Source organism: Hesperophylax consimilis, chromosome 13 (assembly GCF_061612785.1).
Source record: "Hesperophylax consimilis isolate HC1 chromosome 13, BYU_Hcon_1.0, whole genome shotgun sequence".
NCBI classification, from domain to species: domain Eukaryota; kingdom Metazoa; phylum Arthropoda; class Insecta; order Trichoptera; family Limnephilidae; genus Hesperophylax; species Hesperophylax consimilis.
Genome location: NC_142848.1, coordinates 5,141,426 through 5,285,604, shown reverse-complemented (window position 1 = coordinate 5,285,604; position 144,179 = coordinate 5,141,426). Strand labels below are relative to the sequence as shown.

The following is a 144,179-nucleotide window of genomic DNA, read 5'->3' as shown; positions in this document are numbered from 1 at the left end:
AATATTATGGGGGTCGCTATGGGTGCAAGGAGAAAATATGAATTGAATTTGAATGGTAGAAGAAGTTGGGTATACCCAAGACTTGATCACAAACGATTAAGCAAAAACAAATTCTTAATTCAGGCCATGTCAAAAGTCAGAATAACGGCCGTTGTTCCCAACATTTCGAACGATCAATCTCAGGGTCCGATCAGCCAAGTGATTTATTCAGTAACATTCGATTCGCCTGTTACCAAACATCTTTACTGTTGATTACCTTAAGTGGCCATGCCCACTTTCATAGACAAAGTTAAAACTTTCAATGCTAAATTAACATTGGCGAATTAATTATTGTATTTATTATTAATGCATATATTTTTTAAGTACTGTAATACGTAAACTGATATTTAATATTTAAGCGTATGAAATATGTTAAAAATAAAGTATTAGCTTGACTTTAATGCGACCGTGCTTTGGCCTCGCAAATATGTTTCACTCTGTTGACACTTTTTATAAGCAGTCATTTACTGAGGCAAGCTTAATCCAGTAGTTTGGCTTCCTTAAATTGGTTGATCACTCAGTTGTCACTTTTCCGTTGGAAAGAGCATAGTTGTGCGTTTGAGCAGTGTTTATCCAAAATTTCGGCTCAGCAGTTGATCAGTAGGATTGGGAAGAACGGCCGTAACAGAATAATAATATTTGGCTAATTTAGTGGTTTTTTTTCAAAAATCACCTCAATGGTGCTAATCACCTCAAGTGTATGTAAGAGACAATATATGAATTTGAATGAAGCAGGAACTGTGCAAATACTAAGTTGTTTGGCGGTCCGTCCTCTCTGCCTACCCCTCCAGAATGGCGTAATGTGTCATCATATTATGAACTCTTGTAATTTTTATTTAATTGTCTTTGTGATCCGTTACGATATCTTGTCCTATCAGAGATGTGCTTTATTTCAAATAAATCCATTTCAAATGGAAATGCAAAATGCAAAATGGGTATTTTCCATTTTGCATTTTAAATGCTTTTCTAAAAACCATTTTGCATTTTGCATTTTAAATGCATTTCTCAATGCATTTTCCATTTTAAATGCTTTTTTGCAACATTCTTCCTACATCTCCATTCATCTTTTTTTCATAAGCCCCAAATTTCAGTCGGTCCTCAACCTCGCTATGAGAGATAATTTACATTTGTCAAGTTGCTCCCTGGTAGGAGCCCTGGCAATTGAGTGATACCATTACAAAAAATACTGATTCAAATACTGAACATGGCCATGACGCTGTAATATTAAATGTTAGATAGCAGTTTCTAAATTTTTACGTTGGCAACATTAGTCCCGCGCAAATTTTTTGTGGTTTCATAATCTGTAGTCGTGGTGCTTTTGGATTTACCACCATGTAATATGTTTGTTCTACATTGATGTCCATTATTAAATGACAAAATTATTTAAAAATTCTATAATTATTTTAATTGTTTGACCTGAGAAACCATTTTGCATTTTCCATGCATTTTGAAAATAGGTATTTTGCATTTGAAATGCTTTTCTAAAAACCATTTTGCATTTTGCATTTTCAAATGGAAAAGTTTTGACCCATTTCCATTTTGCATTTCAAATGGTTTTGGGTACCCATTTTGCACATCTCTGTGTCCTATAAACATTATAGATTCATGTTCTTAAATTTATTATGACATATTTTATACATTCCAAATTGCATATACCCTCAAAACAGACAGGGTGATTAATATGGAGGTTATTCTTTACTATAGGGCAGGGGTTGGAAGACTTTCAAGTGAGAAGAGCGAAGTTGTCGAGGAAAAAGGATAACAAATGTATTTTCAAATTGGGGTGACTAGAGAATTCTGTGAGAAAACCAAGATTACAACATAAACTAAACGGTTCCTTGGGCAAATTATTTTTAAATTATCTTTTTACGTGAATGAGTTCTGTATAAAACAAAGAGCTAGAATATCTGAAAAAATCTACCTCTAAAAGAGCTAAGTTGGCAACACTGAAGCTGTTCGAGTCAAAGTTCGTTCGGCGTCTCCATCTCATAATGATCATGATATGAGATGATCACATGATGTCCGAAGAGCAGCAAACTCCTATGCAAAGAGCCAACCGCCACTCTAAGGGAAGATTGGGAGACATGGTAGAGGAAAACGCTGAACCACATTACTTTGAAACTTACATGACTGGAACTAGTGCAGTTCCATTCAATTGTTCCGGGCTTAATATAATATCTTGTAAATGAAACAACAACAAAAATGTACAAACTCACTTATTATTTATTTTTTTTATTATTTACAAAATTAACTTTAAGAACACAAAAAATGCATAAGAATGATAATAATAATAGGTACAACATTTCAAAATGAATTATTTATACACATATCATGAAATCTTACTTCAACATCAAACACAATATGTAACATTAATACACAGTGCCAAACATCTGCATTCATGTCATTGAATAGAATGGTACTAGAAATACAGAGAGATGTTAGATAACTTGAGGCTTCGGTAGACAAGAATGCCTAAAACCAAGTTTATACTACAATTTCTTGGCAGCAATGTATTTCCGTAAGTTTGCGCAAGATTGTTGTGTTTTGTCTATTCTTGTCGATGTATCACCCTGAGTTCACTCGGCTACCGATATTACGACAATATTGTCGGGTCAAATTTATTTCCTGCTCGTTCTGTTATACGTGTGAATCTCTGTTCGCCACTTACCTGCTACCAAAACTGTTACAATTCGAAATCGGTTAATAATAATAAATAATTTAGTAAATTTCTTTTCCAGTTTATATAAGTTTAGTAGAGATATTGCAGGAGATCGTTTTTGTTGTGTTATGGCAATCTTGACAGGACACAACAATGTTGACGGCCAACACCTTACCTTGAAAGACTATTGACAGTCAAAACAATTGTTCGGCAATAGACAATATTGGACAAATTATCTTGCTCCTTTTCCACCACCTTTAGATAGAATACATATTTTCATAAGATTGAAGAGATGTTTGATTGGCAGAGGAGTTGAACATTTATTCCAATTTGCTCTTCCATCATCTCTATTGAAGCAATGCAGGATTGAAAAATTTCTTATTTCGATCATGAACATATTGTATTCTTTATTTCATTCTTGTAACATGGTTTCAAAATGTATTTAGTATATATGAGTGCAGTTCTGCAGAATTGTTCCTGGTTGCAGTCTCCTAGGTGAGAATTATCTTGATAAAATTATTTTATTAAGAAAGGTTGATTATTACTTTGCACACACAACGCATTTTATTGTAACATTTCTGCGACAGGTTCAAAGGTATACCACTAATGGAACCTCTGGAAGCTCTGTTGGAACCTATACCTCTTTTGTTATAAGCAAAGCATGTATCAGAAAGAACGGTTACTATTATTTTGCCGTCATAAGCAATTTGCAAGAGTAACATTCTGTGTTTATTATAATAGGTGAAAGATATCTTGCATCAGAATGTGACTTTACAAATTCCTAACTGCCTTTTTGCTTATAAGGATAGTATTAAGCTCTAAGTGGCTGAACCATATCTGAATGATATTTATGATGAGTGGACTGTTAAAATAACAATATTTTCTTATGGTTTTAAGACAGCTGGCAGCACCTGAGATGTCATGTATATTCTATGGCACCTTCTAGTACCTAGGGTGAGTGACAAGAAGTATATCCTAATACCACGACACCGTACTGTACTTGGTGATGTTGCCCAACTCGTGCTAGATATAGTGGTTCCAGAGAGGTCTTACGTATGTCATCGACGATAAATCTTCCTTTTAATACAGTCTTGAATGAAAACGAAAAAGACAGAAGATACTAGAACGACGACAATAAGTATGACCTCTCTATGGGACTACTATAATGTATGTGTCTACAACATCATAATATAAAGGTTAAACATAACATACATTATAATCTAAGGTGTTCATAGATGGCATTAATTTAATTATTTTACTAAAATAGACTATTCGCAAGTTATGCTTTAAATAAGACAAATTATTTGTTTGTACCCTTACATACCTACACAATATGGATGGAATCACCGATAAAATATTGTACTGGTATGCAGAGATGTGCTTTATTTCATATAAATCCATTTCAAATGGAAATGCAAAAAGCAAAATGGGTATTTTCCATTTTGCATTTTAAATGCTTTTCTCAATGAATTTTCCATTTTAAATGCTTTTTTGCAACATTCTTCCTACTATCTCCACTCACCTTTTTTTCATAAGCCCCAAATATCAGTCGTTCCTCAACCTCGCTATGAGAGATAGTTTACATTTGTCAAGTTGCTCCCTGGTAGGAGCCCTGGCAATTGAGTGATACCATTACAAAAAATACTGATTCAAATAGGTACTGAACATGGGGCCATGACGCTGTAATATTAAATGTTAGATAGCAGTTTCTATGTTTTTACGTTGGCAACATTAGTCCCGCGCAAATTTTTTGTGGTTTCATAATCTGTAGTCGTGGTGTTTTTGTATTTACCATCATGTAATAGGTTTGTTTTACATTGATGTCCATTATTAAATGACAAAATTGTTTAAAACTTGTATAATTATTTTAATTGTTTGACCTGAGAAACCATTTTGCATTTTCAATGCATTTTGAAAATAGGTATTTTGCATTTGAAATGCTTTTCTAAAAACCATTTTGCATTTTCAAATGGAAAAGTTTTGACCCATTTCCATTTTGCATTTCAAATGGTTATGGGTACCCATTTTGCACATCTCTGCTGGTATGCCTTCCTTGAAAGAATTAAGTTTTATACGTATTAAACCATTTATTCATATTCATATTGTGTACGTACGGGCACAAACAAATTCATCTTAATATTTTAAAGCATGACTTTCAAATAGTGTATTTTCATAAAATAATTAAATTAACACCATCTGTAAACGTGTAGATTGTAGTGTACTTTAACCTTAACATGGCAATCTGCATGATGGTAATATGAATATGTATTATAATACATTTGTGCTAGCTGGCAGCACTCATGATTGCATGCATAAACTGTGTCACCATCCAGTGCTCATGTCACCTAGGAGAAGGTGACATGAGGTGCATCAGAGTGGCCCTAGTGCCACGGCACTTGGCCAGGGTTGGTGATGATGCCCAGCTTGTAGTAGCGCGCCGTGGCGGAGGGGGCGGGCGGGGGTGGATTTGAGCCGGTGGGCAGTGAGGCGGGTTCACCCTGAAGGACGCCGGCGCACACCCATTGCTGTTGGTACTGCACTGGAAATTAGAATAATAATAACAAACTATTGTCAGCCAAATTAGGTTTAACCGAAAAGAATTCTTCCGTCTTTTGAGACACCAAATAGCATCAAAGGAAAACTTTTTGACTATTATTCTGCATAAACTATGTACATAATTATCATTGCATTTATTGTGAATAAATTGTTTCAAAATGCATAAAATTATAATTCAAAATAGTGTATTGTTAAAATGGTGTTTTGACGGGCATGTTTTCACACAAACGAAGTTTGTCTAGCTCAAGGTTGAAGGCCTCTGTGGCGGAGGGGTAAGGCTCTCGACTGGCAATCAGGAAGTCGCGGGTTCAAATGCCAGCGTGTGCAAGTAAATTTTATTTGATTAATATGTGTTATTTCACAATTAAAACCTTTCCCGAAGTATCCAATTGAAAAACAACCATTGTTCCACACACTACAAGCATGTAAAATGAAAAACCGACGTTTGTTTATGTCACCATCTTTGTAAAACAATTATATAATATATTCATTGTGTTCTCTCCCCAACGGCCATGACCTAAGGTTTCTTCGGAACCTAATTTTTACTTTGATGAAAAATTTAGTGCCATATCGTTTATTCTATGGCGCGCATAGAGACAGAAGATGCCAAAGTGGACATTCTTTAAATTGACCCAGCGAATCGAATGGACTTGGGAATGAAAGCTTCTATTAGAGACAACAGATGTCTCTACTCGTCACTCACCACCGCCGCTGTTTCGCGTTACATTTTAAATAAATTAAGAATAAGGCCAGTTGTTTTGATGCACATAATTGATTATTATTGTTGTCTTATAATTTTGGGGGGTCAAACATCAATTGACCTAAGGGAAGAACCGCCACTGTATGTAATGCTAAAGTTCTTGACTACGGGTTCAAAAGACACTGTATTACCCAGTACCAATAGCCGGCCAATCACCAATCAATCTACACATAAACAAAGTTATGAAGGGTAAATGTACAGAAATATGGGACACGGTTAATACGCACTTTTGAAAAAAAAAGCTTTTGTACCACTTAGTTAATAACAAGAAGTAAGTATTTCATATTCTGGTAAATGGAAAATAATGAATTTTAACAATTATTTCATTCAAATTAAAATCGATTTTTTCACTTGGCAGCTATTGTTATGTGAAAGTTTTAAGGTTCTCATATTTTGAAGAAAACATCTAAAATATTCCTTTTTTTAGACTAAATACATATATTAATATCCTATTGGCATTTGTTTTTTTCAGAGGGGTAGGCAAAAAACTACCACTCTTTCCCATAATTTATATCTACTCGAGGTTCATTTTCGCGTGCGCTTTTATTTTACTAATCGACATTCAGGCAAAAAACGACCGCACCGTCCCTCAATATATACAGGGTGTCCGGAAACTCGTAGTACAAGCGGGAAACTGGTGAATCTACATCACATTTGGAGTCGATTTTGTAGTATATTTTTTTTTTGATTTGAGCTTTCGTTATCGAGTAAATCAAGTTAGAAGTTGATTTTTTTTTTTTTTTAATCAAATTTTTATAAATTATTACTGAAGATCAAAGTACCCAACTAATTAAAACTATTTGAAAGTAAAACAAATGAAGAAACTCGGATTTGAAGCATTATTTTGAAATCACCCTTCATTTAATCCGGTGTAATCATAAAATATTTCTGCTCTGCAGGGTTAAAAAATCTGTTGTTCAACCCTAAACACCAGAAAAAACTTTAACCCTTAAATAGCCGAAAAATATTTTTTTTTGGTTTTTTTTTTTTGTGAAAATGCTCAAATCAAAAAACTTTATGTTTATTTGGGTTCCACATGTGGTGTAGATTCTCCAGTTTCCCGCTTGTACTACGAGTTTCCGGACACCGTGTATATCGAATCTAAGGTTCATTTTCGTTTGAATTTCGAGCTGCCCATTTCGTATGGAAAAAATTCAGACCATTTTGTGATGTTTTTAACAGTGACATCTTGCGGTGAGTTATCAAAGTAACCTTTTTTTTCCGAACAAATATTTGAATATCGTAGGTAACTCTGCAACGCTTCCATCAATACGGCCGTAGTTCTATATCGATCTGTTCAAATTGTCGCTGGTGTGGCGTATCTGATTTTGGCCTTTAAGTTTCAAAATTAACAATTCCTAAGCGGGTGAGGGGTGGTTGAAAAGAGACCACTTAGAAAAATATTTATTAATTTTTTGCTATTAACGAAATTTTTTTTTAATAATTTTTTCCGAAAATCACGTCGGTCGGTTTCGGCAAACGTTTATGAAATATTTCTCAAATTGCGGAGCGTAGAATTTTTGTCTTTTTCGATACATTTATCGTTATGAATGGTGATTTATTTGCAAAAATAGTAGCGGCGTTCATTCAAAAGATAGACGCTTGATTGATGTCATTTTCAGAAAAATAATTTAAAAAAAGACGATTTTAAAAAAAAGGTTCATATTTTTAATTAGTTTAAAAAGTTTAGTGCTAATCTGAACCACTATAGAGGGCTTTTTGTACATCTCGCGGCCCGGCCAATCACTAGCTGACCGTAGGGATGTGAAAACCGTAAAATCAAAGTGATGATAAAATCTGTGTAGGTACTTACTTAGGCACTTCAAATTTTAATATCGATAATGCTTTTGAACGAAATAATTTTTTTTTTCTTAAGGCGATGCACTACGTCGTGAAATATTTTAAATTGAGCCGCTATCAATAACAACAATAAAGTAGATGGCGATAAGGTTTAAATTCCCACTTAACACCATCCGCCTGTTTTGATTTATGCAAGAAAAAAACATGGCCAAAAAGTGCCTTTTATTTTATTTTGTGGATGTTCAGGCATAAATATTTAATTTTTTTTCGATCATTTTATAAATAACTTAATTTTCCACATTATACAATAAAATCAGAACCGAAAATGGGTTCGTAAGTAGGAAATTTTGAACTTTAAAGCAATTTTCATAGGCCTTATACATTATTTCTTTTTGAGCTTATAAAAAGACTTGTCTAAAAAATACTCGATTATTTCAAAGGCCAAGATGTATTCTACTCGCAGTATTTAATTAAAGCATCTGAAACATTTCTAGGCGACCAAATTTTCAAACCAAAAACACATGATTTTGCATTACTACGTATGGCATCGCCTTAATAATAATTTTTTTATGGCCGTTTTAGTGAAAAACTACATCAATGGCGTCACGCAAATTTATAAATTATACCAGGAGGGCAGAAGTTTGAAGCGGTATTAGTAGATAACTTTTTGTATTTCGCGTGTTTATAATAATCATAAAATTTGTGAGGCGGGCATGGGTACAGTGCCCCGGGAGCCATTCGTATATAGTATGATCCCTTTATTTTTTAACGAGTAGGTACCTAATTGCGTTTTGTATATATTTTTTCGGTAATTTTTGCTATGAAATTAAATTAAGTTTGAAATGACAATTTTTTTCCTACATTATGATAATTTTTATAAAGCCATTTCTGCGAAAAATTACCTCGAAGATTCTGTAATCTACCAGGAGCACAGAAGTTTGGGAAAGTAATTTGACTATTAAAAACGCATTATTTAATTGATTTTTTTAATTAAAAGTTTTTACATTTTGAGGGTTTATAAAGCAATTTTTTTTCCAAAATAAAACTGAAAGCTTTGGATCAGCAGAAAGTGTACTGAATAAAACGGTAAATTCCCTGGGACTTTTCAAGAGTGTCTGTGACAAAAACCGTACATACGATATGGGTATTAAACTACGCATTTCGACCTACACAACCCGAATGGCTCGGTGAAAAATGATCAGTAAGCTCGTTGGCACCTTTTTTTCTCCAAATATTCATTTCTTTTTTAAAATTTTGCAGTCCCACACTACTTGCTTCATTCACATTCAAACATCAAATCGCTTACCTCTTTTACCAATTAGTTGCCTGCAACGGGCAAAACAGCTTATTAACAAGTATGCACTTCATGCTTTATCCATATTCAAACACCAAATCATAAATATGAAATTTGGCACACACATCTTGCTTTATCCACATTCATACATTGCATAAAATATTTTCTTTACCTATTAGTTGGCTGCACACACATCTTGCTTCATCCACATTCATACATGAAATAAAATATTTTTTTACCTATTAGTTGCCTGCAACGGGCATACATTCAAACATACATATATTTTAATACATTTGTGGGAACACACTCATTGCTTCATCCACATTCAAACATCACATCATAAATATAGAAGTAGGCACACACCTCTTGCTTCATCCACATTCAAATATTTCAACACACACCACATTTTTACCCATTAGTTTCGGGCAAAAGCAAAGTGTTGACACACACTCTTTGTTTCATCCACATGCAAACATACATATTTTAATATATTTTTACACTTTAGTTTAATTAAGTAACTTTTACCCATTAGTTGCCTGCAACGGGCAAAAAGCTAGTATGTATCTATTAAAATGCATTAATTTCCATGTTCGGTTAGTGAAATAGTTGTTTCTCATTGTTACATCATTGATACAAAGTGTTTTTAAAAATAAAACGTCCCTAATCGTGTCCCACTTTTCTGTTCTCATATTTAAATAAATACTAACTTTTCCACAGCCTGACGGTGGCGTCGTCCCCAGAAGAGGCGAGCAGAGTGCCGGTGACGTTCCAGCAGACTCTCCAGGCCGGCGCGCCGTGTTGGTCAAGTGCCGCAGCCACCTCGGCACTGTACCGCCCACCACCCTCTCTGGAATACATACATCTATTTTTTTACAATCTACCAAAACTATCAACCTTCAATTATCTACACTGAACTTTTGAAATGGTCTTGCAACTAAAAAAAACTAAATTGATATATACATATTAGATTCACCAATGCGAAGGCATATATTATTACACCAAAAATAAAAACACGCACTTGTGCTTTTGGATACGCCACAGTCAATTACGGGAGTCACTGGAAGAGGATCATTCGTAATTGAAATACCTTTTCGGCAATGAATATCAACTTCAGTCTTTCATCTTTATTTAACTGAGCGTAGCGAAATCCTGATTAAACTTGACTGTTTTGCAATTTGTTTGTATGTTCTGTTTCTGTTTCAAGAGGCTTACTGTTTTAATGGTTTTGTAAAGATTAATTTGTGCAAACAAAACATAAACAAATGTAAAATTGTCATGCTTATTTTTTTATTTAAATATAAAATTTTATATTTAATATCGGTGTATATTTATTCTAAAACTACTATAATAATATTCTATCACCTACGTACTAATATATGGACATTAGTTTCCTTGACATTTAAAGGGAGTTCATTGAACATATTAAAATCTTTATAATAAATATTGTTTTGTGTTGCCGGTAAATTTGTCTTAGGAAGCCTAAAATCGTTGCAGCTTCTCGTAGGATAGCCACGGACTGTACTATTAATACTAATTTTCATTGAGATAGTTACGTTTCTCTGTAAAAATTAAATAATTCCCTCTGCAATAAAAAAAATTGTTACATAAAATATTTGATTTTTAACTAAGTAGATAGGTATTTAAGTACCTACTGATAAATCTAATTATTTCAGAGTAAATTTGAGTTCTGATTATTAAATAAGAGAAAATTAGAAACATGCTTTTTTGGACGCAAGGTCTACTGTTCACAGAACTACTAGTTTCATACAAAATCAGAAGGGCAAAAAGTGCATCGCATTAAAAGAATCCTCTTGTGTATTCGCGTTCACAAATATTTATTCATAGCAAATAATCTCTGAATAATAAATTAATTCAAACATCTCATTTCTAAATACCTTACATTACGACATAATATACTGTAGACATTAATAACATCAACAAATAATGCGTTGGTCAGTTTACCGTGCCTTGCCTATTGTCTTACCGTGCCTTGCCTGTTGCGTAACCATGTAAATGGCATTCTTAGGTTCAGATTCTTAAGTTGTATTAACTTTATAATCAAATTGTACAACTTACGGCATAGGTTTCAATGTCAATATCCGTACATCCGACGTAGCGACAGCTAACAGGTGGTACGACCTTCCGAGATTGGGAGCGAAGGCTAGGTCGTTGACGGGCTCCGTGAGAGCGGGCCAGGAGCCCTGGGGTTCCACGCGCGCCCAACGCCGGGTGGTATCGCTGTACTCCAGCAGCACTATGCGGCCCCCCTCCGCACTGCCGGCCGCCACCATAGGCGGGTGGGCTCTGGATAGGGAAGGATTCCACGTGAGACAGCTCAGAGACACTTTGGTGGGGATTTCGTGCTGCAACGTCCATTGGGCTAAGTTCATCACATCAGGAGCTTCGTATATTCTGAAATGTAAAAGATAAACTAAATTAACTAAAAGAAGGTCATAATAATTATCAAATCATAATACCGACTTAACTTCTTGAGTGCCGCCATATCCATATGGATTATATGAAGGAGGAAAAACAGAATTTTGTATATATAATATTAATAAATCACAATGTTTTTTATACATTCATATTATTAAATTCTTTTATTTTTTTATTTATTTATCGTTTCTTTACATTGTATAATTTTTTTAGGTTAGAATTTTTAAGCTCACTAGGACAAGCCTGTTGAGGTTACAAAATAATAAAAAAAATATCACAAAGATTATATATTAATATAACAATACTGTAACATTGACGTTTCTACGAATTGGATACCTACATGGTACCTATCAGCCTATTCATTACAGTATAATGTTGTAACCATGTTGGGTGACCATGATATACCTTGATATTTAATCGCAAGAAAAATGATAATTAACTATTATTTTTAAAAACAGAGAAGAAAGAAAGAGAGAAAAAATAATTTAAATTATAAAAAGAAAAGGATGAAAAAATAAACGTATTCAAAATATTATGCCACAATTTAGGACAAAGATGAAAGAATATGTTGGAAATCCTCGGATGGCAGAAATAATTTAACATTCTTTTTAAATGTACACAAGGAATTTGACGATTTAATGCTATCTGGAAGGCTATTAAATAGAAGTGGAGCCTGGTACAAATTATGTCTTTGCCCAAATGAGGATTTAGATTAAATTGCCATAAAGTTCAGACCAGATCAAATTCTTGTAGTACGAATTTGTTGCATTCTTTTCGATTTAATTTAATATATTGATTTCTTTTTGTAAAATTTCTCACAAGAATGTAAGTATTTTATTACCTTTCTAAACCATCACAGAATTAATAGCTGCTTTAATTATTTTTAATGTATGAGCAAAAAAAAGCAGTAAGGTCGTATGTGGGAAAACTAATTTTAAAATATTTTTTAGATTTCTATAATTTATTAACGTAAAATAAAGAATATAATTTCACATCAAGTCTATTAAAATATATGAGAGAAAACCAAGGTGCATAACTCATGCCGCTAGGAGGCGCTAGTGTAGCAGGTTGCCATCAGAATGTATGGGAAACGTCAGAAGTTGGAGGTATTATTAATATTCAGGGCCGGCATGGCCCGAGTTAAAGTTTGACGCACCCTGTCAAAACCAGTAGATGCCTAGGTAGGTGATCACAATAATCAATAATATTCGGATGATTTGTATTCTTGTGTAGCGCCGTTTTTGTAAAAAAATAATCTCAAGGGAGAAGTGTTACGACTGTTATGTGTTAGATATTATCGGCGCTGTGACAATTCAGCCCCTGAGCGGACTGCTCCAATTGCGCCCGCATGGAGCCGGCCCTGTTCATATTGTAGGGTATTTAGTATGCCTAATATAATTTGAATTTGAAACAGACCTTATGATGCCATCAAGAGAGCACGTAGCTATGAAAAGTCCGAGGGTCTTGGGACCAAACTTAATATCCGTGACCGAGGTTCGTGAGTCCCCCAGGCTCGCTCTGCGTGACCATAGCCGCTTTCTGTTCTCTCCCGTTCCATTTATTTCTTCTGAAATCAAACATTACACCTCCACGTTTATCATAATGACAAACTAAAATATTTTTCATACAATAAATAGTTAGGTAATGAATTATAGCACTATTATGACTATGTATTCATTCTTTCTAAGTATAACAGTTTGATAAGCATCAGATAGTCGGTTTAGTTAAGTCTTAAATGTTCAAATTGAAATTGATGTCGCTAGAAATAATGCAAAATGATAAGACGTTTAGTAGCTAAACAAGAATAATTTAATATTTTGTACAACAATTCAGGTATTAGGAATCCAACACTTTCTTGTAGTTGAAATTATAACAAAGGTTGTGATAATGAAAAAAAAGTCTAAACTGATAAATAAACATACCACTTTCTTCCCAAATAGCAGCAGTTCTATCGAAGGAGCATGTTGCTAAGACCTGTCCAAATTCAGGATGAGCCCAAGTCACTTTCCAAACTGAACCGCTATGAGCCTTCCAACTGGCAGTGAGCTGCCAATTACCTTTTGCATCTTGATCCCAAACCTAAATAAACAAAAAATTAGTATGAATACTATCTGCTATCAAAAGTAGCTTTGAAAGTTTGAATACTATCACCTTCACAAACTGGTCACTGGAGCATGTTGCCATGCGTTCTCCATAAAAGTCGTAAGCCACATCGTGGATTAAGTCCTTGTGATCCGCATTAATAGAACACGACTCGAACATTTCCGAATTTATTGAAGTATTTTGTAACTATAAAATATGACAAGACGAACAAAAATCACATTGGACAAGTTTCGCCGCTAAAAGTGACAGTTGCATCATGATTCTTAAATATAATATCAGGCTAGTGTTAAGTGTGTATTTTACTAGCCATGGCATTTTCAAGTAGACATAATGATCCATGGGATGAGCGTAGCTATTGCTCTTGCAGTTTATTCCCTTCTTCGAGATGGCACATGACAGAATTTTAGGATTTTTTTAATTTGTACATATTTTTAAAAAAGCACCATATTCCTTCTCTACAAATAAAAGAAGTGTCAATTTAAAAAAAAACATGTGGATTGTGGGTAGTGATGTAGACCCGGGAACAGGAATATTCCCGGGAATAATCCCCGACCTGAAATAAATACCCGAAAACGGGGAATTTATTTTATTTTTAATAAAATGGTTTCTACACTTCTCTTGGATGCTTTATTGAGTGTTAGCAGTTATCTAAGACGACATCCCCTGATTTGTCACAGGTTGCCATAAGAATATTGACTGCTCCCATTACTTCAGCAGCCACTGAGAGATCTTTTAGCACGTTTAGTCGCATTCATACAACACGGAGGAATTGTCTAACAACTCAAAGAGCAGGGAAAATAACATTTGTGGCACACAATTGGAAACTTCTTTCCTCTGAAGATGAGCAGATTGCTTCGCATCATAACGTTTCAAACCTATCTGGTACTCGCAAACGCAAACATCCAATTGACTGTGCTGAGGAAGAAGAAAACGTAGATAATCCTGAGTCGGCAACAACTTCGTCCGGGTCGGATGAAGAAGAAGAATATGAAGGTGAAAGTGGAAGCAAAGTTGATAGTGTCAGTGTCCAATCGGTATCATCAGATGAACAGTAACGATCTGTGAAGTTGTGTCATTTTTATAGTTTTACGATTGATTTTTTATATGTACTGTTTACTAGCATAAAGTGTATGCAGGCTACTAATACTGTACAGTATACAATTATATAGAGATACTACTCACTTTAAAATAATTTTGATCGGTGTTTTTTTGTTATTTTTCTCTTGGATCCTATTCCTATATATATGGGAATAGTTTTTATGGATCTATCCTGCTCTATATGTACCATATGTGTGTATATTTTATTTAATAAATATTATTTTTTTTGAGGTATTATGTTGTTAAAATCAAAATTCCCCGTCCAGGGGAATGTTCCCGGGAATATTCCCCAGAAATAAATTCCCGGGAATTTATACATCACTAATTGTGGGTGAAATCCCCATCAATTTATTCAATTAATCCTGATATGAGTGAGTCACCTTTTCTTTCAGAAGATCAGAAACCACATTTTCATATAGTACCCAGTTTTTTTATTGTGCTTAGCCAAACGATCTGTATATAGATCTGTACATACCTCTTTACTTCGCAATACTTGTAATAAGTTGGATACCCACTGTGATTATCAACCAACCAACGTGAGTTGTTTATTTATGCAATCAACCTTGTCTAGCTGAAGTCCCCGGGCTTTTGAAGATTTTTTCGAAATTTTCAACTAAAAGTCAATAGTGTAAAATTTTCTCAAGTATCGAAATTCTAAAAAGTGGTGGAAAATGGGGATGATTTTTCTAAATCCCATGCAAACAGTGACCTTCCTCTTGTTTTGAAGGCCAAGTGTGCAAAAATTCATCAACCTCGCAATAGAGCTGTAAATAAATTTATATGAAAGAAGCTACACCGCCCACCTAAGACACTCTTCTATACATAATAGATTAGGTCAAGCAAGTTTGTCTTCATTGGGTCAGATTTTTATTTTTTATAAACATGAAGAATATGAATTACCTATAATATAATCCTCATCCTATTGAAAAAATATTGGATGCAATAGTATCCAGTATGCATATTTTGTTTTAATCAATGAATGTATGAATCAGGAATTTGGCAGTGCTGTTGTTTAATATCAAAGCTTGAGATTTTCAAATGGTGAGTCACAACCACTCAACTAGAAAGGATCTTGGGATTATGCATGAAAGTAAGCTGACATTTCATGCTCATATCGAAGGGCTTTGTTGGCAGTCTGCTTTAAAGTTAGGCTGGAGAGTACTTCAACTATCTGGAAACCTACATGAGGGATTGTGGCTACTATGTCTGGCTCTATCTGACAAACTTTGTTCTGGGCATGCTGGGACTTCACTACTTGCAGCTCAGAAGAGAGGAGTATGCCGCCACGCACTTGTTCAGACCACTTGCCAGCCTATATCGAGAACTGTGCTATTTTGGAGTGGGTGAGTCTCTATGTTCCTGATGACTACCTTAGACAGCATTATCATAGATTATTTTATCCTGCTGCCTGTAGGTCCCTGCCAAAGCAGCCCCTCTGCTGAAAAAGTTGTGCATCACTATCATAAATTTACACCGTGCAGGGATGTAGGTACTCGTAACTAAGTACCTTCATAAACATATTTATTGGTTTTTAAAACAAAATTGACGATGAGTTGTAATACAAAAGAAGACATAAAAAGGGGACAAAATTGTGAAGATCAAATTTTGCAGATTTTATGACAGTGCCCAATGCCCGATGGATAGCAATGGTTCACATAGCCGACAATCTTACATAGGTAGTGCCATAAAAATATTGTCTCTAAACGGGATAGGAAATTCTCGTCCCTTTATTACTAATTTGAGAATAATTTTTGTTTTTTCAGACCCAACAACCCATTCATGAACTCAGAAATTGTGTTGCTCGGTATATTTACCTCGTTATAACAGTCAACAATTATAAGAAGATAAGCCTGAACTAAAATATCACTTTGGAATCGCTCATTATAACCAAGTTTGACTATTATTATGTAGCTATGTATAAGAAATTTTATAAAAAATATTATTACTATTAACAAATCCATTGTGGATTAGCAGGGAATCGAACCCAAACCCTGAATATTGGAATTAATTTTTTGACTATAATCATTTGGCATCGCAGAGTTCACTAGGAAACGATAAAATAACCCATTTTTGGTAGAGGAATATTTCAGGGGATTATATTATTGAAATGACAAAACAGAAAAATTATATTTAAATCCATTGTTTATTTGCAATCATATTTGTTACACCAGTAATCTCACCATAAAACTAAATTCTTTTGTAATCTGTAGTAGCATTCTTTTAGTCCAAATACACGATGATAAACTTTTAGAATAGTCTTTCATTTGAAATGCTGGGTTCCATCTTATTTATCGTTTTCTTATATTTGAAACACTAACATTTAAAACAAACTAAAGATCAACACCATTACAATGTCTGTGTAGGTGTATAGTGCCAGTTTTTTCTCCATTGTTCCGTATTATTAGATTAATAAAACACAACATTTTAACGCGTTTAGGTGTTGGGTAAAAATGCCAGCACTAAGAACATAAATACTACCTATTACTCAGTTGAATTTAAGTTTGTTATAAATTTGTGTGTTTCATAAAAATTTTGCGAGCAGTAATATTTAGGATGGGTTTTTTCATAGAATTTGAACAATTGATCAAATTTCAACGTTCATTTTCGGATTCCGTGAAAGTTCTGTTATTATATTACTATAGGCCAGTTACTTGACAGAACTGAAATAATAACAGAACTTTCACGGAACTTGGAAATTAACTTTGAAATTTGATGAATTGTTCAAATTCTCTGAAACAACACGTCCTTAGAGAATATGTTTTGCCACTTATTGACTTCTTTTAAACTTGTTATTTTTGACATAGCACAAATACTCACCAGTTTATAATCAGATACAACGAATCCACAACACCACCTCTATTTCTGTTTGGGGGAACCAAGATGCGCGACAGTCCAGGAAAATAACTTTCTGAAAATAAACATGTATTACACTCCGAAGGAATCACCATCATCACCATTCTTAGTTTAAAAAAAAAAACAAACGAAAATGAAAAAGCAATTTTATGAGCTTTGTTATTCGTTTTATGCATGCATGCAAAAAAGGTAAAAATATGCTAACATTGCTAACTGCTATGAATTAATGTTAAATTGCATAAATAAAAATCGGAAGCAAACTTAGGCCATCATCCCATGGGTCAGTAAAGATTGCTAAAGTAAGATTACAGTCTGGCGTAGTTCATTGGGCGACTTTTCTGCGCTGGGTCTTACAGCACTCCGTTTATGTCAATTTCTTACCGACCCATGGGATGACGGGATAAATTTGAAGATTGGAGTGTTTCAACATTCCATCATATCAAATTGACGATCAGTGCCATTTTGACATTTGAATAGACCGTGTTAAATGCAGTTTAGCAGCCCGCTTCCACTTTGGGTCAAACTGTGATCATATATCATAGCACGAGTTTCAAATTAAAGTGGGAAGAATTAAAAGATGACAGGTTATCTGTAACACAAGAATGTTTCTTACTTGCCATCAATAGCTGGGAAATAATAGTTGCAAGAATGGGCTAATGGTAGTTTGCTGGTTGCTAGGTTATTCTTGGGAACAAATTCTCACTCTGTGAACCAAGCTATCTCTAGAGTAGGTTTGACTGGCTTCTGACAGATTGTGGGGCTCGACAATTGGATGACGGGCAACCGTCAAACGAAACTTAGCAAGAAATGCTTTCATTCCACCACCTACATTGTCATCACATTGCATTGTGCATCACAGAAGCGAAACATATAACCAAATCAATAATGATCCCTTCCTTTTTGATGATCCATCAGATATTAATAACTTATAATCATCCATTATAAATTATTGCTAGTATATAATATGTGTGTTACTCGGAGAATTAAATGAATGTTAAAATGATTAAAAAAATATATTACCTCCGTTTCAAAACACCAAATACTCACCTTACTTATACAGATTTGCACTTTTCCACTGTTGAAATACTCTATAACTTTCGAAAAAACTTAACTTTACCATTTAATTAGCAAAATTTAAAATAAAATTATTTAAATCTTCTTAGCTGAAATTTTGGATAGATGTTTCACTGTTTTTTCTTCCTCGATTAATTAGAATCTTGTCAAAGCACTACCTTTTGGAATTTTTGCACTTGAACATTCCCTACTCAAAATGAATGATGTGAAGCAAGAATAAAAACAAATTGCACTAAGAATAATTAACTTGAATTAGTTATGATATTCAACGAAGTAACTTTTTATTTACTTTGTTTTCTTCAACTGGGCAAGTGTCAAATCACAGCACAACACGGCCAATAATTATAGAAACCTACTGGAAAACATCAACACAGTTACACAATGTTTTCTCATAAACTCAAAGGATTTTCATTTATAACTCCACTTAACTTTTTCTTGATTAAATTCTTGACACATAACTTAGGAAGATTCGTTTGTTTGAAGGAGGAAGGGACAGTTTGGACTCGGGGGAACCACTCTGAACAAATAACAACAAGTGTTTGTTACAATAATTCTATTCAATTACACTCTTGGCACTAACACTACACATCACCTAAATTAAATACACTCGTAACATGTCAATAATAATTGTTACACGGGAATAAACAATGAGCACTGAACGGGCCACCGGCACATTAGAGTTAATACAATAACCAACAACCAACCGCACTACTTCAGTGCTACTTGCTCCCTTCAACCCACACCTGATCATCACCTACAACTTTAGTACACAATTGGATTACTCGAGGCTATTATGAAAGCACTTTTGAGGAAACTCAATACAAACTCACATATTGTAAACTTATGAACAATAAATGTACTGTGGCAATTTATAACTAATTGTTCTGTCAATAACATTAACGTCACTATCGAATGCAAAAATTATCATATATGTAGCCACCCTACATAGGAAAACATACATGAAGCCGACAGCTTCCCACCACTCACACAGACTCACTGATAAACTGTTAACATTTTATCAAATAGTTGATCGCTCACTTAAACTATACTTCTTAACACGTCACATTGCATATATAAATATTTAGAAGAATATTGACATGCTACCACTGAGTAACCAAATACAAATTCACAATCACAACGGACTTGCGGTTAATTCCCCAATACCTAGAAAATAAAAGCATATTAATATTTACTTAGATATCATATCTCTAAAAATGGTCAGGAAGCTGGAATTGAACAGCTTTGTTCCTTTCCTAAGGGGAATAATCTTGTAACGTAGAAGTAATAGTAGTTATAAAAGGCTTATTTATACCCATCAATACTTCAAAATAGTGCAATCCTAAAACTAGTAAAGGTAGATTAGGCTGTTCCACCACGGACAACCACTATAACCAGGTGATCCTCCTTGAGACTCTCCTCCGTTAAGTTGTGGCAAGTGCGCTTCAACAGTTCTGTGGAGAAGTCACACGGCGGGAAGGAGTACAGGACCCCAGTTGCCTCTGTCTCCTTATTCAACAGGGATATCACTCCGGCAGCTTCTTTCTGCTTCAAGTAAGATACCAAGTTCCTCAGCGGGCGAGTCTGAACACCTGCATCGTCACTGTTCACAGACGCCGTGGAGCCTGCCAGACCCAGGAAGATACTGTGCGAGCTGCAAGTCGCTATACGCTTCTGCACATCATCCAGCTTGGGCTGGTCCAATCTCAACCTCTGGGTGATTCTCAATTGGTGTTTACCATCTTCATCCTTCATTAGCCCGTCCACTATGTCTGGGTCTCCGTCTGTCAGGTGGAACTTGGCAGGGAAGAGGGAGTTCTTCAGGATGAGGGCCCCATTCCATGTAGTGGTAGACTTACGGGCTACCTCAGGCAAGGTGCGGGCGGATGCCAGGGCTCCGGCGCGGCGCAAGGAGCCATCGGAATCACTGTCGGCGCTGCGCCTCCTAGGGGAGCGAGACCCGCTGCGCCTGCCATACTCCTCTCTTACTCTCCACTCTTCTTCCCCGCGGAATTCTGAGTTGCGTCCTCCCCCTCGACCTCGACCCCCGCGGTAACCTCCCCCACCGCGCCCACCCCTGAATCCGGCCGCTCCATAACCATAGCTCTCATCCCAGGCTGCTCCCCCGCCACTTCCGCCGCCGCCACCACCCTCGTATCCTTCCTGATACTCCGGGGCATCGGGCCCGCTGGTCGGGTAGCCTGGCTTTGGCCTATAGCCTCCACCGTTACCAGCATCGGCAAAGTCGATACGCAGACGTTTATCAGTGCCTCCAAGAGGGAACCCACGCATTTCCTTCACCGCTGCCTGGGCCGCGTCAATGGAATCATAGAGAATAAAGCTTTGAGTGTCGCCTTTGGCATACTCAATCTTTTTAATGGCACCAAATCTGTCAAACTCTCTCTCCAACTGCGGCACAGACGTCCAGGGCCCGAGCCCACCGACCCAGATGCGGGTGGTGGGGGTTGCCTTGCCATAGCCGATCTTGCACTGGAACTTGCCAATGTACTGCCCTGAGAGCTCGACCTTGGCACGGTGAGCCATGTCCAAAGTCTGGTAGCGGACAAAGGCAAATGCATTCCCAGTTCCCGGGGGAGGCCTTTTGATGTCAATATCCTCCACAATGCCGTACCTACCGAAGATACGGCGAAGTTCTTCATCAGAAATATTTATTTCCAAGTTACCAGCAAATAAAGTGCGAGTAGCCAGTGGGTCATCTTCCGGCTGAACATGATGCAGGTAGTTGGGGAATTTGTCTTTCTTATTCTCCACCTTCTCAAATGGCGTGTGATGTGGACGCGGCATGTAGGGACGTGGCATGTAGTGCGGGTGAGGGTGGGGATGAGGGTGTGAAGGGTGGTGCATGGGAGGACGGTGGTGCATGGGGGGTCCGTGAGGGCCAGCCAAGGGGTACTCGTGGTGCAAGGGAGGGCGGAAATCTCGGTGATGGGGAGCAGTGGGTGGAATGCCGTAGGCCCTCTCGTGCTCAGGAAGCATGCGACGCCTCTCGGGGGCTGGGGACCAGGCATATGAATAGGGCCTCTCGTACTCTGGTGGAGTAATGCTTCGAGGTCTGCTCCTGTAAGATTCCGAACGAATTGGCTCGTACATGGGATCGACTATAGCTACTTTATCGTAAAGGATAATTCTGGGTTTTCCGTGTTTGGCGTCCCTCGCATCTTCGGAACTACGGAAGCAAACATACGCGACTCTCTCGTCAGGCTCGTGAGAGATCTTGATGCTCAGGTCCCCGTACTTCTTGTACTCCCGGTACAGGGTGTCCTTGATGACCTCATCAGAAGCCTTGGGATGTAGGGCGCTGACGCATAGCACCTTGTAGGAGTAAGACCTCTCGGGCACCTCGCGAATCTCCCGGGGGCGCAAATACTCCTCTCGGTGAGGAGACACGTACCTGCCGCGCGGACTGGGCGAGCGAACGCGGCGACGTATCCTCTCGGGAGTGATTCTCTCGTCGGAGCTGTCATCGTAGCGACCTATGCTGCTCCTGCTCCGCTTCACCCGATGCAGACTGTCCCTTGAGGAACTCCTCTTCATGTTGCGTATTTTGACTGTAATTCGGTCTCTGTCGCTTCGCGGTAATCCAATCATTAAGGTTGTAGCACTCGAAACGGTTGTCTGAAAAAACACAATGGCGTCACTTAACTAAAATAAACCTGCCACACCTTAAACCGAAAATACAACAAAAATAACTTTGCATTATGAAAAACAGAACAAATAACACACTCACAAGTTGAACTAAATACTGAAGAATTCGGTCGTACACTATTTGTAGCCGAAAAACATTCAGAAAAAAGTATCAAAACGTATACGTGTCCCAAGCGTCCACGGCGTATCCAAAGATAAAGTCGTAGAAGGTAGGAATACAACCGGAATCGGAAATGCTTTGTTCTCCGTTATCTAACTGCTCTGAAGTTAGTTGTGAACTTTTCACCGGGCGACATCTATGTAAAATGTAATGAGAATTGAAACTAAGCAAGAACTAAACACCTGGCTTCATAAATTCGCATTACTCTGCTTATGTCCAAATCCATAGATGAACACTGTTCTCTAACCAAACGAATGACAATCACAATTTCTTCAAACTGCTCAAATCTCGCTTTGTCATACGCCGGGCAGTTTACTTTCTGTTTCACGTTAGTTTTCTTGAATAATAAATAGCACAATGCTCGCCGCAATGGAAGACTTGCCCGATTACTCGGTGCAAGGCCTAAAAAAAGTTGGGTTCAGCCCTTACGCCGACAATGGTGGAAGTGTTGTGGCGATAGCAGGAGAAGATTATGTTGTTGTCGGTGCAGACACTCGTCTTAGTACAGGCTACTCCATTTACACAAGGGGACAGAAGAAACTCTTCAAGCTTTCGGAGACGACCGTCCTGGGGGCGACAGGATGCTGGTGCGATACATTGACTCTGACCAGGTTATTGCAAGCCCGCATGCAGATGTACCTGCATGATCATCGCAAACCCATGACCACCCCCGCCGTGGCCCAGATGCTTTCTACAATGCTGTACTATAAAAGGTTCTTCCCTTACTACATATCTAATGTGCTGGCAGGATTAGATAACGAAGGAAAGGGCTGCGTGTACAGCTACGATCCCATCGGCCATTGTGAGCGATCTAGCTTCAGGGCTGGTGGCTCTGCTGGAGCTCTGCTGCAGCCGTTGTTGGACAACCAAATTGGTTTCAAGAACCTTCCTAATGCAACGCCTGAACCAATCGAAAAGGAGAAGGCCATCAAGATTCTGAAAGACGTTTTCATTTCTGCTGCTGAGCGCGATATCTACACGGGAGACAGTATCTTCATCAACATCATTACGAAGGATGGAATTGTAGAAGAAACCTTCGAGTTGAGGAAAGATTGATTTGATAATGACTCTCAATATTATGTCCCTACACTTTTTTTTGTAATTCTTAAATAAATAAAAGTTTTTGTATTTGAGAATAGAATTTTTTGCACATAATATATTTTTTTATTATAATTTTCACTGTCCTAATTATTTGTGTTGTAGGTTATTCTCTAATACTTTTGTCAGATACTTTCATTTGTTGGATTGTTCTTGTATAATGAACGTTCTGATGATCGCTTTAATTGAATGAAAAAGTAATTGGAGTTCTCAAAAATATATTGCAATATTTACTTGATATAGATAAATTATTAGTCAACACCACAACCATTTGGAATCAAAAAGTTGTTTGTAAATGGCTTTAGTTATATTTGGTGGCCAGATCTGAATATTTAGGTCCTTCCCCTCACAATACACCCCAATTAGGAATGCCATAGTCGCACTGACTGGCCAGTTGGTCTTCTAACATGTTCAAGTAAAAACAAAGTAGTGCCACTAACAGGTTGCCTTGTGGCCTTGCCCATATTGAAATCAGGAACTATAATTGAAAAAATACCTATACAGGGTGTCCGAGGTAAAGTGCACAACTTTTTTAGAAATTCCAACGTTTTTAGGTTAAAAAGTTAAATTTTTTGTATGGGAAAATAAATATTCTTCTATAGAAAAATATTTTAGTATGGGAAAAAAAAGTTTGAATTTCGAAAAAGTTATTTATCTTTTTTACTTCTACCATCATGTAGAAACACCCTCCGAAGTTAGTGCACTTTACCCCCGGACACCTTGTATACGTTTTCATAATACATATTATGTACATTATTTTTAGTAAGTGCCTACCAGATAAAATTTGATTCCTGGTGTCAGGTGTATAGGCAACCTAATGATGACCAGAGTACAATTTTTAATCATATTTTTCTGAATGATTGTTGACCGCTATGAATTATAGGATCAAACCAAAGATATTAGAAGAAGGAGATGTGCTATGAGCAGTTCGTACTGAGTGGAATTGTTTTGCCGAGTGTCGCCGGTTTTGTTCACCAATACTACTGCACACCTTCGCTTGCGCTAAGGTATCCGCACTAATACATAGAACAGATTTCTGTGCGTACACGTCCCGATACCGTTCAAAGTACCCTAATTAGGTAGTACTCCGGCTACGGTCCGGCGGCCGACATAGCATATCTCGTTCTTCTAATATCTTTGGATCAAACCCAGTGCATTTAACTAGGAGAAAAACTTCTTGTAGCAGCCTTGTTTAGCAGTATTTAAGTTTTGTGAAAGAAAGCACTTCAAATATTAGAAGTTGTTGAAGAACTGAATGGCAAACACATCGATCTTGTGTGTACATTAATATTTACAATGTTCAATAATTTATTGTTATTGCTTGTGGAAATGAGAACGAAGAAAACTTCACAATAATAAATGCAGTATCACAAAATCTACAGGAAACTGTTAATCTGTTTGCTGATTTTTTTGGTGGTGTATATGTTAGTAAAAGTGTAGACAGTGAGTACTCTTCTTCTAATTTAGTTGAGAACCATGATATATCTGACTGTACAGTAACTATAGATGACGTTATATCAGAATGTCTGGATTGCATTTAGTTCGGGTTGAATCTTGCGATCATACATAAAGATAGTTGCCAATAAAAATGTGCGGTGAAAAAATGAAGACAATGTTAGTGGTTCTTATTCGAAGTATGATACAGTTAAAAATGACCGAGGGGAATAGGGTCCCATTAGCTCAGTTGGTAGAGCACTGTCACGGAAAGACAAGGGTCCTGGGTTCGAGTCCCAGATGTGACCGTTTCCTTTTCTGATTTTTCGGTTTCAGATTTTCGTTTAGAAATCACTAATATTGTCTTCAATATTTAAATATTACAATTTGAGGTTTTACTCAATAAAAGTCATTCCGAAAAAGAAACAATATTATTTTGTTTTTTCATCAATGACATAGTAAATATTTTTAGCAAAGTCAATGTTCTGTTATTTGCCGATGATCTGAAGATCTACAGAATAATTAAAGATGATAATGATCGTGCTATTTTGCAGTTGAACCTGAATAAACTATTTACTTCGTATTTAGAAAATGATTTGCAATTAAATATTAGTAAATGCCAGATTATTAGGTTTTGCAAATGTAAAAATCCTCTGAATTTTTCTTATTTAATTAATTTTATTTATTTATTTATTGGACAATTTGTATAGCGCTGCTTTTGCGAGATATCACCTCAGGGGCGCTTTACTGTTAATGCAGGTATTACAAAAAAATTAAATATTACAAAAATAAATTGAAGTTAAGTAAAATGAAGTACGGGAACAGGTGACACGAAGATAGAAGATGGAGACTCTGCAGCAAGATTCCTAGGTGGTGAAGAAACTGGACCAGCTGCTGCAGCGAGAGAGTCCACCGCGTCCACCAACAGTGCCAGCACGAGGTTCGCCATCCGTCCAGGTATGTGTCTGCTGCTAATAAAGTGCTGACACATTATCCTCACATGTATAACGAGAATCCTAGGTGGTGAAGAAACTGGACCAGCATCCAATAAACTAAAATAGTTGCCAATAAAAATGTGCGGTGAGACAATGTTGGTAGTTCTTATTCGAAGTATGAGACAGTTAAATATGACCGAAGGAGATAGAGTCCCATTAGCTCAGTTGGTAGAGCGGTGTCCCGCCAAGGCAAGGGTCCTGGGTTTGAGTCCTAGATGTGACCGTATCTTTTTTGATTTTCTGTTTCAGATTTTCGTTTAGGAATCGCTAATATTGTCTTCAATAATTAAACTAACTGCTCTATTTATTCACCAATTCCAAGAATTCATCACCTTGCAAACAAGCACTGTGAACTTATTGATATATTTGGTGTTAATAATTTTTTTAAGTTTCACAAGGCAACTAATTTCAGTCCTATTTGCTAGTTATTAACTTTTCTTATTTATTAGCTTTTAAAAAAAAGTCTTCTCTTTATATCTTCCAACGTTAAAATAACACACTCCTTAGTTTATTTGTTTTTTTACACGCATATTAATGACTGCACCTATGGTCATATTTGATGCTTGATATGTATATTATACTTTTACCATTTCAAGTACTATGTATTATTTAAATTCGATATTAATTACAGCGTTGGTTTTTTGCCATTACCTACAAGTTTTTTTTTCTATAGATACAACACACATTATTTTTTTTAAACTTCTGTTTTATAATACAAATCAGTATATTATTATTTTTTATATACCTTACAAATAACTTATTTTCCTGTTTTCAGTCTTACTGGTTTGCAACCAACATGAATACTTGTATGCATATACAAATGTACAATGTACATACATACTTTATATTTGAAACTTTGCTTTATTTACAATATCAGGTTTTATTATTTGGATTTGATGTTAATCTTAGTATTAGCATTTGATTTTGTGCATAGTTATGCTATTATCCATGCATTATGTTACACTTACATACATAAATTGTCAATTTCCTCTGTAAAAGCCTGATAGGGCGTTAATGAATAATAAACAAATTAAAATATGATCATACTAGAGCTGGATTCAGTTATAAAAATTATAATATGTACACATAGAGCTGTAATTAGATGCGCTACTGCATATTGATACCTCGTCAAAACTTGCTCCACTATTAGAATGCGATAAGCGGTGCGTGTAGACCAGAAACGGTAGTTTTAGTTAGAGCATTGGGAGAGTTGAAGGTCAAAAAGCAGAATCTATTTTTTTGCTTCATGCCTTATCTAAATTAAAGGAAAGGCGTATTTATCGTACCCAGTAAAAGTACCGTGTATTTTCTTGCGGTACTTTGTACTTGTGACAAATCTCCAAAATACTCACAAGAATTTTATTCTGGGACCACAATAAACCAATCACACTGGGACTAAGTATTTATTACCTTCTGTCCTTAGATAGGTATAAAATACTATTTAGTAATTTGTAACCGGTATTCTTAACAGGTATTTTTAATAGGTATTTTTAATAGGTATTTTCAGTAGGTATTTTTAGCAGGTGTTTTGAATAGGTACTTTTAGTAGATATTTGTAATAGGTTCTTTTAACGGGTATTTTTAATAGGTATTTTTATTTTATTTATAACAGGTATTTTTAGTAGGTATTTTAGCAGGTATTTTTACAGGTACTTTTCGTACCCGCAGTCACTGTACCTAGTAACGAATAAAATTAACGGCAAAAGCACCACATTCCACCCTCCCATTGATTTAAAAAATTACTGTGGGGAATCATACATCGGAAAATTCCCCCCATGGATTCAAATAATCGTAGGGGGAATCAAATTTTGGTGTGGGCAATTGTCTGAGTACAGTTACAAAAAAATACCTGTTCAAAACCTGATTATTTATTACTTTCTGTCCTCAGATACTATAATCCTCAGGTCGGTATAAAATACTTTTGTATATTTTGTAACCGGTATTTTTTTGTACCTGTACTCACTGTCCCAAGTAACGAAAAGTATTCACAGGACCCACCTCTAACCATGCTTTAACCTAAGAATAATATATAAATGCATGTATATACTTTCATAATACACTAAAATAAGTTCATTTTCGTAAATTAAATATAAATATTATTTCTTGTAAAACTATGTTGTGGATTGTGATAGGTACCATCTATTTATCTTGTGTAATGGTGCTTATTGTCTTAGAAAAGTGTCATATTTCCTCAAATCACCTTCAATGTCTCATGCTCCAAGCTCCAATACATCGGGTATGCCTATCCTGCAGATATTATTTGTAAGGAAGGAGAGGAAATTCTGGGAAGGAAAAGGATATGAGGGGTGGTTAAAAATCTGGGGGTCAGTGTGTCCAGGAGTGACGGGCATATTATGAATCCATTCCTTCCACTGCGAGTTGATTTATGGCACTGTGGAGTAAGGCGATGTTGCGAGAGAGTCCTGCTGGAGAGGTCAAAATGTCTACCCAAACCAGCCTCTCGATGGCACGCCACGCTGCTGGTGGGCGGACGCATCCCGAACACACCTCACCTAACGAACCCGGGCACGCCTGATGAATCACCAAACGTAGCGAACCACTTGGGGCGACTTGTGGTAGAGGTGTTGGTTATCCAATAATTATTTACCGGGGTGGTAGTATCCATACCCGCCTCCCAAATTGGGTTAGCTTCCACTTTAGTTAATTTTTTAAGGAACAAAAACCATTTTTCAGTCGGTTTAGTATCAAGACGCGTAGTACCTAAATTAAATTTTAGCAATATATGTGTGTGGACTGCTTTAGCAAGTTTCAACTCCTTTTATTGGTGGAGAATTGGCATGGAGTGCCGAGAATTTTTGAAAAATCATTGAATAATTTGACAGGTATTGTTGTATTTGTTTTTACGAAAATTATTTCAGTTTTCGAGACAAGTAATTGATGTTTTCCTATATCGAGTGAAAAATAAGTAAATTATTTACATTCGCTACTGCAGCTCTTTAGTGACACGTCGGTAAGTGTGAAACTGTCATCTGCTGTCATCCCCGTCATCTGTCAAAATAAGCGGTACTCTTATAGTTGTATAATATTATTTAGCGGCAAATATATTATAAATACTCCCTTATAGAATGGATTATTTATGAATACTCCTTATACCACCGTTCGCCGTTATCTGCAGTCTCTGGTCTATAGTAACCGCACATTTAATTACAGTTATCGAGTCTTTTTTATCATTATCTCGTTTGTACAGTTTAATCTTTTTTCAATTTTAGTCGTTGATTATTGTCGGCTGGAAGAGAACGAGTTTACGATACGATGGAGCACCTCAGCATTGATGATCCGACTTCTTATTCAAGACCAGGTTTCGCAAATATTTATTACTAATTTTATTATGATGATATATTGTCCATTCAAATACACTTTGTGCAGTTGACTCGAATATATTTGTTTCTCTCTTATTAATATCATCCCTTACCTTTATAATATTATTTTAATTTTTCCATCCATTTCAAGATTTGCACATCATCAAGCACATCAGCTTTACCCTCGATGTTGATTTCAACCGAAAAGTTTTGGGCGGAAGAGCCAACCTCTCTGTGGAGAGATTGAAACCCTCCAATGAATTGGTGAGCATATTTATATTGCTATTATTTACCGTAAAAACATTCAACGAAGGAATTACCTTTGTGGCTTCCGCGGTCGAAGGGTAAGTAACTCTCAACTAGCAAGCTGAAGTTCGCGGGTTCAAACTCGGGTTAGGCTAGTAAATTCTATTTGATTAATTTGTGTAAGTTCACAATTTACTCATTTAAAATAATATACAGTATATTTGTGGCACGTTCCAGTGTGGAAGATACTCTCAGTATCACCCTGGTGTAAGACCACCATTCAGAATTGAAACTGTGCTTTAATAGGTGGCTTAAAATGTATTTTGTGACCAGATCTGAATAGTCAGGTAATCTCCCACCTTCCTCTTCCCCTCTGCACTACCTTCAGCCTCACAACAAACCCCAATTGGTGAGGCCATAGTCTCACTGGCTCCAGGTGGTTGGGAGCAGTTGGGACTCTTGTGTGGTATTCACATTCAGAAAAAAAACCTTCCATCAATGTTATTTTAAGGCCATTTTGCAAAGCACCATTTAGGGTGCTTTGAAAAGTAATTTCTCTACCAACAAACTTTTGAATTGTAACAGGACGAAACCGCACAAGCTCAAATACTTTCTCACTCTCACCTAATACAACATCCTTATCTACAAACGGAGGTCATGGTAGATGACCTATTGGACATGCAGTTCACAGTTTACCAATCAGTGGCTAGCCCTTTCGCTATCTGCTGAAGGATGTATCGCCAGCAGCCTATAAAAGCAAATGCACAGCCTTGAACCGAGCAGATGTCACGAGTCGTAGGCTCAAGACCTGATACTGGTAGCGAGATGTGTTGTCCCTTCTAGTGAGGTCTTAAAGAAGTTCTAGTCTCAATACCTGATAACTGATACCGAGATGTATCGTCCCTTTCAGTGAAGCTGAAGTGTACCTAGAGGAATTCATTCGTACATAGTCGGAGATAGCACTCAGTATCGCCTTTTCCGCAAAGTTTGTTATATTCGTTATAACTGTTTACTTTTATTTACGATACGATTTACATAAGTTTTACATTGGCGCACCTGGGGCTGTGATAAAAAACTATAATAAAACTGTTATAAAATGAATTATTTCTCTCCGGAATAAATGGAAAACATACATGATTTTAATATAATCTAACCTAATCTACTTAGGTTAGTTTATTAGAAACTTTACGTGATTTTTACAGTACATTGTAGTTTTTTTTGTAACAAACATATCCACAATGGCAAAGCACTTGTTCACAGATAAATTAAATACATTTGCAAGACTAATATTAACAATAATATTAGGATATATTATTTCCTTGCCAAGCGAATAAAATAAATTTCAGTACGCCAGAAACATTTTTTAAGGTACAAAATCCCGCAAAAAGAAAGTAACATTGCCGATAAGCAAAGCTGGCGTTCAATGGATAAAATTTTACATTGCCGACAGGCAATGCTGGTTTACGAGCGGTTAAGTTAGAAGGCAGTGAATATTCATGAAAAAATTAACTGGAGTTCCTTATTACCAAATCTATTGGCATTCTAAAAGATTAACCATTCGTCTTTCCTTAAATTTCATGTGCCGAACTTTGTTTCATCGCCATTATGAAATTTTCATTTCGATCAAATAGGATGGCTATGTACAATGTCAGGCAATTATTTTTAATTAGTTAGTTATTTAGTAAGTACTGGTGTTTTTGCTTTGTTACATTAAAATATTTTTATTAACGATTACAGATACTGGATATCAGTTGCTTGGTGATTCTCAATGTATCTCTGGTGACTGGAGGGCCCCTGAACTTTTCTGTGGGTGACCATATCGATGAGATTGGCTCCAAACTGACCATCCAACTTCCCGAAGACGTAGACCCTTGGTAATCACTCAAATTAATTAGTCAACCATCAATTAATCAAATTCAACATGTTAGATGTGTTAGGTACTGTCAGTACCGCCCTCGCTCTTCGGAATTAGTTGAAATGGCTTAACCTTGTTTAGTGATTAGTTCTGAAAAGCCAGGTACTTCCCAATCTTCCTCTTGCCCATCTTTTCCTCCACTACCTTCAGCCTCACAACATACCCAAATTGGGGATGCCATAGTTCCGCTACCATTCATTTCCGTGACATACGTTCTGCTCACACACCTTTCTTAGTTCATCACATATGCCTCATTTTACCACACATAATTATTTGATTCACTTCATCGTGCCATATCTTCATCGGGCATCCCTAAATTTTACTACCATCCACTTCCAATTCATAATTCAATATTCTTATCAGATAAAAGGATGGTGCAAAAAATTATGCACAATTACATTTAAAGAAAGATGAAAAATAAAAGGTGTTAAATGATTATATAAAAAATGCAAAGAAATTAAATTAAAATTGGGGAGCATTTTCACAAAGAGAAATAATATGTACATATCTACAAAAACTTTTTTCTTCCTGAGACAGTAAGTGAATAAAACTTGGCTTAATATTAATATTTTATGATAATCTTTAAATGCAAATTCAATCAACTATTAGACATATTGAATAATGGGACTAACTGGGACTAACTACCATATGTATTCCTCTTTGCCCAGAATATTAATGGAGGGAAACAATTATACCAAGTCAGTGGACATCTTCAATTTATCTTTAAACAAATATAAAATGTTGTTAATGAAGCAATTTAGTTATGTACAATAAATAATGTATATTTCTTAATATTCATATGTAAAAGCCCCGTAAAAGGGCGGTAATTAATACAAAAAAGACATCTTATTTTACAATGCAAAAATTACACCAAAAATTATATTTCTTATAAAAAAAAAATCACATACATAATATTTTGTATTTTAAGAACATTGAAATTGAAATGCTTATCTCAAAGTGCAGAAAATCAGATAGTGTAATGATATTGTAGGCTTTGATAAAGTAATGTTTGGTTTGATTACCTAATTCTCTATATTTATTAAATCCTTCATAAAATATTATTATCGGCCATAAATTGAATGGTAAATATGATAAACTATTGTGGTGATTTAATGGATAATAATTTAATACATTCATAACATGTCAACATCTCATCATGGCTTGAAAGAATGTAATCAATTGTCACACAAAACCGATATCAGACAAACATAATATTTATTTTAATCTTGATTGAAAATAAACAACCTTATCTCATAATGAAATCTGGAAAGATTGTTTTCTGTTTCTAAGCTCGATCTTGTGTAAATATGATAACAATATTTAATTATTTACCGTTCAAACGTAAAAATTATTTTTCTGAATGTCAATTTGATGGTCATCAAATGAGTCGTCGACTTGCAAAACATGCTCTGAAAATTTCTGCAGGTTTTGTCATTCACAAAAATTGGTTAACTCCTGAGGCCTCTGTATTCTGTCAGAAGGTTGGAGTATTTCCGCTTTGTAATTAAATCCAAATAAATGGAATATTTCTGAACGTACTTTCTGACAGAGTATGTCCGAGGCATGAGGCGTTAAGCCTTTTTTGTGAATATATCAGAACCAGCAGAAATTTCCAGAGCGGGTTTTGCAAGTCGACAATTCAAATAACGTAATGAAATTTGAACCACCCCAGACATACACATCCATGAAGATCAAAATTATCTATAATCCACTATGATTACGCATGGCAGTGCTTGGGTTTATAATGTGACAATTCAAAACAAATTTAAACTAATAATGTTAATATGTTTCTAGCTATGAGATATCAATTCAATACGAGACTTCCCCCGAGGCTAGTGCTTTGCAATGGTTGAACCCTGAGCAGACGGTTGGAAAGAAGCATCCGTACCTATTTTCCCAATGTCAGGTAAATTTACCTTTTGTTCAGTTATTTTTATTAATCTGATTGCATCCTCTCATTGATGGAGTCTCTTAGACAATCTTTCTTACAGCATCCCCATAGGTTACATAGACTTCTCTTACGTAGATTACTAGCTCTGGGCCAAGAGGTTGTGGGTTAAGAATGCAGAGTTGATGCTGTTTTATAAATCGCAAAAACCAATTTTCTGCTTCGTACATGATAAGATAAGGTGGAGCATTGAAGCATAAAACTTTCATCTGATGCAAGAGTGAAGGCATAGCACAGAATATTCTGACTGTTCCAAGTTTTCGCTTTTGCTTTGACAACGCCACCTCGCTTCCAGCCCCCCATGTCCTGGGTTACATTGGCCACTTAAGCCTGGTAAGCCACAGAATAGTTCCCTCTTTGAACACCTAGGTGCTAGCAGTAGCAAATGTCAAATATGACGTACTCCAATCTCACCGAAATATACGTAAATTGCATAATTTTATCAGTAATGTTATATTAATTCGAGCGATGGGGGATGTTGATGTTATTAATTGATAATCAATCAAAAATAGTCTTGTAAGGTATTATGCGAGGAATTTTTCAGAACAGTGTTTTTCTTCTGACCTATATACGGATATGTTCCAAGCCGCGCTAAGCTCCACATTCCAACCAAGCCGAGCTTTAAATCAACCGATATACCATGACTATGACTATGCCTACGACTATAAACATATAGCAGGGGTTCGAAGCTAAACTTATGACTCTTGTACGGGACGGCACTGTAGTCGCCGGCCGCACAGACGATATAGCGGGAGTGGCCGGCTGGCCGCTTCGACGCCTTGGAAGAGAAGGTCCGGAAAAAGTAGGGAAAATGTTGAAAAATGGGGAAAAATATGGGGAAAAGGAAAAATGGGGAAAAAATTGGTAAAAAATGGGGAAAAATGAGGAAAGGGAAAAATGGGGAAAATGTGGGAAAAAATGGGGAAAAAATATAGGGAAAGGGAGAAATGGGGAAAATGTGGGAGAAAGGTGTAAGGCAGGGGGGAGGAAGGTAGGGGGGAACCTGCGACCTGACTAGGGACGCTTCGACTATTGTGAATGTTTTCTTCTTGATGAACACCAGGGAGCCGGAAGAAAGAAGAAGGCCAGGTTGAGGTGAAGGTCCAGGGCAGAAGAGGCTTGAAGTGAAGGCAGTCAGGGGCAGTCCAGGAGAGATGTTGATGGTCCGATCGTTGCTGGCTCTCTGCCGAATTGCACAAGTTGTCCGCCTTTTAAAGGACCAACGGGCCTAGCTCTCCCTTTGTTAGCGACAAATTCCGAGAATTATTTTTGGGTTCCCGGAATTTGTCACAGGAATGAGCGCCGTTGTTGCGTAACTTGGAAGGGGACGAATTTGACTTGGCCCCTGACTGTTCTTCAAACCACTTTGCCCGGTCATTTTTATTTAAATACATTTTTGTGAGTTTGCACAAATTACATATTAAAAAGGGGAATTGACATCATACATTTTAAAAGGGGAATTGAGTTTTGCACAATATTCAATTTTGTGCAAACGGCGAGTTTTGTAAAGGGAACTGCGTTTGCACAATTTCAAACCTTGTGCAAATTTACATATTAGAGAGAAAACATTTATTTAAAGGGGAAGATTTGCACAATATTCAATTTTGTGCAAACGGCGAGTTTTGTAAAGGAAACCGCGTTTGCACAATTTCAAATCTTCATGCAAATCTTCCATGTTTTGTACAGATGATAGGTATTTAATTTATAAGACGGTGTCGGGGGGTCAAGCCTTTGTTTTTTGTCTATAATGATGACTGCTTGACCCCGTGGTTTTATTTATTAATCAGCAGATAAGATTTATAGTTCTACAAGTTTTACACAGATAAGATTAGGTACAGATTTTGTATAGAGAAATTTGTTGCATAAATTCGAATATGCGCAGAGGTGAGTTTGTAAATGAACTGCCTCTGCGTAAATTCAGATTTATGCAAATTAATTCAAGTCAGTGGAGGTACGTCCGGTACAATTCTCCCCCCGGTGCAGTCACGGCTGCGCCTAGCGGTCCGGACGTGTAGGTCGGCGGCGTCCTCGACGTCCGGTTCCCCTGGGCCGCTGGGAGTTGTGGCTCCCATGCGGCATCCGTGGTCCGGGTGCTGTAGAGGGCGGCGCTGGTGCTGGTGCCGGTGCGGGCGCTGGTGCTGGTGCGGGGAGGATGAGGGCGAGTTTTACAGCCGGGCGGGTGTACGTCCCTGTGGCTGTTTGGACCCGGGCTGTCCTCACTTGGCCATCGGCAGCTGGGATGGCTTCGACGATACGTCCGCGCGGCCAGCTGTTGCGTGGCAGCGCGGGGTCCAAGATGACCACCAAGTCACCAGCTCTGAGGGGGTCAGTCGGGTGGTGCCACTTCTGTCGGGCGCCCAGGGTGGGGAGGTACTCACGGAGCCACCGCCTCCAGAACATATCGGCGAGTTGTTGGCTGATACGCCACTGGCGACGGAGACATACCTCCTCCTCCTTGCTGTCGTAGAGTGACAGATGCGGGCGGTTCCCGGCAGACCCCATGAGAAAGTGATTTGGGGTGAGGGGCTCTTCGTCCCGCGGGTCGACAGAGACATGAGTCAGTGGCCGATTGTTGACCACAAACTCAGCCTCTGCCAATGCTGTGCGCAGGGTTTCCTCCCTTGGCGCCCTCTCTTTTAAGGTGGCGCTCAGGGCTCTTTTCACCGAGCGCACCAACCTTTCCCAGGCTCCCCCCATGTGGGGACTGAGGGGGGTGATGAATCGCCACTCGATGCCCTTGGTAGCCATGGCGTCCGTCATCCTGTCATCCTGCTGCAGGGCTGCCGTGGCATCCCGAATTTCCGCGTCCGCACCACGGAAGTTCGTCCCGTTGTCCGAGTACAACACCTTGGGCTGACCTCTTCGGGCGGTCATCCGTTGTAAGGCCATAATCGCCGAGTCGGCAGACAGCGAGACCGCTAGCTCCAGATGGATGGCGCGGGTGGAGAGGCAGGTAAATAGGGCTCCATAGCGCTTCTCCCGATGTCTGCCGACGGTGACCTCCATCGGCCCGAAGTAGTCCAGTCCGCAGTGTGTAAAGGGGCGGACGTGGTGCGCCAAGCGGGTCGGCGGGAGAACCCCCATCAGTGGAGGAGAGGGCTTGCTCCGTCGTAAGCGGCAGGTGGGGCAGTCGTGGCTGATCTTCCTGCTGATGGTACGGAGGCGCAGGATGAAGAAACTGCACCGGATCTCGGCCACAGTTTTCTCCGTGCTTGGATGGTCCGCCTTTTCGTGGTAGTGGCGGATCAGCAGTCGGGCGTATGGATCGGTGCCATCCAAGATCACGGGAGTCTTCGCCACGCTCGTGCTTCCGGTGAACTCCCTCAGCCGTGAGCCCATCCGCAAAACGTCATCAGGTCCGAGGAAGGGGGCCAAACTGACGAGACGACTGGCGGAAGGTAGCGCCTGGCTGAGACGAATGGTGTGCAGGTCAGTGGAGAAGGCGTCTTCTTGGGACCTTCTCACCCATCTGCGCTCAGCCTCCGTTAGCTCGTCTGCTCGTAAAGAGTTTTCGGGGGGACGGTTTGGGCCCGTCCGACAGCGCCTGATGAAGCGTAGCATCCACGCTGTAGCCCGGATCAGCCGGTGCCATGACGAGAACCTCTCGACCAGAGGTAGGGCCTCTCCGGCTGTGGCGATGTGCCCGACGTAGTGTCGGGGCCGGGTCTCGAGGGTCTGGTCGTCTGGCTTCGTGAGGGTGCGCTCCTTTGGCCAGTCGCTCTCCGGTGTGGTGAGGAAGGCGGGGCCGTTGAACCATCTTCCTTGGAGAGACAGGTCGGGCAGCTCCAAGTCCCGGGTGCCGATGTCGGCCGGGTTCTGCTTGGTGGGGACCCACCTCCAATTGGCTATGGAGGTGAGTTCATCTATCTCGCCCAACCTGTTGGACACGAACGCAGAGTATGTGCGTGGATCGGTGCGTAACCAGCACAGCACTGTGGTCGAGTCCGTCCAGAAGATGGTTGACGCTATCTTCGCTTGGCTCTCCAACCGGATGGTTCTGGCCAATCTAGCCGCCATGAGTGCGGACTGCAGCTCAAGGCGGGGTATGGATAGCGGCTTGAGAGGTGCCACCTTACATTTGCTGGCGATGAAGGTGGCTTTTAGGGTGCCCTGCACTTCCTCCACGAAGTAGGCGACGGCACAGCAAGCTTGCTCCGAGGCGTCGCAGAAGAGGTGCAGGGTCACGCTGCTTGACCTCTGTCGGAGCGACCGTCGTGGGATGGAGACGCTGCTTTCCTGGAGCAGGCTCATCCAGTCCCTCCAGCGTTCAGCGTGCTCCGAGGTGATGTGGTCGTCCCATCCAACGCTCGAACGCCACACGGCTTGCAGTAGGATCTTCGACCGTATGGTGAGGCAGGAGACGAAGCCCACCGGGTCGAAGATCTTCATGACGATGGAGAGGAGCTGCCGCTTTGTAGGCCGTGTGGCTTCCTCTAGACTGGCCGCTTCCAGGAAAGTGTAGATGAAGCGGTCGGTAGATGGGTCCCACACCAGTCCCAGGACCCTCTCGGTCTCGCTGCTCCCGCTGCTGATAGCTACCGTGGAGGTGGCGCGGTCTTCAGGGGGCACATCGGCGATGGCGTCCAGGCTGTTTGAGGCCCAGTTCGTAAGGTGGAACCCTCCCTTTGCAAGGAGGGCTCTTACGTCTCGGACTAGGGCAGCAGCTTCGTCAGGGTTGTCCACTGCGTCCAGGTAATCGTCCATGTAAAACCGTGAACGAATGGCTGCTGCGGCGGCCGGGTACTGGTGCTCGTACTGACCGGCCACCCTGTCCCGCACGTACTGGGCACTGCTGGGCGAGCAGGTAGCCCCAAACATCATGGACGCCAGCTGGTAGGTGTCCGGCTGTTGCCGGTCCGGCGACCTCCACAGGTAAAGTTGCGAAGACTGGTCCTCTTTCCTGATTTGGATCCTCAGGAACATCTCCTGGATGTCGGCGGCAATGGCTATACCGCCTTCCCGGAATCGGAGGATGTTCCCCAGGAGAGAGGACAGCAGGTCAGGGCCAGTGAGCAGTTGGTCGTTAAGTGACGTCCCTCGGCATCGGCTGGCGGCGTCGAACACAACCCTTATCTTCCCTGGCTTGTTCGGGTTGGTGACGGCGAAGTGGGGAAGATACCACTTCCGTGGGGCAGGGAGCGACGCCTCATTGGGGGAGAGGCGTCTGGCGTAGCCTTTGGTGACAAGCTGCGTCATTTTGTCATTGTACGCCGCTGCCAGGGTTGCGTCCGCTGCGAGCTTTTTCTCGAGGGACTGGAGCCGCTTCAGCGCACACTGCCGGTTGTCGGGTAGTGTGGCGTCAGGGTGTCTCCACAGGAGGCCAGTTTCCCACCGCCCAGAAGGTAGGGGGCGGGTGGTTTCTGCCATTAATGCCATGGCCTTTGTGTCCATGGCATTGACTCTCGCCGCAGACGTGACGCCGAGGGAGTCGACGGCAAAGTTGGATGTTACCAACTCCCTCAGGCGGGCATCTGCAGCGGTCTCCGACTGGAGGGCCAGTGTGGTAGCTGGCCCGTCATTGCTGAGGCTCGAGCCTCCGTGGGCGATCCACCCCAAAGCGGTCCGTGACACTATTCGAGTAGTGCTATTCTCACGGACCTCTCTTGACACGATAAGGTGGGCATTATCCTGCCCGATCAAGAGTTTTGGGGTGACGCGTCTTCCAGGAACGCGCTGCTCCGGCAGGCTCAGGTCAGCTACTGTGTGGGCGGTGATGTTGAAGGTGGGCTCCAATCCAGCGCCCCGGATCGTCAGCTTCACGCGTTGGGAGCGGGCGTCGGAGGTACACATCCCCTTTGCTCCGTGCAGCCGCAGACTGTGGACTGGGCCGCGTGCGCCGATCTGCGTTGCGGTGTCAGCGTCGATGAGGGTGACGGTGGATCCCTCATCCAGAAGAGCGAACGTTGACAATTCCCCGTCCGTGGGGCCCCGCAACACAACCGGCACTATTTTTAGCAGCACGCGGCTGTCCACTGCCTGGCGTCACAGGTTCACCTCCGCGACCGTCTCCCGGTGGAGCAGCCGATGATGCGGGTAGCGGCACTCACCCACACCACACCACACTGTCTCCTTGCAGTCCCTGGAGTGGTGCGCCTCCAGGCACTTGCGGCACAGATTGTTAGTGCGGACTGTCTCCCACCGGAGGGAGAGCGGTTTGGCAATAAACTCGCGGCACTCCCGAGTTCTGTGTGGCTCACCGCACTGAGCGCACGCACTTTTCACTTTGTTTTTGTTTATTGTTCTCACTACGGGTGGTGGTGGGCGGTTGGCCTTCCCCTCTGGCGGTGTGGCCACAGCGTTGGCCAGCACGTGCTCCCGGCGCCCTTTGCCGGATCTCAAGGGATCCACCATCCCGCTGACCGGGATCACGCCGGCGACGCCCCTCAAAAATGCTGCCAACTGGAGGATGGTGGACTGGGTTGTTTGCCCCAGCATCCGCAGCTCCAGCAGCCAGGCCATCCTTAATGTGCATGGCATCTTGGCAGTGATGTCGGCCAGCAGGGCGGGGTTGGTGAGGTAGCCTCCCGTCCTCAAGTCCCGCAGGGAAGCCACCAGGTTCTGAATTGTCCCGGAGAAGTCCGCAATCTCCTCCAAGGTGGCTTCGGCAGACAGGAAGGGCAGCTTCCTCACCTTATCCAGCATAAGGTTGGCTATTGAGCCTGATCCGCCGTACCGCTCCTCCAGGGTCGAAATAATTTCGGGCACTCGGTCCGGGTTCAGTAGGAGCGAGTACACGTTTTCCCTCGCCTTCCCCTTAAGCGCACGCTGCAACCTTATAAGGTTCTCGCTCAGCGTGAGCTTGCAGGTCGAGGTGGACTGCTCGTATTGCGCAATCCAGGCCGGCCATTCGAGGGGGTCGCCTGAGAATATGGGGAGGTCTTTGGCGGTGGACTGCCGGGCAATGAGGGCGGTCATCCGGAGGTCCTCCTCTACTGAGGGACGAGGGCTGTCCTGGGCGCGCGTGGAGCGGATGGCGTCAGCCAGCAGGGTGCCCAGCTGTGCCAGGAACGGGTCGGCGCCTTGTCGGACCCACTCGCTGGTGTGATGGGCAGTCTCATCGGCGGTCGGCTGCGGGGGGAACAGCGGCGAGAAGCTCTGAGATGAGGCACCCGGGTAACCGGCAGGAGGTGCGCCAGGGTGCTCGCCAGGGTAGGCACCAGGATGCGCTGCAGCGGGCGCAGCAGGGGACCCGCCCCCAGGGTAGGCGCCAGGATGCGCAGCAGCGGGCGCAGCAGGGGGCCCGCCAGGGTGCTCAGCAGGGTAGGCGGCGGGATGCGCACCGGGGGGCGCGCCAGGGTGCTCGCCAGGGCAGGCGCCAGGATGCGCAGCAGCGGGCGCAGCAGGGGGCGCAGCAGGGGGCCCGCCAGGGTGCTCGCCAGGGCAGGCGCCAGGATGCGCAGCAGCGGGCCCGCCAGGGTAGGCGGCAGGGTGCGCACCAGGGGCCGCACCAGGGTAGGCGGCAGGGTGCGCACCAGGGGCCGCACCAGGGTAGGCGGCAGGGTGCGCACCAGGGGCCGCACCAGGGTAGGCGGCAGGGTGCGCACCAGGGGCCGCACCAGGGTAGGCGGCAGGGTGCGCACCAGGGGCCGCACCAGGGTAGGCGGCAGGGTGCGCACCAGGGGCCGCACCAGGGTAGGCGGCAGGGTGCGCACCAGGGGCCGCACCAGGGTAGGCGGCAGGGTGCGCACCAGGGGCCGCACCAGGGTAGGCGGCAGGGTGCGCACCAGGGGCCGCACCAGGGTAGGCGGCAGGGTGCGCACCAGGGGCCGCACCAGGGTAGGCGGCAGGGTGCGCACCAGGGGCCGCACCAGGGTACGCGGCTGGGTGCGCACCAGGGGCCGCACCAGGGTAGGCGGCAGGGTGCGCACCAGGGGCCGCACCAGGGTAGGCGGCAGGATGCGCACCAGGGGCCGCACCAGGGTAGGTGGCAGGGTGCGCACCAGGGGCCGCACCAGGGTAGGCGGCAGGGTGCGCACCAGGGGCTGCACCAGGGTAGGCGGCAGGGTGCGCACCAGGGGCCGCACCAGGGTAGGCGGCCAGGTGGGTGCCAGGGGGGTCCGCCCCTGGCAGGTACTGCGTCGCGGTGGGGAGGGCTGCGAGCAGCTGAGCGAGCTGCCTGCTCATTGTCCGGTTCGCCTTCCGGAGCTGCCTGACCGTGTCTTCTGTTGTGGTTGAATCCTCCTCTGCATCGGAGGATGGTGCGCTGTCAGGGCCGGCAAAGTGAGTGTCGGCAGGGCTGGCAGCGCGTGGGGCGGCAGGTCCGGCAGGGTCAGGGCCGGCAGGGGGGGCAGGGTGAGGGCCGGCAGGGCCGGCGGGGTGAGGGCCGGCAGGGCCGGCGGGGTGAGGGCCGGCAGGGCCGGCGGGGTGAGGGCCTGTCACCAGCTCCACGTCGGGTTGTGAATCTGGGGTGGAGGCCTCGCGGCCGCTCCGCAGGGACGGCATCTCGGGACGTCACTGGAAGGCGCGAAGTAGTGAAGGCGTGAAGAGGCGATCGCGGCTCGAAGGACCATGTACGGGACGGCACTGTAGTCGCCGGCCGCACAGACGATATAGCGGGAGTGGCCGGCTGGCCGCTTCGACGCCTTGGAAGAGAAGGTCCGGAAAAAGTAGGGAAAATGTTGAAAAATGGGGAAAAATATGGGGAAAAGGAAAAATGGGGAAAAAATTGGTAAAAAATGGGGAAAAATGAGGAAAGGGAAAAATGGGGAAAATGTGGGAAAAAATGGGGGAAAAATATAGGGAAAGGGAGAAATGGGGAAAATGTGGGAGAAAGGTGTAAGGCAGGGGGGAGGAAGGTAGGGGGGAACCTGCGACCTGACTAGGGACGCTTCGACTATTGTGAATGTTTTCTTCTTGATGAACACCAGGGAGCCGGAAGAAAGAAGAAGGCCAGGTTGAGGTGAAGGTCCAGGGCAGAAGAGGCTTGAAGTGAAGGCAGTCAGGGGCAGTCCAGGAGAGATGTTGATGGTCCGATCGTTGCTGGCTCTCTGCCGAATTGCACAAGTTGTCCGCCTTTTAAAGGACCAACGGGCCTAGCTCTCCCTTTGTTAGCGACAAATTCCGAGAATTATTTTTGGGTTCCCGGAATTTGTCACAGGAATGAGCGCCGTTGTTGCGTAACTTGGAAGGGGACGAATTTGACTTGGCCCCTGACTGTTCTTCAAACCACTTTGCCCGGTCATTTTTATTTAAATACATTTTTGTGAGTTTGCACAAATTACATATTAAAAAGGGGAATTGACATCATACATTTTAAAAGGGGAATTGAGTTTTGCACAATATTCAATTTTGTGCAAACGGCGAGTTTTGTAAAGGAAACTGCGTTTGCACAATTTCAAACCTTGTGCAAATTTACATATTAGAGAGAAAACATTTATTTAAAGGGGAAGATTTGCACAATATTCAATTTTGTGCAAACGGCGAGTTTTGTAAAGGAAACCGCGTTTGCACAATTTCAAATCTTCATGCAAATCTTCCATGTTTTGTACAGATGATAGGTATTTAATTTATAAGACGGTGTCGGGGGGTCAAGCCTTTGTTTTTTGTCTATAATGATGACTGCTTGACCCCGTGGTTTTATTTATTAATCAGCAGATAAGATTTATAGTTCTACAAGTTTTACACAGATAAGATTAGGTACAGATTTTGTATAGAGAAATTTGTTGCATAAATTCGAATATGCGCAGAGGTGAGTTTGTAAATGAACTGCCTCTGCGTAAATTCAGATTTATGCAAATTAATTCAAGTCAGTGGAGGTACGTCCGGTACAATTCTCAAAAATGTAATTTCGGCAGCTTGAACCCTGGAACGCACACTCTCCTTCATTTGTGTATTTTACTGTGTTCACTAATTCTATTCCAGGCAATACACGCCAGATCAGTCTTCCCATGTCAGGACACCCCCGCGGTAAAGTTCACATACGCCGCAGAGGTGACGGCCCCCTCGGAGTTCACGGTGCTGATGAGTGCCCTTCGCAAGGGCTCTGCCCCCGGTCCCCACGGTGAGGGCAAGAGGCACTCCTTCTCACAGCCCATACCCATCCCCGCTTACCTGCTGGCTATTGCTGTTGGCGCGCTGGAGTCTAGGACCCTGGGACCGAGGTGAGAATAGCTGATAATGCATCAGGGCCTGGTCAATCTTTTCGTGCCAGGACAGGCTTTTGCATGAATTTGTAGTTTGTTTATTTTCCTGTAGTTGTAAAAAAACTTCTTTGAGACCAATGTTAAGTTCAATTGAACATAGCTGCGGTCTTCAAGCATAACATTACATGTTAAGTTCAATTGAACATAGCTGCGGTCTTCAAGCATAACATTACATGTTAAGTTCAATTGAACATAGCTGCGGTCTTCAAGCATAACATTACATAGTTTTACCTTTTCTAGTATGAATAGTTCAGCTGAATATTTTAATGTTTTTCCAAACAGTTTCCTTTAAAACGTAAACTATTAAATCTACCGTTCGATAATCTATACTCTTCTTAATTTAACAATCGAGATCTCTTAACCAAAATTTCTTGGTTTTTATTTCAGTATTTGAAACTTAACCTTTTGAACGCGTTAATTTGCTCCGTTTTATCTATACCCGTACGCGGTACATATTTTCAAATACCTATGCACGCAATTAAATGTCAAATTATAGCATTCTGGCATGATTTATTGGACTATATAGACAGAACAGATTATTCTCCACAATATGAAAACAAATCCTCGTGTGTCAACACTCTTAGATGTTTATAAAAACAAAAACATAAAATTTCATACAAAGACATACCTCATCTTTTGTATGTGGTCCCGCCATTCACCCGGCGTGTGTGTACTTAGGTCACTGGGCATAAATAAACCACTTGATAGACACAAGTGGGACACCATGATCACTTATCATTTTTAGTTATGAAAAGTTGTGAATGACATACTAGTACTAACGCCATCCATTGACAAAATGTAAACTAAAAGACTAAAAGGCGTGAAGAGGCGCACTTGATTATCGATCCTTTTTTATGAAATACAATTTTATTTTTGAGAAATTCTTGTAGATGTCAGCATCGTGATAGTTCTACGAATGTCCAAGTGAGCAAGAAACACATTTATGACGAAAGAGCGCTGGAATATCGGCCGTCAAAGTTTCCGTATCAACTGTTGATACAGCCGCATGTGAGTATAGACTTTTTGCCGTAACAACAGTTGATACGGCCGCGTGCAAAGAGTTAATTAACATTATTTTCCTGTAAAAAATTTTTTTACAGGAAAAGAATGTTAATTGTGTATTTTTTAAAATCTCTTTTTTCAGGTCAACCATTTGGTCCGAGAAAGAAATCATTGAAGAAAGTGCCTGGGAGTTTGCCGAGACAGACAAAATGCTGAAGGCCGCCGAAGACCTTTGCGGTCCATACGTCTGGGGAATATACGACCTTCTCGTGCTGCCTTCTTCATTCGCCTACGGAGGAATGGAGAATCCCTGTTTGACCTTTGTAACTCCAACATGCTTGGTATGAAAATCTCAATTTATTTATTCACAGTAAATAGTTGCCACTGGTATGAGGTTGTTACGATATACAAGGTGTCCGGGAATAAAGTGCGCTAACTTCGGGGGGTGATTCTACATGATTTGAGAAGTAAAATAGAAAATAATCTTTTACGAAATTTCAATGTTTTAAGGCAGTTTTTTTTATGTCAAAAAGTTGAAAATAAATATTCTTAATATTGGAATTTCGAAAAAAGTTACTTATCTTTTTTACTTCTACCATCATGTAGCCTCCTCAAGTTAGCAAACTTTACCCCCGGACGCCTGTATATTATTATATTGTATATATATACACAATATTGTACTTCACTATTGAAATCACATCGCAGTCAGCAAACATAACCAAGGGACCCTTGGGGGAGAGGGGAGGGGGCAGGGGGAAGGACAACATTTTTGGGGGAGAGTGGTATATCAATAAGGAACTGCAGTTAATAATAAATTGGCTTAAAAAGATATATGTATTTAGATCAACAAATGCTGATTCTGAATAAATAAGTTTTACAATATATTATACATAGAATTTTTAAATCATCATTTAAAAGCGAAAAAAACCTCATGTCATTTAAACACACCGTTTGGTTGATATGAATAATCTGCTGATTAATAACAACCACTCTATGTCAGTAAATTTTCGTGGTCTAAATTTTCTACATCAGGGTTGCCAATTCAAGGAGAATTCCCCAAATTGAGGGGAATTTCTAAGATATTACAACAATTTTGTGTTTTTTTTATTATTTTTTATTCTAGATAAAAGAAAATTACATTTTTCACTTATTTAACTAGAAATAACATATATATTACACATAAATATATTACACATTGATATTATTCACTTTCATTGTTTTGTTGATTGAGCATAAAACTGAACAATTTTTTTTAAATGTACCTATACTTTTTTCATTTTTAATTTCGTCTGGGAGGCAATTATATTATGTTGCTTCCCTCGTAACCAATGGATTGCTTGCCATAATGAGTATGTATGGTGTTTAAATGTATTTTATCGTGTTGCCGTGTAAAGTGTGTGTGTACTTGGGACGTTTTGATGAGTTCTGTATTTGTATGTATGAGTTTATTATTTATTTTGTAAATAAGAAGACATGTATTATATTCATATAATTTTCTTAATTTTAATAGTTTTGTTTCCATATATAATTTTTTTGTTGATGTTCTAGATTTGTTATGCAAGAAGAACTTTTTGTGGGTAAAATGCAGGGATTCTGGGCATTTCTTAATTATCGAACCATATTCAAGAATAATTGTGAGAGCGCACTATATTACGTTTTTGTTTGCAACAAATTTTAAAAAAAATCTATTTTTAAAGCCTGAACGAAAGAGAAAATCCATTAAAACAACATTAGTGACGAGATGATAACATTTTACATATTGTTCTTCAATATTAAAGCGGTTAATCTTGAGAATAAAAAACGTCTCCACTCCCATACAAAATACAGAGCCGGTTGAAAAAAACATAGGGTTTTTGACTGGCTATGTCACAGGTCACTTCCATAAATTTGATGGGTTTTTGGGAGACCATCGTAAATATAATGAATTAAAACACTGCAAAATATTTTAACTATTAAAAGTAATTACTGGTATTTAAGTTAGAAGGTCAGCTCTATTATATCTGTCTAGTTGTGTGCTTAGTTCTTCTAGACTACACAACGGATTTTGATATTGTTTTCACTATCACTTAGAGAATTTCTTCCGGAAGGTTTATTTATATACATGCATATTATATTTATAGAAAGTCGAAGAACGCCGGGTACACGTCAGCTAGTTATTAATAAATAATAAAAAATGGACTGCAGTTCCTCATTATTTGAAATTATTATTTTTTGAGCCTAGAAGTGGAACCAATATTATGGAACCTGAGGCGTCGCTTTAAAAAAACACATACATATTGGTATTTATCAAAAACTTAAAACTTACAATAATAATTTTTCCGTTTTTATACTTCTACATAATAATTATAGGCACCGATCACTTCGACGTCTATATACTTTTCCAAGCCTTCTCTGTCCAAAGGTGGCACTGAACCAGTGAATGTGCCATTAATTAAACAAATAGTAAATATATATTTTTTATGGTGTATTTCTATCAATTGTTCAATATTATTATTAATAAAATCATGTTTCATGTTCACAGGCTGGAGACCGTTCCCTTGCCGATGTCATTGTCCATGAGATAACCCACAGCTGGACGGGCAACCTGGTGACCAACCAGAACTTCGAGCACTTCTGGTTGAACGAAGGATTCACCGTGTTTGTGGAGAGGAAGATATCTTCGCGTCTTCACGGTGAAAGTCCCAACGACACCAAATACAGAGATTTCATCACTCTTTTAGGAATGGCTGAATTGAATGACACTGTAAACTATTTTACTTTATTTATTTTGAATTTCAAAATATGTTTTTTTGAATATCTTCAGCACTTCATTACTGGTTTACAAAAGTAGTTTGATAAAAGAAATATGTGGAATTTCTTAATTTCGCTGACTGTATTTTAACTGAGTGCACCAAAACTCGTGTAACCTTTTCGACAGCCTGCAACAAAATAAGCATCAAGGACAAGTTTACCAACACAACAACAGCAAAATTGTGACAATTGGACGTACACAGCCTGTGAAATTAAGAAATTTCTCTTTTTTTTTATCAAACCTCGTATTTGTTTTTAATGGTTACATGATAACTTATCAAAATGACAATTCAAAACACCTTTAAAAGGTGATATAAAGTCATTAAAAGTGAAGAAACAAAAACTAGGTTAAATAGTTACATATGTAACCTATTTAATATAAATAAGTTTACAAATATATATATAAGAGTATGAATTTAACAATAATTTACACATATATTTTTAATCCTAACTGTGCGTAATATTTTTTAATTATTTTTTTGTTGTAGGTTGTGAATCATTTGGGTGTTACAAACCCCCTTACAAAATTGGTTGTGAACTTAAAGGGACTGAATCCTGATGATGCATTTTCCTCGGTTCCCTATGAGAAGGGATCCACCTTCTTGCGTTACCTAGAAAACCTACTTGGAGGGCCAGGTTTGTAACATGTACATAGATAATTTAAAAACAATTTTATTTTTGCATACCATTTTTTGAACTAAAGTAAACATTTGAACAAATGTAATAATATGACTAACTAAATAATCTAAAAAAATCTTTTTTCTTTCAGATGCATTTGAACCATTCCTACGAGCATACCTGAATCGCTTCCAGAAGCAGTCTATTAAAACAGATGATTTCAAGGGGTTCTTGTTGGAGTATTTCAAAGACAATGATAATATCAAACAAGTGGACTGGCAGGGCTGGTTGCATACGCCTGGAATGCCTCTGCATATTCCTAAGTATATATATTTATATTTAAAATGAAAAATTTATATGAAACCGCGCAAGAGTCCCAACTGTTCCCAACCATCTGGAGCCAGTGAGACTAAGCCATCCCCAATTGGGGTATGTTGGAGGCTGAAGGTAGCAGATATAGGGAAAAGTAAGGTTGGGAAGTACCTGACTATTCAGATCTGGTCACCAAACACGGCCAAAGCCATTTCAAGCAACGTTTTCAATTCTGAATTGTGGTCTTACACAAGGGCGATACTGAGAGTATCTTCCACCCTGGAACGTGCCGCAAATATACATTTACTTTTTTTATCAGTAAATTGTAAAATTACACAAATTAATCAAATAAAATTTAGTAGCCCACGCCGGGTTTGAACCCGCGACCTACGGCTTGCTAGTCGAGAGCCTTACCCTTCAATCACAGAGGCCACAAGGGTAATTCCTTCGTTAAATGTTTTTATGCTAAATAATAGCAATATATATATGCTCACCAATCCATTGGAGGTTTTCAATCTCTCCACAGAAAGGTTGGATTTGAACCCACCACCTCCAGCTTGCTATTTTCATTTGCCGGCTCTTAAAAATAGTTTCTCATGTTGGAAAAGTTTTTTTTCTCTTGTTTTATCCAAGAATTTCACTAGCCAGTGCCAGCAGCAGTTGCTATCCAAAGGTTGAGAAGTATTCAGATGTGGTAACTAAACATTGCTAAAGTATTTTCAGGAAACCTGTCGATTCTCTTACCATTCTGGAATAAAGCCAAAACAATATAATTTACAAAAATTCACTGTAAATGTATGTTAAAAAAATGATTTTTTTAAATTTATTTATCATTATATTTTCCAAGCCATAAAAATTACAACAATCCCCTTACTGAATTGCGCTGTATTATGTTTTTTTTTTTTTTTTTTTTTACAGTATTACCGCACAAGAGTCCCAACTGCTCCCGTCTGGAGCCAGTGAGACTATGGCATCCCCAATTGGGGTATGTTGTGAGGCTGAGGGTATTGGGGAGGGGAGGGAGATGGGGAAGAGGAAGGTGAGGAAGTACCTGGCTATTCAGATCTGGTCACCAAACACGGCTAAAGCCATTTCAAGCAACGTTTCAATTCTGAATGGTGGTCTTACACCAGGGCGATACTGAGAGTATCTTCCACTCTGGAACGTGCCGCAAATATACTATATATTATATATTATTTTAATTAATTAATTGTGAAATAACACAAATTAATCAAATAAAATTTATTTGCGCACGCCGGGTTCGAACCCGCGACCTTCGGATCTGTAGTCAAAAGCGTATACCACTAGACCACGCCGGCCGTCAAATGTATTGACCAACCAAAGTAAGAATCGTGACTCCCTTATCAGTTATAGTCCTTTATGAGACATCCTCTTTTCTGATAAGGTCTACATGACCAAATGCCCTTAAATGTAATAATTTGTAAAATAAGTATATTTTTTTATTTATTTCTTTATTGGTTTTTTTTACAGTTATAATTTATACATATTACAAAGTTTTTTTTTTTTATATCGGAAACAGTATCGTAAAACACCTTTTTTTTAGCAAACGCTCGTGTTAAAAAGGTGGAGAAACGTAATTAATTACTATATAATAAAATTTACAAACAATTATTGTGAAAAATTAATAGAAAAAAGGAGGAGAGAAAAGAAGAAATCAGAAAAAAGGATATCTAATATTATTTTAGAGAATTATGATATTATTTTAAAAGTGTAATAATTGAAGATATTCTGCTGAATTATATTTTTAATGGTGTTTTTGAATTTAACGTAATTTTTTTAATGTTATCTTACATCTGGAGGTAATTGGTTAAACTATTTCACTCCACTATATTTATAAAATTGTTGGGCTGTGGTGGTGTTGCATCACGCGGTGGTTATAGAACCATGCACATTTGGTCTGTTGCTGTTCGAAAAAAGTGTTTGGCTTTCATTGTTGAAAGAATCTTGAATTTGTAAAAGTGATGTTTTTTTATGAATGATTAGAAGAGAAGGGACTTTAAGTTCTTTAAATAATCTGACGGTGGGGTAATCATATGGCTTATTTAAAATTATTTTTATTAATATTCTCTGGATGATTTATAAAGGCAAGAGAGAGGTTTTGAATGCACCACCCCAGCCAACAATTCCATATTGCAATACAGATTGAATCAGTGAAAAATATATGGTTAGTATGTAATAGTTTAAGATTTCAGTCAGCAGAGGTTTACATAGATGTGAATTGATATTATAGTTATATACACATGTTTAAATTCTAAGGGATAGCATTTATATTGTGAGTGAAAGGTATTACGAATGTTATGTATGTAACTTATATTTTTTTATATTACAATAAAATTTATTTTTTTTATTTTCCTATATTTGACAATTTGAATCCACAACCGCTGGGTTCAATACCTATTGGTCTACCATAGAGATCTTTTCACAAAATTAATTTGTATGTTATCCACGGGAGCTTTCTTGGCCATATTTTGGCCAATTTGCAAACACCCGCGAGCGTAAATATGGGATAAACGGTTTAATATAGGTGCATTCAATGGATCTCTAATAATATAAGCAGTTTATATGTCTTCAAATAAAAATTTCGAGTTATGATTTTTTGAAAGAGGGTGGGAAATTCCTAAACTGAACACTTTTTCAGAGCGCTCAAGGCTGAAATTGATTGTATATATGTAGTGAAACGCTCCAGTGGTTAGTTTTTTTTTGTGAGTATGTAGTTGTTACTTCCCCCCATTTTGAGTATTAACCGATTTTTGTTTTAAGGTATGATTCTTCAATGTCTGAAGCCTGCTCAAACCTCGTTAAGAGCTGGCAACTGGCCAAGGGAAACTATACTGCCTTCAAGAAGTCCGACATGGAAGAATTGGACTCTCTACAGCGGCGTCAGTTTGTCGGCCAACTGCTCGAAGGGGAAGTGACTCTGGAAATGGTCAAAGCCCTCCAAGAGAACTACGAGCTGGACTCCATCAGGAATTCTGAAGTCAGATTCAGGTGGCTGCGTTTGTGTATCAAAGCCAGATGGGCAGATAAAGTCAAAGACGCTTTGGCTTTCATCAACTCCCTCGGCAGGATGAAGTTTGTCCGTCCCATTTACAGAGATCTTTATGCATGGGAGTCCGTACGCAATCAGACTATTGAAAACTTCCAAGAGAACAAAAAGTACATGATGCATATCGTTGTGTACACCCTGAAGAAAGACTTAAAACTTGAATGATATAATTATGTTGAATTTTTCAGCGATATATATTTTATAAATTTTTATTCGTGACTAAATAAATTTTATTGAAAATGTATGTTGATCTTATTTGTCATATAGTTAAGATTACACTGACATTTTTTTATTATCTTTAACCTCTTGAGTGCCGCCATATTCATATGGATCAATCAAAAAATGAATTTCTCTTGAGTTATTCTGAGAAACTACTTATGCTAGAATATATACTGTTTTTAAAATTATATTATGAACACATTATCTGGTGAGACGCAATAATTTATAAAACATATAATTTAAAAAAATATAAGGTTTTACGAAAATAGCTGGTGGATAGCGAAAATTTGGCAACACACTCCTCGGGTTAAATAGATCCCTAGAAATGGACGAGATAGCATTACTGTCTCTGTTGCGAGTCGATTTAACATGAGTTTGCATGTCATTTGAGTGAATTTAACAGGTTTTGTTAAAATTGCTTTTCTTAAATAAAAAGATAATTTTGTCTTTCTTTAAAAAAAAAAAAAAAAAAAAAATTATTTATTTATTCAAATCCTATAAAATGGCTTTTACAATACAGTGATAATCGAATTACAAGTGTACAGTGGTAAACAGGATAATAATAGCAATAAATTAAAGAACAATTGAATGTGTACACAAAAACACTATTGCAAGTGATGCAGTTATTAATATAAGTGCAGTAAGACAATGCAAAATTCAAAAGAAATATGTATACATATAGCAGTGAAACAATACTTGAATTAATTTATACTAGGCTTTTATATACCTGTCATAAGTCGAAGTATGGGGTGTCTATGATAATAGTGGGTTTATTGTTACCCACAAAATTAATTATACTTGGAATAGCTGAGTAGGCATTGCAACTTGGCATTAACAATTCAGGGCTGTCAGCGATTCAATTATACTTATTAATAATAATTTTTAATAAAATAACACACATGTTAGCTAACACTATAGGATATCTGAAGTAAAGTATTTTACGTTACCTATGGTGTCAATGGGTGAAATAGTCTCGCTTTGATGTGGAGAAGGCTCAGATCCCTGGGAGAACTATGTTGTGGAACCAAATGTATGGCCAACATCTGGAAAACGGTTTTAAATGGGCTGGGCTATTGTGAAAGAAATATGGTGAAACATGAGAAATAGCACAATGGGCTCATGACTGAGTGCTTGCAAGAGCCAAGCAGATTGCATCCTTATCAGGGATATTAATATGTACAAAGATAAATTTCCTCCATAATGTTGCATAGGTGGTATTTTTAATTCTCCTACTCACACCTATGATCTGTAAAAGTACAAAATAATATTAATGAAACTAACTTTATTTGAACTTTTGTTTATTTTAAACCCATGGACCATGATCCTGTAGGTAATAGGGTAGAGACAATGAAAGGGATTGTAGCATCGCAGTAACTTTATTTTGTAGTCCGTTTTGTTGTGTCGGTGTGCATCATGAAGGGATGCGCGTAGGCAGGGCCGGCTCTGAGCCAAACGGCTCATAGGTAATCACCTAGGTAGGTGATCACTGTAATAATGTTATTTTTAAGTAGCGTTGGTTTTGTGAAAAATAATCTCGAGGGCAATATGTTAGAACTGTTAGGTGTTGAGTATTATCTTCCGGAGATATGGTGGACCTCGATAGCGGGTGCGGTGAGTGTGGCTGGCGACGGGACCGTTGTACTAGACTATGCTGCGGCGTGGCGCAGCAGCGTTTATACAGGAAAGCGCGCATCTTTTAAAACCGGGAATGTCCAAGAAGTTGTAGATGGCGTGCTTCCGTCGTAAGTCTAGAAGCTTCCGGGCTATGCTGCGCAGCCCGTACTGGAAGTCTCGAACGTTCTAGTAGCGTGTTGCTACAAACCCTAAGTTAAAGTTCTTATCAACCTGCAATGGAGTAAGCTGATCAATGAGTGAAATATCTAATCTCTATTCTCTCTTCTTAATATAATTGGTGGAGGTCAAGGCAGGGGCATCGCCAGCTTCCAAGCTTCCACCTTCACGGCTTATGACGGCCCTGTTCATAACCCTGAGCAACACCGGATCCATGTCAGCTTTTATGTAAATATTTCTAGTTTATTCCGACTACTTCCTTGTGCCTTCTCTGTAAGCTATATAAAAAAAATTAAGACCCCTTTTTAAAGCATATGAAAATATTCCTTTGCGTTCGGTAAGGCGTAATTATAATTAAATGCTTCTGTATTTTGTATATGTTGTAGATTCCCTACATAGGTATAAAAAAAAGAATTGCGAATACCACAAATTAGTTTCAATTCCTCAATAACCGCAGAGTCTATGGAACTATGTCATCCCCAACTGGAGTAAGTTACGAGAGCAAAGTGACTGGAAAATTAGTTAAAACACTAACAAAGACATTGAAAAGCACCCCAGGCGAATTTTTTTTCCACGGTATCCCCAATCGGGGTAGGTATGTGGTGTGGGTGAAGGGAGTGGAATATGAATGATTGCATTCACAAACACTGAAAAAGCTCCGGAGGCGAACTTCTTTCAATGGTGTCCCCAACAGGGTATGTATGTGGTGCGGATAAAGAGACATGAGACATGAATTATTGCATTCACAAACACATGAAAAAAGCCCCACAGGCCAAGTTTTTCTAGGTCGAAGGGCAAACCAATTGTACTGAACACCTACACCAGTGACATGGACTGTATATGCCGGTTTCCTCTCGGGGGTACCTTAGTTTAGGATTTTCAAAGAAACACAACTTGCGAATGTCGTCGGACAACTGACTGGTTGTGCCAGTTGTTTGCATATATATTGAGTTCAAATCCAACACGTGTTAATGTACAGCAATTATATTACTTATCTCTAAACAGGATGCATGAGAGCATTAAGGAACCAAGAAAAATAACCAAATTTTAATTACTACGGTTAAATCCCATTTGATACATGATAGGTGTCCGGTGATAAGCTTCAAAAGGGATTCGGCGTCGTTAAATGCTTAATAACAGTAAATATTCATTTCCTTAATTGTTTTAATAATTATGTAGGTACATCGACCTGCTGTCCGGTACACCAATAATAGCTTTCGTTTTCTATTTTCGGAGAGTCAGCATCCCAACAATATTTAGAAGAAAATCCTTTAGTATTTAGTATCTGAAAATATGAAGCCCTGTTGATTGATCATTATCTTTGCCCACCACACTTTTAATTTGAGTTATTGTTATCTTTACATAATATTATTATATAAATGTAAAATTGTATCTTTTTTTTAAATTAGTCATAAATTTAGCTGGCCTCAAGTGGTTGTTATATTTGCTTATCTTGCGATGGATTACTTTAACAATGATGACCCAACCTCATATTCAAGACCAGGTTTTGTAGATATTTACCATTATTTTCTAAATTGATAGTTTGTTTGCCATCCAAAGTAAAAAATCGTAAAATTTATGTAATCCTCACTATATTTAAAAAATATAGTTACTTATACTCTTATGTGGTATTTTATTTAGTCGTTGGTTCAATAAAAAATATTCATACATTCTATACAGGGTATTAAGGGACATACTTTAATCAGTGATTCCTGACATTAGTTGGATTAAAAAAATGTGAATGAAGTCTTGGTCTCCGGTGACTTTATGATGTATTTTTAAAAAATTAAATAAACAATTTAAATAATTCTTCCACATGTCGTCACTGGTCACTTTTTCGAACCATCGCTGAACCCCTGACATCGACCCTAGCAGTCAAATTCCTACCGATTTTTACATCTACAAACTACATTTTTTACTCCAAATAATGTCAGGAATCACTGGTTAAAGTAATTAAAGTTAGGTTTATATTTTGTAGATATTCTTTCACCATATAACATTCATTTGTTAAATTTTTTTTTAGACTTACACAAAATCAAGCACATCAAATTTTCTCTGGATGTTGATTTTAACCGGAAAATTTTGACCGGAAGTGTCAATCTTTCTGTGGAAAAAATTCAAGACACTGATGATTTAGTAAGAAATTATTTATATATTTTTTAATAGCCTTATAAAGACCATTTCCAATCAAGTACACCAAATAAATGTTTTCTTACGAGCATTCACATTATCCATTCTCTTTCATTAGGTGTACACCATAAACCATAAATAAACCACTCACGTGTACACAGTGTATATGACTGAAAATGACGACCGACATCTTCCCATCACATTAGATTTCACAACAATGTGTAGTAAAGAATTGGGATAACAACAACTGAAGACTGTTTTGATGAATTAAATATTTTTCTAAATTAAATGTTATAGATCCTGGATATCAGTCACTTGCTTATTCATAACGTGAAGCTGGATTCAGGAAAAGATCTCGACTATAAAATTGGGAAGCATATCAATGAGATTGGTTCCATGTTAACTGTCCACCTCCCTTCCTCAGTAGGCTCTAGGTATAATTATATTTTATCTTTATTCTCCAATATTATCTGTTCATTTTTACCATTATGATGAAATTATATTGTTACCACGAAGATGATAAAACTTAAACCAAAAAAGTACATCCAAACTGCAGTAATTAAATAACTTATCTAATCTACCATATGAGATCTGACACTGATAAATATTAAAAGCATGATTGCTAGATGACTAGAGCAGACAACAACTTGCGAATACACAATATGTACAGATTAAAAAATTATTAAAACTGGTCGGTGGCCGAGTTGACATCGCGCTTGGGTCCCACTCAGGCGTAGTGTGTTCAATTCCTCGGCCGGCTATAAATATGTTTTAGAAGTTATTCTAATATCATTAAAACTTTTTGGTTTCCAGCTATGAAGTTTACATAGAATATGAGACATCTCCTATGGCGAGTGGTCTGCAATGGCTGGACCCCCATCAAACGGGTGGACGAAAGCATCCTTACCTGTTTTCTCAGTGTCAGGTAATTTTTTTTATTTTATTTCTGAATTATTTATTTATTGCCACTACAGCACTTCGACTAAGGGTTTGCTACTCTCTTGAGAAACCGGGTCGCTGTTCTTAAATGAGGTATTTTAATTTGCAATTGAACAATATAATGTTTTTATAACTCATAAAATTGCATTCAACATTCAGGGAATTCACGCGAGGTCTATCTTCCCGTGTCAAGACACGTCCAGTGTAAAGTTCACGTACACAGCTGAGGTGACCGCCTCCTCGGAGTTCACGGTGCTGATGAGTGCCCTGCGTCTGGGCTCTGCCACCGAACCCAATGGCAAGGGCAAGAAGCATTCCTTTTCTCAGCCTGTGCCCATCCCCTCTTATATATTGGCCCTCTGCGTGGGAATGCTGGAGTCAAGAATTATTGGTCCCAGGTAAGAACCTCTAAAGTCGTATCAATGATCAGGCGCATATTGCTTTTTAATTTGAAGGTTGATCAAATTCTGACACAGGCTAAGATTCGGCGGTCAATGGAAGTCTTTACTTGTGGTAAGTGTCAAAAAATTCATAGCGCTTAATGCCGATTTTCGAAGACATCATTTTGGTAATCAAAGCCATTTTTAATTTTTGGAATTAGCCACATAAAATAACAGCCCCCCCTTAACCACAATGCAAAACCGTCCAGCGTTCAGTAAGATTTTATGCTGGGTAGATTGATCAGCCATTGCATAGTGACCATCAAAATTATAATAATACCAGTGAAAAATCAAAAGATTGTTAGTAAATAACACCTTGTGTTTAGTTATCAATATTAAATTTAAGAAATTTTAATAAAAGAAATACACATTTTATATAGAATGAAAATATTTTTTTGGTAAAAGAATACTAAACTGTAGGCAGGTATTTTTGCTATTTGTTTTTGGGGTGTTATGCCGTGTTGCGCTAACTCCTTCTTTATCTAACTCCTTTTTTTATATAAAATAACACATCTGCCCTGGTGATGGACACTGCAATGCTGTCAGAAACGTTGGCTAAAGAAGGAGTTAGCGCAACACGGCATAACACCCCAAAAACAAATAGCAAAAATACTTTTGGCCGTGAAAATCTTGAATCATATTTGTAGGCAGGTGCTTTATTGTTTATCTGAATTCTTGACATGTCAGTTCCAATTTTGAAAAATGACAGTTAAAATAATTCTCTGTCAAAATATAATATTATAGGTAGGTACTTTGGCACTTGTCTAAATTCTTGACACAATCAGTTCCAATTTTGATAATGACACTTAAATTCAAATCGTATCAGATTTCATTGAACCAGAGTTACATCACAACCGAAATTAGTATGTTTAATATTATGTTTTCTGTCTACACAGGTCAACTATTTGGTCAGAAAAAGAAATAATAGAAGAAAGCGCCTGGGAGTTTGCAAATGCAGACAAAATGCTGAAGGCTGCTGAAAAGATGTGCGGTCCTTATCAATGGGGGATTTACGACATTCTCGTTCTGCCTCCATCTTGCGCTTATGGCGGGATGGAGAATGCGTGCTTGACCTTTGTAACTCCAACATGTCTGGTAATTATGTTATTAACCTATACGCCGCTGTGTGCACATATGCATGCACAAATAAAACATGCCTCCAGCAATAGTGCTACGAAATATACATGTATATTTCGTTTGATTTTTGTCTTTTTGTTTGTAATATTTTCGTACTTGAATCTCTGTATGTAACTATGTGCTTATACTTTCTATGGCATTGCACTTACCTCCCCACATTATGTAATAAAGACCATTATTATGCTGCATACAAGGCCGGCCCTGACCAAGACGACACCTGGAACTACTAAAAATCAGGCGTTAGGTAATATTGGTGCCTTGGCTCCTTGGCTAGTCGGCGCCAGGAGCGGACTGCTTCAATTGCGCCAGCCCTGGTTGTATATTACGTAAAAACGTGACGAATTTAAAAGACAAGAGAACCAAAAAATAGTTCAAACATTCAACTTACTTACATCTGGCGTTCACCAGTTAAAGTGGTTAAAGTAACTCGAGTACGTCCCTAACACCCTATTGTAATAATATTGTAGTGTGCATCAGCGGCGCTGAGGTGACGCATGATTTTTTGTTATGCCCCACTGTCTATAATATTATAGCGGTATCCTGTGTTTTATTGTTTATTTACGTGTTTCAGTATAATTCAGGAGAATTAACGAAACTTTTAAAAAAAGCAATTTGAAAATCTGTGTCAGAAATAAGAGAGTGGAAGAGAGAACGGTTTTAAAAAATGAGATATGATAGTCTTATTTTATGTACATCAAGAATGTGCAAAAAGCAATGTAAAAAGGTTAAATGGACAGTGGGTTGACCGAAAACCTTGTTATATAAATACGAAAGAAGACTTTATTATTTTATTCTTTTAGGCCGGAGACCGTTCTCTTGAAGATGTAATAGTGCACGAGATTCTCCATAGTTGGACGGGAAATCTGGTGACCTGCAGCAATCTGGAGCATCTGTGGCTGAATGAGGGATTCACCATGTTCCTGGAGAGAAAGATATCTGCACTTCTCAGGGGTGAAAGTGCCCACGATTCTAAATACCGAGACTTCCTTTCAATTATGGGATTGGCTGAGTTAAAAGACTCGGTAAAAAGCTCTGAATTATTATTATTATGTAATGCAATGATTTTAAATATTTGAGGACGGAAGATTTGAATGAATATGTACAACATTTGTGTATGCTATCAAGAGTTATGCCAAACCGTCATTGAACTTGTTTTAATTTGTAGGTTCACTTGCATTGGGGTGTTGACAACCCTCTTACAAAAATGGTTGTAGACTTGAAAGGTCTGAATCCTGATGACTCATATTCCGTTGTTCCTTACGAGAAAGGATATACGTTTTTAGTGTATCTAGAAAGACTACTAGGGGGGCCAGGTTGGTTATATATGTTTCACAAAATTAAATCTTTAAAAGTACCTACTCTAATTTCTAATTAATCAATTACAATGATTCGTTTGAATTTCAGATGTTTTTGAACCCTTCATTCGGGCATACATAAATCATTTCCAAAGGCAATCTATCACAACGGAAGACTTCAAGGGATTCCTGCTGCAGTATTTCAAAGACAATGCTAATATTAAGGAAATAGACTGGTACGGCTGGTTTTACAGCAACGGAATGCCTCTTCATATTCCAGAGCAAGTATTCTTATATATTATATCTAACATTCACATAGGACTTATAATATTATTTGGAAATTGTAACTTCTTGCTCTTTTTGGTAATTCTTTCTTTCATTTTATCGGAAACATTATGCCAGTTGATAAATTTACTTTTTTAGATATGATTCAACAATGTCCGAGGCCTGTACAAACCTCGCAAACAACTGGACATCAGCCAATGGAGATTATTCCACATTTTCAATTTCTGACTTAAAAAACTTGGATCCGCAGCAGCAACGCCAATTCGTGGGAGAACTGCTCGAGGAAGACAATGTTTCACTAGAAATGGTGAAAGCTATGGAGGAAATTTACAAGATGGATTCTATCAGGAATTCAGAAGTCAAATACAGATGGCTGCGACTGTGCATCAAGGCAAGATGGATTGATAAAGTGAAGGATGCCTTGGACTTTGTGAATTCTCAAGGTAGAATGAAGTTCGTTCGTCCGGTATACAGGGATTTGTACGCTTGGGAGGCGGTACGCAATCAAGCTCTTGAAAATTTCCACGAGAATAGAAAGTACATGATGCACATCCTGGAGTACACGGTAAAGAAAGACTTAAATTTAGATACGTAAATAGAAGTTGGAAAAAAAAATCTTTGGGTACCTACCTACAATAGATTAAATTAATCATTAAAAAAAATCTTTGAAAGTATTGTACCTACCTGCATAATATTTCAAACTTTTATTGGACATTGTTTAACCAGGATTGTTCAAGGGTTACATGCTAGCTTCCAAATAATTTAAAGATGAATTTTGTTAACATTTTTTACTAATTAAATAAAACATACATAAACTAAACTATGAACGGTCTGTTTCATTTCAATACATAATCTTCAGGATATTCCATGATTTTGGGGAAATTCTTGACTTCTTCCTCGGGTATGTGGTCTAGCCTGATCGGCACGGGCCGACACAGAGGTATTTCGTTGGAGATGTTCTGCATGATTTCTTTGGGAACATTGTTATTTGGGAAAATCATAAGCCTCTCCATGGTGTAACGCCTTTGCAAGTTTCCTTTCATTGAGCGATAAACGGCCTTCTTTACAATCTGCAAAAGTCATTCATTGAAGGATTAGAAACAAACAATTTTTCTAAAATTCACATAAAAAATTAAGGCTCTATATTGTGTTTTATGCGATACAATTAACTCTTTGTGTGCCGATAAATCTTCGCCGTAGGACAGATGATTCTAATTTCTTAATATCTTTCTTGTTCTGTTTTGTAAATTGTACTGTCTTAACAGATACATCATTTATATATATATATATATAAAAATAGTATATAATCTGCCACAAATAGTTTCCCATACGTAACTACTTATATACAGATAAATTATTTATTTATTGTGCCTAGGCAACGGCGGCGCATAAGAAGTTAATGATTATTTCACAAGTCTGAAGCCAAAGCGTGTTGATGTCGGTTATATAAAAGGTATTCTAACATGCCAAATATTTATTTATTTAATTGTTATTAAACTACCGAAGGTTCTTAAAATACAGTTTATTTAAATAAATAATGTGACTGAATTAAAATGGGCATTAATAAGCAAATGCCGGCATTAAACGAATGTTTAGGGAAGAGTGTTCTGCGCGCCGCATCAGGCCGCCACGCAGAACGATATTCAATAACTCACAGTATTCCTTAATTGGAGATATTTTTGAGCAGGTCATATCTTAATACTATGAATGCTAAACACCATTTCTACAATACCAATTATTATAAAATACCAATTCATTAAAAAAATGCATTGTGCATCAACCATAGAGGGAAATGTACATTAAAAAAAAAACATTATTATGTTCATGGAAACATATCTACTTTGTGTAATACGTGCTTGTATTATCATTATCAGCCATTGTCTACATGTACCTGTATTCATTAGTAGTGTACGCAGTATAGTACAATGAATGAATGAGATGTAAAGTAAAATAAACAAAATATAGCATTATTCTGCTACATTTTGACACAAATAAATCTATAAGTACCTGATAACGATGCAAAAAATAGTGAAAACTGGGATCATTTCACTGGCACTCGAACGAACTAGAATCGATATAAATAGGACACGCTGTAAGCGCTCAGACAATATTCTTTTTCACCGATCATAAACTTGCTGTCCCTTTACTGCCAGTGACAATATGTAGGTGTAAACGAGACAAAGAGCTTGCCGGTGGAAGCGTATACCGATGCACAAATATATTCAAGCTAACCATGTGTTGATATAAACTATCGTTGAGTTATCTATAATACAACGCTGCAATTTAACATTGGGCTTGGAAGTTGGTAGCTGTGAAATCACATTTTAATTTATTGTGTAAAGTAAAACTAACCAAGGTGGGATCTTTGTCATGCAGTTCCCAAGCCAAGGTCCACGTGGCTCCTCTAGGATAAGTGGTGTGATGGAAGTAGGCTCGCTTTCGCCAGTCAGACCCTCGCAGAGCAATATCCTTAGTGTTAATGGCTACCACCACATCTCCGCAGTCGTTCATAGGGTGGTAGATCGGCTTGTGCAGGCCCATCAGGTACTTCTTAATGCGCTCGGCTGACAGGTAAGGGTCCTGCCATTTACAATCATACAAGTGCCATGTTCGAGCAAACGTAGACCATTGCTAAAAAATAAATAATATTGATTTAGAATGAGTAATTAGAAATTTTAATTGCTTATTAATACTATCGTGAAAATAATAATCGTTAGATGGTTAGAATTTGTCTCAATAGATGAAAAATAGGGTGCGGTGATAGTAAGTGATGTTTTACAAAGTAGATGAACCATTTTGCACAATAACAGGCATAATATAAATAGAAAATTCGAATAACTTACCTGAACTCTGCGAAAAGCAGAAGTCATCTTTAAATTAATTGTTTCGCAGCCTTAAAATTATAAACCCAAGCCTTTTTATTATTGAAAACGGAGAATTAAAACTAAAAGGTTAGGAAATTGTGCACGAAATTTTTGACAGCTAATATAACCTAACATTCTTATATCTATTTGTATTTATTTTCTATGGTTGAAGATGAAAGTCAGAGACGTTAGGCGATGGTTAGGCGTTAGGCTCTGCCACACGTACACTTCGGAGCGGCAGTGCCAAGCGCCGCTCCAGGCCGCCGCGCAGAAAAGCCTCACAGTGGACTGCGCTGTAAACCGTTACCTTACTTTCGGAGTATACATTTCTGCGAGGCGGCCTTGAGTGGCGCGTGGTACCGCCGCTCCGAAGTGAACGTGTGACAAAACCTATTGGATTTCCATTGATTTTTAAAACAGCTTTATGATAAATCCATAGATAAATTTATTTCGTGAGTAGTCTATTTTCAATTTGTTTTTTGATTTTCCGGTGTCATTCTGTCATTGTTGAAATAGTTAATAATTATCAAAAATGGAGTGTTTGATAGGAATTCAGTTCAGAGATTTTGTAATGATCGCTGCAGATCAAACGGATGCCCAGAGCATTATGGTCATCAAGGACGGTTAGTATCTGAAAAAAGCCGAATATTTTAACCTACATTAAACATGGTTTTCCAGTATTCCTGTTATTTGCCCCTTTTAACCGACGTAATTCATTCTATTTGTTTAATTTCTGGTTAATTGTAATTCATTGATTGCTTTGCTTTTTATTTCATCGAATTGTATTCGTTTTTCTAGATACAATTAGCTTTCATTTACTGTTTTCAGATCAGGATAAAATTCACAAGATCTCTGAAAACTTGGTAATGGCCATAGTTGGAGAGAAAGGAGATACCACCCAATTTGCTGAATACATTGCAAAGAATATTCAGCTTTACAAAATGCGCAATGGCTATGAGATGGGACCTTCTGCAGCTGCCCACTTCACAAGACGAAATCTGGCGGACGCACTGCGTAGCAGGGTATGTCAAACAGAAACCGTTCTGGCTTTATTATTTTAAACATTTGTATAAACCAGACGATTCTGTTTTTGCAATCATTTTGCTTTCACCTCATTGTGATCCACTGTTAAGCCACACAAGATACCTATTTTCTGGAATATGACATCTACGACAAGCTTACTTAGCTTTTATAAGTTGATTATCCTTTTGTTCTCTCAGCCATGTTTTTACTTTTGTTTTAAATATGTTAATTTCTGTTATTTTTTTTGTTTGTTTTGGTAGAGCATTGTATAATTTCGTAGCATAGAATTTAATATTTCTCTGTCCAAAAGATGTATTCAAACTAGGAGTAACCAATATATTTTGGGCTTATTGCTCTGTTCGAGTATTTATGTTGGGCAGTGGATTATTCAGATATGTTTTTTTTAATTTAAGTAAAATATTTTTTGAATAAAGTTTTTGTACTTTGTAGACTTGTAAGTTTTTAAATATTTCTTCTATCTGAGTTCTAACCGGAACTTTTAGAATTGTCTTTAGTACTCCTTTTTGGAGTATGTTGAGCTGCTCTGTGTGAGTGCTCAATGCAGACCCTCAACCAGTTATCCCGTACTCTATTAGTGATCGACACAAAGCATAGTACACTTTTTTTTTAATGTCGTTTATTTTGAGGATATTACAGATTTTTCTAAAGAAGTGTGTGTACCTGGTGAGTTTTTTTTGTAATTACGTCAATGTGTGAGTTCCATCGGAGATTATCATAAATCTCCTTGATGATTCCAAACTGAATCTAGCTGTGCATGAATTTGTATTCGGCTTTCTCCATGGTTCAATCCCAACTCTGCTCCGGATTTTCAAAATCATTATCTTCTCGAAGATAATGATTTTGGTTATTAGCTAAATTTAAGGTTTTCAAAATATTATCTTGAAACTTTTACATACCTACATAATATCTAACTCAGATCTTTCATCTTACTTTTTTCACTCGCCTCACAACGCTGCCCAACTGGGTGGCGACATAGCTCTCCGGCCTTTACCTTGTACAGACAGGAGCGTTCTTGTCAGGTGTGACATTAAAAATTCGGACCTAAGGGACGAACTGGACGATTTTTGGCTGCTGAACAACAGCAGCTCTTTATGCCTAGCAACTAAATTTTCCCACCCACATTAAACCCGCATTATATACTAATAATAATATAGGGATATTACCAAAAACCACTAAGGTCCAGTTGTTTTGCAGAAATTCACGCATGACAAAGTCATCAAATGGCCATTTGATGACTTTGTCGTTGTAAATATAAATTTTTAAAAAATAATGATTTTCTTATAGTCCTATTCTTGAAATATTTCCTGTAAACAGCTCTGTTCTCCCCATAATTCCACCAATTACTCCTTCCCCTTTGTTGATCTCCCACTCCAACTCCTAAATATTTATGCATTTCTGTCAGTACATATTTTGTATTTTACATTATTTTGAATATTCTCCCGATGAAGAAGGTTCTGTGTTTATAATGTAATCTTTTAGTGATTGTCATTGACTTCTTGATAGTTCTTTCTCCTTTCATACCTTTCTCGAGAATGACGGTGGCATTGCAGAATCTGTCCTCACCAATATTATAACCTTGTAGTGTTCAATAATATACTGTTTGTTTGCAGTCTCCCTACAACGTGAACATGCTGCTGGGCGGCTGGGACAAGGAGGAAGGACCGACACTGCATTTTATCGACTACCTCGCCTCCTCCGTCAAGGTGCCCTATGCCGCACACGGCTACGGGGGCTTCCTCACTCTCTCCATCATGGACCACAGCCACCGCCTAGGTTGGACCTACCAAATACTTCTTAATATTACTTTGTATATGACTCATTGTAAAATATATATATTTGCAAATCTTACAAAACTTTCAAAAGTTTTAATCTAATTCATAACACTATTGAGAGCAGAGGCGGCTCTAGGGGTACAGAAGTCTTAGGTCAATTGAAAAAAAAATGAATACGAAATGTTAATACATATTGTTGATGCGTAATGAATATTATTAAAATGCCAATGTATGTAATTAATTTGCCGGTTCCTACCTATTCTGAAGCCAGTAGTACAATATTGTTTAATTTAAGATGATTTATCTTTTTATTTACACATTTAACTAATTTATGTTTTTTTTTTCTTTTAAAATCTTTTAATACTAAAAGTTGTTTAATCACTAACTCCAAACTCAGTCCATTGTTTATCAGTAGACTTAAAAAGTAAACGACAAAAGCAAAAGTACCTATACTTTCATTTTATTGCACCCGAAAATTCACTGAAAATTATAAGTTTTGTTTTTAACCTCTTTATTTTTCTATCCTGTAACATAAACTAATTATTACTTTATTTGAATACGTTTTTCATGATTCAATGAATTATTTGACATTTCTTTCGATATGATATCCACAGAATTTGACATTTTAAATTATTCCATGCAAATTACATATTTATTGAAAGAAATCGCAAATAATTCATTGAATCGTGACAAACATATTCAAATAAAGTGACAAGTAGTTTATGTTACAAGAGAGAAAAATAAAGAGGTTAAAAAAGAAAAGTTTTAATTTTTATCAGTGCATTTTCGGGTGCAATAAAATGAAAGTACAGGTACTTTTGCTTTCATTGCTTACTTTTTAAATCTAGTATAAAGAATGGACTGAGGTTGGAATTAGTGATTTAAAAACTTTTAGGATTTTTTTTATCTTTCAAAAGAAAAAAAAAACATTAATTAGTTATATGTATAAATAATCTTAAATTAAACAATATTGTACTACCGGCTTCAGAATGTGTGAGTACGGGTAAATTAATTACATACATTGGCGTTTTTATAATATTCAATACATATTCGCAATTTTTATGAAAATTTCTTATTCTTTTTTTTCCATTGATCTTCTACTTTTGGACTCCTAGAGCCGCCTCTGGTAATTAGATGAATAATCTGTCGTACAGTAATAAAAGAAAATTAAAAAATAACTTGTTATTGTTCCAGATCTCAATCAAGACGAAGCCTACGGACTTATGAAGAAATGTGTGGCAGAAATCCAAAAGCGATTGGTCATCAATTTGCCCAACTTCGAGGTTACTGTGGTCGGAGCTAACGGCATTAACAAGCTGCCTCGGATAACAGCCAAGGACCTGATGCTAGAAACTAATATTCAAGCGGCGTAATAACACAACATGGAGTTTTACTTTCAATTACATTTATATTTCAATAAAGGAATCTTTTTTAAAACCAACAGGAATTTTAATTTTTATATTCATTATTTCAACATCAAATTAAAGCATATTGGATGTCATTATTTCAACCGAAAAGCATTTAACCTTTCAGGCCTCTGCCATATTGGATGTCATTATTTCAACCGAAAAGCATTTAACCTTTCAGGCCTCTGCCATATTGGATGTCATTATTTCAACCGAAAAGCATTTAACCTTTCAGGCCTCTGCCATATTGGATGTCATTATTTCAATCGAAAAGCATTTAACCTTTCAGGCCTCTGCCATATTGACCGTTATATTTTTTAACACTCCCGTACCGGACTGAGGGAACACACTTACACTAACGAGAGTTTTATGCTATATCTAAGTTGTTTTTTACACCACATACTCTATAATTTAGGTAATCCTAAAAAAGAAAAAATTGAGGTTGGTACTTCACAATCTTTCTCTCACCTTCCATAGTCTGGAGCGGCAGTTGGGACTCTGTAGTATTCACATAAAAAACAAAATATTCCGATAAGGTTAAAAAGTGTAGGGCGAACGTGTGTTAAATTGTAGTTTAGGTTTTAGTTGCTAATTCTTTAAAATTTCGAGGTAAATTATTCCCTGTAAACCGGACCAGTTTCACCCTACTATCGACATCTTCAGACTGGTAAGTAGTACATTTACACTTATGGAATGGTGTTTATAAATTAATATGTTTCGGGGTTGTAAATTATTTATTCTGTACATACTTACAATATTAATATTTTCTAGTTTATCACTTGATTTTATTGATAGTGACATGTAAATCAGTCAGCATGTACTAATTGCAGTTTATTACGGCATGTTTACATATGTTTTAAATTAGATTCGAAAATTCTTTGGTTTTAATTATTTTGTGTAGGAACCGCACAAGAGTCCCAACAGTCCTAGCCAGGGGACTATGGCATCCCCAATTGGGGTATGTTGTTAGGCTGAAGGCATTGGGGATGGGGAGGGGGAGGATATGGGAAAGACAAAGGTGGAAGTACATACATATTCAAATCTAGTCACCATATACGGCTAAAGTCATTTCAAGCAACGTTTCGATTCTATATGGTGGTCTTTCACTAGGGCGATTCTGATAGCATCTACCGCTCTGGAACTTGCCGCAAAAATAAGTACTCTTACACATATGTATAAGTTTTATTTGCGCTCGCACGGATTTGAACCAGCCACCCAGAATTTTAACCACTTAACCACCGAGGTTGTCATTACTAAGAGCGAGAGATAGATTCTCGGGTTTACCATATTATGAGTTTATGAAAGCAGTTTGTACCTATATCATTCATAAATATTATTTATCAAAAACGGGATTTCTGAGGTTACAAAAAAAAAATATTTTTTTTGTATTAAACATTATAAACTTTACAAATATAAGGTAAAAAAAGTCCTGAAAAACTGCTTTTTAGCAGTTTGTCTAACGGGTTCTTTCATTATAAATCTTATTATGGTGAGTTTACAGTTACATTTTTACAATTATATGTATAAAACAAAAAATTAAAAATTTTACAGAAATATAGCATAAGAAAAATGATGAAAAACATAAATAACAATTTTGAAAGTCTTCAGAATAATATATCATTGTAAGCTAATACAAATTAATTCTTTCAGTAAGTCAAGCTAAGTTCACCAATTGTTTGTTTTGGGCACAGTTTTTATTTTCAGCAGGTAACATTAATTCATGCAGGTAATTCAATTTGGTAGGCGGGAATGGGTACCGCCGCCCTGGGAACCATTTATTGGATGACCAACACCTCTGCCACAGGTCACCCCAAGTGGTTCGCTACGTTTGGTGACTTAGCAGGGGTGCCCGGGTTCATGGGTTAAGGTTTGCCCAGGTCTTGGTGGCGGGTGCGTCGGCCCACCTTCTGCGTGGCGGGCCGGTTGGGAGATGCTGGTTGAGGGAGACCCTTTACAACCGGTTACCGCTGTCCGGGCCGCTCGATAGTACAGGGGCCCGACCCTCAGGCTCACGACTAAGGGTGGGCTGCCCCATCAGCGAGTGTAAAAACCCCGCCACTGCTGTTGTGCCGGTTCGTGACCGGAGGGGACCCAGCAGCAGCGTTTGGGGCGCATTGGATGCCCTCTCCAGCCGGACTCTCCCAGCCTATCGCCTAGCACCGCAGTGGGTGGGCTGGAACCAAACGCTCATCACTCCTGGACAGCCTGAACCCCATATTCCTACCCACCCCTCACACCTTTCCATTCCAGACCTTCCTTTCACTTCATACCCTTAAAAACAAAAAAAAACAAAAAAAAAAAAAAAAATTAAAATCATGAATATACATAAAAACAAACATAACATCTTTACAGCGGCGAGTAGCAGGCGTCCCCGGTGCGGGCCAAAACTGTTGGTAAATTTTGCCAACATTCGCGGCCTGCACACAAATTTAAATTCCGTCCATCACCATCTTTTGTCCCAACGTCCCAACCTTCTTTTCCTATCCGAAACTCAGATAGCCGAGCCGCCAGACTCCTCCTATCTGGACTGCCCGGGCTTTACCCTCGCAAGCAAATTCCGACTGAAAGGAGGAGTCTGCCTCTATAGTCGAGCTGACGTCAACTGTGTGCGACTATTGAGTCTGGAAAACTCCAGATTCGACGTAATGTGGGTGCGCGTCAATCTTGCCAGTACGGCAAGATTCTACGCATGTCTATACCGCTCACCGAACCATAGCGAATCAGACACTTCCGAGCTCTTCAAACATTTGAGCGATACTATTGATGATCTCTTGCCCCGCTACCCTTCGGCCGAGTTTGTTGTTCTGGGGGACTTCAACGTTCATAACGAACCATGGTTGAAGTTCTCAGGCCCAACGGACTCGGCTGGCCGACAGGCGGAATCCTTTGCCATTTGCTACGGATTAGAGCAATTGGTTCAGGAGCCTACAAGGGTTCCTGATGTCCAGACTCACCGCTCCAATCTGTTAGACCTATTCTTAACTACTGTGCCACACGGTTATAAGATTGACGTCACAGCGCCTCTGGGATCATCTGACCACTGCCTAGTGACGACATCAATCCCCGTTAGCCTCAGACCAACCAATGAGAGGCTGAGGAGAAAAGTGTGGCACTATAGGTCAGCAGATTGGTTCGGTATGCGGGCCCATTTCAATGCTTTTCCGTGGTCAGCTGTTTGTTTTCGGACTTCGGACCCTTCAAGATGTGCCCAGGAGATTGGTGAAGTCATCAAATCGGCGATGGATGGCTTCATACAATCGACTACTAAAGAAACTGGTGTGGGCTCAAAGCCGTGGTTCAGTCGACAATGCTCCGAAGCAGTTCGACGAAAAAACGCGGCTTACCGAGCCTACAACACATCTCGAACGCCCGAAAGCAGATCAGCATACAACAAATCGGCAAAGGAATGCAAGAGAATCATCAATAGGTCAAAATTCGAACACGACCTGCAGATCAGCAAAAAGCTGGCTGCCTGCCCGCATGGCAGCAGAGCATTCTGGTCGCTTGCGGGCTCAATAGGTCGAAATTTTTGCAAACCCAGTTTGCCACCTCTTACCAGACCTGACGGCTCACTAGCAAACACCGCCACCGAAAAGGCAAACCTTTTAGGGAAAATGTTTGCGGAAAACTCGACCCTCGACGACGGGGGTGCTGTTCCGCCGTCGGTTCCTCACTGCGGCTTCTATATGAAAAAGCTGAGGATCCGGCATCGGGATGTACTCCACGTCATACGGGGGCTCGATGTTAACAAAGCTAGTGGACCTGATGGAATACCTGCCCTGGTATTGCAGAGGTGTGCTGCGGAAATAGTTCCAGTTTTGACAAAGCTCTTCAAAATGTCCCTGAAGTGTGGCACTGTGCCCTCTGGTTGGAAAAAAGCGGTAATTCACCCTATTCCCAAGAAAGGTGACCGCTCCAACCCGGCCAACTACCGCCCCATAGCGATCACATCAGTTCTGTCCAAAGTGATGGAACGTGTGATCAACGACAAACTGCTCACATACCTCGAGAAGAACAAAATTATCAACGACCGTCAATACGGATTCCGGCGGAACCGCTCGTGCGGTGATCTTCTCGCGTATGTGACGCATGTTTGGGGGCGGTGCCTGGAACGTCACGGTGAGACCCAAACGGTCGCACTAGACATATCCAAGGCCTTTGACCGGGTCTGGCACCGAGGACTTGTCAACAAATTGCATTCTTACGGACTTCCCGCATCCCTGTGTACGTGGATTGCTGACTTTTTAAGGGATAGGTCGATTCAGGCGGTTGCTGACGGTTTCACCTCTTCCTCGCACTCCATAAATGCTGGCGTCCCACAGGGATCGGTTCTGTCTCCGACTTTGTTTTTGTTGCACATCAATGACCTTTTGACATGTGCACCGATTCATTGTTACGCGGATGACAGTACAGTTCATGATAGCTTTTTGTTTGACAAGCCCCCAAAGGGCACACAAACTCCAACGGCTCGGAGGGCTTTGAAGCAGAGAATGGACGGTTATCTCGAGAGTATTTCCTCCTGGGGTAAAAATAATCTCGTCGAATTTAATGTTTCAAAGACCCAATCCTGTCTGATTACGTCTAAAAGGGATCCAAATGATAATCTAGTCTCCTTCAACGGAAGCAATCTTCCGAACAGGCCTTCCATTGATATGCTTGGTGTAACTATAAGTGACCAGCTCAGGTACGGGGGCTCCATCGAAGCTAGAGTAAAGTTGGCCTCTCAGAAGCTGGGCGTACTGTACAGGGCCCGCAGATACTTTAATAGTACACAACTGCTCACCCTGTACAAATCGCAAGTGCGCCCTACTGTCGAATTTGGCAGCCATCTCTGGTCTGGAGCCCCAAAATACCTGAAAAAAACCCTTGACTCTGTGCAGAAACGGGCGGTCCGTTTGATAGATTCCCCAATCTTAACAAACGGACTGCAATCTTTAGAGCACAGGCGTCAGGTAGGTATGCTGTCCTTGTTCTATCGGTATTACAATGGAAGATGCTCTGAGGAACTAGCGTCATTGATCCCTTCGGCACCGGTGCGTAGTCGGGATACACGCCAAACGCGCGCCCAACATTTGTACACAGTTGACACTTGTCACATGAGAACGGGTCGCTTCTATGATTCGTTCTTAAGTTCAACAGCTCGGCTGTGGAACGAACTGCCGGCCTCTGTGTTTCCTCCCTCCTACAACATGGGACTCTTCAAGACCCATGTTCACTCCTTCCTCTCCACAAAAAGACCCTCCACACAGCATCCCCAAAGATGACATAGGCCCTGAGGGAAATTATTTTCTTCAGGGCCTCCTGTGTGGAGTAAATATAAAAAAAAAAAAAAAAAAAAAAAACATATTAAAACAACTGGGAATCATATAGTTTAACGTTCTTTGTCCATATTTATTTGTATGCTTAGGTACAATAAGTCCTTCATTAAAGTTAAAACGAGTATTATGATTGTGTTCTAGCCTGTTTATATGTATATGTATAAGTGGTTATTTTGTGCTGAAATATAATTTTGTACCACAGAATTGCTCTCACTGAAAGAATTTTGAGACTCTGATAGAAGTATGGAATATTATGTCTTTCTTTGTATAAATTTTTTTCAGCTAATAATTTAACCAATGAATTTTGCACGGATTGAACATGGTCGATATTAGTTTTACAGGAAAATCCCCAAGCTGTTATTCCATACCTTATAACAGATTCAGCTAGAGATAAATAAATTATTCGAAGTATGCAGATTGGAACAAAAAAATTTAGTTTATACAATCTGCTTACAATAGATCTTAGTCATGAACAAACTTTGTTTATTTGTAAATCCCACTTGAAAAAGCAATCAATATTGACACCTAAACAAACATATTCTTTAACTAGTTCCATATTTTCACATGTACACATTGCAGGAATACTATTGTGTAAGCAATCTGAAATATATGTGTTTATTTCTGGTGTAATATATACATTAGGGGATCTTATGTGTAACAATTTAGTTTTTTTGGCATTTATGATTAAGCCAGAGTCATGAGACCATTTTAAGAGTTCAATGTAGTCTTTTTGTAAAAGGTCTATACAAGTTTGCAAATCACTGCTAGAAATCACTAAAGCAGTATCATCCGCATATACAAAGTGCTTTACATGTCTAAAAATGTATTTAATAAAATATACATATGTATATAATATACAGAAAAAAAACTTATTTTTTTGCTTAGAGTTTAAGAGTTTTAATTTCATGCATCGGTTGTTTAAGTAATTTTCAAAAAGTTTTAGTAGTTTTCCTCTTATTCCTATAATTTCTAGTATTTTAAGTAATTTACCACGATCAATAGTATCAAAGGCTTTTGAGTAATCTATAAATCAGACTGATGTGTGTTTTTTACAGTTTAATTCATTATTTATCATGTTGGCAAATTTTTGAAGCAGCAATTCTGTACTCAAAATCTTTTGAAAATATCTTTGAATATATTTTTCAAGATTTTTTTCTAGTGATGGAAAGATACTTATTGGTCTGTAGTTACCCAATACAGTCTGGTCACCTCCCTTATATATATATAGGTCTTATAATACTACATTTTAAGTCATCAGGAATTTTTGCTTGAAATAAGATTCTATTTACAAAATGGGTTGTAATTGGACCTAAGATTAAAATATGTTTTTTAATATCTTTCATCCCGATATTATCAATTCCCGGAGAAGAACTCTTCATTTCTCTAACAATACTTTTTATATCCGCCACTGTTGCCCTCGGTAGGTACATGCTTTGAGGCATCTTTTCTGGTTCAAATTCAATTGTCTTATGGTTGCACTTATGTAACATATTGTAAACACTTTCGGAGAATTAAACAACAAAATCATTAGTTAAACTTTCTTTTGTTCGATCTTTCATCAGATATTTAGAAGCATTTTCATCACAGTCATTTTTACATTTACTTCCTAAAGTTTTATTACACTCCTCCCATGTTTCTTTTGAGTCTTGAAAATACTTTTTGAATTTATCATTATAGTAAGAATTTTTTAATTCAACTAATAATTTATTTAATACATTTCTAAAACATTTATATTCTTTCTCGTAATATTTGTTAATTGGAGCATTTTTCCAATGTTTATACAAGTTATCTCTTCTTTTAATTTTACATAAAATATCCGAAAATATCCAATCGTTTTTCGCACAAGGCCGGGTTTTGGATTATTCCACATTTGAATTTTAACACTTTCAAAGACAATTTTTTTTCACTATTTTCAGAAAATCCATTTTATTTCGCATATTGACAGACAGACCTTGCCAAACAAGGTTTATTTGATATCCTCTGCAGGACAAAAGCCAATTTTTAAACAAATTGGGGGACCCTAGGTGAGTGCAGACCCTAGTGACCCCCCCTCGGATCATAAATCAACTATCTCTTCGGATCATATAAATGGGTTATTTCTGAAGGTATCCGAAAACTAAAAACTGTTTTTGAAAGATGATGTAAACACTGAACTACAATTACTCAACGATTAAATACACATATGTATTTTACTAGACTGCATTATACACATTATGGTTACCTCATTTTTTTGTTGTTTCATATAAAAATAATTAATAAAAAAATCACGAATCTCAAATGCGGTTGGAACCTTTGGGTTTCCTGTAGGTGTACATTTTAATTATTCTGTGATTAACTTCTATATTTGAATATAAAGGTTGGTGTCTGTATGGTAGACACAATGATTTTTATAAGACCATTTGAGGTGTTCCGAAAAGCGAACAAATTGAGTCTACGGGTAATAGCTGTTTGTTCCCAAAACTAAACAAATTAAAAATATTCAAGTGAATTATCAGCCTTTAAAAGGCTCGTTCCATTATACATGCAAAATACTACTAGCTTGAAGCGGTAGTAGGAACTACCGCTTCCATACGACAGGTTGAGGTTTCCATTGTGCAAACTACTTTGCTGCTTACACGCGCTACTCGCATAGTGGTATTTACACTATGAATTATTTGCATCCACAGAAACATAAAAATCGTTTGGATTCATGGAAAACAAATTGTGTGAAAACAGAAACAATCATTGTGAGTCATATCGTATCATGGTTATAAGCATCCATTTTTTTCCCACAAAATCTGCACTACTGAAAACGTCCAAACTAATGCTATTATTATGGTTACTAATACTTCAGTCATCACATCCTAGAGGTTTTTTGAAATGTGCGTTTAACTAAATTTGTAAGTGGTAGATGTTTTCAGTATTGGCCTGTTTAAATACCACCATTCAGAATCGAAACATTGCTTGAAATGTGGCTATAGCTGTGTTTAGTGACCAAATCTGAATAACCAGATATTTCCCCACCTTCCCCTACTCGTCTCACACCAATATCCATCAGCCTCACAACCATAAATAAACCTGCGTATAACATACCCCAAGGAGGAGATGAGTCTTGTGGTATATTCATATTTAAAAAATTGCGAATACAAATTTGGTGGTATTCACTATAGTTTCTTTTTAATATTGAAATCCTCCAAAGAGCTTTAGCTGCGTTCTTCTGCGTGTTATTTATATTACTGGCAGCACCGGATTTGTCAAGTCAATTCTGACACTTGTAGATTTTGTCTATGATGTTATATGTCAATAATCCACAACATATCCACAATAATCTTTAATATTTTGTCATGATTTTGTCTATGATGTTTTATGTCAATAATCCACAATAATCTTTAGCGAATTGCGAGTGGTTTATTTATTGCGGGATTCGATTTTCAAATTAACCTAAATGATTCATCATTTTTTTTCTAAATCAAACGTGAAATATTTTTGTATCCAGCTGTGGTGTTTATTCTGCAGATTTATTATTATTCTGCGTAAAACATAGCCTTGTCTGTGATCGTGAGATCTCGTTCAAGGGTTATCCAGTTTCGTACTACTCGTAGGTAGTAGTACCTGTTTTTTCAGTTCAAATCACTTATAGTGAGTGGTATATCATATTATATGCACTTATCCATGGACTTTGATGACAATGGTAAGAGACCTTTGAACTTGGTTCAGGATAAAATCCTCATCAATGAGAAAGTTCACTAGTCTAAAACGTCATTGGCAGTCAATTACAAAGCATTTGACATAAACATGGAGTTGATCATCAAACTTAATAGTCAGGCTGCCGGGAGGGATAAACTAGCAAGGTAATAATATTAAAAATATAACTGTTTCCCGCGATTTCTACATTATAAACAGGTTTTCCGGAATTTAGATAGTTATCTTGTCTAAATTTGATGCTCTTCCCAGTAATATAATAATACATGTAGAAGTTATAATACACATAGACGTTATAATACATATAGAAATTATAATACTTACAGACTTTATAATACATATAGACGTTATAATGCATATAGGCGTTACAATACATATAGACGTTATAATACATATAGGCGTTACAATATTTTTAAATAAAATTTTTTATTTAAAAATATTGTAATATTTTTAAATAAAATATTTTAAAATATTTTTCGAATAAAATTGTATACAACAAGGACATACACAAACATAAAACTAGGACCTACAATCAAATTAGGCTACCAAAGAAGGACAAAGCGAATACCCAGAATACTATATTATATAAAGGGATGAAATACTATAACGCACTGCCGGAAAACCTTAAGTCTGCCCCAATTGAAAAGTTCAAGATGTTGTGTAGGAGCCACATCAAGCAAGAAAAAAAAAAAACATAGTATATTTGAATGTAATAATTAATTAGTCATTTGTAAACTTAAATGTACAAATTACTAAAATAAAAACAATAAATAAAAAATACATATACATAGACGTTATAATACATATAGGCGTTACACTACATATAGACGCTATAATACATATAGAAATTATAATACTTACATACGTTATAATACATATAGATGTTATAATACATATTGAGGTTCCTATCTTTTATTTCGTTCATACACCATATTCTTATAATCACATTTTGTGAGACAATAACAAGTTTATATGCATTATAACGTCATTCTTTTTTGCTATTCACAATAAATTTTTCGAATTGACGAAAATTTTGATTTTTTACTATATTTAATGATGTTTTTTGGTTTTAATCTATGTTTTATGATGTCACCCAGGCCCAAAAGTGCCCACATATAAAAAAAACCTTTTAACAAATACTTGCGCTGCTCAGGAATCGAACCTGCATTAAAAACATAGACCAATACACTACGGAGGCTATCTTTTTAAAGATATCCCGACTTTGCCTGGGCTTTTTACAGAGTTTTTCAAAATCAGATGTAGTCAGTAATTTTCCTCTTATTTTGAAAATCAAGTCTTATAAAGAAGTATCAGAATTCTGCTTTACGGGGTGGGAAGGTTAAGTGTTTGAAATTTCATCAATCTCAATTGTTTAAATTGGATACTCTTTTTCATATATTATTTGGATAGATTTATTTCCACTGTAAAGTGCTGGATTTTGCAAACCATTCCTTTCAGAATCCATCTACCATCTGTGCCATATTTTTTAATAAGAAAACCGGTGTTAAAATTCAATTCGTGACGAAACTAGGTAGTAACTATGTAGTAGTAAGGATTTTTTTTTTTTAAAGCGGAGACGGTTTACACATAGTTCCCGTGAGCACTTAGGCCATAGGCCCATTGTGCCATCTCCCATTTTACCTCAATCCTTTAACAACAACCCAGTCCCTTTAATAAAGTTCACCAGGGTTGTTGTCAATTAATTAATAATGATGATAAATCAAGGACTTGAATCCTGGTTTACAGAGTAAAAAAGACATACAAGTTTCTTGTGTGATTCTTATCGCAATATTTTGTTTTTTTATGTGAATACTACAGAGTCCCAACTGCCGCTCCAGACTCTGGGAAGGTGAGAGAAAGATTGTGAAGTACCAACCTCAAATGTTTTCTTTTTTAGGATGGTCCAGTACACAAGCCGTTTTATATGGGACACCCTACAGAAATCTAATACAGATAATTACACCATAGATCAGTTAAAAAGGCTGGAAATGACATGCAGCTCTTTCAGAAAATGTTTGTATTATTTTTATTGTAATGTTTAAGCCTCACCAAAGTAGAAATTTGGTAATTCCCAATTATATACATAAATCAGAGAAATTCGGGAGATAAAATACAGTGATAGAAAAGCGTTTGGAGTTAACAAGTGGGGTCTTATTTTAGGTTGTCCATGGGACAGAAAATGCAATAAAAATGTCAGATTTAATAACATATATATAAAAATCTACTAATACCTAGAAATATAAGTTCTTTAGAAAAATAACTTTTCAATTTTGACCCAAAATGTGGCCAATTTGAAGAGATATCTTAAAACATTTATTGGAATTATTTCAAAATTTCTTGCGCATCAGAATATTCGATTAATCACCAAGCTAACTTAGTAATATTAGGGCAATACATGTTGAAAATGAATTAAATAAATCAAAAAAACAATTTTATATAATTTCAATTGTACTATTCACGATTTACGTTTGTCCGACACTGCCTGTCTACATTTTTTTTAATATCATGCTCCCGGAGTGGGTTTATTTTTATCTTATCAATGTTAATATTCCATATTATAAAGTATAAATCTCATACTATAAGTAAATGTTTTTTATTATTATCGTTGTTTGTTTACTTATTGATAAAACTTGTTCAATGTCACGTCAAGATTATATTTACTGTGGGAAATTGTATATTGAAACCATTTTATTAATTTTAAAGAATATTTACGAAATGGTTTGTTTTTACCTAATTCATGCAAATTTTATTTTCTGTTTTTGTTTTCTCTGAGCCGATACCTTATGGGTCGGTAAGGATTCGACATAAACTGGGTACAGTAAGAAAGTGTGATATCGAGAGCACTCCTTTCCATATATTTCTATTGGCGCCCGCACTCGGGTCGGTGTGACACGGGAGCTGTGTTGTGTACTTCCTGCATTCTTACTGCACTTGGCTCAAGTTAAGCGGGGTGAATTAATTATATATCATAGAGCAATTATATTATTGTTCACCGCTCTTTCATTTAATCTATGGATATTCAATGTACCTACTATATTTTTACGTAATATTATGTAGTAGGTACCTATCTTATTTTATGTATTATGTATGTGGTGTTTTTCCTTCTTAAATTTCATTGCAAAAGTCTAATGGGCAAATATATATTATATGTGTTGTAGATTCACCAGTTTCCCGCGTGTCCAACTCCAAACACAGGTACATGTATGTTTTTAACATTTACAATATTAACGTCTTTTGTGATATTTTTTTCAGTACTACGTTTTGGAAAATGTGTGGACTCTTTATACTCTGTTGCATCTACTTTTCACTATCCGGACCTCTTCGTCAGAGTAACATTAACGCTTAGCAAAGTGACTAATTCGTTATTTCTTTTCACCGATCACTTGATATGGCTGGCTCGTTCGGGATTCCTGAAGAACATTGACTCGAATAAATGGACAGAGTTATCGAATAGATACTGGCTTTTAACCATTTTGTTGAATCTAGCTAGAGACCTGTACGAAATTCAAAATATTTTGTTTAGTCACAAGGATTTTATATTCAGTAACACTGTAGGGAAAAAAAATGTTAATAACTCTCTGTATATTTTATATAAAGCTTTTTATGTTGTTAAAGTAAGAAAAGATGTGGTGGTTGATACAGTTAAGAATTTCTGTGATTTGTGGATTCCGTTAACTGCGCTCGGTCGGGTGAAATTACACCCGAGGACTGTCGGTCTGCTGGGAGCGGTTTCTTCAATTGCCGCTTTAATAGCTCTCTCTCAGACATCTGCAAAGCTTGTGCCTTCCTAAATCACTGACACTGATTCTGAGAGTGTCAAGATTAACTAAAAAATAAGATGTGTCAAGATAATCACATGATCGTGGGTCGGAGGGATTGAAAAGTATGATTCTAGACTCAAAGGCGGTGGATTAAATATGGAAATGCTGCTGTCATGTACTGATGATGAAGGTGATGAAATATACAATGATTTTAATTATGATCAAAATAGTCAAATTTATGAAACTTTAATTCTGTCAAAAAACTATATTTAAAAAGTATTTCATAAATAGCATTTAATGTTATTAATGAATTTCGTATTAAGGTATCGATCAATCGATCAAAGGGTGCTTTGGATAGATTTTATTTTTATTCATTGTAAGTAAATTATTTTTAAGATATTTTATAAATTTTCTGAATCTTTTATGTACGTATGGTAGCGAGCATTGAAATGTTTTCATCCTTAAAATATCAGTTTATTGATAATAATATGTTAGATTCAAGTGGTTTATTGAAGCCTTTTCACTTTATAGTTTAAAGAACCATTCTTTAACTTGTTGATTGCTGACGTGCGCTAATCCGTCCCTATTTCCTTCAGTCATATTTAACTATATAACGGATTAGTGCAGTTGGTAGAGCAGTGCTTTTTCTGATTTTTCTGTTTCAAATTTTCGTTGGAGAATTGCTAATATTGTCTCCAATAATTTAAAGGTAAATTATTCTTTATTTTTCCCAATAATTAAACAATTTTCCCAAGAATTTTTGTTTTAAATATATGAATAGGCATACATAATATTTTCAATTAGATCAAATTTTTATATAGTAAAAAATTGTAATATATCATTTAATCTCTTTTGACCTCCTGAAAATATCCTCAATGATATTTAAAAAAAATCATTTCTTTGAACTAACTTGGGAAATACTTATTGTGTATTACACACTTTTTTTAATAAATATATGAACACTTTATCTGGTAAGATGGCACAATTTAATAAACATCATTTTGGAGAAACACAAGTAATTTATTACGAAAATAGAATCAGCTGATGCATGGCTAAAACTTAAAGTGAGCGATCAACATTTTCATTTGAGAATCACTAATATTGTCTTCAATAATTAAATATTACAATTTGAGGTTTTACCCATTACGTTAACCCAAAAATAAAAAAAATAATTTACATACTTAAATATTTGTTTCATCCGAAGAATTTTTTTAATGATATGTAATAAAACGATATCAATCAACCACAACGACATCTAATTTGTTTCATTACGATATGAAGTGAAAATGTATCAATAAATTGCAATGACATCTGATATACGTATTACTAATAAGAACATGATTTTACACTCGCTACTATACATTATAAATTATGTAACATTATTTAAGTTTTTAAAAGGGTTAAATAATTTTTTTTATAAATCATCACTTACAATATCTAAATGGTGAAAACCCCACTCAAAATTGATTTAATGTTTTTGGTGCTAAGGAGCTGTAAAGCTACGCACTCCCTAAATTTAGGTCAGTCTAAAAATAATAATTATTATCAACCAATAATATAATACCACCAAAAATCAAAGTAAATAACTGATATAAAAGTAATACTATACATATATTAAGTTAAATTAAACCTGTTCGAATTTTCGTTCTTTGCATCTTGTGGTGCAAGGCGATTCTATATCGCTTTCCGAGAAATGTCGTAACATCAAATGTCTATTAGCACAGAGCGGCGCTCATCAATGCCTAGGGACTCTTGAACGATACGAATATTTATTTATTTGAATTAAAGGCACAAGTGCCATTTACATACATGATAGTTATTGACAGTTCTCCGTGGTCGAGGGGTAAGGCTCTCGACTAGCAAACCCAAGGTCGCGGGTTAAAATCCCGGCGTGCACAAGTAAATTTTATTTGATTTATATGTGTTATTTCACAATTTATTCATTTAAAATAATATATAGTATTGCGGCACATTCCAGAGTGGAAGATACTCTCAGTATCACCCTGGTGTAAGACCACCATTCAGAATTGAAACTTTGCTTGAAATGGCTTTAGCAGTGTTTGGTGACCAGATCTGAATAGCCAGGTACGCTTCCACCTTCCTCCTCCACATCTCCTTCCCCTCCCCACTACCTTCAGCCTCACAACATACCCCAATTGAGGATGCCATAGTCTCACTGGCTCCAGACAGTTGGGAGTACTTGGGACTCTTGTGCGGTGTTCACATGAAAAAAAATCACAGTACAATATAGAAAGAAGAAAGATATGAAAAAATCTTAGATTATGTGAGTACACAAAAAAAAAGAAAAAATAATATACATTATACAGGGTGTATCAGCACGTACCTGACAAACTTTAACCAGCTATTCCTTAGCACATTTGGAGTAAAAAATGTTATGGGCACTTTGCTGTCCGGTAGCATTTTTTTTCAATTAAAAATTTTCACACTACATCACTGTCATTGGCATTGCTTTTCGTGTTCAACAGCTGTTATATGCAAGTATGTCGAAAAGCGTCTTCGCTGTTTCGCACACACTAAATAATAATAGTTAAAAATGAGACGAATGGTGCCGTGCCATTTCGTTGTGATTGTAAAAGCGCGCCAATATAGGTACACACGTACATTATTCAACGGAATTCGAATAAAATATTGCCAGATGGGTTTTCAAACTTTGACAAAGGATAAAACAGTGGTGACATGTGGTGAAAATATGAATAATAAATTTTTTATAAAAAAAAAACGTTACTGGACAGCAAAGTGCACATAAGATTTTTTACTCAAAATATGCTAAGGAATAGCTGGTTAAAGTTTGTCGGGTACGTGCCGATACACCCTGTATAGTACAGAGTTAGTAAAAGATGAAGAAGAAAAAAATAAAAAACCTTTTATGCAATGTCCTTGTTAAAATATTCACTGCTAAATGTTTAATTATAGCTTTATATTTCAAATATTAAAAATATCAGCTAACCCAGCATTCAAGCTACCAATGATGTGCAATCTATTTATAAAAGAAAAGTATCCTGAAACTTCAGTATAATTGAATTCCTGACGACAATACTTTCAGTCATGGCGTGGTGGGTATACTGACGGCAGTTTTAGCATTACAAGCCGCCACTGCTTCCACCTTGATTTTATTTTTACTGCTTTACCCCATCACCTCGTAATACTCCCCAATGTTGGGGGAGCCGTAGTCTCACTAGCTCCGGGCAGTTGGGAAATCTTTTATCAGTAGTCCTCGAATAAACAAATAAAAATATTGTGTTGTCACCATTTTGAATAAATTATACCAAAACTAGCTGACGTGTACCCAGCATTTCTGGGGGTTATCCTTAGGAGATAGATATATACTATTGCGGACTTTTCTGTAGGCCTTTTCAAGGGTGACCGGATAAATCATCACAATGATAATTCATCACATCTTTAAGAAGTTATGTAAAGTCATGGAAAGTGATGAAACAAAAACTTTATTAACTGGGTTAAGTAGGTTAGGTTAGATTAGATTTAAAAAAAAAAAAAATTATCATTTCTAATGACTTTATATCACTTTTTAAAAGTGTGTTGAATTGTCACTGTGTTGAGTTATCATGGAACTCTTTTCAAGATATACAATTCCGTAGTACCTACATTATGTTGATGTATCTCATAAGGTTTAGCCAGCGTTATCAATGTAATCCTCATCACATCTACAACGCAACGCAATTACAAAGCATTGACTTTTCTTTATTTTCTATACTTACAATATGCATATATATTATATACATAAACCTTCCGGAAGAAATTCTCTAAATGATATTGAAAACCCCATCAAAATCCTTTGTGTAGTTTAGAAGAACTAAGCGCACAAACAGACAGACGTGGATAGCGACTTTATTTCATACTATTTAAAGAAATTGAACTGTGAACTAATAAAAATCGTCACAACTTGCGAGATATTACTACTTTTGTTTGGTAATAATATTATATATATACATATTTGAATTTTAATTTACTTTTTAATTATTAATTTCTAATAAGTGTGTTTTAAAAATGTAAATCATTAGAATCATTTCTTATATTATACTATTATTTTCCTAAAAATATCCTTTTTTACTATTTGGAAGTGAAAAAAAAACTTTATTATAAAAATTTGGGTGCATATTGTAGTTGGATTTACATTTTTTGAAATTATTTAGAATATATATTTCTGTGTTATGTGGGTGTCTCTGGTTATTTTCTTCAGGTAAACTTAAAAAAAAAAAAATGATTTCTGCGATTTTGGTTTAACCCTTCAGGCCTCTGGCATATTCTGTAAGAATGTCAGAGTATTTCTGCTTTGCAATAAAATTCAAATAAATGGTATATTTTTGAACGTATCCGAAAACTAAAAACTGTTTTAGCAAAGTGCTTTCAAATTTTATTATTAGAATAAAACATAATTTTAGAAATATTAAAATTTTGAATACAAATATAAAAAGTTTTTATAAATGGCTCACGTTACGTTTTATTGACTAATATTACTGATAATGAAAAAAGAAAAACACATACATTTTATTAGACAAATTTATTATAAATGTCATTGTCACGTTACTTTTTATCGTTTCTTAAAATATATATACATATATTTTTTCTTAAATTGCAGTTGGAAACTTTAGTTTCCTGGAGTCGCATGTTTTGTTTTATTAATTTTTCTGTGGTTAACTTCTAGAATTAAATATAAAGCGTGTGTTTTCTCTTTCTAACACCGTTTAGATCAGTCATTCCCAAAGTGGTCTAGGGGTCGATTTCGACTTGCATGGGGCCCATGTCAATGAAAAAATTCATGTTATTGGGAGCCCTTCAAATATTGTAGGGAATTGGGGAATTAGTGTCTTCTCTGAAATTTTCTAGCCACCCCCTCCCCACGGATTTGAAAATATTGTGTGAGGAATTGATTCGAAAATATTGTGGGGAATCCCAGTACTGAGCAATTGAGAAGCAGGGGTCTACCCAAAACAGAAAAAAATCGTCATGCGGGGTAAAAAGTTTGGGGACCACTAGTTTACATCATATTTCTGACCATAACAGTAAGGTTAAGACACAATTTCTATGAGACCTATATCAGCTGTTCCCAAAAGCGAACAAATTAGCCTGAGGGGTTAATAACTATTTTACATCTTAATTTGGCAATGTCTGTTTTCAAAGTTTTCAAATATCAATAACACTTCATTAAATACCTGTAATCGAATAAAAATTCTATGTTTGGCATTGGATTTGGATATTCCCAATCAACTAACCAGTTTTACAAGCAAATGTTTCCTGTTTCAAGGATGGCACCAACAAAATAACATTTATTTCAACAATTTTTTTTATTTTTTTTTATTTGTTTTTACGCCCAGCCGGGCTTTTACATGGATTTTAAGAACAGAATATACCTAGTGAGCCATCGAAAATTACACAATATTTTTTTAAAGCATTATATATTGATATGAACATATTGTTTCGTTTTTATGTAACCCTTATGAAGGTTCGTGGTGAACCAAAACCGGTTGGTTTTATGTATTAAAATAATATAGCAATAAAGTGGTATTAAAATCAAAATTATTTTATTCTAATTATTGTAATAATGTATATCCATAAAAGTGTTTGTTACACATAAAAAATCTTATATATTAATTATATTATAAAAAACAAATATTGTTTCTGAAACTAGATAAAATTATCTTTGCGGTGTATGTATTTAAAATAAACTTTACTTATTCAAAATAATAATATTTTAATATCAAACGTGATAAAATGTGCTTACCACCTTCAATTTTTAGTTCAAACTTAGAAAAATTGAGAGAACTCTATATTTAGAAAACACATTCGTTTTGCTTAGGGAATTTGTAAAAGAAAACTGTAACTTCACTTTTTATCTCGTTCTTAGTTATATTCTTTGTAGTTATTCACTTTGGCTATTTTTAGGATTTTATTAATGATATCCAGTATTAATATTTTAGGCAAAATGTTCAAATATTGTTCTACACAAATTCTTAAAACTATTTATAATTTTTATTTATATTTTGTTCAGCCCTGAACTATAAAAGTTGCTGTGCAATCTTCACAAACAGGTCCAACCTATGTTCAGAATTTGCTGTTAGTGAACAGTGGTTAGGAAGATGGCGAATTATATTTTTTTGACTGTTTTTATTGCATTGCTTTTAAAGGTTGAGTTTTCGCACATGCAAATCGAATCCCCATGTCCAAATGTGTTCTTATATAGTAGTGGTGCAAAAGGACCGTTTGGAGATGTCACAGTGTCGAGCAAACTTATCGAGAACAACATGGACCTGAAAGTCATTCTATCACATAAAGATCCGTTACCCTCAGAATATCAGGGGTACGTAGAACTACAAGAAGAGCGGTCGACCGTTCTCATAAGTGTGAAAACAAAATTGAATCCAATTAAATATTCAGTCTATTTTCCGCAAAGAACGCAGTATTTTTATATACAATCAATTGATTTTAATGGAGTTGTGATTTGTTCTGGTACACCCCCTTTGGAAGCAACTAGAAAAGTCTTGTTACATCATCAAATGGTTGTCGATGAAAGTAAATCTCGAAACCCGCATGAGGTTACAACCAACTTCAGACATCACAATCCAACAATTGCAACTCCCTCGGAGGAACAAACCCGTACCAAACACAACAAAATAATTACATCTCCTTCAAAAGAGCAAACCCTTACCAAATATAATCCAACAGATGCACCACTCTTGGTGAAGAGAATACCTTCCAAACCTCACGATTATATAATTAAAAGTTCTATTTTTCCACCGAGATCATCCACAAAGAGTTCTAGAGAACGGAGGTCTCCTAATTCTGAACAAAATTCAGATGACAATTATATCAGTTCATACAGTAAAGAACAATTACGAAGCGCATGTGGTAAAGTGAGTACTGATTCCACTAGGAAGTGGCCGTGGATTAGTGCAGTCTACATGCAGGGGCCGACCAAGCAGTGGATGGTCAGCAGCGGAGCTCTCATATCGGATATCTTCGTCATAACTGCGGCCCAGCCGGTGTCTTTACTCAACAACCGACCGACTCTCCCCGAAGAACTCTCCGTAAGAATTGGCGCCTATAGTCTAGAAGATGAAGACGACGAAAGTTCGAGTCCGAGGACTATACAAGATATCATATTCCATCCAAAATTCAAACCAATGAGACTTAAAGTGCAAGACAACATTGCGTTATTGAGAATCAAACCGTTGAATTTCAACCAGTTTCTTGTACCGGTCTGTTTGATCGGATCCAGTCGTGATATTGGAAGCGAATTGATCAAAGGACAGGTAATAGGGTGGGGGAAAGATCTCCAAAACAAGTTGAATATTTATTCCAATGAAATTGAAATGGAGATATTATCTGTTCATGAATGCAATAATTCCTATCCTATGATTCCCCGATTTTTAAGACCCAACAACTTTTGTGCTCGGAGTCAGGAAGTCTCACAACTTTGTGATGAAGAGCAAGGGAAGGGATTTTACACCAAGAAGTTGCAATCCACTCAGTGGGTTTTAGCGGGCATTCTCACTTATTCTATACAGAAATTTCCAGACAAGTGTAAAATTGAAAAAACACGCCTCTTTTCAGATTTAGCCAAGGATGCAGATTGGATTGATCATATCCTTTTTAATGATAATAATTATTAAAACGTTTGGATTACATGGTACTTACAAATGCTGCTCAAAGTTTACAAGATCGTTAATCGTTAAAAAAAACATTTTAAAAGGTTAAGTTTTTGTTAGCATAGTACTTATAATCATCTGAATATTTGTCTATATTCGTTTGCTGTTTTTGTTGATAAGTTTGTCTATTCCATGTAATTGCAGTTTTGTTTGTTTTTTGTAACTAATCAAAATAATCTGTTTTTTTAAATGGCGAAGAACTGCCGCCATTATTGTTCACAGGATACTATTTTTATAATTGTGTGAAACCTACTATTACAATACCAGCTCTGCACTGTTTATATTAGTAAATCTTCTAGAATCATCTTTGTTTGTTTACTCTCATTTATTGTTTTTTTTTATACTAAACAAGTTCTTTTCTTCGGTGTAACTGTACTTATTATAATATAACTAATAAATATAACTAATTTTAAGAGAAAATCTGAACTTTATATTTAAGAGTCCTAATGAATGAGCGCCAAATTTAAAATAATAAAAACACTGTACTTGTCTAAGGACGGTTTGTCTGTTTCACAAAATTTGTACAAATTTCATAAAATTTCAAAGTTAATTCCTAGTGAGACAGGCATAGCATATCACCAATGCAATGGAGATTAATAAATAAATATCAAGTTCTGTAAAAGTTCTATTCAAATTCTGTTATTATATCATTATTGGTCAGTTGTTTCAATTGACTGAAATAATAACGGAACTGGAAAAGAACTTTCACAGTACTAGAAAATTAACTTTGAAATTTGATGAATTGTTAAAATTCTGCGAAATAACCCATCCTACGTATACATTTAAAAAAAGTTGTTTCTAGTTTCCTAGTTCACTATGTAAGTAGCTGTATTTATATTTTTTAAATGTATTGTTTGAAGCTTGTGTACTGGACACCTGACAATCATGCTGGAATACAAATCTTGTAAGTAAGTATGAAGTAAGTATAACTAACTAACCAACCATCACGCCGTTTCTCCGTAGGGGTAGGGAGAGAAGGCGGACCGCCAAATAACTCGGTCTTGGCACACACTCCTTGCCTCATTCACATTCATACATACTCTTCTATTATTCTGACTCCAGACAAGGCCCGACTCAAGTATCTCATTCACTTGATCGTGTCATGTCTTCCTCGGGTGTCCCCGACTTCTGCTACCATTCACATTTAATAATAATGATTGGATTATTTATATAGCGCCGTTTTCGTGAGAAAATAACCTCAAGGGCGCTTAATATCTTAATTTATGCATTGATCACTTAGACTTATAACTAATTACTTTTGGCTTATAACTAAGATTAACTTCGACTGATTTACAACTAAGACTTTTAAGTAATGACTTAAACTATACATATTTTTATGACCAAGTGGGCATTTACACAATACCGCTATAATACGACTTACAACTAAGGCTTAAACTAGAGATTTACGACTAACGTACATATTTACATTTACAAATACAGATTATTATGATTTCTCCCCTTGGTGTCAGTGGTAAGATATAAAATATTACAAAAATAGTTTACGCGTAATTTGCGTTATATATTCTCCTTACACTCCTTTTTTCGCTCATTCGCTCTACATGCCCAAACCATGTAAGAGTCCCTTTCTTAATCTTACTGATTACGCATACATCAGCCTTGCACTCTTTGCGGATCTCCACATTTCTCACACAACCATACATGGTTCTACCACACATACGCCTCAGGGATCTCATTTATACAGCATTCATTAAAGTATAAACATTTCCAAAATGATAATAAGTTTGTTAATATTGTCCTTCATTATTATTATTCTTCTGGGAATGATTACCAATAAAATATTTTTCTGACTCTTTTATTTTCATTTATACAGGTGTATAAACTTATTTATGCAGTTAGGGGGTATCGTTAATACAAACATTGAAGCTGGAAATGCATTTAAAAAAGGAAGTTGCTCTTTTGGCTGCCTTTACAGATAAATTTGGATACATGCAACCCCTAGTTCCTAATCTTAAGCAAAGAAATCTAAATAACTATTTGCCTATATTTCTGTAATACATCGTATTACAGAATCATCTGGAATCCCACTGCATCTATTTCATAGAATTCATAGTCAGTAATGGTCAGAACAGAACATAAATAAATGGAACAGAACTTTAACTTTTATTCTATGGAATAATAGACCATAGAATAGAATAGATAATATGGGAACCCGAACGGTATTACTGGAATAAATAAATTTAATAACTTAGAAAGATTAATTAGAACTACACTAACAAAGTTTAATTGCCATCATCCAAATTCAGCTATAGAACGAGTTAATTTACCTAGAAATTTAGGAGGTAGAGGTATAGTCAAAATAACTTCTTTGAAACATAATCAGGTAGAAATGCTAAGAACTTTTTTCCATAGGAAAGCTCATAGCTCAGAAATGCACAAAATAATTTGCAAGGCAGATAGAAATATTACACCTTTAAATTTATACGATGAGAATGCCAACATTTTTATAAATCCCAACCAGGAATTATTAGATTCCTGGTCAAATAAAATTTTACACGCAAAACACTTCAATTATCTCAACCAAACGTATGTTGACAAATTTTCGTTTTATGCTTGCCATTCAGGATTGAGTCATTAATACTAAAAATTATAGAAATCATATAATCAAAGATACAAATCAAATTGCTGATTTGTGTAGAAAATGTTTGGCTTTTCCGGAAACTATAGAACATATTATATAGGGATGTTCTATATTAGCACCGTCCGAGTATACATTTAGGCACAATCAAGTTTTAAAAATAATTCACCAAAATTTGGTAATTAAACATAACTTGATTGACTGCCGTTATATAGTACCATATTATGAATACGAACCAAATTCATTTTTAGAAAACGAATTTTATAAAATATATTATGATAAAACTATACTAACAGACCGAATGATTAGTCATAATAGACCCGATATAGTTTTACATGACAAAATTTAAAAAAAATAACTTATATCATTGATGTCGCTATTCCAAATTCTTGTAATATTCAAAAATCTGTTAATGAAAAATAAGAAAATACACAGATTTAGGAAATGAAATAAAAAGAATTTGGCATTCTCAGACTATAAAAATATTACCATTCGTTATTTCGGCTACTGGCATTATACCTAGCTCTCTAATTAAAAATTTAGGCGTATTAGATCTATCAAAAAAATTATATATAAAGATGCAAAAGTCGGTCATTTTGAATACATGTAGAATAAAGAAAGATTTTTTTAAATATTTATGTTGAGAGATCAGTAGGATTTATAGGCCCTGTTAGAAGTTCTACCGAGCCGAACCCTCTGATATGAAAATATCTGGAGTCAGTGAATTATTTTCCCATTTGATCTCTGGTGAGTTGACGTGTTGTTCTTGTATTGTTTTGTATTTATTTTGCTTATATAATGCACTTACATAGTGTTGATTGACTAGATGATCATTTGTGGAAAAGTGTGTGGAAGGGTTTAGTTTTTCCTTTGGCGAAGATTTAACCCGGACAACAAAATCGGAAGTTTAAGAAAAATTACTAAAGACTTCATTTTACAACTGCAAAAGTTTTCTGAAAACATCATAATTAAAAAAAATACACAAACGCGACTATGTTTATAAGGGTACATCTTTAGTATTAAAAGTGGACATTATTTTTTTTATTTTTCATTTCTAACAAAAAGCTTTAGGTAAAAAAGTAGGTACATATGGAAAAAAAATAGCATGAACACCATTTACCTATATGTTCAGAAAATTTTTCAAGTAACTTTGTTAGATAACTTCGATGTCAAATCTACAATAATCATATTGAATAATGTGAATCAATCAAAGAAAAAAATACTCGCTTTTCTTGCTTGTTATGGGGAGCAAAAACAAAATTAATGTATATGTATTTTCAGTACCTAGTTAGAATTTGTATTTTTGTTTCATTCGTGTGGCAGTACTTTATTGAATTGACAAGACAAATTTTCGTTCTTGTAACATTAAATTCGCAAACATGGCTGACGCGGCAGAGAGTCTCGCGTCCAAAACTGCTGAAAATATTGAAGATATAATTGTAGAAGCAGTTAAAAATGCCACCGGAAAAGTTCCCTCGACACCCGAAGGGATGGCGGTTGCCTACGGAAGTTTAGTTATAATGGCTTTGATACCGATATTTTTCGGTTCATTTAGATCTGTCAAACACCATAAGGAACAGAAGGTACGTGGACAAAATTTCATAAAGACGATGTTTCGATAAATTTATAATATTCTTTTCCTCAATATGCAAACCCAACGCACACTTGAAAATGCCGTACTTAGTTTTTAATGTTTTAGTTCATGTTGAATTCGCTGTAATTTAGAAATGGGTTTGATTTTTCTTTTCAATATTATACATTGAAATGGCAATAGGTTATTCCTTATCAGTTTTCAAGATAGGTCACTTAACAGTGGTCCTCTTTCACTCTCATTCGAGATTTATTTTCTCGTATTGTGATAACATAATATTCATCTATTACAGTAGTACTGTGTCATCTTTATGGACCTACAATGACAATATTATTTTTGCATTGATACTATAGGGTGCCACAATATTCACTATATTTTCGTTATTTAACTAACGTGCAACAGCATTGCACCTAGTATAGTTGCACCAATGGTATTGGTAAAGTAAAAAAATCATATAAATATGTTTGAAAACACTTCTGAGAAGAAAGAATCGCACAAACCTGTGATCGCCACCCACTCTTTCAATTTATTAACTGCACAGGGTGACTGGTACTTAATTAGATAATAAATTTAAGGATTTTATGAAGATGGCATACATGCAAAAAAGTTTATGTGAAATTTATAATTATAGTTTTTTAGGCATTACAGAGTTTATGAAAAGTGAACAAGTAAGTCAAATTACTTCCACCTTAATTGATATAGCAAATGCACGCAGGTATTGGCCAGTAGGTCCATCATCTCTCAAAAGGTGGATGAAAATGAACTCTTTTTTTAGTTACCAATATTGTAAATTGTCACATTCACCTAAAACTGTGCATACACTAAGGACCGGTTGTTTCACGGAATTTTAATAATTCGTCAAATTTAAACGTTAAATTTCAAGTTTTGTGAAAGTCCTATTCAAGGTCTGTTATTATATCATAGTGGCCCAGTTACTTCACAGAACTGAAATAAAAACAGAACTTTATTTTTTCCCGGAAGAATTTTGTGAAACAACCCTAAGCTTAGTAAAAATTAACGGCGCTACTTAAGTTTTTACATTTGTACAGAACAGTGACAATCAGAACTTTTGAAAAGTGATATAAAGTAATGGCTCTTTCGAGTATTTTTTCATCACTTTTTTTGTGATGAAAAAAAAAACTAGCTTTAAAACCTAACCTATTTAATATATCTAAATACAATAAATAGTTTGTTGTTATGCGTTTAAAATAAATTAATACATATCTGTAGGCCTCATGCTAAAGTGGCCTCAAATTTACCCTTAGTGAAGATCACTCGACTTCGGTGACCGGGTATCTCATCAAAATGACAATCCAACACACCCACAAAAAGTGATATAAAGTCATGAAACAAAAACTAGGTTAAATAGGTCACTTTTAATGACTCTATATCACTTTTTAAAGGTGTGTTGAATTTTCATTTTGATGAAATATCATGGAGCCCTCTATTTCATCTCACCACAATATTTTGAGTGAGCTAACTAGAAAAAAGGGATCACTAGAAAAGTTCACTAGAAGGTATTTATTTATCAGAGATTAAATTCTATTATGCATATTACACTGTGCAATGCATGAACCAATATTATAACCCATTTATCACAAATTTGTAAATAATAAATAAAATTGTAGTCTCAATTTTTTCTTGAAAATTTTCTTACAATTATATTTGCCAACCGTCACGTTGTCAATCCATTACATAGTGAAGGTTTTGCCATTAATAAAGAGATTGTGCGTTTGAACCGGTCAGTGGCTGAGTTGGCATCGCATTTGGGTCCCACCCAGGCGTAGTGTGTTCAATTCCTCGGCTAGCTAAATCCTCTATCACCACATAAGCACCATTTTCCGCTTACTGTGGTGGTGGAAGTAGGAGATTTTCAAATATTGTCAGGTTATTCGTAACCCGGGAATTGTATGAATTTGTTTGGTTATGGGGTCTCTCAGAGTTCTCATTTTCCGATATCTTAAATCTTAGGCCCAGTTGTTTGGCAGAAATTCACGTGTGGCAAAGTCGTCAAATGGCCACTCAGCGTCATTTTGTTTTTTGGCAGTTGAAAGGTTCCCGTTAAATTCCGTTTCAGCTTTTGAACAAATTGTGACAACTATCATGTTGTTAGCTTGTCAGCTTATTACTGTTTGATGAAAAGCTGAAACGCACCTAGAATCGGCTTTTAATGGGGACCTTTCAACTATCAAAAAAAAAAAATCGTACTGAGTGGCCATTTGATGACGACGTTATATTTAAATTTCTGTGAAACGGCTGAACTTTGATATATGTTAAAAGTTGATTTTTCCAGAGGGTCACAATTTGTCTCTGTTTCTAGGAATCTGGTAAAAAGCCAGAAGCCATGACAAGTCGGGATGCCATGGCCTTCCCTCTGATAGCCTCCGCCACTCTGTTTGGCATCTACATCTTCTTCCAAGTGTTCTCCAAGGAGTACATCAACCTGCTGCTCACGGGATACTTCTTCTTCCTCGGCGTTCTCGCCCTCAGCCATTTGTTGAGGTAAATACATTTATATTTAACACACATATGCCTCTGGGATCTTATTTCTACTGCTTTCAGTCTGCTTGCGCCCTTCCTTATTCACTTCCATTAAAAAAATATATGCATATCTGAATACTGCATCAACTACCCATAGCCGGCATCCCCAGTAGGGATATATTGTGAGGCTGAAGGAAGTGGGGAGGAGAAAGAGATGGGGATGAAGAAGGTTGGGGGAAATATCTGGCTATTCAGATCTGGTCACCAAACACGGCTCAGAGATTTTTGCTTTTTGAATGTAATTCATTGAAGTGAGTTTGTGAGAATATCAATAACTACACTAAATGGAATGATTTTATTCCTGGGTTCGATTGAAAGCTAAGCTTTCTTGATACCTAAACATACGATATGTCCTGTTTTGACTAGGATATTGCCAGTTTCAAGGTATGTCCCGGCATCCCGGTTCATTCCAGTTATTATAAAACATAAATAGCTGCACCCAGAACAGGAGAATGCATTATTTCTCCGCTATGAATATGAAAGTGCGTTTTTTAATCCGATTTTCATGAACGCATATTTGCAGTATTCTGTAGTGGATGGTTAATCTCTGCTGTGATATGCATAGTGCCCTTTTAATTAGTATTTTGTGTAAATTAAAATCGTAATCAGAACACGAAAATAGTCCGAGGAAACTGGTAGAATAGCTGAATCAACTGCAAAAATTTTATTCTGCTTCAAAGTTAATCGTGAAGTAAATTGTAGTAAATTTTTCGACGGGATTAAAAATAATAAGTAAAGATAAAAATAGTAGATCTTACCGGAAGTTATTATAGCTCGCGGGACGCAGTTAGCCCAGGCCTGCATCTACTCTTGTGTATATCAACATTTTTGGAAAATGATTTTTGACTTATTTTTCAAAAATCGACTGATGATAAAATTTATAATAAACAAACCAGTATGTACTGATAAAAATTACTACCGTTAAAACAGCATGAATCGTCTTAGTCGTCGGACGGATTACGAAATAATACAAAAATTTTGCCAGTCCGTATGTCTAAAAAGGTTGGGAAATACTGGGTTAAGTCATTTTCCATGAGAAATAATGTATTATGATTGAAGATTCTCATATCCGAAAGAATCGTGATGATTGATTTTGAGGTAATAAGCCGTGTTGGTCGTGTCCTACTTTAGCCAACTTTTCCCGCAACCTTGCAGTATCCATCATCCACCATCTGCCCTGATCATAATAATATTAATAATGTGTCATATTTGTTTGTTCTCTGTTCTCTAATGAGTAATTATTTTTTCAGTCCCATTGTGAGCAGTGCGGGAATAAACAGGTTCATTCCCCACGTCCCCTTCGTCATAAAGTTTGGTATTCCAGACAACCTGCACTGCTACGACTTCACCTCCCATGACCTGGTGTGTCTGGCCATCTCCTCCATTGTGGGCGTCTGGTATCTCCTCAAGAAGGTTAGATTTAAACATCTCGTTTGTATTATGTATATCCCATCTTGTATCCCAAAACGGAGATTTAATAGTCTCACTAGCTGTGCACTTAATTCTGTTTTCACACAAGAGGAATGTTCCACAAAATACCGTGGATAATAATAGTTAATGTTTTGGAAAATGGGAGATAGGTTTTTATTGTTTGAAAATCACTATTATTAGGTAGTTTATGCATTCAGTTAGAAAAAATCTAGGATTCTGATAAGGACGGGTATATACAGTGTCGGTTCTTCACAGGGGATCAATAGGGATGATCCCCACCAGAATTTCCAGAAACCTATTAAAAAAAAAATACATAGTCAATGCTTAACATTTACCATTTGCAGAAATATGACATTTGAAAAAAAATTTGGATCATTATCAAGCTCGAATTTTGGTGAGATGTCAAGGCGACAGCCGGCCGCTCTGCGGCATGTCTAGGAGCTTGCTAGTTACTAGCGACTAGTGACTAGCACCAGCGTGGCATGTTATTTTCTCGTCATCTGTGAATCCACGTAATATCTACACGTGTTATTTATTTCATATAATTGTTTTGTTGGAACAGCAGTTTATTGTGCTATTTTCGGTAAGAACACATTATTTGCTTAGTCGTCAATGACAAAGTTTTGCAATGAGTTGAAACTAAAGTAATCAAATGCACACATATTACAAAATTGATTGGATTTTTCTGGTGTTCCTAAGCCAGACGAACATAATTTTTATTTATTGCTATGCCGTAGAAATGTATATATATTTCTAATCTTTCTTAATTGTAAATTAAGTAGGGCTTGATTCTAGTTTAATCACTTCAATACAATTTTAACATTTCCTGATTTTTTTTTATCTTATAGAACCACTATGGGAAATATTCCCCTGTGATAATCAGGAACTTATTTTGATGTATACATATTTAATTAGTTTTTAGTATCAAATTGATTTTACTTTCTGATTTTGTCAAAGTCAATCTCTAATGTGGCTAGATTTTATAAATGAATAAAAACAAGCATGTTTTGTCTCTTCCAGCACTGGATCGCTAACAACCTGTTTGGCATGGCTTTCGCCATCAATGGCGTGGAGCTGTTCCACCTAAACAATGTTGTGACCGGCTGCATCTTGCTTTGCGGTCTCTTTGTGTACGACATCTTCTGGGTGTTCGGCACCAACGTTATGGTCACAGTAGCTAAATCCTTTGAGGCACCTATTAAACGTGAGTCTATTTTACATCATTCTATGTGAGGAAAATATTCAAATCTGTTAAGGTTGACATTATTAAAATCTCTTAAGACAGCCTCCGTGGTGGAGGGGTAAGGCATTCGACTAGCAATCTGAAGGTCGCGGGTTTAAATCCAGGTGTGTGCATTAAATTTTATTTGATGATTTTGTGTTATTTCACATTTTATTAATTTAAAAATAATATATAATACTAGCGGCACATTCCAGACCATCAGAATTAAAAAGTTGCTCGAAATGGCTTTAACCATGTTTGGTGACCATATCTGAATAGCTAGGTACTTTACCAGGTACCTTCCTCTTCCCCATCTCCTTCCCCTCCCCACTACCTTCAGCCTCACAACATAACCCAATCAGAGATGCTATAGTCTCCCATAGATCTAGTAGAGAGGGTACAGCGACGGTTCTCAAAAATACCAAGAGCTTTTAAAGTCCAGCAATCGAGATAGATTCAAAGTTACTTGGTGTTCTTGAAATCTTCACTAGCACGAATGTGAAAAACCTCTTGTATCCAATCCTAGGAAACACTTCCTTACAAATAGAGTAGTGGAAGCAAGAAACAAACTTCCACAACATGTCGCGATGCTACAAATATAAATCAATTTAACTCTCGCTGCAAAATATTCACCGTGCGCCATCTGATTCTATTTTCATTGTAACTTACTTGTTTCTTGCAAAATTATCTTTTTGTAAATTTTACCATCTTACCAGATAATGTGTTTATCTATATATCTTCTATATAAATAATAATGTTAATTTTCGTTTGTTCAAAATCTTAAATCTCTTTTATCAATCTCTTTTATAATATCTTAAGTCCTTCACCGATTTCTTTGAAATTTTGACACAACATTGCATTTGAATATGCATGTTTTTATATACCTGTGTTATATAGATGTCACCTGTGACAGGTAAAAACATGTTTAACGCGTGTTGGGGTACAGCTATGTAGTATATTTATAAAAACAGTATGTATATAATATTTACGTAGCTTCCCCAGAATAGCTAGTTATAATCAGAGATATTATTTTTTTAAACGTATCCACATGGATATGCTGATGTTTAAGAGGTTAAAGCTCAATTGAATTCTCATTTAGAGAGAAAAACGATTTACAATAAAAAACAAATTTATGTGTTTTTTATTGTAAATTATGACGAGCCACAAAGTTAATGCTTTTTACAAATACGTAAGAAAAAAGATTTGCCTTAGTTAAAAAAAATTAATTAACTCAATTACTATTACACTTATTGTGAAATTGGATATGAGCGCAGTAGCAGAATGCTTTCTACTAATAATATTATGTATGTGGTATTTAAAAAATATATCAAATTCATGTTGTTTGTTTTTGGGGTGTTATTCGGACAGCGTTGCAGTGTCCATCATCAGGGCAGATCCGGTAGATCCGAAGATGTGTCGGAAAACGTCGGCTAAAGAAGGAGTTAGCGCAACACGGCATAACACCCCAAAAACAAACAACAAAAATGCTTTTGGCCGTGAGAATCTAAATACTTACCATATCAAATTCAATTTTTCCAGTGGTGTTCCCGCAAGACCTGCTAGTCAATGGTCTCAATGCCACCAACTTCGCCATGCTCGGGCTTGGTGACATCGTAGTGCCCGGCATCTTCATCGCGCTGCTCCTCCGCTACGACAAGAGTCTCAAGCGGGACTCCCACATCTACTTCTACGCCACCTTCGCCGCGTACCTGTTTGGCCTGCTTGCCACCATCTTCGTGATGCACATGTTCAAGCACGCTCAACCCGCGCTCTTGTATCTGGTGCCTGCGTGTCTGTCTACGCCCCTGCTGCTGGCCCTGATCAGGGGAGACATCAATTCCATGTTCTCGTAAGTGCATCGTTCTGTACCTTTTTATACCTCAGTCCACCATTTCTTCCCTCAAGATGTTACAGGGTTATATAGAGCTTTGCAAACACATCAAGAAGATGGCACTTAAAAATATAGGAAACAATTAAAGAGGTAATGTTTGTAATTAAAAAATGGAAGTATGAGATTGAGATAAAAATGATAATGTCATGAGATGGCATAGCTCAATTGGAAGACACGCCAGCACCAGTAAGACTGAAGAATGTGGATTCGCATCCCAGTTGCGACAGTTCCTTTTTTATTTTCTGTGTCTTAATCTGTTTCATGTTTTCATTGAGATTTGTTGATGTTAGCTTCTTCAGTGATTAAATATAATAAAATTAAAGAGAATACAAGAAATGCCTTGTGGGCGTGTTTCTCGATCCAAGTATTTGCCCAAATGAGGCTTAAATTTCCAATACAAAACTGTGTTTATGAAATTCGAATGGGATGGAGATCTACAATGTCAGGCAAGTGTAAATGAGACAGTCACTGGGGTATTGAGATAAATGGAACATATCTTTACCAATCAAATTTGTATGGAAGGTACTTCTAGTTATTTTATTTATTCTATGTTAGTTTTAAACTTTCGTCACCTTTTCGATTAGCATCATATTCATTTGAAATTTTAATAATCCCTGTTACACATCGACTGTCAGTCCGTTTCAGCTTTTGAGCAAATTGTGATCAGCTGACAAGCATATCGGCTGATCACAATTTATCCTACCGCTGATATGGGCCTAGGGACCATTTAAATAAATGTCAAAATAAATCATCCAAATCAATCGGGAATCAAATCATCCAATCAATCAAATCATCCATATAAATCGGGACCATTTAAATAAATGTCAAAATAACAAAGTGCGTACAGTAGTTCTAGAGAGAGCTTGTATGTGATGTCATTGTTCTAGTATTTTCTGTCACGTTCGTTTTCATACAAGACCTGTGAGAAATTTTTTGTCAATGATCCTCTCACTGGAACTACTATACATATAGTAGAACCCCGTTGATTCGAACACCGATAATTCGAAAAAACGCGTAATTCGATATTTTCTCCAAAAAAATTTCCGCAGAAATTTTTTTTCATACAAAATGGTTTTTTAATTCGAAATTCGTTAATTCGTAATTTGAAATTTGATTTTTGATGTCCCTTGGATTTCGAATTAACGAGGTTCTACTGTAGTCTGTTTTTAGTTACGTGAAATGAATGCGTTGGTGTGGTATTGATCTTGAGCAGATGTCTCAGGCCCAATATTTCACAGGTAAATCTCTCTTTCGACTTAAAGGTTGTGTTAGATTTTAAATCCGTAGATAAATAGGGAAAACCAGGGACTAAATAAGTATTTTTTTATCAAATGGTAAGAAATATGTATCGTTTCCCGTTGCATATGGAATTTATAAACAGTGGATTTTTCAGGAAAATAACCTAAGTTATAATATAAATACCTAAGATATAAGACATCAAAATGATGATATTTGAGCCCGGCCGATAAGCGTGTGAATTCAAGGTACATACAATGACTGGCATAGCAGTAGTGCAACACTACTATTCAAATTATGAATTTTGTTTCGTGTGACGTCACAAGGCACGATTGTATAAGTTAACCCGAGTTCACTTTGAAAGCTCATAACTTTGACTTTTTTGGAGATATCGAAAAACTAATTTCACTGTCGTTATTTACTCCTTAAATATAATACATTTTCATCAAAAAAAGATAACCTCATTCAGAATAACTTTCTTTATAAAAAAAAATTATTTCCGACTTTGTGTAATTTATATTATTTCGGGGAATATTCCCTTTTCCGGTGCACATCACTATATATTTTTCTTTACAAGATTTAAAAATTTTGTATTTGTTTCTCACAGGTATGAAGATCATCCACAGGAAGTAGAAGAAGAAAGGAAAAGGAAAGAAGCCGAGGCGGAAGCAAAAAAAGTCAAGTAATCGCTACCATGGTAGAGAAACTTCACTTAGTCTTATGGTTTATCTCGAGTGGTCTACTCGCTAATCTCTGTCTTGGCATTCACGTACTGATTTCATCAAGCGACATACATAATAAATATGTTTTCTTAAACTTTAATCATTTTTAATGTTTATATCCACGTTTATTTTTTACATCCTTCATTGCAGTTCCCATGATGATTAGCATTACAGGTACAGTGCGTTTTCTGCTTTTACACAAATTGAATACTGTAGATAAATTTTATGTTGTTTTTTGTTTACCTTAGCGTTAATACAAGGTGTCCGGGGGGTGAACTGCACTAACTATGATAATTAATACAAGAAAGAAAAAAAAACTTTTCGAAATTCCAATGTTATTTATCTTTTTCACTTCTACAATCATGAAGAATCACATACCAAAGTTAGTGCACTTTACCTCCGGACGCCTTGAAGTAGCTGGGATTTTTTTGTAGCATTTTTACATAAACATTCTTTATTTATGTTTTTTTTGTTTTTAATTTTATTTCCAGTGTGCACTTGATTTTTTAAAAATTTTGTGTCGTTACTTACGCTGTTGTTAAATTACTAATTGATTATAGAATGCGATAACACAATATTATTATAATAATTGTGAATGACCTTGTATCGATTAGTAAGTAAGAGACGTCATTATTCTTTTCTCAACTGTATAATATTGATGTCGAATTATTGTGTATTGTAAAAACTCCATCATTCTTAATTTGTAAGTCTCCAAATTAATTTGATAACATACTTATTAGTCCAGGGCTCATCTACTTATGTTATATCTATGGCCAAACTCTATGTATAAATCTTCTATTAAATACTTTTCTGTTCAAAGCTATGTAACAATTATTATATATAATGTTTATATCGTCTGTATATTGTTTTAGAAATGCGTATCGCCACCGGGCAAGTAATAACCTAGAGAGTGAAAAAACCAAATTTGAAGTAGGAAATTGGAGGTGGACCTTCAAATAATATTTGAGTTAAGGCAATGCAGTGCAAAGTAATAACCAAAATCTTGTGTTTTGCTTTGAAAATTTGATTGCTTAGAAATATTATAGATGCTTTAATTAAATACTGCGAATAGAACACATGATGGGCTTTTGAAATAATCGAGAAACCGTTTTCGGGTATGGTTTTATTGTATACCGCCATCTACGTAAGAAATGTTGTTGTTAGTGGCCTGATTCCGAATGTTACACAACGTGGTGCATCGCCTTAATAATGATTATTAATGTACACAATAAATAAAAATCAATGGATGTCTCCTTTCATTTTCTTGCTTAAAAATGCTTTTTTATATTCACTTAAGAAATTTCACATTGGAGGTATTAAGCGCCCGGCAACGATATGTATTTTTTGGAACATCTGTCATAATGAAATGTAACACGAATTGTTTTATTAAGTGCAAGTGTAAAGTGTGAATTTGAGGATATGTATGGATATATATATCCGAGGACATGAATATGTGAGTAGAGGCAATGGATGTTTCCCGAGTTACAATGTATATTTATTAATTAAATGAAGCAAGTTGGGTAAAAGGATGCGGTACGGATAAGTGTCCCGTACTGTTCTCCAAAGGGAGAGAAATTATTTTTATAGTTTGTTTCAAAAAAAATGGTTGGGGTTTATAACTTATTCTAATGAGGATCTAATTTAAGACGCACCATTTAATTAGTTTTGTTATTTGTGATATTTCACCTTACGCAATTAACTATTGCTGTCTTCCATCACTATTGTTTACAAATTCCAGGATGCTTGTTCCAAATATGTATTGTAATTGTATCCTATTGTCAGTCAATTGTTCTCTTCGTCCAGCATTTATTTTGCATAATTTTTGAAATAATGACACAGGTATCTTTGTATCCGATATGCTTGACTTTGGTGTTGAATTTGTAAGAAAATAAAAATTCCAGATGGTTGTTATAAAGAAGAAACCTTTATTGAAATATAAATGTAATTGAAAGTAAAAAGCTGTGTTTTGTTATTACGCCGCTTGAATGTTAGTTTCCAGCATCAGGTCCTTGGCTGTTATCCGAGGCAGCTTGTTAATGCCGTTAGCTCCGACCACAGTGACCTCGAAGTTGGGCAAATTGATGACCAATCGCTTTTGGATTTCTGCCACACATTTCTTCATAAGTCCGTAGGCTTCGTCTTGATTGAGATCTGGAACAATAACAAATTATACAATGTGTTTTGCATACGGTGTAATAAGTAAACTAATAATAAAAGTATTTGTTAAGTCCAACCTAGGTTGTGGCTGTGGTCCATGATGGACAGGGTGAGGTAGCCCCCGTAGCCGTGTGCGGCGTACGGGACCTTAACGGAGGAGGCGAGGTAGTCGATGAAGTGCAGCGTCGGCCCTTCCTCCTTGTCCCAGCCGCCCAGCATCATGTTTACGTTATAGGGAGACTGCAAATAACCACATATTATTAAACGTAGGAGTCATTCCGGCCGGAATTTGCTTCACTCCGAGTTCACAAAATATAATCAAATGAAAATGGATTCACTCACTGGTTACGAACTCACGTTCAACTATCGAACCATCGAGCAACAATATCTATATAAGTTGGGCATGTCGGGTGGATTTTAAATTGACACCGGAACCAAACATATTACAGTGTTCTATTATTTTTAACTATGATAATGGACAGCATCCATTTTTAAGTCATGAATAATTGACTGTTTTAAGTGTTTGATGGTATATGTACAATCATTATTCGACACTGATCGATGAATTGGTTCCGATTCTGTGTTTTAGGTAGAGGTGGGTCCTATGAGTACTTTTCGTTACTGGGTGCAATGAGTACAGGTACAAAGAAATACCTGTGACAAAATACTCAAAAGTATCTATTACCGACCTGAGGATTGATTCAGAATAAGTAATTTCTAAACTACACTCACATTAAATTCTGCCCACATATTCCCCACAAATTTTCTACGTAAGCTTGATTCCCCCATTAATTGTTCTAAATCCATGGGGGGGGGTGGCGGGGCAGTTGATACAGAATTTCTGTGAAACAATTCCCCACAAAAAATATTCTAATGTGTGATTCCCCACAATAATTTTTCCAAACAAATACCCATCAAAAATACCTTTCAAAAATACCTGGTAAAAGTACCTTATTAAAAATATTTAGTCACGGTATAAAATACTTGTGAGAATTTTGGAAACAGGTATTTTGGAGATTTGTCAAAAGTACAAAGTATTGCATGAAAATACCCGGTACTTTTACTGGGTACGATAAATACGCCTCACCTCTAGTTTTAGGTAATTAAAATTCGTTAATTCTTTAAACTTGTTAACCTTGACTTTCCCCAACACTGTGGCTTTTCACTGGTTTCGGTGTGTGTTCACACAATGAGTTTCGTCGCAGCGGATTCGGTAAATTTGGTGGAAAGCACACAACGAGTTTCGTCGCAGCGGATTCGGTAAATTCGGTGGAAAGCACACAACGAGTTGCGTTGCAGCGAATTCGACAAGTTCGGTGGAACGCACAAAATGAGTTTCGTACCACCGAAATTGGTGAGTCCGGCAAAATGAAAGGAATGAGTACGAGAAATCAAATGCATTTGGCTGAACACCGAATCAGACTTGAGTTTGTAAAGTGGAAAGACAAACCTCTATTATCTACATACTCTGCACTGCATTTGTCATCCTCTGGGGCAGATTTGCAAAGTGTCAAGGACCGTGTTTCTTAACCTTATTATTTGTGCCTTGCCCCACTTCAACGCTTCAAAATTCTTTAGAGTGGCAACTTTCAGTCGTTAAATAGTAAGGTTATCATAAAGAGCTACTATTGGTTATCAGCCGAAAATCTAAAGTTGGTTGCCTACCTGTGGAGTAAACGGGTTCAAAGAGAAAGAACAGAATTGGGCAAATGGACAATGGCAATCAACAGGAATATTATGTGAATTTATAAAAATCTAATGCAGATTCATAAATACATAGTTAGGTTTGTAGTGTGGCAATGAGGGGTCCTACCCACTGTGTGGGCAATAACATATTTTACACTGATGTGACTTTCAATTATACCTTCATACATTACAAGATTAAAGGGGTATTTAACCATCCTTTTGATCCTTAGGGTAACAAATATTTATAATTCTTTTTTATTGTTCATCTACCCTTTTCATAATTTTTCTTTCACTTATAACTTTAAACTAACTGATGTGTAACCGGTGTTGCTCGGGGTCGTGAATGATTCGGAGTATAGTTTTGAGGTTAAGAATTCTAGGACAAACATCGACTTTTCTACAAATATAATATGCATGTATTATATACCTTCCGGAAAAAATTCTCTAAATGATAGTGAAAGCCCTATCAAAATCCATTGCGTAGTTTAGAAGAACCGAGCGCACAAACAGACAGACACAAACAGCAACTTTATTTTATAATATTTAGAAATATCTACTTTCTTCCTAACCTGTAACCGTAAAAAGATTGTAAATGGAACTTGACTGGTTTATTTTATACTCAACATATTATATGCAAAATTAATTCACATGTATATGTTTCCTAAATATACTCAAATAAAGAATGCTTGAGTTTACTATTCGATACTCGAACCTACGAATAGTGGCTATAAATGCATTGGATAAGTTAGGGGTCAATCCGCACCAAATCATCCAGAAAATTTTGGATTTGTCACCCACCATCTCAGATTTTGATGAAACTTTAAATTTTTAATCCTTCCATATAGATAAGAAAATATACCAAATTTTACCTTCCTACCTCAACTCGTTTTTTTTTTATGGGCAGTTGAAGTTTGGGCAAAATAAGCGTTTTTACATATTCAGAGCACTCCGGAAGAGCTTGTACCTTCAATGAAAAAAAATTGTATCTTTGTCATTTATAGTGCAAATGCAATGAAAATTTTCAATATTATCAAGAAAACTATGCTGATTGCAGAAAAAAATAAATAAACCCTTTACATTTATCTACTTGACTTTAAAAAATTACCAAAAGTAATTTTTTAAGTAATTTTTGGGACGGAAAAGGTACTTTACAAAAAAGCAATATCTCGGGAAGGTACAGTGTTAATGAAGTAATTTTTTTTTTATTCATATCTACAAATAGCATAGAATCACATACAAAAATAAAATTCATGGCATTTTACTTGCTTCAATAAATAAAATCCATTTTAAACTTTTTTCAAACTTTTTGTAATTTTTTTTTATTCTTATCTACAATAAACATAGTACAACCTAAAAAAATAAAACTCCTGGTATTTTGTGTGCTTCACAGTGTAGAAACGTTTTTAAAATAAGAAATCTTTATCATACAGAATTGTTCTAGGTTTTTTTAAATCTAGATACAAAAATAAATAAAATCCATTTTAAACTTTTTTCAAACTTTTTGTGATTTTTTTTATATCTATTTTTAGTTTGTAATTGGGCAAGTTATAGTTTAGGTATATAGCTAGTAATATAGGTTGAATGAATGGACTAATATCAAAGAAACAGTCCTAGAGACAAGTCACTACATGGAAATGATGTATCTGCAACAAGAACAAGACAGAACATGAAAATTACTATCTGCCTCATCACTAAGTTTGCAGGATACTACATGCTTTGTTTCCTCTGACATGCTTAGTTCTGAGTCAGCTTCAAAGCAGTGATCATCTATATAAATACAGTAGTTGTTTCATGTTATGGTGTACGTTGTTAAAATGTCTCTAATCGAAACAAGTTTAGTTAAATGTAGTGTGGGACAACATAATGGTACTGAATGTCACAAAAAAAGTTATACTAAGTCAGAGAAATTAACGAGTGTGGATTTGTTAAGTGAATTTGAAAAAAAGCTTATTCAACAAAGAAGTTTTGTATCTACAGACTTGGTTTTCAACATTTGTGAGCACCACAGAATATTTAACTTAAATAAATATGAAACATTTCAAAAAGCTTGTTTTGACCCGTTCCAAAGCCACAAAAGGAAAATTACAAAAACTTTAAGAACAGTATCCTTGGAATTTTCAGAGAACATTAATACCATTCTAAAAGTAACTAATAAAGCAATCCCTGGACAAAAAATTTGTAATGCATGCAGAGCAAAAATTAGTAAGAGCCAAAACCTTAACAATGAAATTGAAGAGCTTAACACGTTCCCGGACGAGCATGCTATAGCATTCGCATTGGATAGTTTAATTATGTCGCGGATGCTATAGCATTCGAAGTTAATTAAGTTTTTTTGTCAGATATGCTTGAGCAGTTGCTTTATCCTTATAAAATATAGGTAGTCTATTTCTAACTGTCACTGCTGATACAACCACAGATCGCTTACTGTCAAATGAGACCTTATCTGCACACAAAGATAAAACAGTGTTAACGTATCATGACGGAAATGCTAGAGCAATCGCAAAAATCTAATACAAAAAATAGTGCCAAAGTAGGGTGACTCACTGCCCGTGAACGTGTTAACACTTTTCAAGAAGACATAAGTGAAGTTGAAAATGTTTTAAACAAAGAAATTTTTTTACAAGAAATCAACACTTCTTTAACTGACATTGGAGAATCTCCATTTAAACTACATGCAATACCATCCCACAGTAAGTCTAGTTACGCTAAACGGAAGTTAGATTCTGCTTGTTCAACCTTAAAGAAAAAAGTAAGTAAAGTTTTAGAAAAAGAATTAACTTTGTATTGAAAAGAGTTAAAAAGTTGATCTTGTTATAAAATATTGCTATGGTGTATGCATTCAGGGTAAGGAACAAGGTACATTATTTTGTTGGTGCCTTAAGCTTACATTGCAAGCTTACCAGCATGTTGTAAAGGACCGAATAAGTTTGACTTTTTTTATTTGCAAATACAGTATCTAGATTTAAAAAAACTTGGAACAATTCTGTATGATTAAGATTTCTCATTTTAAAAACGTTTCTACACTGTGAAGCACACAAAATACCAGGAGTTTTATTTTTTTAGGTTGTACTATGTTTATTGTAGATAAGAATAAAAAAAAAATTACAAAAAGTTTGAAAAAAGTTTAAAATGGATTTTATTTATTGAAGCAAGTAAAATGCCATGAATTTTATTTTTGTATGTGATTCTATGCTATTTGTAGATATGAATAAAAAAAAATTACTTCATTAACACTGTACCTTCCCGAGATATTGCTTTTTTGTAAAGTACCTTTTCCGTCCCAAAAATTACTTAAAAAATTACTTTTGGTAATTTTTTAAAGTCAAGTAGATAAATGTAAAGGGTTTATTTATTTTTTTCTGCAATCAGCATAGTTTTCTTGATAATATTGAAAATTTTCATTGCATTTGCACTATAAATGACAAAGATACAATTTTTTTTCATTGAAGGTACAAGCTCTTCCGGAGTGCTCGGAATATGTAAAAACGCTTATTTTGCCCAAACTTCAACTGCCCATAAAAAAAAAACGAGTTGAGGTAGGAAGGTAAAATTTGGTATATTTTCTTATCTATATGGAAGGATTAAAAATTTAAAGTTTCATCAAAATCTGAGATGGTGGGTGACATGGCCTGGATGAATTGGTGCGGATTGACCCTTAGCCGAGTTTTCTACCTATTGTGAGTATTTACGGTAAACTTTTAGAATCGCTGGCCACGCTCAATACGAACAAGTAAAAAAAAAACATGGCCAAACTGTCAAAATACACAAAATTTTAAAACTTTGATTGACAAAAATGAATCATTTACCTAACCACCGCCCTTATTAGGTTCTTAGTTTGGGTTAATTGAGTAATTTGTACATAATATTAAGATTGAAATGAAACTTTAGCAATACTAAAAAAAAAAAAATGGCGGCAAAGTGATCATTTTAAATGTTGAACTTTGAATAAAAATGGAATTATAATACATCTTTTAAAAACTCTCCCGATGTAAATGGCTGTTTCTTGTAGTAATTAAGTTGAAACGAAGTTAATTTCCATAATCTGTGCCTATCAAAAGTGCGACGGTTAGTGAAATATTTGCTTACAAGAAATGGAACTTTAATGAAGTATTTTCCATCTCCGCCGACATAAATAGTTGTCTTTTATAGTAATTACGTTGAACTGAAGTGTTATTTAAAAAAATATAGATATTTTATTGTCCAGCCGTAACTCACAATCAAGGAATGAAATGAAGACAGATAGATATGGAAGGTAGATAGATATTCCTATTTCAAAGTTTACCCAACTACATTCTAGTGTTTTGAAAAGAAAATTGGTCATACTCTAAGAAGTGCAACGATCTTAAAACGAACAATCCCCTGGTTTGTGTTTGTGAATGTTTGAAATAATAAAGCCAGAATGGTTTCTGTATGACATACTCTGCTACGTAGCGCATCGGCCAGATTTCGTCTTGTGAAGTGGGCAGCCGCAGAAGGTCCCATCTCATAGCCATTGCGCATTTTGTAAAGCTGTATATTTTTTGCAATGTATTCAGCAAACTGGGTGGTATCGCCTTTCTCTCCAACTATGGCCATCACCAAGTTTTCAGATATCTTGTGAATTTTATCCTGATCTGAAAACAGTAAATAAAAGTTCTAAATTGTACCTAAATAAACGGATATATCTTGGCAGAGTTGTAGAAAGTATTCAATCAATTAAAAGTAAACTAAATAAATACGGGAAAATTTTGTAAAATAATGGGAGTATTGGACAATCCTGCTTAATTTAGATTTTCATATTCAGAATGAGAATTTCTAACTCGTCAATAATATAAATCACAAAATATATTTTAGAATTTGTAAAAATATATTGCAAAACAAAATAAAATACTAACCATCTTTAATTACCATAATACTTTGGGCATCTGTTTGATCTGCAGCGATCATAACAAAATCTCTGAACTGAATTCCGATCACACACTCCATTTTTGCTAAATATCAAACACTTTGCAATGACAGAAACGAAAACAGAATGACACCGGAAAATCAAACTCATTAATCTATGACTTTCAAATATGCATCAAATATGTACCGTTTTCTATGGTTTGTTGAATGTTACCATAGGGTGATAAAAATATTTTTTTATTAATTTATTGAAAATAGGTACTTCCATCGCTTAGCAAAAACATGGGTTTTTAACCTTTTTAAAATTTTTAATGCTTTAGGCCTCTGCCATATTGCCCGTCATGTTTCTTAACGACGCTGTCAAATGGCGGGAAATTTGTGTATAATTCCGCGTAGCAATAAAATCCAAATAAATTGAACATTTCTGAATGTATCCAAAAACTGAAAACTATTTTTGAAAGACGATGAAATACGCTTTCAAATTGTATTATATATTAGTAAATACATTATTTAAAAAATTAATGCAAACATAAAAAAAAGTTTAAAAAATGGCTCACCTTACTTTTTTTCATATAAAACAAAATTAAAATAACTGACAATGAAAAAAAAACATAGTAGTCAAATGTAACAAAAACATTATTATCACCCACTTTTTATGGTTTTATACAAAAATAATAAATAAAAACTTCCCAAAGTTTCATAAATTCCTTTAGTTTCATATACTGCCGCAGTAACTAAAAATATAGCGTCTTCCTCGAGACGCTCAAGGAAGACGAAGCAAAAAGGCTGAGTGGTTTTTTATGAAATTATGCATTGCCAATGCTTAATCTTGACATCTACCAGGTAAGTATGGTACTGTATATTATGTGCCTGAACAAAATATAAATAAATAAGAATGTACATATGTACATTCTAGCATCAAGTTCACCAATCAAATGCATTTTAAATATAGCTTCATATAAGTGATGGACGAACCGGTGGATGCAATCTGTTAGACATAAATTGATAATAGTTTGACTAGTCTATAGTAAGTAGTAAAATAGATCATTGTAAAAATGTATTACATATTTGTAAAGCGCTCTTGAGGTGATTTTACACAAAAACAGCACTATACAAATCATCCAAATATTATTATTGTGTTTTTATTTACCACAGCAGTATAGGTATACACTTTAATTATTCTGTGGTTAACTTCTATATTTAAATTTTAAATATGTTGTTCACCATGGTAAGGGAGATACAACGATTTCCATGAGACTATATGAGCTGCTCAAAAAAGCGAACAAATAGACTCTATGGGTACTAGCGGTTAGTTCACTAAACCTGAAGGCTTAATGCAATAAAAATGAGATCTGGAATAAAAAAATCCAAACTGAAAGCGCGGTATTCTCTCTTTCTGACACTGTTTAAATCATATTTCTCATCGTAATACAAAATGAGATATCATAACTAAGAGATTGTGTCAGTCTGGAATCTCCTAAAAATACTTTACGGCTGTTTGTTTGTGGTCTGTGAAGGATATCTCCCAAAATTACTCGAGGTGTTAAAATAATATAGTGAAATTTAGATAACAATGTATAAATTCTACTGAAAAGAATTCAACAAAATAGTAAAAAAATGAAATAGAAGCGTATTGTTACGATATTGTTATTTTTAACTGATTTTAAGTTTTTTTACTGAAATTAAAATATAATTTTGTGTAAATATTTTTCTAAATATTAATTAATTCTACTTCACATTATTTTCATTAATCTTTGTATAATATTATCAAGTACATATAATTTATAACCTAACCACCGCACTTATCAGGTTCTCAGTTTGGGTTAATTAAGTAATTTGTACAAAATATTAAGATTGAAACGAAACTTTAGCAATGCTAAAAAAGACCAGAATGGCGGCAAAGGGATAATTTTAAATGTTGAACTTTAAATAAAAATGGAATTATAATACATCTTTTACGAAATCTTCCGATATAAATGGGAGTTTCTCTTGTACATAGGAATTAAGTTGAAACGAAGTTTAATTTCCATAATTTGGTGTGAATGTGAAGTTCGCAAGCAATATAAATATATTTTTTCTGAATATTAATTAATTCTACTTCTTCATGTTATTTTTATTAATCTTTCTATTGTATTACCAAAAAATACAAATAATTTATAACCTTTGCGCATTATTTAAGAAATTTATTTTATTTTTCACCTTACAACAGGCCTAAGCGATCTAGTTCGGTGAACACTGCAGAAAAAATAAACCAACACGCATGCAATCAAAGTGACATATTTTGGGGTATTATGCCTTATTGCACTACCTCCTTCTTAAAGTGCCCATCATAAGGGCAGATGTGTAAACAAGGGTTGTGGTGAAGTGTGTTCTTATTAAATTAATATGTGTGCGTGGTAAATTAATAACAAAAAATATAATAAAATAACTTTGTATTGAAAGACTTAAAATAGGTACATGTTTTTATAAAAGGGTTATTGTGTTATAATATTATGCATTGCTTCTCATAAAATGAAATCATAAAAAAATGTATATTTTGCACAGTTTTTAATGATATCAAGACATTGTAGATTCATAATTATTTGGCATTAAAATAAAGAGATTGCTAATATTTCTATACAAACAAAAACTAGCATTTAAAATTTACTGTACATTATGCGTTTAATTTGTTTTAATAAAGATGTCTTAAGTTTTAAAAAGTATGCAAATTAAAAATCTGACATAGGCGCTATAAAAAAAATTAGGTTGAATAATAATTATTACTTACAGTAAACATGGTTTAGGAATGCAAACTTTATACAAATATTTAAATAATTAAAAATATCACATACATTTATGAGGGAATTAAAATTTTGATTAGATATTATGATAATTAAATAATGGAAAATACCGAGTAACATAATTATAATGTATGGAATGCATTTGTCCCCTTTTGTGGTTAATTATTATGTTAAAGTAAATTTACAATATTTATTTGAAATAAACTACAAGTATGAAAAATTGACAAAGCTGGATATTTTTTATGTGGACACACTTTCGGTAGTTATTTATTGCACTATTTTCTAGCTTGCATCACAGAATAAAATGTGTTGCGATTTTGAATTATTCACTCAATGTTGCCATTATAATTGGCCATTTAATCATAATAACTAAAATAAACATTTAAAAAGAGAATCTAGTTCTGACTCAAAGATCTTATTTGCTTTTTCCCTAAAACAGGGCTGCCCCCCATGTGCCTGATGAGTCCCCTCAAACCTCTTGCTTCTCTTATCGCGCCATCAGTGTTCTCTGTTGGAATTATATAAAAGTCATCCATCAGAGGAGTTGGTGCATTCAACTTCTCTGTGTGTTGGGTTAGCCTGGATTGGTGACCTGAAGGATTGTTTCCATTTTCCAGGGTGGCTATCTTCAACTTCAGCGTATTATTCTCTTCTTGAAGCCTTTTGAACATGGCCGCTTCCGTTTCATAGCTGGAGAGGGTTGGCTGCGGCAGACATTGGAATATTGTGGCGAGGAAGTTGTGCAAGGAAGCCAGGAGCGTGTCTTGCCATTGTCTCGAGAAATAAACACTGAATGCTGAATTTTCCTCCGGTTTTGGGGTATAAGGTAGCACTGAAAATTAATATTTTTATTCAAATAAGTACCTACATAAAATTTTTACAATAAAACTTACATACTGTATAGCAAACTGGTGAACTAAGTTAATACAGCTGTCAAGATTTAAAAGAATCTTTGACATTTTTGTTAAGTGTAGACGAACATAATATAATATGGTATAGTATAACGAAATAGGCAAGAGTGTAGCTATAGCATAGAAATGGAGGGGAGGGGCGAGGGGAATTTATTAGAGAGTATTTTTGGGACCTCTACTTACAACACTAATTATTTATCACCAAAAGAGAGGTGCAAATAAAGGAGTCTGCCCACATAAATGGAGCATACCATGACCATGCCATGACCGAGCCGCGAATTATAGGAAAATTTACGAAGCAACCACAAATGGCGCGAAACGCTGCTTGCGGTTGCTTTGTTCCTTTCCCGTAATTCGTGGCTCATAGTATGCTCCGTTTATGTGTATTGCTGGAAATTAATTTTTACTCCCTTGGAAATAGGTACAGAATGTTTTAAAAATAACTTACTGAACCAATCTCTCCACTCCGAATGTCCTTGAAGTTCTGAGACCATTTTAGTTAAGAAATCAGTTACTTTATCCATCTTTCCGGCACTGATAGCAGTAACTAAATAAAATTTTAGGAGTCCATTTTCAAACTTCTTGATAGCTGAAAAATAAAATGAAGACACACACATAAGGAATATATATATGCATATATCGCTCAGAAATGAGAAGTAATGCAAAAACATGTGTTTTTGGTTAGAAAATTTGATCACCCAGAAATGTTATAGATGCTTTTATTTAATTACTGCAAGTAAAAAACATCTTGGCCTTTGTTTTAAATGAGTATTTTTTTGACAAGTCTTTTGATAGGCCTAGAAAAAAAAGTTTTATTACATAATGTGGAAAATTAAGTTCTGATCATGATTTGAAAAAATGTAATATTTGTGCCTGAACTTCACAAAATAAATTAAAACATGCAAAACAGGCGGCCGGTATTAAGCGGGAAATTCAACTGTTTAAATAAAAACTCTGTGGTCAACAATTGGACTTTATTTGTGATCGATAACAATTAGCTTTGATTATTATTAGCAGGCGGTGGGAGGGATTCTGGACCTCGACTTTGAGGTTTTGAGGTCAATCGTATATATTTAAGTCTCAATCCCTGCATTATTGACAGTATGAACGAAAGTTATGGATAACCTCTTTAATATTTAGGATATCATATGAACTTTATGGCCATCTGATATGGCAATATGGATGGAAATATGATTATGGCCAAGGAAATGGCAATATATTGTAATCATACTCTTAGGGAAATTATAACTTATACATTTATTTATGGCTTACCAGGAACAAAATGCTGTTCTAATTTGGAAAATATCAAGGAATCCAAATGGCCCCATAGTTCCCGCAATCCATTCAAGTCGTGCGTGTTGATACTGAGCACCAAATTATCAACTATTTTGTCAACCCTGAATCCTTTGTCCTTTTCATGTTTTAAATCTGTATCAAAACTTTTCACCGAAGCAACAAACCCTCTGAACAAAAGATATTCCCTCACCAATTCGTCCATGAATTGAACGTGAGCCATCAATATAGCGATAAAAACACTGAATCATGAAATTCAAAATGCTTACAACGAGTTATTACATACAAAAAGTTAGGATTACTTATTTTTAATTGATAACGGTGGATAAAAATATACAAGATGATACGAATGTCACAAAAATTGGAATGAAACGTCAAATGTCACATTGACAGTTCTCTTCCATAGATTTGAAGGTGTATTCTTTGCTTTTCTGTCTTGCACTTGTAAAGTCAGTTTCGTAATATTTTCTCGAGTGTAAATTTAAATAAATAATAAATTTCTTGATACAAATCATCGTTCAAAAGAATGGTGGTACGTTTAACATTGTTTGATGTCATAATCCAAACATATTGATAGAGTTTACTAAGAACTACCGCTTCATAATATTGAGGTTAGAGTTCATATCTAAAGTGCCTCATTCGAATGTTAAGTTCATGCAGTGCAATCGACTTTTGAACACATTTCACAATAAACAATGGAGAAGGTTGTTTTGTTTAAATCTCCGGAGAATTCCTGTTCTTACGTGGATATGTTGGAAAGCAACGGATACACTTCGGTATTCATCCCTGTGCTGGAATTTGTTTTTACAAATTTAAATGAGTTGCTCCTCAAGATGAAAGATCACGATAGATATCACGGACTTGTTATCACGAGTCAACGAGCAGTTGATGCTGTAAAGCAATGTCTCAATGGGTCTACTGACATTTTGGAACACTGGAAAAATAAATTGATATTTGTTGTTGGCGAAGCGACCGGTAGAAAGTTACTAAGTGACTTGAATTTATCAGCTTGTGATGTCCGACCTGGAAATGCCAACGCTCTCGCAGATTACATAATAGAACTGAATCGAAAAGATCCATTTAAAAAAGCATTGCTGTTCCCTTGTGGCAATTTGAAATCAGAAGTAATGCCTACACGATTGAGCGCAGAAAAGATAGATTTGGAGTCTCTTGGTGTTTATACTACTCAAATGCATCGTGGTCTTAAAGATAGTATTCTGAATCTTAGAATAAAAGAAGGAATTCCTTCTAATCTAATTTTCTTTAGTCCTTCTGGAGTAGGTTTTATTGTACCAATTCTGAAAGATATCGGTTATAACTTTGAAGAATCCAAAATAATTGCTATTGGACCATCGACAGGAAAGAAAATAGTTGAATTAGGATTGAATGTCTTTGGAATAGCGAAGGAACCAAGTCCGTCAGCAATATGTGATTGTCTGGGAAGTTTGAATAAAAACATTGAAGGCATCGATATAAAATAAGTGTATATTAAAAATTGCTCAAATTTGATAGTTGATTTTCCTAGGTTTTATTGTTTTATAGATATAAACTTTTAATTACTCTGATATGGTTGTGATCCAAAGTGCAATGAGTGCAATATATGTTTATAAGAGTTGAGAGGCTGCAGGAACAAATTTTGTTACTATGTAGGTATTAAATTTTTTTACAAACATTCAACATTTTGTAGGTATTTCAAAATTGTAAAAGTTCATTTTTCTGTTCTGTAGATATTTTTGATTAATAAACTTATTATTGTTAAACAAGTATTGCAAACATTTTATTTTCCCTGTCGTGTTAGGTCACCAGTAGGTTTTGGTTAGGTGTGCTGGAGTGATAAAGTGAATGGAACACCAGAATCTAACCTAACCTTGTGCTTGTACCTACTATGGCAATTGAATGGGACTATGGAGATGGGGAATTCTTCAATTTATTATACAGGGTGTCCGGGTGTAAAGCTACCACCTTCGGGAGGTGATTCTGCAAGATGGTAGACATAAAAAAGATATAGTGAGACTACGGCATTTCCAATTGGGGTATGTTGTGAGGCTGAGGGTAATGAGGAAGGGAAGGATACGGGGAAGAGGAAGGTGTGAGAGTACCTGGATATTCAGATCTCGTCACCAAATACGGCTAAAGTCATTTCAAGCAGCGTTTCAATTCTGAATGATGGTCTGACACGTTCAAGAGTGGAAATCAGAATTGAAGCGTTGCTTGAAATGTCTTTGTTGACTAGATCTGAATAGTCAGGAACTCCCCCACTTTCCTCTTCCTCATATCCTTTCCCCCACCACTACCCTCAGTTGGGGATGCCATAGTCTCACTGGACCCAGACTGTTGGGAGCAGTTGGGATTCCTGAGCGGTATTTAAGAGGAAGCTACAAGCCAAAAATGTGTATATTCTCGGTATACCTTATATTGTAGGTAATAGGCATTAAAATCGCTTGACAAACGGAGTCTAGAAACGTTCGATTTCAAGCACAAAACTGGTTTTTATTTATTTTGTAAATAATTTTAAAAGAAAGCAAAAAAGTTAATCAAGTGAACTGTCACAGATAATCTCAGCTATAATCATAGACATATGAATATTAGTAGACCTGCCCTAAGTGATTAAAAGCGTATTATCCCCACTCCCCATACCGGTTCCATTGGAGCCGGCTGGGCTCGCGTATGGCCTCAAGTGAAATTTGAAAACGTGACGTCATCATTCTTGTGCGAACTATGGTCGAGGCATCATCGGTTCATTTTACGAAATAACACGGCAAAATGTTGACTTGTGATATGAAAACTTGTAAAAATAGATGTGAAAAAGAGAATAAACCCAATTGTCGTATTACATTCCATAAGTAAGCATTATTTTACTTTATTTTAAGCTTATTCACACCGTATTATATGGATCAGATTTAGAAACATATACTATCACATCACAATGTAGCGATTCTCAAGTGTGCTCATCGTTGTTTACTGGGGTAAGTAAATTATGAAACATTTGTAAAAGTGTCTTAACTAAATACTCTGAAACTAACTACGACTCTGCAAACAGAAGAAATTTACTTTGCCGAATTTGGACTTCGCAAATTAGTTCATAACGTGGCGAGTAATTTGCGCTCCCATGTAAAAATGTCTATTCATTCAAAAGCAGATTTTACTTTTAAGAACTAAATGGTGATATTATAATGCGAGATGCCTATTTACTGTCAGATTGATTTATTGACGAATCACAGTCAGCTTTACCCCCTTCGTTCTTCAACAGTTGATTTTACCCCTCGCCATTATCTTCTCGTCTATTAATTCCTATGTCTGTGGCTATAATACTGTATTTTTAATACGTTGTTTCTTTACGCGTTCATACATTTCTATTGAATTTTTTTTATTTAGTTGTATTCTACTCAAGCTAAACGATAGGAAAACCTTCAATTTATCTAAAGAATATTTTTTAGTATTAATAATGTACACGAATTCGTTATAAAGATTAATCAAAATAGTGATTTAGCATGCTTCGCCTTAAATAAAACCAAAACAAATTGTAAGAACGAAATTCGGGGCACATATTTTTTATATTTTTCTTTTGTGATCTACATAGCTTATAATAAGTTGTTAACAAAATTCTTCTGTTTACCGCGAGAGAAGTTATTTTATTTTTCCCAAATGTTAATGGCTTAATTTAAGTTGAAATAATGTAGGATTTCGAAATGATTAAAAATTTTTGTTTTTATATTCCATTGTGCTAAGCAAGAATCAAGATCCAAATCTTCGCATTCCCGATATTAGTTTTCGTTTCACGGTCGCACCCAAATCTTCATGTTTTTCTAATAAAAAGATTGTCCACGTTGGATTTCGAACTCGTATTATATCTTTCCAGAACCAAGTAGCTTACCGCTCTGCCACAGAGCTCATCAAATAACTTATGATAATTTGTTAACGAAAGGAAAGCGCTGGCAAATAATTATGTAAATATACCTTCGATTAAATTGAATATCTGCAACAATTTACCGTAAAGTAAAATAACTTGTCGTGTTTCTCTCCAGTTCCAGTCTGGGTAAAATATTTCCCCCGGCTGATGGACAAGCTTATGGTAGATAGTTCGACCACCACGCGTGGTGCTGAATTAATTCCTAGGTAACTTAATTTATACATGGTGTTCGGAAACTAGTGACTCAAGCGGGAAACTGATGAATCAAAATCACAAATAAATCCCAAAAATTTTTTTTTTCGATATCGATTTTTTTAAAACCGTTTTTTTTTAGGCAACTAAAGGGTTAAATTAACTTTTGGAGCCTGGTCTACACTTCGACTGTATATATTTCCTCAAACTTCGACGCATTAAAAAAATAATCCGCTGATATTAACTCCCATGGCGACCGATTAAAATTCAAATTGATCGAAAACATTCCAAATACGGACTTGTTTTACTTGAAAATGCAAGCTGATGCAAGTAAATACACCATACGCCATTTTCCCGCTTGTGCCTGAACTCAGGGCCGTATTTAGGCCTAGGCAACCTAGGCAGCTGTCTAGAGCGGCAAAATCTAGGAGTGCGGCATATCACCGAAGTTATTTAGATTTTGGATTACGTGCATAATTTTTGTATTTTGCACAAAATTATGAAAATCCAAATTTTATCAATTTTTTTTTGTACAACGTTTCAATGCTTATTTTTTTTAAAAACTCAATAAAAATATACAACTTGGATATTGTTTAATTTACGCACTATTCTTCAAGTTTCATTAATGTACATTGTACAATAAGACGTTCAGATTTTATCAGTTTATTTTATTCGCGAAAATTTACGCGGTCACTGGACGATATTGCATTTGGTGACTCAAACTTTGTCCGAAATCCCTGCGGACTAATTCTTGTCATTACTAATTAAATACATGAATTTATTATTAAAAATATTACGTGTAAATATCGCGATTGCCTAAAAATTTTTTCGATAAAAAAACTATGATGCTTCAAAATAAAACAATCCAACGTAAACAAATCACATCTCTTCCACAATGTTGAAGTAAATTCATTTTTACACTTTTCCCATACAGATTCCCATTCCCATTACAGCTGGTACAGCCATGGTACAGCTATACGAGGAAGAGGGCAGGGTGCTACTAATACGCCGCTGCAGCGTCGGTAGCTACTGTAGCCTACCGCTCGGGTTAAAATATTTACTTTATTAATATTCATGCAAGATTTTTTTTGGCTGTCACCACATCGTTTTAAACCTAAAAAACACGGTCATTTTCGCATTTCGCGTTTTGTTGCTAAATTCACGTTTCTTTAGATGATATTTGTAATGCCATTGACCCAGTCTGTTTTGAATTGCACCGAAATTCGGTCAATTCGATTAAGCGTTGCGTATCGATTTAAAATATTCCTCTGATAGTGCTGCAAATAGGTATTACCGCTTTTTTTACATTTTCTTTGCTCGACCGATCGAGATTTATCAAATCAACCAGTCCGCCACATCGTTTTAAACCTAAAAAACACGGTCATTTTCGCATTTCGAGTTTTGTTGCTAACTTCACGTTTCTTTAGATGACACTTGTAATGCCATTGACCCAGTTTGTTTTGAATTGCACCGAAATTCGGTCAATTCGATTAAGCGTTGCGTATCGATTTAAAATATTTCTCTGGTAGTGCTGCAAATAGGTATTACCGCTTTTTTACATTTTCTTGACCGCTCGACCGATCGAGATTTATCTCCGTCTTACTATGATCGTAATACGTTTCTATTCCTGGGTTCGGGCGGTTTAAAAATCTGTCAACTAAATACTAATACTGCCGTATTATGGCCAGCATACGCACTACGCATGCTCGTGATTATGAGTAACGTTTTATACTAACCCATTCATATCCCCACGTATTTTCTATGTAAGAAGTGTCTGAACATTCGTTGAACCTTTATTCTTTTGAAATTTCCTACAACTGATGGTTCTTTCCACTCTCAACAGATGTGCCTTCTGAGTTGGCAGTGTCCTTTTAAGTCGTAGGTACTAGCTCCCTCAGAATGTTTTTATTCATATTACTCTACTAAAATACAATTTTGTTACTAGAACCTTGCATGAGAAGCCACAGAAATGAAAGTCCTTTCATTTTATAATGTTAATGTAATTTTGCCGCGTTTATAAAGGAATAGGAAAATATGCATGAAAAGCATCTTAGACGTAAGATAAAATCATAATAGATTCTTGTTATGGATGACAGATTAGATAGATAATGCATTCCTTAAGGCTTTACCTTTGCATCATTTGCAAGACTTTATGCGTTTGTGACGATGTGTTCCGTGTTCTGTCTCCTATGCAAATTAATAACTCGGCACCTAATCGATCCGTGAATTAACTTAAAACTTGTAAATTACCTACTCCTTTTAATTTGATGTCCACGCAAGTCTTCACTGCGCAATACATCTCCTTTGTTGAACTGTCAAGGCGGTGGACATAACCGCTTTAACCGCCAAGGGAAATTATGTGATGTTTTATTACTTGTGTTTTTGAACATTTACGCAGCCAATGTGTGGAATATTAAAAAAAAATCTTCTGATTTTGATCGTTGCAAGAAGTTACACTATATTTTTTATTTTATGATATATAATCTCAATTTCCTATACGATTCGTATTTGACCTATTGTATTAATAAATAATAATAACATAACATTTATATAGCGCAGTTTTGTGTTGTTTCACTTCAAGTGCGCTTAACTATAATAAACTAAAAATAAAATTTCCTATTGTGTTCCTTTAAAAAAAATTAATTACATAATATGAAATAAAGAATAAACGGTTTACACAAAAGCAGAGAATAAAATTTAACAATAACAGTGCTATTTTAGTAGAGGACAACAATAAAAGACAGTGACAGTGCACGAAAAATAAGAACTTTAAAATTAAAATATTATATAAAACAGGAAAACATTAAAATATTATATAATAGGTGGACATTAAACATAAAAGTACAATAAGGAGGAAACCGAAACCAAACAATTACCGGAAAACTTCAAAACCTGGCTTTTTATAGTATATTAAAAAAGAAGCTTAGATTCATGAGAATATAAATGATTTTAAATTATTAAATATGATTTTTTGAATAATTTTGTTTTTAAAACCCGTTTAAATTCAGCCAAATTTTGTATATTGGTAAGGGCTGGGGGAAGTTTATTCCAAATGAGTGGGCCAGCTACACGAAAAGAGCGATCATAGTAAACAGCTCGATTTGACCGAGAAAGTTCGATTAAACGATTGGTAACATCTAGATCTGCTGACCTCAGAGTAAGCTGTCTATCGCTTAGGTTTTGTCGGACACATAATTCCGATATATAGGCTGGCGCCATTCTCTGCAATGCTTTGAAGGTCATTAAGAGCGCGCAGGAGCGTCGAGAAATTTTAACGATAGGTATTTGTAAAAATTATTTCTATTTCGTTCATCTCAGCGGGGACAGCAAAAGCGCTATCGGTGTATTGGTGAACCCCAATGCGTGTGTGTGCGTGGCTGCAGGTGTTGTAAGCACGAATCGTCGCACCGCGCCGGATAGCGACTTCGCGTCATATTATCGCGATCAGTTCTTATTATTTCATTTACTGTTATTCATTTATTCCAAAAATTAAGTAGGTGCCTAGGTACATATTCGTAATAAAATAGCGAGGTCTACATTATTTAATATTGTATTGTACTTAACTTTATTATTATTATTACTTACTACAAATATGTACGTAGATACATTTATTTTGCCTCCGTGGTTGAGGGGTAAGACTTTCGACTTCGAGTCCGGAGGTCTCGGATTCAAATCACGGCGTGCGCAAGTAAATTGATTTTAATTAATTTATGTTTTTTCACAATATTAAAAATAATATTCATTAAAAAGAATATTAATTAAATATAATAAAAAATAATTGTCTGGAGAAATAATGATACACGCGGCGACTTAGTTACGGCCAAATCAGCTATCAGCTTACAGGGTTTTGTAATACTAGTCCAATTAAGTCGCCAATTGGGGAATCCACAGTCTCACTGGCTCCAGACGGGAGCAGTTCGGACTCTTGTGCGGTATTCACATAAAAAAGTCACGTCGCAACTCGCAACTAGAGCGCCTGCTGTTCGCTCATCACCTCAGTCACATCGCGACTTGTGCGTAGTTATATACATGTGACTGCCTGCTCCGAGCTCATCTTCTGCACACGCACAAGTAAATGAGACTTGTGGGTGCGTGTATACAGGTTGCTGCACACATAAAAAAGTCATGTCGCAACTCGCAACTAGAGCGCCTGCTGTTGACTCATCATCTCAGTCACATCGCAACTTGTGCGTAGGTATATACATGTGACTGTCTGCTCCGAGCTCATGCCATGGAAGCCCACATTATAGCAGAAGGGTTCTCGAGAAGCATGGAAATGCATGGATTGAAATTTAACAAACTAGTTGGTGATGGCGACTCCAGCATCATAAAAAAAATAATGCAACAAATGCCATTTGGTCCTAACCTTATAGTACAAAAAATAGAGTGCAAAAATCACTTACTCCGCAATTTTCGCAACAAAATGAAAGCACTTGGAAAAAAAATCAATAACTGATCTAGAAATCTAGAACAATGTATTTAGTCAAATATAAAAGTTTTTTTTGGTTCGGTAGTTGTATCTTAAAAAAGGTGTCCTATAAAGGGATAATATTATGTTGAGTACAACCTTCAAAAGTTATCAAAAAATATTTTAATTAATTTTTGTGTTCCATATCCAACTCGGCAATACGGAACGGAATCATCTCGGGGTCTGTCTGTAACAGGTGTTTTTTTTCAATTTTTTTCCATTAATTTATTTGACGTAAACAAATTAAATTTGTCACAATAACTTTAGTAAATAAGCTCGGTAAGTATTGGCACACTCAAGATAAGTCACCAAACAGAAAAATAAGTTTAAAAAAACATCGATAACTCGGGACATGACAACACTAGTGGACTAGTGTATCGATATAATTATTGAGAATGTCAAATCACTTCGTTGACTGTATACGTATTCAACAAAACCCTCTCCGCCCCCCCCTCACCCCCGAATACTGAGAGAAAGGGACACATGCACCTCAGCCTGATAATACCTAAATAAAATTGTCAAAATCGAGGTTTTGTAGTCCTCATTTTTCTACTCCAAAACTGAACCGATTTCCAAAATTTTTTTTACCAAATGTATTGAAAGAAAACATTCTATGTCTGTACGTTTTTCTTTTTTAAAAAATACATCGTCTTATTTGTATACTGAACGTTTGTTGATGGCGTTAAAAAAAGGCAATTTTAACAATTTTTGAAGGGTTATAACTCCTACAAAAAGTAACTTATCAAAAAAATCAAAACGTACCGACACGCTTGTGGTCAATATTCATATTATGTAAAAAAAATATTTTCTCTAGTGTCAAAATCCAGAGAGGGAAATGAGGAATACGTTTGTATGGAAAAAACACCACCCGGTTTCCTCTTAAGCAGATCTTGAACTCTATTCTTTCAGGGCATCGAGGCCAATGAAGTCGATCCCTTAGAAGCGGGGTTATACGACAATGCTTAGATTCACCAAAAATCATTCTCGCCGCAGCATTGAAAACGGACTGGATTCTGTTGAATTGTTTTTTCGGTAGGCCAGCATATGCACTATTACAATAGTCCATACGTGAGACAACGAACGAATTAATGAGTGATTTTGCTCCATCAAAGGGAAGGCATCTCCTAATTGATTTTATCTGCTTTAGATGGAAAAAGCCAGCACTTACAGTTTTTGAAATTTGCGATTCAAGAGAAAGACAATTGTCTAAAGTGAAACCTAGAAATTTTATTTCCGTAGAAGGGATTATATTTGTATTCTGAATACGGATTGGACTGAAGTCGATGAGGGCTTGTCTTTGTGATGTTTTGGACATCCACAAAAATAAACGATAAATAATAAAATAACGTGCTCTAAAAATTTTTTGTTTAAACAACGACGGAAGATTTATTGACAGACAGGCCTTGAGTAAACAGATTCCCACGGGAAAGGAGAGACCGGAGGACAGTCAGGTTTGGAACTTGAGTGCGTTGACAGCTCCATGAAATCTATACAAATGAGAAGTGTTGTGTGAAATTGGAGTGAATTAGTGGATTCAGTTGGTGTTAATAGTATTGTGGAATTTTGAACTAAAGTGAAATATTATTGAACCGGTTTCGTGCGAAGTGAAAGTGGTTGGACTCAGTGAGAGAACAATTAATAATAATGACAATAATAATAATTGGATAATTTGTAGAGCGCCGTTTTGTAAAAACCCACCTCAGGGGCGCCAGGTGTTGTGCAATCGCGATTGTGTTATAAAGTTGTGTTGATTTAAACGTGATTTCGTATACAGTTCGAACTAGATTGCTTGTCTTAAAAACATGAAAATAATAAAAATATTGATTGCGTTTTAAAATAGAGTGAATGTACTTAAAGGCAGGAAGTGTTTAATCGGGCTAAGTTATTGATTTGGCGAGATGGCATTCTATCCACGGAGACCGAAAAATCAGAGAATCAAATAGATTATTAACTGTGGGTTCGAATCCTAACAGATTAGGGAGGTACAATTTTATTTACAGGAATATTTAATTACCCTTTTATAAGCGTAGGGAGGAGGTCGAAAATTAAAGTGATTTAGCTATATAGTGTAACCAGGTAAGCTTCACGCTGAGAATGAGAGGTGCCTAACTGGGTGAGTTTTTTATATTATTTATTAAATTTCAGAGGACCCCTTTAAAAGACGGATACAACTAAGTTTACGACACCTGCCGCCCAAATAATGTTATCATTAAAAGGAATACCCTAGACGGATTGTCAATCAGCTGTGAGTGAGAGACAGGCCAATGACTTTTCATATATAGGCCGAGAGGCGCGGAGTACAGTCAGTCAAAGGGGAAGTTTTGCTAGCGTATGCCGTCCCAAATTGAAAGCGTTCGGATGCAACCAGACGGAACAAAATGAAAACTTTTCTTCTGTTATTTGACTTTTCTAATTTAATACTTTTCATCTATTGTTTGACTTTCTAAGTTACGAATTGGGATGCACGAAAACAAATCTAAAGTCGAAAGAGGGAGATGGTAATCTCCGAAATAAAACTACCAACCGAACAACTTTTCTCAACAGGTATCTTTCGAGAGGTAGGCAGCCTCTTTAAATTAAATGCAAAACATCAAACCAATTATCCGTTTATACCTTACCTGAGAGGATAGGTATTCAGTAGGAGTTACCCATACCTAATACACGAGGATGCTAGTAACCTCATAAAATAAATACTGGAACCAAATATTAAAATACAGACAGTCCTCATCCCAAATTTGGCATATCGAGTAGACCTTACATATATCTCACATGATAATTGGCTGAATGGGTAGGCACACAACCTATCGTTAATAAGCGGGCAAAATGTCGACAAGATCGTCGTGTGTTATCTATGTATTGACCTAGAAAGGGATGTAAATCCCCGACGGCGTGGGAGTTACAACGTTTTCTGGAGGTGGCACGTAACTTAGGACCTTGCGTGTCACATTTTCGCGACTAGATTCGTGATAAAGGGATGTTATGGTTTTCCCCTTCTACACTCAGTAAAGTAGTTTATCCTGGAGGTGTTTGAGATTGGGGCAATTCTGAAATTGGTGAAGAGACCTGGTTTTCTTTATTCTGGCGTGAAGGTTGCCGATTTGGAACAAGGGGAGACCCGGCCGGTTGTGATATCCAGACACGCAGATATCGATCGCCTTGCTCAAATTATCATCCATCAGTTTTGTTTGGTAAGCGGAGGAGCCAATCTTAACTTGAAAAAAATTCATTTCCTTTCCTCTCCTTTCCCCTCCCAAAATATATACATGGATGGCGCCGACAACTAACACCATAAATTTATCGTATGTATATCACATATATAAAATCTAACACTTTATTATATTCACATTACCCTACGATAGGTAGAATCGAGTAGCTAGGGGGGGGTGAGCAGGCGACTTAGAAGATAAGGTTTATGAAATGGTTTTGAAAAACAGCGGTAATGGATTCAACTCACTCTATCTCAAAAGAACCAAGGGATACCACACAAAACATAATTAACTAGGTTTCTAAACCGAGAAACAAAAACCCAACACAACGTTCGGTGAAGCCTTTTTATACTGAACCGTCACGTGAAATGAGTACGTTCAAGGTCGTACGTCACGTAGACAAACTAGGATGTACACACTTGAAGGGGTGTGTAATAAAGAAAAGACGGCAGGGAGGACCTTCCTACCCCGGATATATATATAACCAAAGCCTTATGGAAAAGTTACCTACGGGACTTAAGGAAAATGTATCGTAGAAGGAAGAGAAGGAAAAGTTTGAAGTAGAAAGGGCGAAACATTACATCTTCCAGGAGAAGCTATCCAAATAAATTCCGTCTTTGTCGGATTAAGTTTGAGTTTATTAACAGACAATTTGAAACCGTGTCAATGAAACTAACCACCTCGTTTTTAAGTATTGTGACGTATCTTCCGCTATTGGTCGCCAACAATAACTGTCATCGGGTCTCAGGTCCGCATTGAATCGTTGATCGGCGTGACGTCACAAATTAACTCAGAGCAGCTTATCCTGATAAATATATAATGACGAAATGAGAAAATATCAGAAATTTTATGAACCGACATCTTCATCTGATTACGAATAATTTGACCGAATTTTTAATAAATTAGATTCCTTTCGCTTGCCCTAACTATCCACGTTTCCACACCATATAGATTAAGGGAAAAATATTTACAATTAACAACGAAAAGGATGACAAATTTAAACAATTCGGGGGTCTATAAATTAATTTGTAATGTTTTTAATTTTTTTATATAACTAATACTTGGAGAAATTTTATTTTATTTTTATTTAAAAATACACACTTTACAAATAATAGGCAAAAAAGTCCCGATTAACTACTTTTTAGCAGTTTGTCTAACGGGTTCTAAATCGGGTATAAATCTTATTATAGTGAGTTTACAGTTATATTTTTACAATTATTATATAAAACAAAAAATTAAATTTTTTACATAAATATAGCAAAAGAAAATTATGAAAACAGGTTAAACTTCGTTAAAGTAAAAATGAGTATTATGATTACCAAAATTATGGAGCACCTAAATTGTTTGAATAATAATAATATTCTGAATTTGCCGATCACGATTTAGAAAAAAAACATTTTTTTGATAAAAATAAAAGGTTAAAATTTTTACATACAAATACAATGAGATTACTAAGACATTTCTGAAATTACAAAAATTTGTGAAAGGTCAATTAATCATTATTTGTAACCAAATATATTTAAAAAATCCATCTCTTAAATTTTTTTTCACTTTGATACCCATATTAATGGTATTTTTTTGTTATTTAAATATATTAGTTACTCCCCTTGATTATGTTGTTTTAATTTATAAAAGTTTTTAATGTATACATAAATGCAATAATTACTTATTTAATGATTATTTGATTTATTTAACATATTAAAAAATAGTAAAAATTAATTAATCACTCAAAATTTTATAATTTTTGAAATAACCTAAGTACATAAAATAAATATCATTTGATCATTAGATACAATAAATCGATCAACTACATTTTGCACCTCCAAGTCTGGTTGGTCTATAATGGTTTACATTTCATCAAATGAAACAGTTCTATTTGAAGTCATAAAATGTACTAAAGCGAACTTATATTGAAATATTGTTGAGCTAAATATATCTACAACATCGGAATATATGTTTCCCAAATTTTGGATTCGTCTCATAGGCACGTAGTACTGCGAAGTTGTAGAAGAATTGCTACAATAGTATGGTAGGTACTGTCTTGTAACTGTCTTGCCAGGAACATGGAACAAAATTAAATTAAGCAAATCAAGGGATATTTGATGACGAATTAATAATTTTAAAAACACATTAAATCGCAAATAATTCTTCGTTTGGATAATTTCAATAAATTTAGTGAATCATGAAGGTAGCCGTAATCAGGGCATTCTCTAGGAATGCCTATTCTAAAACTTACACATCTTAAGAATTTATTTTGGATTCTTTCAATGGTGTGTGAATGAACTTCATAATTTGGAGACCAAACTGTGGAATTATACTCGATATTACTCCTTATTAGTGACATATACGATGTGCAGATAGTGTAGATATTGTGAAAATCATTAGATAATCTTAAAATAAAGCCCAAAATTTTAAAAGCTTTGTTGGATACGATTTTTATATGCTTTATAAAATTGAGTTTCACAACAAACCATATACCCAAGTCATTGATTTCCCAGACAGAAACTAACGATAAATAACTAATAGAATAATACAAAACTATAGGATTCACTTTTCGATAAAACCTCATAATTTAACATATGTTTATGTTGAGTTGCAAGTTATTTTCACAATATGAAAAAGTTTGGACAAATTATTTGACAATATACGGCAATCATTAACATGTCTTATTACCTTGAATAATTTTAGATCTTCTGCAAACATTAGGACATTAGCATCATCGAAAATATGTATAACATCATTAACAAATAACTTGACCCTTGTGGCAATGAATTTATATGATGTTATGCCAATTTTAACTGCCAGTAAGTCCTCTGTTCAATAAATAACTTTTTAACCATCGACATAGTGATCCATCAATAGCGAATTTATGCAGTATATACAGTAACAAATCATGATCAATTTTGTCGAACGCCTTACTGAAATCAGTATAAATAGAATCAACCCGATGTTTACTAGACATTGATATTATCCCTGGTTATATCCATTATTCTTTTTGTCCGGCATTCTGGGTATTAATAGCCTCACCGATAGAAGGAAAACTGTTTTGCTGACAACAGCATATAAACTTCTAAACGGTAACATCTGTATTCCCGATATAATAGAAAAAATAGAGTTTTATGTCCCCGACAATTACACAACAGCGTGCAGGCACAGAACCTTTGTCGTTCCAAAATGCAGAACTAACTTACCATTAAAAATGCCGCTCGGAAAAATGATTCTGTTACTATATTACTAGCAGATATTTTCCAATTAAATATTCAACAGTTCAAAAACGCGATTATTACTTAATAAAATAAAATAAAATGTATATTTATTATTGGTTAGGTTATGCATAACTGTAAATGTGCATTTAAAATAAAATAAAATAAATAAATTGACTCGGATAAATAATTTTGAAATATTAACAAGGTAAGAGTAGATTTTCAAGCTGTAAAACCACTCTGTTTAGGAGAAATCACTTGATTTAATATAAAAAATATTCGTTTTTCAAACATTTTAGGAATTGTCGATAGATGGCACACCGGTCTGTGGTTAACCACTTTTTTGAAAATAGGGGTGAGGAAACTGGATTTCCATTTATTAGGAAAACATCCTGCTGATTGAAAAGCAAATACAAAGGACATGTTAGATTGATGGCACAATTAATCAAAAATAAAGGAGGTATATTATCGTGTCCACCACTTTTGCCTTGACCAGTAGTTTTAGTTCAGTTAAGATATATGAACAAGAGATCAACTAAGATTATTATCAGTATCAAAATTTTATCTAGCATTCACAAAAGTTGGAATATCAAAGTCATAAACATTTTTAAAGAAATCAGCGAAAAGGTCAACGATATTTTGAGTGTCATATTCCAAGTTAGTAGGTACACCCAGATTGTTATTTTTAAAAACACTTTAAATTATTGTTTATTGAGTTAACTATATTAATGAAGGAATTATAGCATATTTTTGACAAGATTTTACAATCTTTTCTAATAAATTGGTCGAAAAACACAAAAAACCATCAGAATAAATTTATTTTATTATTCGTTAATCCTCTTTCTTCCGCAATAATTATTAGTGATTTTACATATAAATTGGAACACATTAATCTCTGTATTTATTTGTACGCATCATTAATACGTACGCTTTTATAAACAAAGAATTTATTCAATATATAACGGCCGTTATAAGGGCGTTGTTTTTTAATAGCTTACATTCACAACATTGATTAATTTAATTCATTACACTGTGATGGAAGAATAACACATTTTTAATAATGTTAGATCGGTGTTCAGTCGGTAGCCTTTAGATAGATTATTTGTGGTTTCCTCCCGCCTACTAAATATTCAACGAAATTGTTATAAATTCCTTGGACAAATTAGTCTTACATTTATTGAATATTCATGATCTGCCTTTCTTCATTACTGCGTTTGTGTACCTATTAGTTATTTTTCAATTAAAATCAGTTTCTCCATTGAAACATCGCATCAGTTATAAGTTATGACAAAGCTTGTAACATGATTAGCCATTATTAGCCATTAAAGGTGTAACAAATGCAGCATCTAATTCGCCAATTAACCGAGCTCTTCATACTCTAAATAATATTTGTCTTAACTCTAACATTGACATTTTTTCGGATTCACTGCCCAAATTCAAACGTGGCATCATGTCAATAATTTAAACTGTTCAATGCCAATACATACAGACACACACGCACACAAACACTCACACACACTACACCCACTCCTATATACTACATACGTCACCTGGTAATTAAGGAATAAACACACCACTTTACATTACAAGGAAACATATCATAGGTACTCAAGATGAAGTATCTTATTCCTGTATATTGTTTCATCTCTGTAAATCATATATCTACTGTTTGTTTCTGTAATATAAAATAAAAAAAATAAAAAAAAATAACTCGGCTACACCCGAGGAAAAGAGCAAAATTAATTTAAATAATGTACATTTTTTCAAGTTTCAAGAACGTAATAAGTTATTTTTCTAAGACTTCTCTTCAATTTACTTTAAACTAAGAACATTTAATATTCCTAGCTTTAGAGTCCCAACTGCTCCCAACCTTCTGGATCCACTGAGGCTATTGCCTCCTTATTGGGTTATGTTGTGAGGCTGAAGGCAATGTGGAAGAGGAAGCAGGGGAAGTACCTGGCTATTCAGATCTGGTCACCAAACACGGCTAAAGCCATTTCAATTCTGAATGGTGGTCCTACACCAAGGCTGAGAGTAATCTGAGAGTATCTTCCACTCTGGAACGTGTCGCAAGTATACTATATATTATTTTAAATTAATAAATTATGAAAAAGCACAAATAAAATTTACTTATGCAGGATTTGAACCCTCAACCTTCGTCTTGCTAGTCGAGAGCCTTACCCCTCGACCACGGAGGCCGTCATTTATCTTCTTCTATATACACGGTGTCCGGAAACTCGTAGTACAAGCGGGAAACTGGAGAATCTACACCACACGGGGAACCCAAATAAACATAAAGTTTTTTGATTTGAGCATTTTCACAAAAAAAAAAAAAACCAAAAAAAAATATTTTTCTGCTATTTTAGGGTTAAAGTTTTTTCTGGTGTTTAGGGTTGAACAACAGATGTTTTAACCCTGCAGAGCAGAAATATTTTATGATTACACCGGATTAAATGAAGGGTGATTTCAAAATAATGCTTCAAATCCGAGTTTCTTCATTTGTTTTACTTTCAAATAGTTTTAATTAGTTGGGTACTTTGAACTTCAGTAATAATTTATAAGAATTTGATTAAAAAAAAAAAAAACTTCTAACTCGATTTACTCGATAACGAAAGCTCAAATCAAAAAAAAAAATACTACAAAATCGACTCCAAATGTGATGTAGATTCACCAGTTTCCCGCTTGTACTACGAGTTTCCGGACACCCTGTATATATAAATGAATGTTTCTTTGTTTGTCCCCTATAGGCTCAAAAACGGTCAGTGAAAAAGTGTCAATGTTATAGAGTGGTTTGAATAGTAGAAGTCGGGGACGGCCGAGGAAGACTTGACGCATTATCTCTGCACTAGAATGAGATACGGAGTCGAATTAAAGCCGACATAGTATAGTTTTTTTTTGTTTAATAGTAACAATGTGGTATTCATTAAGACAAATCAAATAATTATTTTTGGTACAATGAGGCGTACGTGATTAATGAAGAAAGAGGTGTAAGGAGAATGTTTGATGTGGAAGAGAACGGTAGCAAAAGTCGGGACGCCCGAGGAAGGCATGGCACGATCAAGTGGAACAAATAATTATGTACGGTAAGACACATTATATTTGGTCAAAACTTTACTCAAAACCATTCATACCTTGAAGCAACGCCGGGTACACATCAGCTTATAGGTAATACACATGTATTGGTAAACACCATAGACATATGAATATTAGTAGACCTGCCCTAAGTGATTAAAAGCGTATTATCCCCACTCCCCATACCGGTTCCATTGAGCCGGCTGGGCTCGCGTATGGCCTCAAGTTAAATTTGAAAACGTGACGTCATCATTCTTGTGCGAACTATGGTCGAGGCATCATCGGTTCATTTTACGAAATAACACGGCAAAATGTTGACTTGTAATATGAAAACTTGTAAAAATAGATGTGAAAAAGAGAATAAACCCAATTGTCGTATTACATTCCATATATAAGCATTATTTTACTTTATTTTAAGCATATTCACATCGTATAATATAGATCAGTTTTAGAAACATATACTATCACATCGAGAAACGTCTGGACGCGAAACACAAAGCTGGTTGGTTGCTGGGAAGTAAATTATGAACATTTATAAAAGTGTCTTAACTAAATACTTAACGAAATATTCGACTCTGAAAAGAGAACCGAATTTTTTTGCCGAATTCGGACTTCGCAAATTTGTTCATAACGTGGCGAGTAATTTGCGCTCCCATGTAAAAATGTCTATTCATTCAAAAGCAGATTTTACTTTTAAGAAGTAAATGGTGATATTATAATGCGAGATGCCTATTTACTGTCAGATTGATTTATTGACGAATTACAGTCAGCCTTACGCCCTTCGTTCTTCAACAGTTGATTTTACCCCTCGCCATTATCTTCTCGTCTATTAATTCCTATGTCTGTGGTAAACACCAACACCAACGTTTTCAATTAACCAACCCGTTTAATCTAATACTTCAGGTTTTTTCATTTTATTCGTTTTAATAAAACACATAATATAAAAAATAAAGTTTAAAAACTGTGTTCGAAACCTAAAACCTATTAAATTAGTTCCACGTTCCATCAAAGTATCAATTATTATTTTTATAACTGGCAACAAATTAATTTAAATTTTCCGTTTTTAAATTAAGAATGAATGAATCATCGCATTAAACAGAAGAAAGACGTAAAACGGTCTTCTGCGTTGATGTAAAAATTATTAGTGGCCATTTCAGGGCAATTAAAATTAATTAAGTAAATTAGCGAGCTGTAAAAAGGACTTTACTCCTAATGTGGCAAATATACCACATAATTTATAATTAAGAAGATTGTACCTTTGTTAAGTTGCAATCTTCGATAATTGCCCATAAGATGAGTTAGTAAGAATGTAAAACTTTTTTCAACTGCTTTAAATTCTCTGAAGTATTTTTTTTATTGAGATTCTGTGGAGATTTTTTTTATCTACTGAAGAAAATATTTTTTTATCTATTCAAATGTGTAAATAGTATATTGAATTGTTTTGATACATTGTGGCGTCAGAAGAAAAAGACTTGACAAGTCTCCAATAGTTCGTGCCCACGTCATTTGCCAGTAGTTGATATGTACCTATCTACAAAAACATTATAAGTTTGTCGATACCCGTTTAATATGCTTGTTTATCGAGCCTGTTCTCTCACTAGTTAAGTTTATTTACAAGTTGACAAACATTGTTTGAAATTTAACACTGATTTCATGTTATTCATTACTTTTTCATGAACGAAGATAGATTAACACGGGAAAACGTCTAATGATAATTCGTTATAAACCAATCCGCAAATTTCAAAAATAATTTATTATATCAGCTTTGCAAAACGAACTCTTTCGGCGTTTGTTCTTGTCAAGCGTTTCTTACCTCTCGTTTTCTTTCTACAACCCTTACTCATTTTGGTAGTAATGTATATATTTTTTTTAATGTATATTTTATTTAGTTATAAGAGTTTACATCTTATACCTAATATATTATTTTCTATGACTACTACAATATTTTTTACTACTTACATACTAAAATTTAGATTTCACAACATTGAGACATAATCCACGAAAAACTGCAAGACTTTTAGCTTCCTTAACAATTACCGGGAGTTCATTGAACATTTTAAAACCTTTATAATAAATATTGTTTTGTGTTCCCGATAAATGTGTTTTAGGAAGCCTAAAATTGTTGCAGTTTCTCGTAGGATATAAATGAACTGCACTATTAATTCTAACATTCTTTGACATATAGTCAGGTAACATTTTATTTTTTAGCTTATAAATAAACACTAAGGTATTATAAACTAATCGTTGCCACAACTTAAAAGATTGAGTTGACGTTGCATGGTTTTTATTCTGGTGTACCTGCTACAACACAGTATTGACCTCATGCCTCTATTCTGGATTACTTCCATTCTCTTAATTTGGGTTTTGTTACTTTGAAATATTACACTTGTACAATAATTCAGATGGGATGCTACAGTGGTATTGCAGACCAATATCTTTGTTTTAATATCCAATTTTCCTTTTATCCTACTTAAGAAATTAACCTTTTTCGCAATTTTTTAATTTAAAATTTCAAAGTTAGTGTTAAATTTTAACTTGTTATCTATTATGATTCCCAAGTATTTAATTTTTTTACTTCTTCAATATTTTGATTGTCTATATTTAGGACAGTATGTACGTTTAGTTTTTTCCCTAATACCATGAATTTACTTTTAGTTACATTTAATTTCAATTTATTTATGTTTAACCACTTAGATAATTCATTAAGTTCATTTTGTATTTTTGACAACGCATCTTCAATATTATTTGCTATAATATATAAAAGTGTGTCATCTGCAAAAAGTTTGATGGAACAGTACTTTAAGCACTTCACTATATCATTAATATATAAAATAAATAGGAACTCCAATGTTTATTTCTTGTTCTTCAGAGATAGTAACTCCAATTTTGGTTTTTTGTTTTCTATTTTTTAAGTAATCAATAAACCACTGCAATTCATTAGCACGAATTCCTATGTCCTTCAATTTCATTATTAGTTTTTCTCTGTCTATCGTTTCAAAAGCACGTCTAAAATCCAAGAACACTGCTATTGTGATTTTCTTCTGATCCATAGCTGTTTTCCATTCATTTATCACATAATTTATTGCTGTTTCACAGGAATATTTATTTCTAAACCCAGATTGTTCTTTTACTAGAATGTTATTTTTTTCTATAAATTTACTCATCTGTTCTTTCACAATGCATTCTAGTAATGGTTCATATATAGGCAATCCATGTATTGGTCTGAAGTCTTCGAAATTTTTAGCATTTATTATTTGGGCACTGGTGTTATTATGGAGGTTTTCCATGACTGCGGAAAAATTCCCTTAATCAGAGATTCATTTATTAGTGCAACTAATCTGTCTCCTATAGCTGGCAGTGCATCTTTGATTATGCTTATAGTAATTCCATCCGGCGATGATTTTGGTTTCACTGTTTTAATGATTTTCATTAAATACTCATTGTCAATTTTATTAAACCTGAAAATGTTTTTATTCTCTCTTTTTTCCGATGATTGAGAAGAGGTATCTGCGACTAATGGAATACTCTTATTTATCTTTTCGACACTAAGTATGGGATAAATACTTAGTGTGGTTGACTCTGTCAGTACTACGAACCGTATTTCTCCGTGTTTTCGATCTAAACCATGGGATGGACGATGATAATTGTTATGTAGCTAAGGTTACCTCTAATTTAAATATGAGAGGATGTGGGATAAATGAGAAGCGTGGATGACTCTGTCAGTAGGGGGCGAGAAAGATATGTGATACAGTTATAAATACGAATGTAGTAGGTAGATCGCTCTCACATACCAGCTGCTAGTTAAGACTTATCCGTAATCCTGTACTTGGTTCTATAATAAATGTAATAATCCATCGCGGAGTATCATTGAAAGGCTACCTTGGTCATACCACCCATCATTATAAATAAGCTTAGCAGTAATATAACAGTAGGCATATAAACGGAAACTTTGACGGCCTCTGTGGTCGACAGTTACGGTCCACGACTACGAATCCGTAGATCGCGGGTTTGAGTCCCGGCGTGCGCAAGTAAATTTCATTGAAGTAAACTGGTCAAAATTTTCTTGAAATGGCTTTAGCCATGTATGGTGGCCAGATATGAATAGTCATAAACTCCCTTACTTTCCTCTTCCCCACCTCCTACCCCTTCTCATACCATTAAGCATAGCAACATACCCCGATTGGGGGATGCCACACGGAGAAAAATGAATATTCCTAATTTATTAAAGATTTATTCATATTATTAGTAATCTGGTTAAAAACGGATTGCAGGCCGTTTTCCGATAAACTTTTAGTACATTCCTAATATATCGGAAAACTTGTTCATACACATGCATTTGCCTTGATTATGAACACGTGTTCCTAAAAGTTTATGAGGAAACCTATCGATTCATTCGTTAAAGGCCTGCAATCTTTCCTTTTTTAAGAGGATTACCAATAATTTGAAGATATTCTTAATAAATTAGCGATACTAATTTTTCATTGGTCCTAGGTTTTATTTTATTTATTTAGTACTGAATATACATATTTGTAAAATATTTTGACTGTTCAGAAGGAGGAATTCCCGTTGTAGAACAGTCAAAAATTTGGACGAATAAGCATATTATATTTTGTAAAAAAAAAGGAGAGAAATAATATACTAAAGCACAAAGTTAACTTAGCTAGCTTGTCCATGATGTTTTAGCGGTGTCAAAAAATAACTGGAATAAATTTATATTAAGCTTGTATTTTTTTCCAGGTATGTATTTGTATAGATTGAGAGTCTCAGGAAAGGGGAGTCAGTAAGTTAAGTACTCGTATACCTCGTTAAGTTTTAATTAGGTTGTGTTTTCAACCGTTAAATTTGCGTATCAGCCGAGCGTGCTGCACTTCTATATAATACCATAAACCCTCAAATAATAAATATGTTTTTATGCACAAACCGCGTGTGGCCGCCTATGGATCCAGCAATTAAAAATATCAAAAGTTTTAATCGTACAGAAGCATAAAACGAGTTCTAAAGATTAATTCAATAAAATTTATGAATAAAATAACGCACTTAGATGTTGCCGGTAATTGAAATACCGCACAGTGGGCAACATTACATTATTTAGCTGAACAAAAGCCGCAGTTCATGTACACGAAGAAACATGAGTATTGCTAATTTATTAAGAATCTCTTCAAATTATTCGTAATCAGGTTAAAATAGGTTTCCCGATAAACTTTTAGTAAATGACGAATATACATATTATCAAGATGTCGGAACACGTGTTCATGAAAATCATAATATTTTCGCATTTCGACATTATATATTATGAAAACAAATCCACGTGCATGAACACATGTTTCGATATATTAGGAATTTACTAAAAGTTTATATTCTGAATGACTAAAATTTTATCAGAAAAGTAGCATGCTTTTTTAACAATATCTTTTTTCTCCGTGTACTCTCAACCTGAAAGCACTTATCTCATAGTTTAATTTTTTTTAAATGTTTTTCTACATCAATGTTGGCCGTTTTATTAAAAAAAAATATTAAAAATATTTTAATGAAATTGTTTATTAGAATTCCATATTTCTTCCCGAGCCACTGTGCGGCTGTGGTACAAATTGGTTGTAACAAAGTGGAACATATTTTCCTTTTCATTTTTTTTTTGACAAGCCTCTACTGATCTGACGAGTTTGTTCGGTAAGTTGTTGTGACACCACAGTTATAAGGACGCTTGGACTTGCTTCATAAATCTGAATACATTGGTTTCATTGCGAGATCATTGCCCCCCGTATTAGAAAAATGTTATGTACGATAAATCTGGCCTTATTTTAGGTAACCTTCAAACTATAATGATTTTTTTAAATTAACTCAAAATGTCCAAACCAAACCATCTATGCGTAACTTTCTTTATCTTTCTCACTAAGCTTACATCAGCCTTGTATTCTTTGCGGATCTCCACATTTCTCACACGATCATACATGGTTTTAGAACGAAGAAAGGAGTGTAAGGAGAATATATGACGCAAATATTAATGGTAGCAGAAGTCGGGGACGCCCGAGGAAGGCATGGCACGATCAAGTGAATCAGACACTTGAGATGAGTCAAAATGAGCCAAGGAGTGGGTGCCAAGACCGAATTGTTTGGCGGTCCGTCCTCTCTGCCTATCCCTGCGGAAAAACAGAGTGACGGTCAGTTAGTTAGTTAACTTAAAATGTTCTTCTTTGTGAGTTTATAAAGATAGAGAAATAAAATAAAGAGAATAATAATAAGTGTAAAGAGAAATAAAGAAAAACACTATCGCTGTGTTCACATTATTTTTTTTTAGTTTATAATTTTCTAACAAAACTACTTTTCCACAAGTAGGTCAACACTCGTCCATAATAACTTTTAACACTGTTTTTAAAATATATATTTTTTGTTTGCCTGCTATTTTCAAATTTTAATAAAACACATAATTAAAAATTTAAATTTACGTACATATATATGTATGAAACCACAGCTTTATAAAAAGTAAAAAAATCAACCCGTTCTATAATTTAAAAAATTTTTTGAAGCATATTTTTTTGTTTTTTTTTTTACTAAGAATTAGATAGGGCAGACAATTCTATCAATCTCGCCAAATACTATTCGGGTAGGATCGACTTTTATTTAGTATGTTAATTGCTGTAATGTCATTAGATTTCAGAAATGCGCATATCCGCCAGGCTGCGTGTGTGTATGCATTGCATTCCAAAAGTTGATAGAATACATTGTCATCGACAATGAATCTATCTGCTGAGTTTCAGTTCGATCTAATGTCGGGAATTGAGTTAATTTCCAATTCGAAGATTTGCATTAATTCATTACCGGAAACGAAAGTAAAATTCGAATGTATTTAAAAATATTCTATTTTTTACAGTTCATGTCGTCCCGCCAGAATTATCTTGAATCTATACGAAATAGTTTTAAAAATGTCAACACCTTCGTGAAAAGCAAGATTACAATATTTAATTACATGTCTAACATATCTCATGTTCTTGTCGGAGGTCAGTTCACCGACCACCACATAGAAGACATATTGACATCGTTCATATTATGCAGTTCCGACTCGGATCTCTGGGCCTGACATCTGACCTTTCCGTTTGTGTGTGGTTTTGTATTTTATCATCATTCCGATGTGGTTACATCAGCCGACAGGTTAAAGCTTAGACTCAACAGGTTATTAAATCAACTTTAGATATGTGATTTTTGTTACTGTGATTCTGCAATATTACAGTCAAAGTGGGAAGAAGCAACCTTTGCAAGAGTAAAGCCCCGTATTCATGGTAAACATTAGTTTAGCAACAAAGTTGAATCAACGTGTTGCGGGGTTGCTGTCAACATGTTCCTGGCAACACTGCGTGTTGCAGAGTTGATAACGGCATGTTGACAAGCTCTCGCCCGACGAGCGTAAACATCAGTTTAGCAACAAATGTTGGCGTGTGTGGACGTGTTTGCAACAGTTTATAAACATGGCAGTAGTGTGGAGCAATGATAAAATAATGCAATTAATAGAATTGTTTCAATCTAAACCATTATTATGGGATTCTTCTATAAAATAATACAAAGATAGTAACAAAAAGAACGATGCATTCGAAGAAATTTCTCAAGCCCTAAATGTACCCAAAAAAGACGTGGAAACTAAAATACATGTACTGCGTACTCAGTTTAATTTTTCTGATCAATTGTTTTGATACTCTGAATGTGTATGAAGTTGCGTTGCAGTTGCAAGATATCGTAATGTAATAGCAAGCCTCGTTTGAGGTAAAACTGGCTTACGAATATTTGTTTCCCTTTTGGCTATTGACGGACCTAGTTAATAAATGATCCATCTGTCATTCTGAGGTCACTCATCAAATTTACTCTTTGCAGATGATAGTTTCGAATCCACCATCTTTTTCTCTTTTTTAATTGAAATCCTATTCATCAGCTACAGAGAACACAACAACACTACTTCCTCGGGCAACATTTTAACGCAGACTGGTGTGTGGACAACCTGTGTTTATTTCAACAAAGTTTCCAGCAACGTTCTCTCCACTCATCAACAATGTTGATCAAATGTTGCTAAACTAATGTTTACCATGAATACGGGGCTTAGCATCGTGTTAATTCGATAAATTTATAGATAATAGGAAAGCAACTACGCATGAAAATAAAATGATAATCTAGTCTGAAAGAAAAACTTTCGTAACGGCCCTCTGCACAAAACATTTATTTTTATTTTTTATATAAATTTTAAGCTGATGCAGTACATTTTCTTTTGACTATCACACAACGCCCGTGTTGTGGTAGTCATACATAAATCATTTCATCACTAAAATATAATAACATATAAAAGTAATAATATCAGAATAAGAAAATTTAATATAAAAAACATGCAAGAATAAATAAAACTAGAAATTAAAAGTAAGGTGAGAAATAAAGAAAACTAATATTGAAGAAATTGGAAAGAAGGTGTGATAGAGTAAGTATTTTATTTTTTATAAATAAATATTATTTTTTTGAAATTTTTTTTTCAAAAATTTTTTTTTTAAAAATGTAACACTTTTTGAGAATCAATCAAAAACCCAGGCAATCAAGTCACAAAAACGCCGGATATGTCTCGTTTTTCTGTAAAATTAATTTTTTAAAGCTGAGACTTGATAAATTTGTACCTACCGTTAAAATAATGCGTTTTCGCATTAATATAGAATATAAATAAAACTAACATAATATAGAAATACGGATCGTGCAATTAGAACTGACCATAATAACATATATGCACTTAAAATTGAGTGTGTTGATGAAAATGTTACTTTCGACAGTTTACTTGCGAAATGTTATTGAAAACAGTCCTTTTTGTCTTTTTTACACCTCTTTATTGTTTATAGCGAAAAAAGTACAACAAGTGAATAATTGAGAACCTTTTACAGTTTTTTAAGACACAAATTCCCGGGTTATGAATCAACTTACTATATTTGAAAAAATACTACTCTCTTCATTAATATAATAATAACATTAATGACGGCCGGCATAGTCCAGTGGTAACGCATTGGACTGCTATTCCGAAGGTCGCGGGTTCGAACCCGGCGTGCGCAAATAAATTTTATTTGATTAATTTGTGTTATTTCACAATTAATTAATTAAAAAAATATATAGTATATTTGCGGCACGTTCCAGAGTGGAAGATACTACCAGTATCGCCCTGGTGTAAGACCACCATTCAGAATTGAAACGTTGCTCTAAATGGCTTTAGCCGTGTTTAGTGACTAGATCTGAATAGCCAGGTACTTCCCCACCTTCCTCTTTCCCTTCCCCACTTACCTTCAGCCTCACAACATCCCCCAATTGGGGATGCCATAGTCTCACTGGCTCCAGACGGGAGCAGTTGGGACTCTTGTGAGGTAATCACTATAAAAAAAAAGAAAAAAAAAGAAAATAAAATGCAAATGTAGTCTGAAAAAAACTTTCATAACGGCCCTCCGTACTCAACAAATTATTTTTAACGTGTAACGATTTTTGAGATTCAATCAAAAACACAAGCAATCAAGTCACAAAAACGTCGTAAATGTCTTGTTTTTCAGTAAAATGAATTTAAAAAAGCCAAGTCTAATAGATTGTTGTAGATGTTTTTTCACATTAATATAGAATAAAAATAATACTAACATAATATAGAAATACGGATCGTGCAATTGACCCTAATAACACATGTACACTTATTTTTTTAATTAATTGTATTTTATATTATAGAAACAAACAGTACATGATTTACAGAGATGAAACAATATTCAGGAATAAGATACTTCATGTTGAGTACCTATGAAATGTTTCTTTGCAATGTCTGCAGGTGGTATGTTTATTACTTAATTACCAGGTGACGTGTGTAGTATGTAGGAGTGTGTGTAATGTATGTGTGAGTGTTTGTGTGCGTGTGTGTCTGTATGTATGCGCATTGAATAGTTTAAATTATTGAAATGATGCCACGTTTGAATTTAGGCAGTGAATCCGAAAAAAAGTCAATGTTATACTTTAAATTATAATTAGTGTGTTGGTGTAAATGTTTATACTTTAAACGGTTTACTTGCGAAATGTTATTGAAAACATCCCATTTTGTCCTACACCTTTTTCATTATTTTTAGCGAAAAAGGTACAATAAGTGAACACGTTGTTTGAATCTGAATAATTGAGAAGTTTTAACAGTTTTTTTAGACAACAATTGCTGGGTAAAAATTTAATCAATTTATTACTATTAAAAGCGGAAGATTTTGCTTATAAAATTATTATGGGAGGATTTAACCAGAAAACGAATTTGAAAGTTATTTGAAGAATTTTACAGTATGTTATTATAATTCGTCAAAAATTAGCTTTCATCGAAATTTCCTCATTTGAAGCCGAAAAACTAGTTTTCAACTTGCTGTATGTAAGCGATACATCTGTGTGAGTACCTACAGTTCGTTTCAACTCTGGCTGCGATACCTGTAATTGTGTAGTCCCTGTATATTATTTTATAATTTAAAATAATTAGTTTTCGGTCATATAAAGCTAAACGTAATTTTTCACGGGTGGCTATTAATACTATACACCACGAAACAAATATATTTCACGACTTCGAGTCAGCTTAACGGATTTATTTACTGTTTATTGAAAAAACCATCGGGTTTAAAAATTGAAACAGTTATATCACTACTGGTGAATAAAAAAATAATGGTCTTACCCAAAGATATTAGAAGAACGTCTTACCGCTATGCTAAAGAACTTTCAGAATAAATCATTGCAATGGAATGGAACAAGTGTGAGTATTTAGGAAGTATTTTTTCAAAGATGGGTTAGAAGTTAAGACGTAGAAATACTGGTGAATGAATTGAAATAGAATCAATAAAGGACTTAATATGATATTATTTATATCAACAGAGAATGTATTAGATAAGGAGAATATTTGAAGCAAATGTGCAGTAAAACCACAAACCTAAGTGTAAAACAAACATACCACTTACCAGACATTACAAGGAAACATATCATAGATACCCAACTAGACATATCTAATTTCTGTATATTGTTGCATCACTGTAACTCTTGTACTATTTGTTTCTATAATATCAAATAAATTAAAAAATCAATAGCAGTGAAAATTAATTGTATGAATTATTTTAGTTAACATTGATTATACTCTGTAATACTATTATACCGTAAATTGATTAATTATTTAATAATAAATAAATAATACATGTAGGATATATATATGGCTGAATAGAGGCCTGGATACAAAAAAATCCGTCGCACTCCAGGCCTGTACTCTGGTCCGTCTTGGTAGTATATTTTGAAAGAATGCAAGCCTAATGAAAACGTGTAGTAATATTATAAGGGACGCTTAGTTGATTTGGATAAGTACGAAAGATGGACAAAGAAAGAAGTGCCACGATAACATAATGTCGTGGACGTGGATGGAAGAAGAAATTGAAGTACTTATGTGTCAAGATTAGAATCATGTAGCATTCCATCTCGATTAAAGATTGCAAATCCCGCACTTTTGTCAAATGCCGCGGGATTGCGGGATATATATTTAGGAATCCAGCGGGATCCCGCCGGATATGTGAATTTTTTTACTAAGGTGTATTAAATAGAAATATAACCAACATTTTTTTAATAACATAATACTATTTTAAAAAGGCTTTGCTAAAAAAATAAGATCTTAAAACAACATAGAATATGGAGAGCCTTGTCACCCATACGTGAACGTACATAACTAAATAATCATCATGCCGTTCCTCGCAGGGGTAAGCAGAGAGGACAGACCGTCAAACAACTCGGTCTTGGCACACACTCCTTGTCTCATTCACATTCATCGTCTCATACATTCTCTTTTTTATACTGACTTTTGACATGGCCCGACTCAAGTATTGATTCACTTGTTCGTGCCATACCTTCCTCGTGCGTTCCCGACGTCTTCTACGTAAATTTGTGCACCAAAGCCTTGCATCGGAAAACGCACTTTCTGCTTCCATTATGACTGATATCACAGAATGGTTTTTGTGCCTTTTCAATCCCATATTCCCGCAAATCCTGCACTTAAA

The 144,179-nt window shown here is 36.0% G+C and overlaps 12 protein-coding genes across 14 annotated transcripts; 7 read left to right on the top strand and 5 right to left on the bottom strand.

Annotated features, from left to right (window-relative positions):
- Positions 1 to 2,258: 2,258 nt before the first annotated feature.
- On the bottom strand, positions 2,259 to 13,877 carry Nup44A (nuclear pore complex protein Nup44A). Its single transcript, XM_089638470.1, has 6 exons — positions 13,696 to 13,877; positions 13,467 to 13,623; positions 12,961 to 13,111; positions 11,185 to 11,520; positions 9,816 to 9,955; positions 2,259 to 5,237 (listed from the first exon to the last, which is right to left on the bottom strand). The coding sequence occupies exons 1-6, from the start codon at positions 13,804 to 13,806 to the stop codon at positions 5,080 to 5,082; spliced, it is 1,053 nt and encodes a 350-aa protein (XP_089494596.1). The 5' UTR covers positions 13,807 to 13,877; the 3' UTR covers positions 2,259 to 5,079.
- A 5,333-nt stretch (positions 13,878 to 19,210) lies between these two features.
- On the bottom strand, positions 19,211 to 22,541 carry nito (RNA-binding protein spenito). Its single transcript, XM_089638745.1, has 2 exons — positions 22,418 to 22,541; positions 19,211 to 22,305 (listed from the first exon to the last, which is right to left on the bottom strand). Exon 2 carries the CDS (start codon positions 22,276 to 22,278, stop codon positions 20,032 to 20,034), a length of 2,247 nt encoding a protein of 748 aa, XP_089494871.1. The 5' UTR covers positions 22,279 to 22,305; positions 22,418 to 22,541; the 3' UTR covers positions 19,211 to 20,031.
- A 184-nt stretch (positions 22,542 to 22,725) lies between these two features.
- Positions 22,726 to 23,668, top strand: LOC149418352 (proteasome subunit beta type-1-like). The gene has a single exon (XM_089638468.1). It carries the CDS (start codon positions 22,853 to 22,855, stop codon positions 23,549 to 23,551), a length of 699 nt encoding a protein of 232 aa, XP_089494594.1. The 5' UTR covers positions 22,726 to 22,852; the 3' UTR covers positions 23,552 to 23,668.
- A 5,091-nt stretch (positions 23,669 to 28,759) lies between these two features.
- Positions 28,760 to 51,626, top strand: LOC149418351 (leukotriene A-4 hydrolase-like). Of its 3 annotated transcripts, none has more exons than XM_089638465.1 (11): positions 28,760 to 28,865; positions 29,253 to 29,341; positions 29,494 to 29,606; positions 31,326 to 31,462; positions 33,298 to 33,409; positions 43,313 to 43,551; positions 44,738 to 44,936; positions 47,117 to 47,338; positions 47,874 to 48,021; positions 48,155 to 48,326; positions 51,097 to 51,626. In XM_089638465.1, the coding sequence occupies exons 2-11, from the start codon at positions 29,296 to 29,298 to the stop codon at positions 51,545 to 51,547; spliced, it is 1,839 nt and encodes a 612-aa protein (XP_089494591.1). In that variant the 5' UTR covers positions 28,760 to 28,865; positions 29,253 to 29,295; the 3' UTR covers positions 51,548 to 51,626. The 3 variants fall into 3 exon arrangements, with proteins under 3 accessions (XP_089494591.1, XP_089494592.1, XP_089494593.1); XM_089638466.1 differs by having other exon boundaries at positions 28,856 to 28,993; XM_089638467.1 differs by lacking the exon at positions 28,760 to 28,865 and adding an exon at positions 28,994 to 29,046.
- A 3,061-nt stretch (positions 51,627 to 54,687) lies between these two features.
- On the top strand, positions 54,688 to 60,248 carry LOC149418350 (leukotriene A-4 hydrolase-like). The gene is made up of 10 exons (XM_089638464.1): positions 54,688 to 54,896; positions 55,416 to 55,528; positions 55,820 to 55,956; positions 56,336 to 56,447; positions 56,621 to 56,859; positions 57,798 to 57,996; positions 58,839 to 59,060; positions 59,204 to 59,351; positions 59,443 to 59,614; positions 59,757 to 60,248. The coding sequence occupies exons 1-10, from the start codon at positions 54,851 to 54,853 to the stop codon at positions 60,211 to 60,213; spliced, it is 1,845 nt and encodes a 614-aa protein (XP_089494590.1). The 5' UTR covers positions 54,688 to 54,850; the 3' UTR covers positions 60,214 to 60,248.
- A 153-nt stretch (positions 60,249 to 60,401) lies between these two features.
- mRpL13 (mitochondrial ribosomal protein L13) lies at positions 60,402 to 62,656 on the bottom strand. The gene is made up of 3 exons (XM_089638463.1): positions 62,462 to 62,656; positions 61,971 to 62,249; positions 60,402 to 60,688 (listed from the first exon to the last, which is right to left on the bottom strand). The coding sequence occupies exons 1-3, from the start codon at positions 62,486 to 62,488 to the stop codon at positions 60,455 to 60,457; spliced, it is 540 nt and encodes a 179-aa protein (XP_089494589.1). The 5' UTR covers positions 62,489 to 62,656; the 3' UTR covers positions 60,402 to 60,454.
- Positions 62,657 to 62,907: 251 nt separating this feature from the next.
- Positions 62,908 to 66,739, top strand: LOC149418348 (proteasome subunit beta type-2-like). Its single transcript, XM_089638462.1, has 4 exons — positions 62,908 to 63,105; positions 63,311 to 63,504; positions 65,137 to 65,299; positions 66,493 to 66,739. The coding sequence occupies exons 1-4, from the start codon at positions 63,015 to 63,017 to the stop codon at positions 66,669 to 66,671; spliced, it is 627 nt and encodes a 208-aa protein (XP_089494588.1). The 5' UTR covers positions 62,908 to 63,014; the 3' UTR covers positions 66,672 to 66,739.
- Positions 66,740 to 75,357: 8,618 nt separating this feature from the next.
- On the top strand, positions 75,358 to 79,722 carry Pex11ab (peroxisomal biogenesis factor 11ab). The gene is made up of 3 exons (XM_089638461.1): positions 75,358 to 75,852; positions 77,601 to 77,716; positions 78,956 to 79,722. Exons 1-3 carry the CDS (start codon positions 75,797 to 75,799, stop codon positions 79,492 to 79,494), a joined length of 711 nt encoding a protein of 236 aa, XP_089494587.1. The 5' UTR covers positions 75,358 to 75,796; the 3' UTR covers positions 79,495 to 79,722.
- Positions 79,723 to 91,087: 11,365 nt separating this feature from the next.
- Positions 91,088 to 101,682, top strand: LOC149418346 (signal peptide peptidase). The gene is made up of 6 exons (XM_089638743.1): positions 91,088 to 91,328; positions 93,657 to 93,838; positions 95,128 to 95,290; positions 96,329 to 96,512; positions 98,070 to 98,379; positions 100,265 to 101,682. Exons 1-6 carry the CDS (start codon positions 91,125 to 91,127, stop codon positions 100,341 to 100,343), a joined length of 1,122 nt encoding a protein of 373 aa, XP_089494869.1. The 5' UTR covers positions 91,088 to 91,124; the 3' UTR covers positions 100,344 to 101,682.
- A 601-nt stretch (positions 101,683 to 102,283) lies between these two features.
- Positions 102,284 to 109,270, bottom strand: LOC149418345 (proteasome subunit beta type-2-like). The gene is made up of 4 exons (XM_089638744.1): positions 109,097 to 109,270; positions 108,642 to 108,835; positions 102,614 to 102,776; positions 102,284 to 102,530 (listed from the first exon to the last, which is right to left on the bottom strand). The coding sequence occupies exons 1-4, from the start codon at positions 109,185 to 109,187 to the stop codon at positions 102,352 to 102,354; spliced, it is 627 nt and encodes a 208-aa protein (XP_089494870.1). The 5' UTR covers positions 109,188 to 109,270; the 3' UTR covers positions 102,284 to 102,351.
- Positions 109,271 to 111,856: 2,586 nt separating this feature from the next.
- Positions 111,857 to 114,448, bottom strand: LOC149418344 (WD repeat-containing protein 91). Its single transcript, XM_089638460.1, has 3 exons — positions 114,070 to 114,448; positions 113,246 to 113,386; positions 111,857 to 112,718 (listed from the first exon to the last, which is right to left on the bottom strand). The coding sequence occupies exons 1-3, from the start codon at positions 114,311 to 114,313 to the stop codon at positions 112,282 to 112,284; spliced, it is 822 nt and encodes a 273-aa protein (XP_089494586.1). The 5' UTR covers positions 114,314 to 114,448; the 3' UTR covers positions 111,857 to 112,281.
- An 85-nt stretch (positions 114,449 to 114,533) lies between these two features.
- Positions 114,534 to 115,811, top strand: LOC149418343 (uroporphyrinogen-III synthase-like). Its single transcript, XM_089638459.1, has one exon. The coding sequence runs from the start codon at positions 114,786 to 114,788 to the stop codon at positions 115,569 to 115,571; it is 786 nt and encodes a 261-aa protein (XP_089494585.1). The 5' UTR covers positions 114,534 to 114,785; the 3' UTR covers positions 115,572 to 115,811.
- The last annotated feature ends 28,368 nt before the right edge of the window (positions 115,812 to 144,179 follow it).

Bases quoted from the DNA above. Each gene is read 5' to 3' on its own strand.
- LOC149418351 (XM_089638465.1), top strand. From the start codon at position 29,296: ATGGAGCACCTCAGCATTGATGATCCGACTTCTTATTCAAGACCAG. The intron at 33,410-43,312 runs GTAAATTTACCT...ATTCTATTCCAG, and splicing joins ACCTATTTTCCCAATGTCAG to GCAATACACGCCAGATCAGT. The intron at 47,339-47,873 runs GTAAACTATTTT...TTTTTGTTGTAG, and splicing joins TGGCTGAATTGAATGACACT to GTTGTGAATCATTTGGGTGT.
- mRpL13 (XM_089638463.1), bottom strand. From the start codon at position 62,488: ATGACTTCTGCTTTTCGCAGAGTTCAG. The intron at 62,250-62,461 runs GTAAGTTATTCG...TTTATTTTTTAG, and splicing joins CTGCTTTTCGCAGAGTTCAG to CAATGGTCTACGTTTGCTCG. The intron at 60,689-61,970 runs GTTAGTTTTACT...TGACTTTTGCAG, and splicing joins ATGACAAAGATCCCACCTTG to ATTGTAAAGAAGGCCGTTTA.
- LOC149418345 (XM_089638744.1), bottom strand. From the start codon at position 109,187: ATGGAGTGTGTGATCGGAATTCAGTTCAGAGATTTTGTTATGATCGCT. The intron at 102,777-108,641 runs GTATGTCATACA...GGTTATTTGCAG, and splicing joins CCGATGCGCTACGTAGCAGA to TCTCCCTATAACGTAAACAT. The intron at 102,531-102,613 runs GTTGGACTTAAC...TTATTGTTCCAG, and splicing joins GGACCACAGCCACAACCTAG to ATCTCAATCAAGACGAAGCC.
- nito (XM_089638745.1), bottom strand. From the start codon at position 22,278: ATGATTGGATTACCGCGAAGCGACAGAGACCGAATTACAGTCAAAATA.
- LOC149418348 (XM_089638462.1), top strand. From the start codon at position 63,015: ATGGAGTGTTTGATAGGAATTCAGTTCAGAGATTTTGTAATGATCGCT. The intron at 63,106-63,310 runs GTTAGTATCTGA...TACTGTTTTCAG, and splicing joins CATTATGGTCATCAAGGACG to ATCAGGATAAAATTCACAAG. The intron at 63,505-65,136 runs GTATGTCAAACA...GTTTGTTTGCAG, and splicing joins CGGACGCACTGCGTAGCAGG to TCTCCCTACAACGTGAACAT.
- LOC149418352 (XM_089638468.1), top strand. From the start codon at position 22,853: ATGCTCGCCGCAATGGAAGACTTGCCCGATTACTCGGTGCAAGGCCTA.
- LOC149418343 (XM_089638459.1), top strand. From the start codon at position 114,786: ATGGAGAAGGTTGTTTTGTTTAAATCTCCGGAGAATTCCTGTTCTTAC.
- LOC149418346 (XM_089638743.1), top strand. From the start codon at position 91,125: ATGGCTGACGCGGCAGAGAGTCTCGCGTCCAAAACTGCTGAAAATATT. The intron at 95,291-96,328 runs GTTAGATTTAAA...TGTCTCTTCCAG, and splicing joins TCTGGTATCTCCTCAAGAAG to CACTGGATCGCTAACAACCT. The intron at 98,380-100,264 runs GTAAGTGCATCG...TGTTTCTCACAG, and splicing joins GACATCAATTCCATGTTCTC to GTATGAAGATCATCCACAGG.
- Nup44A (XM_089638470.1), bottom strand. From the start codon at position 13,806: ATGTTCGAGTCGTGTTCTATTAATGCGGATCACAAGGACTTAATCCAC. The intron at 13,624-13,695 runs GTGATAGTATTC...TTGTTTATTTAG, and splicing joins CCAGTGACCAGTTTGTGAAG to GTTTGGGATCAAGATGCAAA. The intron at 5,238-9,815 runs GTTAGTATTTAT...TCTAATTTCCAG, and splicing joins CACCGTCAGGCTGTGGAAAA to TGCAGTACCAACAGCAATGG.
- LOC149418344 (XM_089638460.1), bottom strand. From the start codon at position 114,313: ATGGCTCACGTTCAATTCATGGACGAATTGGTGAGGGAATATCTTTTG. The intron at 113,387-114,069 runs GTAAGCCATAAA...TTTATTTTTCAG, and splicing joins AGAACAGCATTTTGTTCCTG to CTATCAAGAAGTTTGAAAAT. The intron at 112,719-113,245 runs GTAAGTTATTTT...ATTAATTTTCAG, and splicing joins GGAGTGGAGAGATTGGTTCA to TGCTACCTTATACCCCAAAA.
- Pex11ab (XM_089638461.1), top strand. From the start codon at position 75,797: ATGGAGTTGATCATCAAACTTAATAGTCAGGCTGCCGGGAGGGATAAA. The intron at 75,853-77,600 runs GTAATAATATTA...TTTCTTTTTTAG, and splicing joins GGGAGGGATAAACTAGCAAG to GATGGTCCAGTACACAAGCC. The intron at 77,717-78,955 runs GTTTGTATTATT...TATTTTTTTCAG, and splicing joins ATGCAGCTCTTTCAGAAAAT to TACTACGTTTTGGAAAATGT.
- LOC149418350 (XM_089638464.1), top strand. From the start codon at position 54,851: ATGGATTACTTTAACAATGATGACCCAACCTCATATTCAAGACCAG. The intron at 57,997-58,838 runs GTAATTATGTTA...TTATTCTTTTAG, and splicing joins TTGTAACTCCAACATGTCTG to GCCGGAGACCGTTCTCTTGA. The intron at 59,061-59,203 runs GTAAAAAGCTCT...TTTAATTTGTAG, and splicing joins TGGCTGAGTTAAAAGACTCG to GTTCACTTGCATTGGGGTGT.